At 31.2% G+C, this 144,179-nt stretch overlaps 4 protein-coding genes and 2 long non-coding RNA genes across 12 annotated transcripts in view; 4 read left to right on the top strand and 2 right to left on the bottom strand.

Moving 5' to 3' along the window:
• LOC127714956 (uncharacterized) overlaps positions 1-12,708 on the top strand; it is a 23,240-nt gene extending 10,532 nt beyond the window's left edge. The window contains exons 4-6 of one of the 2 annotated variants that reach the window (XM_052220977.1): positions 5,251-5,427; positions 7,360-7,809; positions 9,581-12,708. In XM_052220977.1, the coding sequence (XP_052076937.1) occupies positions 5,251-5,427; positions 7,360-7,809; positions 9,581-10,893 (1,940 nt within the window). In that variant the 3' untranslated portion in view covers positions 10,894-12,708. The remainder of the gene's footprint in view (positions 1-5,250; positions 5,428-7,359; positions 7,810-9,580) is intronic. The other variant, XM_052220978.1, reaches the window with a different exon arrangement.
• A 12,351-nt stretch (positions 12,709-25,059) lies between these two features.
• On the top strand, positions 25,060-47,626 carry LOC127714973 (endonuclease V-like). 3 transcript variants are annotated; one of them, XM_052221002.1, is made up of 8 exons: positions 25,060-25,169; positions 29,034-29,186; positions 30,971-31,157; positions 32,469-32,603; positions 33,313-33,352; positions 33,598-33,779; positions 44,556-44,684; positions 45,439-47,626. In XM_052221002.1, exons 2-8 carry the CDS (start codon positions 29,104-29,106, stop codon positions 45,628-45,630), a joined length of 948 nt encoding a protein of 315 aa, XP_052076962.1. In that variant the 5' UTR covers positions 25,060-25,169; positions 29,034-29,103; the 3' UTR covers positions 45,631-47,626. The 3 variants fall into 3 exon arrangements, with proteins under 3 accessions (XP_052076962.1, XP_052076963.1, XP_052076964.1); XM_052221003.1 differs by lacking the exon at positions 44,556-44,684 and adding an exon at positions 35,679-35,807; XM_052221004.1 differs by lacking the exons at positions 44,556-44,684; positions 45,439-47,626 and adding exons at positions 35,679-35,807; positions 36,563-38,748.
• Positions 34,481-35,672, top strand: LOC127715004 (uncharacterized). The gene is made up of 3 exons (XR_007988060.1): positions 34,481-34,602; positions 34,655-34,810; positions 34,863-35,672. It is a non-coding gene; the product is annotated as an uncharacterized LOC127715004 (long non-coding RNA).
• On the bottom strand, positions 41,420-61,203 carry LOC127714993 (uncharacterized). Its single transcript, XR_007988024.1, has 2 exons — positions 58,164-61,203; positions 41,420-43,826 (listed from the first exon to the last, which is right to left on the bottom strand). It is a non-coding gene; the product is annotated as an uncharacterized LOC127714993 (long non-coding RNA).
• A 736-nt stretch (positions 61,204-61,939) lies between these two features.
• LOC127714972 (palmitoyltransferase ZDHHC15B-like) lies at positions 61,940-85,699 on the bottom strand. 4 transcript variants are annotated; one of them, XM_052220999.1, is made up of 13 exons: positions 85,543-85,699; positions 79,380-79,406; positions 78,603-78,697; positions 73,655-73,775; positions 72,442-72,511; positions 71,929-71,961; positions 71,230-71,350; positions 70,335-70,467; positions 69,587-69,713; positions 67,540-67,620; positions 65,711-65,814; positions 64,645-64,693; positions 61,940-62,385 (listed from the first exon to the last, which is right to left on the bottom strand). In XM_052220999.1, exons 1-12 carry the CDS (start codon positions 85,655-85,657, stop codon positions 64,653-64,655), a joined length of 1,068 nt encoding a protein of 355 aa, XP_052076959.1. In that variant the 5' UTR covers positions 85,658-85,699; the 3' UTR covers positions 61,940-62,385; positions 64,645-64,652. The 4 variants fall into 4 exon arrangements, with proteins under 4 accessions (XP_052076959.1, XP_052076958.1, XP_052076961.1 ...); XM_052220998.1 differs by lacking the exon at positions 64,645-64,693; XM_052221001.1 differs by lacking the exon at positions 67,540-67,620.
• A 304-nt stretch (positions 85,700-86,003) lies between these two features.
• On the top strand, positions 86,004-140,206 carry LOC127715765 (von Willebrand factor A domain-containing protein 3B-like). Its single transcript, XM_052221912.1, has 36 exons — positions 86,004-86,304; positions 91,693-91,941; positions 94,534-94,625; positions 95,147-95,397; positions 95,819-95,978; positions 98,594-98,662; positions 99,227-99,333; positions 99,808-100,043; positions 101,881-102,074; positions 102,921-103,075; positions 104,431-104,569; positions 104,894-105,124; positions 106,173-106,355; positions 107,436-107,575; positions 108,059-108,306; positions 108,568-108,606; positions 110,440-110,568; positions 110,879-110,926; positions 112,412-112,463; positions 112,763-112,919; positions 113,911-114,029; positions 114,754-114,804; positions 116,314-116,821; positions 125,941-126,141; positions 127,848-128,004; positions 129,558-129,682; positions 130,255-130,395; positions 131,626-131,723; positions 132,159-132,233; positions 133,552-134,053; positions 134,547-134,721; positions 135,122-135,235; positions 135,630-135,751; positions 136,294-136,552; positions 137,666-137,900; positions 138,359-140,206. The coding sequence occupies exons 1-36, from the start codon at positions 86,247-86,249 to the stop codon at positions 138,492-138,494; spliced, it is 5,955 nt and encodes a 1,984-aa protein (XP_052077872.1). The 5' UTR covers positions 86,004-86,246; the 3' UTR covers positions 138,495-140,206.
• The last annotated feature ends 3,973 nt before the right edge of the window (positions 140,207-144,179 follow it).

Here is a 144,179-nt window from a genome sequence, read left to right as displayed (position 1 = left end):
ACCTTAGAAATTTTAAATGCACTTGGAGTATATGTGTAGACACTTGTTTGAATAAACAAAATTATAACGCAAAATCTATTATTTAAATTCTAATCAAATGAAAAATTACTAGTATGTATAGAATATTTTTTAAAATGCATTTGACTGAACTTCCTATTCAATTAATTTCTTATTAAGATATTGCAGTAGTTAAGGTCTGCTCCGGAAATTCTTTACATTATATGCGGAAATCGACAGTAATAAATTTTATTTAAAGTGAACAATTTTCAAATTCATGAGCGTTACAGTATACTAAAATCGACATAAAACAAATATAAATCAACCAAATACGCTTTTGCAATCATAGAAAATCGACTGTGTAATCGTCACGTTACATTGCTAGAAAGAATTAAGTGGTATCTAAATTAGACAAGTTTGTCGTTGCAGTAATTAGTATTTTCTCGTTTTGAATAAATGCAATTCCGTTATTTTCACCTATATTTGTTCGTTTAAGCACTAATTTATGATATTAAAGCTGACACCGATATATTTCCTTCATATTTAGCTCGTTCACCAAATATGCTGATGATAAAAAGTCTTTTCACTTTTGGGTGATTATCGTAGCTGAAAGCAAAAATGAAAAAAGTATTATATATTTCATCGCTAGAGATTTAAAGCAAACAATAACAAAAATGTACTATTCAAGTGATATTTAACGAGACCCTCTTCAAATGATGAATGATCCTAATGCTAATAGATCACCCATATGTCACTTACCTCAAATGCATTTCAATTTATTTAAATTAGCCACAAATAATAGTTAATATATTATAATTTATGGGTGATTTCAATATGAATACGTTACCCGGACGTTTCAACTTAACCAGGTGTATTTACCTCTATCTATGTTATTATCTTTATGAAGTCAATACAGTGTTTCATTTACCTTCGTTCTGCTAATATTTAAATAATTTATTTTCCTTTTCGCCTCATTTAACACCTCTCATGGGATCATTTTGAGTAAGTAAAAAATAAAATAAATGTGTTGTGTATTTTATGCATGATTTTCAGTGTTGTTTTCGATATATTATTTTAAGCTTCTTACAACCTGCTTTTGAAAGCAATCCCGGTAGAAGGAAAACTAATGGAGCGTTTCAAAATACATTTAATTTATTTATATAAAGCTTTATTGTCTCTCATAGATATTTCTTTTACCATTTAAAAAAAAGAACTATTTTGAATAATATCAAATGGAATTTAACGGGCCTATAACGAGGAACATAAAATAGATTTGGCCATGTATAAAGAAATATATGTAAGTTCATCATATATTGGTATTAATGATATGTAGACATGTGGCCCTTTTTCCAATCACAGGCATTAGCGAATGTGCAAGACGGGTTACATGAGATGTGTATGGTATCAATGCGCATAGTCTCTTTCGCGCTTAAGACGTATTTGGTATTTGTTTCCACCTTCCAAGAAGAATGATGAATTAAGTCAATGTTTTTATCCTTTCCACTAAAGATATATGAGTTCTCGAATATTTTTTTTCTATTTTTTCTTCTGACATGATATGAAAGAGCATCAAAGCGTATTGATGATCCCAATATAGAAGCAAGTAAATTAAAATAAGTTGTATCTGAGATTTTGAAAATATAACATGTCTTTTGAAATTAAAGTTAACAATCTTCCTGCTATTATGATTCCGCTTCAGTACTTTCCTGGTACACACCTAGTCATTAAGATTATCATTATGTAGATATTGCATGTTGTTCCCACATATTGTTCTGCTTCGTGCACTGGGTCGATTGATTGGAAAATCAATACGTGATTAAAAACTGTATTGATCGCTTGAGATTGTCATAAAGGTTGACACTTTACATTAATGTTGTACTTTATATATTTTACTTTTTCGATTAGCAGATATTGTAATCTAAACTTTCAGACTGACATTACTTAAGTGATTCAATGTTTTATATATATACCTCAATCATGCATTCACCGTTTAACAATATGCCGTAAATCTTTGATTTCAGAAAACAAAATAGAAAATCACTGAAAAGTAGTATAAATTGAACATTACACTATAAAACCTAAGAAGATCAAACAGTATAGTTTTATTCGATCAAAGGCGCTTTTATATTGCTGTAGTGTTTATATTTGTATCTACAATACAATCTATCTCATAGCCTACCATTTTCGATGACAGAAAAAGTAAAAAACATTATGTGATGTGCTTAACCTCAAGGTGTATTCAAAAGTCAATGTTCATATACTGGACAAACATCTAAAACGATTACCTTTGCGCTCATATGCGACTGACGCCATACCATATCAGGCCTAACGTGGTACTGGTGATTGCCCATGAAACATTAGTTTCAACCATGTTTTACGTCGCTTCAAACATTCCAATCTGTATGACTGGTTTCTGTTTCCAGTAAACTTTGTGTTTTGGAGCTAGCATCCCAAATCGTATACAGGACAAAGTCTGTTCTTGTGACAATGTTGTTTTTATACCCTGTGTCTGTATTTAATCAAATTTCTGTAAGAAGAGCTCTTTCTGTGGAAAAATCCGAATATTGGCCGAGAAATAATTCGGAATGTTTTATATGGTGAATGCTGTTTGACATGAAATATAATTGTATTATTATCATTATTACGTATGGTGCCCTTTTTCTCGTCAGCTGATACTAGTGTGATTCAGTGGTAGTCGTTGGTTGCTGTCTGTCGTTTATAAATTCATTGTTTTATAATAAATCAGGCCGTTTGTTTTCTCGTTTGCATTGTTTTCCATTTTGTCATGTAGGGACCTTTTATAGCTTATGGATTTTTCTCATTATTGAAACTCTTACGGTGACTTCATTTTGTCCACGATGGATCATTGAGTTGTCTTATTGTCAATCAAACCAGATCTACTTATTATTATACACACATTTTGTTTCAATTAGAATGTAGATATGTCAGATTTATATTCGATTAATAATTGAGGGCAATTAATGAATTTCAGGGAAAATATAATTTCTTTTATGTACAATACAGTGTAAACCATGAAAAAATCAAACCGTCCCTAAGGTATTTTCTGACAAATAACATAGTTGTGGTTATAACAGTGACTGATTTGTTGTCATTCTGAACTGAATTATTCAGACTGATCTAGTTTTCCACAATTTGTCATATTCACCCTTCACAGCATACACGTTGCTGAAGGATATGGTATCACTGTCCGGTTATTGTATTGTATTCCAAAATACCCTGCACTACCTAAATATTATCGTTACTAAGCTTGGTGAAACGGCTCTTTGCTAGGAAATCCTAAAGGTTGAAGTTGTCGTTCAGTGGTAATTGAATGCTTACTGTGTCAACGGTTATAATTTTTTTATTCAGCTTTTAAACCACGTTTTGTTTCATTCCAGTGTCCCTTCCTCGGCATTTTTAAATATTTTATCCTGTTTCGATATGTGTCACATTTATTTTTTATTTGTATCAAACAAAAAATAATTCGTTAACTAATTCAATGTCTCCTTTTGTCATTTCTTATCGTTGTGCATACATTTGTCTACTGTTGTGTATGTTGTCTCATTTTTATTTTTTAAACGGCTCTATTTTTAACAATTATCCGTATGAATAACAAACAGTATTATCTTATTGTGATTCGTACATAAGAGAGACCCAAAAGATATTGAAGTGATATTGAACCTCATAAAACTGACTATGTCATACCAAAAACCGAAAAATGACAAAAAAACAAACAAACGTATACAAAACACAACATGGAAAAATAAAGACTGAGCAACACGAACACCACAAAAAACCGAGTGTTATCTCACGGAAGGATAAGCAGATCCTGTTCCCAAAGGATCATGTAAAAAAATACATGTTAGTTAATTTTGTAACTGGAACAATTCTTCATAAACAAATATATATATTTCTCTAATTGTTCGTCAATTTATCCCTTTCTGCACCCATTGTATAAAAAAAATTTAATCAACGTGTGGTTCGTTTGATCTCAGTTCTTCAGTGGTTAAAATCCGATTATGACGTCGAATTTTCTTGCTTTCCCCTGAATTTCCTATTGTGACGACATGAAAAAAGGCGACCATGCCTGATGACGTCACATAGAAAGAACACATCTTTTTGCAGATCATTCGAAAAGAAGGAATAAATTTGCCTGCGTATTGTTTGAAAATCATTAGAGAAACAGATTCCACCACCAAATCTCGTGTAATACGATATTTATCCACTCTCGACAGTTAAATTTTAAATATTTAAAACGCTCGACGAGCCTCGCGTTTTAAATATGAAAATTTAACTGTCTCGAGTGGATAAATATCGTATCACACTCGATGCAGTGGTAGAATCTATATATAAAGATCTGTAAAAGCAGTGAAAGCGCTAGTAAAAGTGATGAATTGAAACCGTTATTATCTTTTATTAATTTTCTTATATGTTACCAGCATACGGATTCTACTTTAACAATTCTACATAAACAAATATATATATATGAAGATCTGTAAAAGCAGTGAAAGCGCTAGTAAAAGTGATGAACTGAAACCGTTATTATCTTTTATTAATGATGATGAATTGAAACCGTAATTTTCTTATATGTTACCAGCATACGGATTCTACTTAACTTTTCTTTATATATATACAAGTCCAAATTGAAAACAACGTTCAAACCTATGATTGCGTTGGATAAAAACCGCAATTTTTATACGTGTGCATGCAAAACAAATTTCTTGGTAGAGGGGTCTAAATACAGCACAAACAACATTTTCCAAAAGACCAAAAAAAAGTGAAAAAGTATATTTTAACAAAACGCATTTGACTAGCAGGTCGAATAACTGATGTTCTTAAACCCTGCTGACTGCCATTGGCGATTGCCAAATAAACGGATCACAAGATGTAACAAAATAGATCTTTTTATTTATTTATTACCAAACAGAAAACAATAAACTTGCGGAAAAGATGGTATACCCCAAACACGAGGTGCAAAAATTTGTACACAATATTCGGATTTCGACAATTAATGTCTCTTCAGTGATGTTAGGAATCGAAACGGTATTTGGAAGGCCAAATAATTTACCTCAATTTAGGATAGACTCTTGAATTTTGAAAGAGTCAAAATATGATATATATATATATATATATATATATATATATACATGACATAGAAAAGTACACAATTGGAAAAAAGTAATAGAATAATTAGTGTGCCGTTTAGATTCATAACTTAAAATCTTAATTAATCAAACTAACAACTATTTACAGTTTTGCCAATAGATGGTAAATGGGCAGTGTGGTCTGAATGGAGTACATGTAGTGTCTCATGTGGCACTGGCAAACGGAGTCGCGGAAGAACATGTACAGACCCCGAACCGGCCAATGGAGGGAGGTTCTGTAATGGCTTCCCTGTCGAATTCAGACCATGTGTATCGGAGTGTTCAGGTAAGGATATTAGTATCTACACATATTTTGTAGGAATCATATAAGTTTGGAATGCACAATGTTTACTACTCTGTACAAAATGTAGATGAAAAAGAGCAAAACTCGATATTGAGATGATATTTTGATTATCAAAAAAGCTCCTTACATCATATATATCAGAGGGGGTGGACAGCTTTTGAGGGAGGTGGGGCGGAAGGTGAGAGAAGGGGAGGTGGGAGGTGGGAGAAAGGGGGGCGGGAGACAAAAAAATAGGTGGAAGAGAAAAAAAAATCTAAAAGTGGGAGGTGGGAGATAGGGGGCGGGAGGTGGGAGAAGGATACCCCCTATCCACCCCCTCATATCATAACTGTTATTTGCTACAAGAATAATTCGTAGTCAATGTCATACTATTATTGCAACATAAATCTGCGGTATATTTACTGGTATGTTTTATATTCAATCAACAATTTTTTGAAGGGTATATACAAACATTTAACTTGCACACCTTAAACCTGTCATAAATTGTTGAATTCATTTTTGGTTAAAATCTGAACCACTAATTGGTTATACAGTTTGTAGTTTATAAACGTAATGACAGGCTACATAGATTCAAGGGACAAATAACGCCGATTACGTTATAAGAGACAACAACAGCTAACATTGATCATTGTATGCTGAATTTGTTTAAAGAATCTACCTTGGCGTATTATTCCAAATGTGTAAATTAACTAACAATTTAGGATCATATTCATTTGCCGGTCAACAAATGATTTATTTTATTGGGTGACATATTCAATGTAATTTGCAATTTGTAGATTATCTATGTTATATGTTCCTTATATGTATGTAGAAGTCATCAGTGAATACTTATTAGTACCATACAAGTTTAACCTTTCTAAAAAGGTATTGTAGTGCTTCGCACTACAATAAATTACGTCAACATGCAGCAATAATTTTTGATCGGGCCTTGAATATACCATACTGCAATTCTATTCCTTATATACCGTAATTGATATCCCCCTGTCATGTTCCCAATTCTATTTAATATCACATTGTAGCCAATATAAACTTAGCCAAATCATGATGCAGACAATAAAAACCAATATTTGTTGAGTTATAATTTCAAGATGGCGTGAATATCGAATGAAACTTATAGCTTCACACAGTAGTGCGAAAAATTACAAATTGGGCACTCTTTTATCCACTTTAACATTATCAATTATTCAAAATTAACTGCCCGAGCAAAATAGTCATTAATCGGGTATCAGGTCGGATCTTCAATACCCATTCTGTAAATTTGCCGTATGTGATATCTTCTCCTATTCGGGATATTTTCCCAATCCTATATCTCATTCTAGCCAATAGAATCTTTCCAAAATCATAAGGCAACCAATGAGAACCGATATTTGTTACGTAATAATTTCAAGATGGCGTGAATATCGTATGAAACTAATAGCTTCGCACCGTGATGCGAAGCAATAAGTCGACATTTCGGGTCCTTTCGACCTTTCTTTAAAGTTAATTCATTGTTGAAAACCTTCTAGCAACTGCGAAAATAAATGATCCTATTGCGTAGATATTTGATACTATGGCAAGCCGTTGTGATATTTATTCCTTATTTATTAACATTAAATTGATACACCATAGTAATTCCCTTGTTTTTTCTTGGATTTTTTTGTATCGTGTGCTTCCTTTTTTTCTTATACAAAAAGGATGACAAATGATTTAATTTCACGAAACTATTGGTATTCAAACACTCAAAATGACTGACAGTATTCTTATGACAATATTGGTGAACGCATAGAAACAAAATGTCTGAACACTAAAACTGATAACATGAGCTACAAAATTATACGTCTGTTGCAAAAATGTATATTCTATAAATGATTATTTCTCAACTGAAGAATATTTTCAAATACTCTAATCTTTTTAAAACTTTTTTGTTAATTCTAGACGAAGATATAGTTCCGGATACACCACTCAAGCATCTTCGTTTAGAGGGTGGTTGTGCATGTGGTGGGTGCACCCTGAATGCTTCCAAGGGGGAAATTATCGGCACTGGAAGATGCAAAGGAATATCCCAATGGACTATTTCTGTGGCGAAAGGACACATTATAATACTCATATTTCAGTATTTTAACATTCTGATGGATGAGCAGTGGCTCCGTGTCAGAGATGGCGCCAAGTCAAATGATAACTTACTTGCTCAAAGTTATGGACTAATCAAAATTTCTAAAGTGGTATCGTCCTCAAATAAGCTACTTATCCAATTCAAGACGAGATTTAATGTTTCAGTACCATTATTGTATCACCGTAGGCTTCTTGCAGTTGATCCACAAAGCCAAGGACTTTTATCACATAAACTCTCATCATATGGATTCATTGCCACATATAAATCGGAAGGTAAGACTGAAAATAATAAATTTCTTTATTGTACACATCACAATATAATATACAGGAGAATAATTCAAACTAATATTTAACCTCCTCCGTGGTCTAGTGGTAGCGTGATCGCCTCGCGTGGGGTTGGTTCACAGTCTGGTCAAACCAAAGACTTGAAAATTGGTATTTTCTGCTTCTCAGGCAGACTCGCGGCATTAATGACTAAAAAGACCTAAAATACTAGTCGACTCATATGCAGAATAATGTGTCCTTGTAGTTTGACATGTCTTCTCGCGAACTTATACCCTTTGAGCTAGCACGTTTAAAATCCGGCTTGGTGTGTGGGTCTGGTACAAAGCAGGGTTCATATTCATTTCACATTACGTTTTGTAACATGTTCTTGTCCTAAATATGCATTTGATATGCCTATAGACTTTAAACATCAATTCATCATCATCCTCGGCTTACTATTATTAATCAGTATTAAATTAAAGGGTTGTGGTGTGATTGCCAATGAGCCAGATAACAACCAGAGACCAAAATGACTTGGATATATGCAACTATGGGTCAATGTACGGTCTTCGGCAATGAGCAACACCCATGCATATGCAAACCGTATAGTAAGCTATAGACGACCCCCTACATAACTAAATGTAAAACAATTCAAACCAGAAAACTAACGGCCTAAATCTATGATGAGAACAACAAACGAAAAACAAGTACTACAGAACGCAACCAACAGCAAACACTGAATTACAGGTTCATGACTTTAGACTAACACATCAAGAATGTGGCGGAGTTGAAAAAAAAAGCTGTCAACCCTCTCCCTAACCTGTTGTTGTGTTGTAACGTCCATAATATAAGAACAAACTATAATAATAACATTCTTAAGTCTCTTAGCCAAATAACAATTTGACTGAATAAGTTAGAGGCAGCAGTGGTTAACTGATATTCAAATCTCATGAACCCATTCAAAAGATACAAGGTAAAATAAACCCCCAAAAAATGATTGAATTGCATGAGCCCCAACAAGGTCTTTTGACTTTATATTAATGTTTACAGTAGTGAATTTGTGTTTGTGCACAGGCATATTTAATTAAATAAAACAACTGCTGAAATATTTTTACTCTCGAAAAAAATGAAAACTTATTGTAGAATACTTCAACACAAAATCGTAAAATTTGCTTTTCATAAAACAAAATTACAACACCTAGATTGTCACAAACAAACCAATTATGTACTATATCATCTCAAAACAAGCCCATACTTCATAAACTGCAAACAACGAAAGCTAATCTGATCTGCTCTCTGTCATTGGGTTAGACGAAATTGTATATTATGTAATAAAACAAATATAAGACTTTTAAACACATTTTCTAAAAAATATATACTGTTTCGTATTACGACGACAAAATAAGTGTTACGTAATTTTGAAATTATATAATGTACATGAAGTTAGTTGTATTTGTGAATTTGAAAAAAAATCATATATATACACACACACACACACACGAATTAATTGAAAAGGTATACAGTATATTCTGACAGTATTGAAATTACTTACAGAATTAAAAAATACTAAGTATCGTATATCAGTCAATTGTATAAAATGTTAAACTACACAAAGAGGACACTCACGTACTGTATATTTAAAGACCAGACAATGCCTTGATAAAAGAGACAAATATTGTTGAACAAAAACTTTACACAGACTGAAAAAAAAAGAAACACGAACCTACTGAACGATAAATTACCAATTCGCTTACATGGTGTATTTTTTCTTCTTTTTCAGTTGACAATTCAACATCATCGGTTGTATTTGATACGATATCTCTAAGCTCGCACCACGAGTCAAGCATCTGGGAAAGTACTATTACAATTGCTGGGATATCACTCTGTCTCACCGTAGTTCTTATATTATGTGTTCTTGCTATATATCACAAATTTTTCTATCGTAAGAAACATAAGTATTCAATGGCTGCTCATGAGGAAACGCCCACTCATATCGCCAAAAGTACCAGCATGCACAGTTCACCAAGTCATCATAGTGCTGGAAGTGGTGTTGAAATTGATTATGACATGGAGCGTCCTTTAACAGGAGGAGGAAAGAAAAAGGACAATAACGGTCGAGTGTCACGTGGTTCATCTATATCAAGTAATCGAAGCGGATTAAAAGTGAAAGTTAAAGCAACCGTAGAGTGTAGTCCTAAGCCTATTCTTAAGCAGTATAGTCCTATGCCTAGTCCTAAATTAAATGCAATTAAAGATGATAGTTCGGACAGGCAAAGTCTGTTTAACACTAGTCCTTTATTGAATAGAAAACCTCGATCTCCAAAAATTCACCCATCACCGCGATTTAAACATTCATCAAAAGCAAAAACGCCTACATCTCCTGACAGTAAATATGATTTATTAATCAAGAGACGACGGCGAAGTAAAAGTGATAAGGTAATTAAAGACATAGAAGAAAGAATAGTCCCTGGTTCTGATGATACCCCTGTTGTGGAGGAAAAGTCTTTTGAACCGGTCAAAAGTCCTGATTCACACGATACTCTAACTCCGACTAATTCTAAACCACCATGTGTTCAAAATGAAACTGTCAAACATGAAAAGGTAGATATACCACTGGTGTCTTTAGCAAAGACAGAGGAAACAAGAAATCCTGCGTCAGGTGCGTCAGACGAATCGTCATCACCTGATAACATCGATCAAACTACGTCATTTATATCAGAAAAACGTCCACCAAGACCAACGTCTTTAACAGAGATTCACAAAAACTTTCCCTCATCTAATTCTGTATCTTCAGAAAAGAGAAGAAAGTTTGGTGATAGGAATAAAGGATTACCACAACCCGATGGAGAAAGTCCAAAAAGTTCATTAACACAATCATCAAAGACTTCCACACCGAGAAGCGTTCATAGTTCTAAAAGTAAACTGACGTTATCGCCAAGTAGAAGTATCACCTCTGATAACCTTGAAATGGAATACGATGATTTCATTGATTATGACGACCCTTTGTCTTACTTTGATCCTGAAGAATTAGAGAAATTGAAGTGGAAAGGCGTTGAAAAGATCTCCCCAAAAAACAAAGAAGAAGAAGATTGAATCTGAAGATAAATAGATAAATATTGATTACCACTTGGTTGCCAATGGAAATAAAAATATATCTATTTTTCTGACATTTAACACTTAAAGCAGCTTTTAATTTAGATTATAGCATAAAGGACAACACTGACCGGCATTTCCTGGAAGCCTTTGTGTGATCCATATCATTATCTGTGTGCCTTTTTGTCTTGGTGTGTTGTCAATTTCCCTTCTAAAGCTTATTTGTCAATCCCTCTTGCGGCCTAGCAGAAAAAAGTAAAATAGCACAGACGCTTTTTACCTTTATCCTCATAAAAATTTTTTGCTTTATACATTTGTACATGTAAAAATTTGATATATCACAAAAGTAATGAATTGCAAGTGTAATGGAGAAAATCCAAATATATCAAGTCGAAACCTCATGAATATTTGTTTTTTTGTTCTCATTTATAAATTTTATATGTAGATATCTTTTCAGTGTTTATAAGAAACATGCATGTATTAAGATATACTTTTAATGAATCAAAATGTGACAATTGTCTCAGCAATGTCTAATTAGTGTATGAAAAAATAAGAAGATTCCAAAGGGACTAGTAATAAGTAAGCCAGAGAAGTCATGTAACTCTTTAACTAACTAAAAATGAAAATACAACCACAAGTCGGAGAAACACTGCACAGAAACATAGTTTGAATTATAGGAACCCTACCGAACCAGGGTTAGCCTTAGCTTCTCTGGATGGTAATCAGCTCTTGTTATACCAGTCGCACGCGTCTGGTTGTTAATTAAAATTTACTGAAGTAATCAGACTGATGTCCATGAGAGACGCAATATCTGGTTAAGTACTCAAATGGTAATCATATGATATTAAAGTTTGCTTTATACTACGCTAGACAAACTTTTTATGAAGTTGTATGCTTTCACGATGCAAATGTTCATTGTTTCTGTCGTCAAATGGTTTTGAAATATGATCTCGTTTATAGAAGAAAACAAGAGTTTAAAGAATACATTACGTCGTTGTAATGAAGCGTATTAGACCACAATAAATTAATGTTACGTGTGCTTTTAAGAAAGTATTTTATCATTTTGTAATTTTTTAAATACAAGTTAATACTGACTAAGTGATTCTATTGTTGTATTACGTCTACATGTTTGTTGTTGGTTATAGTTTTTTTTAAAATATTTCTGCCATTTGCTGCAAACGGTTCTTGGTTTTTCTTGCTAAAAATATGATTTGGTAAAATGTTTAATGGACAAATTCTATTTTTATTTTCACATTTTGGAGTAATTAAGTGCACATGTTAAGTACTGAAGTATGTAAACGCTTTCGTTTCTCGGTTAAGCCAACAAAGACTGGATTGTATGAAACAAAATATGTATACACAATTCATTGCTTTGTATGATAAAGATAAGTGCAATATTTATCTTCTTTGCATGTTAATACAATGCAAATACCATTAAAAGACAAATGAGAAAAAATAGTCTTTTTGTCTAGGTAAAATAAGGGCTGCCGAAAAATGATACGTTTGTAATTTTGATATAATCTTCAAATATCAACATAGAAATGATAAATTACTTTCCTAAGCGGTTGTTTTTACAAAAAAATGTGTTTAATGCTTTTTGTTCATGTTGTTAATCATTGTGATATATATTATTTTTTTTTTATTATTTTCAGACATTTTAAAGTTTATCTGTATTGAAATTTGAAGAAACACATACTTTTAAATGATAAAACATGAGATGCAAGTTACTGCTAAATTTTTCGTGCGAATGCCTGAAGATGTTTGACGTTATTTATTTATATTTTGTTATAAATGATTATTAAACATTGAAACGTGTATTTAAGTTTGTTTATTTCAGTATCTGACATACAGTATACAGACAAACTGCATCTAAAAACCACAAAATCTCGTAATGAATGAATGATCAACGAATTAGAGCTGAAAGAATTTTAAATTATATATATAGATAGAGCTCAAATGATCGAAATTTTAAGACTTTTGCAACTTAGCAAGCATAGAATTGGAATGTAAAATACCTGTCTGCAATGCCATTTAATTGCCTTATTACTTGTTAGTGGATAAAATAAAACTAGGAATTTTATAGACGGTCTCCAAATAATTCTTCCTATAGAGTTTCAAGCGAATGTAGTTTTACACGATTAGAAGAGAAAATATTTTAAAAATTGAAAATCACAACTAAAGTATTATGATCTGTGCAACGTGTACTTACAATGGTCTAAAGAATGATAATAACTTTATATTTTATAAATACAAAGACACGTTCAACTTATCCTAAGTTCCTGTTAGGTTCATAGAATTCATTTGAAGTTAAGACTTTCATAGAAAACACAATACTTTTGAAATACAAATACAATGTTATATACTCACTAATTAGGGAAAGTCTTAACTTTAGTATAAAATCATGGATATTCCTGGACTATTTCCATAGGGCAGTAAAACCCATGCTTACGATGACTTGAGTTTGCGTTTGGTTGCGCGGGATGTATAAATAAAATACGCAGTCACGTCTGGTCAAAATGGGTCGTGAATCCGATGTATCACGTAAAAAGAGTGTCATGCTCTCTAATAGTGGGCACTTGCAACAGCTCTTTCCGTGGTTCGAAGGTGACCTGTTGCAAGGCTCAATATCTTTTTCTATACAAATACCTTTATTTTCTCAGTGAGTGGCAGCAGAAATTTCAATTTTATTAGCATAACCTACCAATTGGATCTATTGTTAATTTCTTCTCGTCCTTTTATTTGTATGAACTATTTGACGTTAAGCAACTAACTATCAGTCAATCACCAAGGGACGGGAAGATTGAAGATACTGGACATCAATGAAAAACTTTGCGAGTCTGGGGAGTAGACACATTATTTAATCCACAAATACAGAGAATAAAACTAAATGATCGATTAATAAATCTGAACAAAACTGAAATCCACTTTTGAGCACCAGGTGAGAAAACGATTCCGATAGTAAGCCAAACAAGCAAAACATGTACGGTCTATATAAGATCCAAACTGGTTTTTGGTGGAAGAAGACTTCAAGTCTTCTGAAAGCCTTTACTGCCGGCTGTAAAATCATTGAACCGTTACCAGGTTGTATGCCGCATCCTTTTCTGTGTATTACAATATCATAACAACTTCCGTGCCATTTCTTGACACCGATTTTTACACATGATTAAGCATCTGCATCATTTAATTTGTAAATTAGGCTTGGAAAACAATCACTATCGTTAGTGTTATAGTTTCTCATGTTTTAATGTAAAAATATATACCCTTTTATTGATGTAAATTATTAGATTTCATCTCATCTTACATGAACGTTATTTGTTTACTTGTAACCGGATGTTTTTAATGTAGATTTTTGTAGCACGCATGCGTGAATTTGGTATCCGGTCGGTTCGCCCTGTTTACATGTTCGCCCTTGGTCTGTTCGTCCTGAGTTCTTTCACTCATAGAGTACGTTCGCCCTGGGTTCCTTCTCCTTACTTTTATCAAGGACGTTTTATACGTCCTTGCATTTATCAAAAAATATTAATATTAAGGGTATTCAAGTTTATTAAACTTATTCAGATATTTATATGGTATAAATTCTCGAAATTCATGAAAACACATGAAAAAAAATAATTAAAAGTTGATTGCTTGTTTTGGAGCATGATAATAATTCTCTGATTGTTGTAATAATTGTCTTTAGTAGATTTATGATTGGAATTATGGGAATAAAACAACTGGATTAGTCGGGTTAATCTAAACCATGTTGGTTACATATTCTGCGCAAGTGCACAAATGGGAAATTTAATTGACAATTTGTGTATACGAAAGTTTCAAAATATTGATAAACAGAATTGCATATATTCATACAATCCACCTTGTGTTAAAGTCAAGTATCTACGTGGAGAGAACGACTTCAAATCAATGATGCTTGAAAAAATACACGGATTGAGTTGTTCCGTCTACGTTCAGATCTTTAATGCAATCAAGTCATCATATTCAGTTTTAGATAACATGTGTTTTTTAAAACGAAAAAGTTAGAATATTTTAGTATGTTATGGCGATAATAAAGAGTCAAGCGCACATGTGAATCTAGTGGTGTGTTACACACCAAACGACGCACCGTAATTTGACAGAAATATCAATGAATAAACTAATGTCAGTTGACGGATTCCATTTCGAAAGTACGTAGTTTTCATGTCGGTCATTGTCAAAATGTCCCCAATGATTGTCTTTGTTGCCTTACGATTCAACGTTTTATAAGTGATCAAAAACGGGATCTTTACAACTAAATAGTCCAGCTCTTTACCGTTATTCGTCATTTAGGTACACCCATTATCGAGGCTCGAGTACGGAACAAGTTTGAAATGCTAATAAGTGCCCAAAACCAAATTCTTGGCCTGACACATATCTGCATTGGATATATTCAGAATTTTTCAATATATGTTTATAATGAAAACCCTAGTTTAAGCAAACTTGACTAAAATCTTGGAAGCCAGTTTTTTTTTTAAGGTCAACTATCTACCTTTGAAATCAGCTCAGTAGTCAGTACTTCGGTACTGACATGATTAATAACAAACTTTTCTAAAATTGCCCGTTTATAAATCTTGAAATTATAAAGAAACTAAGGTTTCAACTCCCTCAGGCAAAGTTGACCTTAGATGGATTTGGCTATTTGTTATAGGTATTTTTGTCATATAGCTCTTCAACTGTTTCGGTACTTATACATCCTTCGGATTTCAAATGTTTGGCTTTGAGCTTTCCTGATGAAGTTAAATCCAGAAAAGCGCTTCGGACGCATGAAATTATTAAACGTGTTGTTTTCAATTTTTTGACAGAAAACTTTCAAGTTAAACCAAATCAATAACTGTTATAATTGCTTGGCGAAGTGGCATTGCATCAAGCTGACCATGCTGAGACGAATGTATGGAATCTAGACTAGTTATAGAAAATTTAATTTGAATCAACAGTATTTGCAGATTTTACGTTAAGTATAGTGAGTTTTGGTTGAGTTATGAGTCTTACTGTTAAAGAATTAATACGTCAAAAGCAATAATGGGACAAAGCAGGATAGGTTGATGGGGCTGCTTTTATGTTAATTCAAGTTATCTTTTATTCATCTTCTTCCACCTCAGAGCGCAATCAGCTCTTTGATTATATTGATTCAATCAAATATGAAGCTAATAATAGGGGGATTTATAGCATCATTTATGTTGAAAACTGTGTATATCAATTGACAATCTGATTAAAATGTAGATCTTTGCTTTCGTTATGCTCATAATGTTATACATGTACGAGTAAGCGGGTTCCGATAGATCTGATTTTCAATTATTGGTCAAAGGCCGAGACGTTTGTTACCTGGCATCTTGGCCAAACCTACTCTACGCGTCAGTATGCAGTCGATTAAGACGTTTTAGTCTCTGTTTTTCGTTCTCTAATCCAAGGTTATTGTTGACAAGTTTGACCCAAAAGTAATCCGACACGTTCGTATGTACAGCCGGGTATGATTATGGAAAACTAGTACTAGATGTCGGTTGGTTACGGTCTCAGTGGCATGGCATATACCCTAAATCTCTTTTTATTCATATTGATGTAATTAAAAAACTACTTCAACACTGACTAATATTTGAAGGTTTAAATATATATATATATAGGTGTGTCGTGAACAATTATATATGTCTTGGTTACTATGATTATTGCACTAATGAAGTCTGACAAGTTTTTTAACAAACAGTTTTCGTTAGATCTTGACAAATAAACACGAATCATGTCTAGAATTTGTATTTACATTGGTAACCTCTAGAAGGATTATAGTTTTTGTGACGTTCTATTGAAACCCAATAAGAGTTGTGCAACTTGATAACATGATGAACACATAAGAGGAAACTTTATACTTTTAAGTTGGCTTTAAGTCGTCTGGGCATTACAACTGTTGATTAATTATTATATTAGTTTTCATCTTAGTTGTTACAGTCCTCTTTTGTGACATTGTCGTTAGAGCTTGACTGATAAACATGCATGATTTCTAGCATGTTTATTTACATTGACAACCTGTAGAAGAACTGGGCATTAAATACTTATATTGCAATACTGTGGTCTTATGGTCACTGGTAAAAACTGCTATCAAAAAGTCCATATACTTTCTATTCTATTTCCGAATTATCTTTTTTTCGATTTTTTTTTTAGTTTTTCGACGCTATCAATCAAATTACTTTTTTTCAAAATTGAACAATGGGTCTTCAACTCAGCGAGAAAATCCCGAACCCGGAAGCGGGCTTCAGCTGGCCCCTAAACAAACATGTGTACTAGTTCAATGAAAATGGACGTCACATTAAACTCCAAAACACATAAATGAACTAAAATTCAAAAACATACAAGACTAACAAAGGTTAGAGGCTCCTGATTTGGGGCAGGCGCAAAAATGCGGCGGGGTTGAACATGTTTTGTGAGATCTCAACCCTCCCCTATACCTCTAGCCAATGTAGAATAAACAAACACACAGCAATACGCACAGTAAAACTCAGTTTAAAAGAAGTCCGAGTCCGATGTCAGAAGGTAACAAAAGAAACTAAGCATATGACAATGATACATAAATTAGCAAAGCACTACTAGCAGTTACTGACATGCCAGCTCCAGACATCAATTAAACTGATTGAAAGATTATGTCTTCATCATATAAAAATCAAGCACAGTCCCTCCCGTTAGGGGTTTAGTATCATACCATCATAAAATATATGGGAAGAACATAACCCGTATCATGCCAACAACTGGTTTTAGAATAAATGTGTTTATTTCCGATGCACAGACCCTATGAGTGAATCAATATTAATACCAAAATATGCCATCTTTAATGACCTGACAACAGTATCGTAACTATATCCCTTCTGAATAAGTCTGTTTGGTAAGCTTTTGAGGTGAATGTTTACATTTTTGTGCTTTGTATAGAATATTACCATAAAAGATTGGATGTGAAATACCTGAACGTATAAGATGTCTGCATGTTGATTTATATTTACGAATGATGTCCTTGTACCGATGATAAAATTTAGTAAATGTTTTGACTAGTTTGTGATATCGAAAACACTGGTGTAATACAGTCAATTTCCTAATGCATGCAGAGTGAGAGTTTGGTTGGCTTGCTTGCTTTGCTTGCCTTGTTTGTATTAATTTTTGCTCAAGCATTGTAATTAAGATTGACATCTGCAAACAATATAAGTAAGCGGAGTTAAACCTGTATATAGGTAAATTTGATTATTTGATAGTGTCCAATCAAAGTTAAGTATAAAGTATACAAGTTTAACTCTGCCTTTATATATTGTTTTCAGATGGCAATCTTAATTACAATGCTTGAGCAAACATTAATACAAACAAAGCAAGCAAGCCAACCAAACCTTTAACTTGCTAGCATTATGATAACAGCTGTAATTTTTCAGTAATACAGAGGTTTCTTTCGTTAAAATCAAATACGTTGTTACATACACGAGCGAATCGAACAAGTTGAGATATATAAACACCACAAGATGGTGACCATAACCCCCCTCCCTCCTTTGAAGTTAAATGGTCGTTCCCTAACGATTTGTACATTTTACTATCATTTATGTTAACTATCAGCTGTGTGGTATGCCTACTGTGGGCCCCTTGATGGGACGATCAAATATTATTATTTCAATTCTGTATTCTGTACCATCATTAAACCCCAAAGAATTCCACAGGTAAAATACGACAAGATATCGAACGTGATCATACAATATCATTGGTACTCATTGTAAGAGTAAATGTACGGAGGTATCAGAAATACGACAAGATATCGTACGTGATCATACAATATCATTGTATGATCACGTACGATATCTTGTCGTATTTCTGATCATTGTATGATCACGTACGATATCTTGTCGTATTTCTGATACCTCCGTACGGTACTCATTGTAAGAGTAAATGTACGGAGGTATCAGAAATACGACAAGATATCGTACGTGATCATACAATATCATTGGTACTCATTGTAAGAGTAAATGTACGGAGGTATCAGAAATAACTTTCACTTTTCGTTTTACTTCCAAAAGAACTATTGATCGATTATCTTATAAAACTTTATGTAGGTTTAATATGATTGACTTTCAAACTGACTAGCTTTTTATAAATTCTGAATGAATTGAACTTAGTTTTTATATCGTATAGGTTAAAAGGCTACCTTTTTTTAAAATGCTCTACTGTAATCGTTTCATTAATTTCTATATTGCATTAGTAAAGTTGCTTAAGGATCTAAGGATGACGAATTTAACATAAATTGATAATTTTGTCTTATGATTTCTACCTAAAATGAATCCATGTGCAGAACAGTTTCTGTTTCGCAAACTGGTGTTCAGGTGTCAATGTCTTCATTCTTTCATGCATCAACCCAATCATTCATTAGTTCATTCGTTAGTTAGGAATTTTCTGGCAATGGTAGTAGCTATCATTTTATGTGTTTAGTTTAATTTAGTGTTTTATTGGGAAGTTGTGTTGAACTAAATACCTATATATTTCTTAACCACTGGACGTATATACTTGAGACTTGGGTCTGTATTTGAAGTTAAATGCATGTACATCGATATTATGAAATATGAGCTGCATGTCACTTACTCCTTGGATCAAATTATAATGATCCATAATCATATTTATGAACAGTTTGTTTGTATTGAAAAGCAAGGTAAATTGATACAGTTGCTCACGTATCTTTTGTACTTGTTGTACTTTTGAAGTGACACGTCGTGGCAATGAAATTGATTGCATGTGCTTTAGATAATTGGTGAATTTAAGTTTTCATTTATGTAAGAAGAAATTTGAACCGAGTTAATTCATTCATGTCATACAAATATATGAATGCCTTAAACGATTGTTGGTTTTTCTATGCAGGTTGATCAAAAGGAAGAATTTTATTAATTGTTGGCCTCTGATCGCCAGTCCCGGTTGGATATCTGTCATATATGTGTTATGGGAAGTATTATGTCATCATAGGAGATTTTAACAGAAATGTTTATTTAAAAAAATTCAATAGAAATCACGTAAAATAACAATGATCAAATTAGATCCAACTTAAAGAAAGAAACATTTGTTATATATGCATTATGATAAATATCTAAAATGTCGTGTGATTTTGTTTTGACAGTGATTTTTGTAGTAGTTTATAAAGATAAAGGTTCATATTTCTTTTTGATGTTTACTATATTCGTCATTGATCTTTGTATCGTACATTTATGTAAAAAAGTTACAAAAATCTTTTCTTTTAGCTGAAGGATGAAAATACAAATTGAGTCTGTTAAGATAAATGATTGGTTGTTGGTTGCTTAACGTCCAGTGGCAAATATTTCATGCATGTTCAGCACGAGAACAAATTTAAAATAAATACAATAGGTAGGTCCTGTAATATATAGAGGTCGTCTGGGATGAAGGTCAGGAAAATTTGGACTTACACTGGAAAATGAGGGTATATATTGGATAGGAACTGAAATTTTGCCTTGCAACAGGCCACATACGGACCCCTCAAAGAGAGGTTGCAGGGCTTTTTAACGTGCAAAAGGCGGGACACTCTTTTTAAGCGAGACATCGGATTTAACGTCCCCATTCTGACATCGGACGTCGGACGTGACATCCGGCACAACCAAACGGACGCCCCACTTTTGCAAGGGTTTTACTGTCGGTCGGAAGAAGACTAAGAGTGGCCATATTTCTATTCCCCAGTCACCCTTGGGTTAAGAAGATTTTATTAAGCCACAAAACATTTTCTTTAATAACAATTTTTTTTTTTTAATTTGCGACAATCGCTTAAACCGGCATTTGTCAACTTAATTGTACGCATGATCTGCTATGTAATACACAATGAGGTTTTATCAATATGCTGAAAGACAGATGCTTATGTTTGGTCGATTGGTCTTCAATAATGAAAATACGAATAATATGTTTAAAATTACACGTAGGCCTTCGACATTTTGACTGAGTAAGGATTCGTCTCATTTGCCGATTCTCTCAACTGTTTTCACTTGATTTGTATTTCCGAAAAAAAAAACCTTTAATTCAAAATGGATTTACGAGATTGGAACATCAGTGAACTACTGTCGCCTTTGATTGACCTTAGCAGCAGACATTGGCCCTGGCAACGCACCGGTCTCAACCCTTTTGGAATTCCCTCAGTTGTTTTCATGTGATTTGTATTTCAAAATGGATTAACGAGATTTGAACATTGATAAACTACTGTTGTCTGTTATTGAATGAACATAATAAACATGAATGCACACCATATACAGACGATTTGAACGCAAATAATGAAGAATAACGAAACACATCATTAAATTGTACGAGCACATCTATATAGCAAAGTGCACACATGCTTTAGAGCAGGGTGCACACAATATAAAGACATCTGCACATCATATAATGTGGTTTCCATTAAAAAGAGAGAGACACCAGTGCATAATATATGGTCAAAATATTATCATATAATGGAAAAAAAAACCATGTAATGAAATTGGGTGTAATATCAAGTGTCCAGTGTTTTGACAAAATATTTAGATATTTGCACGTCATATAATATTTTGTCAAGCCAGTGGACATCATATAAAGATGATTAAACTTCATAATGTAATGTCGTTTCCACATGATACAAGGACAAAGTGAGACCGTATAACTGAAAAAGAAACTAGAAAGAAAACAAAGGAGAAATATAAATACATGCTAAATTCAAATATATAAGTTCTTAGAACATTTATGTCGTTTCCCACTTGTACAGGTCAATCATTCATTATATTACATAAGGTTTGAAGTTTCTTGTTTCTCATTGGTTTATGTGGTCACGTGTTTCCCAATATATATTTTGTATTTTTTCACTATTTTGACATATTGACTAGACGTTACTATTTTTTAAAAAGATATTGACTCCATGTTACTAAAAATAGTAACATTGAGCCAATATCATTTCTAAAAATAGTAACATCGAGTGAATATCATTTTTAAACTTACACTATTTACATATGTTATATATAAATTAAGGACTTTCACTCAGTCAATACGTTATATATGGACCTGTTAGATTAAATTGAACCTCGGACTTGGTATAACCTACTGACCTCGTGAAAGTCTGTAATTGATAAATGCCTATCTCCGCCATCCCCGCTCCCCGTGTCAAGAAATTGTTTTTTCGAAAATTTATTCTTATAAATCTATAACTTGCACACACTTAAATCATGCATGCATTTGAAGTTGTTTTAGACAATCCCTTAGACTAAAGATGTTTTTTTCGTCCTTAAGGTAGATAGGGTGTCTTCCTCCATCTTGGATTTTGTAATACCTGAAAACAATCGGTCTAGATCTTTAATAGAATGTGCAAATTTTGAGATTAGTAGGTAATTCATGTGTAAGAATTTTCATTTCAATATAGAAAATGACATGTTTTATCATATTTATGGTTGTATTTTACAAAAAACAGAAAACTTTTGTTTGATTCAATTTTTTCCAACTTTGCCACATAAGGGGAGGCAACTCAAATGTAAGGGCAGATTATTCAGATAAAGGTACTTTTACAAAAGATTGTGTTAGGAATTTACCTAATTTATTATGTAGCAAGAAAACGGGTCTGGTGACCCCATTTTTTCTTTTTCTTATCTGAAAGCATACTATTAAAGCTATCTTCTCATATTTTATCTCAAAATTCTATAGTGTAGTTTTTGTTTTATGGCAGAAAATTGGGTTTTCCATGCATAATCTATACAAAATCTGTTAATTTTTAACAACCTGTAGCGTGAAAATAAGCCCCGTGACCCATTCTTTTTATCATTTTTTTTTTTAAAAAGCTTGATATAAACTACATTTTGGCAAATTATTAAAAAATTCTATGGATTAATTATAATTTAGACACCCCATCTACCTTAACTATAAGATAAGGTTTACAAACAGGAGGCTCCCAAGAGTCTGAATCGCTCAACTGGTAAAGCATATGCCATTTTAATATCTTTTTTTTTTCTTTCATTGCAATCAGTTATATAGCAAAAAGGTCAACAAACTTTCAAGAGCGATAACTCCAATTAGCGGTCAATTAACAATTTCGGCCAAGTTGACTTATTTGTAGATCTTATTTTGCAGGATACGTTTGCTTATTACAATTTCTCTATATCTATTATCATGATTAGAGTTTCTACAAAAACACGAAACTGAGTAAAAATATGTGTCTTTCGAGAGCAATAACGATATGTCCATCTTGACATACTAGCTTTTAGATCTTATTTTGTTGAGAACATTTTTACATCTGAAAGATTCTCTTAAACAACATGAACAACTATAGTTTTCTTAAAAAATGCAAAAAGGCTAAAAATAATGATTTAAAGCCAAAAACTCCATAAGGGGTCATTTGACGATTTCTGCCATGTTTACCTATTTGTAGATCTTACTGTTCTTGACATTTTACTGCTTAAAATTTCTCTCTATCTGTTATAGTTTTCAAGATAATAACCAAACTCAGCAAAACATATAAAAAAGCGACATTTCAGGGGCAATAACTCCAAAATGAGTTTTTCGATTTTTCATATAATTTCGGAGAAGATAGACATTGAGCTGCTGATCAATTCTAGCCAATCAGATATGCTGTAACTGGTTTAGTTTTTGAGATATAAGTCAAAGACTTCCAAATTTACTAAAAATTGGTTTTTAGGGGCAGTAACTCCTAAATGGTTTGTTTCATTTTTCTGAAAAATTCCGCCGGTGATAGACCTTGTCCTGTGGATCATTTTTAACTATGTCAGATTTGCTCAAACTGCTTTAGTTTTTGAGAAATAAGCCAAAAACTGCATTTTATCCATATGTACTATAAGCAACGGCGGCGATGTTTGATGATGATCAATTCCATTCTAGTCAAATTTGATCCTACTACTTATGTTTTGAGACAACGCCAGGTAACTTGTTTATATACTAGAATTCCCAAATCAAACCGACCATTAAGTAAAAAATCCGGAAAGTCAACAGAAGTTCGTGGATCGTGATGAAATTACAGTGTCACGCTTTATAAAACTCTAAAATACAGTTATCTTTGTAGACATCGCTATGGAAACATGAAGATGAAAATGTAATGTTCACAAAATAGTATTTCTATTCCCCAATTTAATTTAATTTATTTTTTTATATTTCATACATGAATATAAATTTGAAGAGCAATAATTTTGGGCGAAAAGTGCTGATATTTGATACTTTTATATTTGAAAGTAAAGAGATAAACCCATATATTTATAAAACATGTTTTTTTGTATTCTGCTCCCGTTGTTATTATTTTATCTACGTATTCTCTTTTTTATTTTATTCTTATTTTTATATGTCTCTGTTTTATCTTTGCTTTTCTTGAAACATTCATGCAGGTATTAAAGAAAATTGAGCTTGTACTTATTTGATTCCGGGAACAGTATATCAAACAATATATTTGTTCCTGGTTGATTTTCTGTTTCTGAAACGGTTATAACACAAAATAGCAACACTTAGTACAGACATGATTTATAACAAACCTTTTTAAACGTGTTGTTTTCTTTTTTTTAGAGTGACAGAGGGAGTCTGATAAACTAAACGATTATTATAAATGTTTAAAAATAATTCATTACTGAAATTAATATTTGCAATGTTTTAAATACATTAATGTGGATCGAGGGGTCTAAAATAATTTTGTTTGTAAATAGATGCAGTGGTCGGTCTAGATTTTTACTGAAATTTGCAAATTTTATGCAGAAATGGAATTTATTTGTGAGCTTTTCGTTTAAATGAGATAAAATAAAATGTGTTTTTTCTTATGGTTACTCCTTTTTATTTTACACAAAAAGAAAATGTTTTCTTCGATTCAAAATTTTGAAACTTTGTTATATCAGCAGAATTAAATCAGAAAATGTATTTTTATAAAGAAATGTAGAGTAAAACCTATAGTTTAATTTGGCAAATTAAAAAAAACACTCAGTAAGATGACCCCAATTTTCCTTTTTATTATTTGAAAGCTATCTTATCATATTTTATTTGAAAATTTTATCGCTTAGCTTCCTTTCTATTCACACAAAAGTGTTTCTTCATGTAGTATAATGATAATAATCATTTTTATTAAATAGAACTGAAAATCTCTGGGTAACTGTTACTTTCCGGATTTTCATCGGACTTGCTCCGCAGAATTTTTGTATTACATGTACTTTGTTTACATCCGGCATTCTGTTGCGAAAAATTTCATCAGATATCATATTTATTATATTAGATGTGTTTTATGATAAAAAGTACATACCAGCTTTAAGTGCACAGAAATATAGGTAACAAACTGGTTGTATTTTACAATATCGATGTATATTTTGCATGACAAAGCACAGAATTGCTATCTAACAGTCTTGCATTTGCCTTTTTTTTCTTCTAACTTCCTATAAATTTGCAAAGAAAAATTGTCTTTACGCCTGGTAAAACATAAAATATCAACCAATATGTTAAGCAGGTAAAACCTCTACTAGGAATTCATGTTTTGCTTCACCTGGTCATGTGATCACTTTAGTCCACTGCATACCAGTAGCCACAAAACGAGAAAACGCTTGTTGACAAAATCAACACACAGCCAAAAGTCAAGTGTAGGAAACAGTGATAAGACAAACACATATAGTACTAGAACTAGCTCGAAATCCACAGTATTTACAAAAAGTACAAACTTTAGGCTACATGTATTAAAAGTGAATTGTTGCAGCATGATTACTAACAAATCTGAATTAAGGGCATCTGTCGAATATGTAAAACCAGATCTAATATGTGGCACTGAATCGTGGTTAAAAGGCATTAATCCGGGTAGGGACCAGAGAAAAACTATAAAATCTTTTGAAGTTTTCCCAGAGAACTACATATTTCACCGTAATGACCAAGACTCCCTTAGAGGAAGTGTAGTCATAGGTGTTAAATCAAAATTGGTATCTGATGAGAAAGTCGAACTTGTCACACTGAATGCAAAATTATTTGGACAAAAGTAAAATTAAAGAGTATGAAGGACTTATACTTGGAATCATTCTATATGCCACATCGTAACATGAGTGACATCGTTAAACTTAAAGAGTCAATAGATAAATTAGCTGACGGTAACAAATATAAACAAATGATCATAGCCAGCGACTTCAACTGCCCTGACATTGATTAGGACACCCTCATAGTTAAACCAGGTGCACAAGACTGTGAAGTACAACACGCACTATTAGACACCTCTATAGATTTTGGGCTTACTCAAGTACAAAGAGAGCCAACTATATGCAATAACTTACTAGACTTTGTCTTCACAAATAATCCATCATTATGTAGATCTTCAACTAGCGTCCCTGGTATCAGTGATCATGCTATGGTTGTCACAGACTTTGACATAATTCCACACTATATCAAACAGTCAGAAATACATGTTCAATAAAGCTGATTGGGAATCTTATCTACAAAGAAAATCAAATGGAACAACTGTCAACATCCATGGAATCCCCAGTTGAGGAAATACAAATATATGGTCCACCTTCACCTCCACCATATTCACAATTATTGACAAACACACCCCGTCAAAGGTATGCTCATCAAGAAAATCACTGCTGTGGCTCAACAGAAACCTAAGCTGAATGTTAAAACACAAAATAAGACTTTATAAGCACGCAAAGAAATCAAAACAGAGGAATAATTACAAAAGCTTCCAGAAAAAGTGCAATACGGTAAAGAATTTACAGAAAAACATTGGTATACCAGCAATGAAACAGAATGGAGCCCTTGTTAACGACAACAAAGAGAAGGCAAATATAAGACACCTAAACGCAACTCCAAACATTGACAAGAAAGTCGATCAGTCAATACCATTACTGACGATAACAACAGAGGGAGTCAAAAAACTTTTAAAGAACATAGAACCATGTAAAGCCATTGGACCAGACAACTTGCCAAACATCGTCCTGAAAAACTGCTCTAAACAACTAGCACCTGGGCTGAGACACATCTTTCAGCAATCTCTAAACTCAGGCAAAATATTTTCATGTCAAATATAGATAAGAAAAAGTTGTTAAGTTGTGGTGTTGATTATATTAGACAACTTTATTTGACAGTGAACAATTATTTTTGGAAATATGTACTAAGATCCTGGGAAATGATTATTCAAAATGAGAGAAACTTCACTTATGATTCATTTTTATCAAATCCACTGTGGCTTAATAATAGCATTAAGATTGGCCATAAATCAGTATTTTATCAAGAATGGTTCAAAAGTGGTATAAGATTTGTAAATGATCTAATAGACCAAAATTGATCTTATATTTCATTTGACCAATTTAAACAAAACTATAACAAATTATTTTGTCCTTTTAAACCATTATGTCTACAAGTATTTTTCAAACACTGACTAGAAAGGGGGTCTGATCCCAGATCCCGCTTATTGTTTTATCAGATTCCCATATCCCGCTTATTGTTTTATCAGATTCCCATATCCAGCTTATCATTGTGATAATAACGTTTGTAATTTCACGTGTCTGGTACGACTTCGTTTCCAGTTTTCATGCACAAGAATTTGACTTTCACGAGTCACGCTTACAAAAAATCAGCCAATCCCATGTCACGCTTTAGACCCAAATGAGACCCACTAGAAATAATGTTATTCCTATTGGACAGTTAAAGTGGGTTAAAATTTTAGGTGAACAGAATCTGAAGTGGAAAAAGATTTTCAGAATTAATTTATTTGCATATTTTTTTAACTTTTTCTTTTGATCTGTTCTATAGAAAATGTCAAATATTTCCAATTATAATGTATTTATAATAATGACATTGTATATATCTTACATGTATTATATTGTATGTATGTCATGTATATGCTTTAATTGTTGGAAATATAAAAATAAAAAAATAAAAACTCAGGCACCCTACCCACTAATTGGTTAAAGGTGAACATCACTCTGTATTTAAGAAAGGAAATATTAACACTCTAGAGAACTACAGACCCGTTTCTCTTACCTGAGTTACCTGCAAGCTGTTTGAATATATTATATGAAAGCATATCCTTAAACACCTAGAAAGGAACTGTTTACTCACACCACTCAAGCATGGCTTTCGTTCAGGTTTCTCCTGTGAAACCCAACTTTTAACAACTATGAACGACTAACTACAACTTTATGACAAAGGCCACCAGATAGATATTGTGATACTGGATTTCTCTAAGGCCTTTGACACAGTCCTGCACAAAAGGCTCTTATCCAAACTCAAAAGTTATTGGATTGGTGGACCAAATTCTAGATTGGCTCAACATGTTCCTTACGAAACAATCTATGTGAGTCCTGGTAGATGGCGAAAATTCTAACTCTTTAGTTGTAGCATCAGGAGTACCTCAAGGCACAGTACTTGGACCACTGCTTTTCTTGTGTCACATTAATGACTTACCTGAAACTGTTAAATCTCAAGTCAGATTATTTGCCAACATTTGCCTACTATATCGGAAAGTCCAAACACAACAGGACCACCAACTGCTGCAAAACGACCTTGTATCATTGGAAGAATGGGCCACAAAATGGGGTATGAGCATGATGAGATTTAATGCAAAAAAATGTTACATGATGAGCATCAACAACAAATCATCTCATTTCTACAAACTAGACAACCACATCCTGCAACAGGTACAACAAAATCCGTTCCTTGGTGTTATTATTTCAGATGATCTGAAATGGGGTGTCCACATTGCAAAAACCGTGAAGAAAGCTATCCCAATCTAGGATTCTTGCAATGAATCCTCCGTCACTGTCAAAAGGATTGCAGGAAACAGGCCTATATAGAACTTATCCGGTCACTGTTAGAATGCGCATCAATAGTATGGGACCCTTATTTAATCAAGGACACTAATGCATTAGAATGTGTCCAAAGACAAGCAGTGCGTTTCATCAGTGGGGATTATACAAGCAAAGAGGAAGGTAGTATAAGGAGACTTATGAACAAACTAAAACTTTCAACACTTGAAAACACATGTTATCACAGTAGACTCACTTTTCTCTACAAGGTGGTCGTGTAGTTTGTACCCCTAATTCATCATAAAATGGTATGATAAAAAAGTATTTCTGCACTCTAATATATCTGTCTATTCTGGCCCATAGATAACATACATGTACTAATAGAAAATAATGAATTACTATTCCATTCAGGTTTAAAATAGGACAGAATTGACATTTGGTATTTGGAGTAATATTGGGAACAAGATAAAGACAACTTAAGATGGATGATTCAGGAAGTACTGTGGACAGACAGGAAGAACAGCAAAGTCTGGTTCCTGAGGAAATTAAAGATAAATGGGAGAGGTATTTCACTTTTATTGAATAATATGTAAGTGTTTGCTACAGGATGTTTGGAGAGGGTGTGGCACCCTGTCCCATTTTCATAATATTTATACTGGTTGAAGACCAGTTTTTGTCAGTTACAAGTTACTGTCACCTAACACTTTTGTTTGATCCCTTTAAGACATACAGAGTTTTCTGTTTTTGAACACATATTCTTGCTTTGATATAAGAATTCTAAAAAATTAAAAGAGATTCATAAATGTCATGATTAAACTCTATGCTCATCTTCAATACAGTGCAACTTGTTGATTTCAAGTCACATTAATGAATGATGGCCTTCGGCTGTTTTTTACTCTTTGGTCGGGTTGTTGTCTCTTTGACACATTCCCCATTTCCATTCTCTATTTTATGATAAGTTCATATTCACAGAATAAAGAAGAGCTTCCAAATTTAGAGGTGAAATTACAATGTGTTAGGTTCATTTGACAAACTTACATCTCTTCTTGCTACACAATATCAAAATATGCGATGAATTTTCAGATTAAGTAGTAATTTCTGTCATTATATTATAAAAGAAAAGATATGATATGGGGTATCCATCCATGACACAAAATCAGTACATGCACAGCAAAAACACAAAAATCAAAGGAACAGCGCTTTTATTGCTGTTCTTCATCTCAAAATCATAGTGAGGCCTCCAACATAGTGAAATTTCTCACCTAACTGCAAGTTGAAGATGGCCCCTCACACTGTTTTGAGTGGAATTCTTGGCCAACTGACGATCATGCCACAACTATGAGTTAATTGAAGAACAAAGCCCAATGGCAATGTAATATCAATAAAATAAATCTGGCAAAGAAATCAAATATTGACTGTCATAAATTAGCCAGACAATCACACTGAAGTATGCAAAAACAATACAAACAACCACGGGGCACATCGGGATATATGTTAGATAACTTGGCAGGAAATAACGCATGTGTAGGGCAAATAATTTGGGTATCTATATTGTGTAGGGCAAATAATTTGGGTATCTATATATAGACTTTGTAAGATGTAACACCACTAACTGGATACAGGAAAGTAGTACATATTTAAAACCAAATAGTTCCTATGCATAGGTGTAAATATCAAACTATGTAGAATATATATATATTGGTAATTTAGGTATCAAATGAAAGGTGAAGGACCTTTTGACTGATAAATTTGAAAAATAAAAAATGTAGAAATGAAATCTAAAGAGGAGGGTATATATTGCCTGTTTCTAAGATATGAAGTACCTGTTTTGGTATATCCATGTAACCAGTACGCTCTGATATGTAAAAACCAATATATTGACCCCACCCCCACGTAGAGCCTATATTCAACTGGTCCTCGTACATTTTTTGTATACCTATGAAATATCATGGAAATATTACCTCGAAGATTTGAAATCAGAGTTTATGCTACTAAACATAACTTCTGCTACTCTTTTATTTGTTAAAATATTAATTCAAAACAAAATTTCTGGAAAAATAAGTATCCAAGAAAAATTGTTAATTTCCGACAGTAACTGGTACTGGACCAGTACTGCATTATAAGTTATAAAATAGTTAAAGTTTTTATACTTCATAGTGATAAAAGGTTAGAAAAAATACTGTTTGTCATAACCAAAACAACATACCTTTCAAAGATGTTAAAAAGAAATTACAAACAAAAACCTTTCTATTGAAGAATGAAATAGTGAAGCACATTACAGTTTTTATGGTTAATCAGATAATATACCTGATTTGAGGTTATAATTTGACTTCATGTTACTTTTACAGAGAACAGATGAAGTTGAAGAAGCAGATGATTTTAACAGACTCTGGTGATATAATCAAGATAATGTCCTGTTGCCATGGAAAAACTTCAGATAATTTCTTGATAGGTGGAGTCGATATTTCCTTTGTCAAGGGCGATAATGTGAATGCATGTGCTGCACTAATTGTTCTCAATTTTCCACAACTAGAGGTACAGAACAACCACTGGTTTTAAGAATTCATAAATACTATTGTAAAATGAATTAGTGTAATGTTATGTTAAGGTGAATGTAAGGTTGTGTTTCTATTTAGTATATTACAGTTTATGTGAACATTTGTTCAAATTTGTAACAAACAACCAAACCAGTTATCACTTAATTGTAGAACTAAAAATTTAAATTGATATGGGATAAACTCTACATATATGAGAAATATTCCAAACATACATAATCATATATAAAAGAACTGACCATTATGGTCTTCAACAATAAGCATAAACATCCAACATACAGGGAGTTTAAGAATGCATCATTATTTTAAGTGCCAAGGATCATTTAAAATATGGATGATTGATTTGACGGCAAAATATTTCAGAAAAAAATAAAACAAGCATTCTGAGAGTATTGCATGGCAGTACATAGTCCCCTACCAGTTAAAAATTAATTGTACTCGAACAAAATGCTGATTTGATCTATAACTTGTCATGGTGTAAACTATATAACAAATATCAAGTCAATATCTTCAAGCATGACGAAAAAAAGTGTGGAAAACTGATAATTTAAGTGAATTTTCTAAGTCCAAGGGCCATAACTCTGCAAAAAATCATCAAACCGAAACAAAGTTCCAACTTGGTCTGTAAATTGTCATGATAAAACAATGTACCAATTATTAAATCAATATCTTCGAGAATGACGAAAAAAAGTGCAGAAAACTGAATATTTGAGTGAATTTTCCAAGTCCAAGGACCATAACTCTGCACAAAATTATCAGACCGGAACAAAATTCCAACTTGATCTGTAACTTGTCATGATAAAACAATATACCAAATATCAAATCAATTTCTTCAAGCATGAAGAAAAAAATTGTGGAAAACTGATTTGCCAGACTGACAGAAGGACAGACAGACAGACGGACGGAGTGCAAACCTAAAGTCCCCTTCGACTTCATCGGTAGGGGACTAAAAAAACAATATTAAATAAAAAAGACAGCAACTGTATGTCTTTCTACTGGCTTTGGACAGGCACAGATAGTGCTCTACCATCCAACTTGTTCAATGGTCAATAAGTATATTGTAACATTCTAACATATACTGATTAAAAGCTTAGGTTATGCATGTCAAACCAAAGAAAACATATGTTTCTTTCGCCAATAAAGTTTGATATTTTGTTTGTCTAACTATAGGCTCATGCTCAGGCTAAAAGATTTTGTGAAAGACAACTGTATTTAATTCAACCATCCAATGTAACAATGTCATTAATAAAGCAGTAAAAAAATGACTGAGATGACAATTTATTTACTTTAGGTTGTTTATGAAGATTGTCAGATGATTAAATTAACAGCACCATATATCCCAGGGTTCCTTGCCTTCAGAGAAGCATATCTCCTAGAAGATATGTACAACAAACTGAAGAAAACACAACCACAATATGTACCTCAGGTAAAATTATGTTTTGTTTGACTCAATCGCTGAAAAAATAAGTAAAACTCATTATCTGTACCAAGTATGAATATAATGTAGTGATATACTGAGACATGCTTTATTTTGAAAGCATAAAAGATCACAGTTCAATATCTACATGTATAAACAAAATAAATTTCAATATGATATGCAAAATGTTAAGAGGGGAAGTGAAAAATTGACAAGTAAAAAATGCTACTGATTTGAGATCGCATGAAACAATTATTTTGTTTTTTTAATTGATTTGTTGTAGTACAATTAAAATAAAAATGTTTTCTTCTAATGCTTATTGCTTCTTTTTCACAGATATGTTTCAGCAGTATTAAAGTGAATCAAATGAGATTTTGAATCTACCTTTAACTTACTGAGAACTGTAAATTCAGCGTGCATTTATTATTGCGATTTTTCAAGAATGAACAAAAATGCAAGTTTAATTATTGTGATTTTAGGAAAAGCTTTGTACAGATATACATTAATAGATATCAGAATGCGAGTTTTTATTTTTGCGATACTCAAGGAGTCACATTATTTGCATTAATAAAAACCTCGCAATAATTTCTGAATTTACAATACCCAAAAGTTTATATAAAGAGGCGATGGATGAGTTTCAAGTGTTGTTTTTTTAAAACATTAAAAGATACAAACACTATATGTTAACATTTTTAATATCATTTTACCTAATTGACAGGTTATAATGGTAGATGGAAATGGAATTCTACATCCTAGGGGTAAGCATGTCCAATCTTTTGACATTTTCTATCACAACCAAGCCTGTGGTTTAGGTTTAGGTAAAGTGATTTTGATGTGATGTAGATAATTATATCAATATAAATGATCTGCAGATAATATTCCCAGGATGGAATCAATGTTTAGGAGGATTTTGGAAATGAAGATTACAAATTGTTCTGAATATAAATTATTTTTATAAGTTTTTCACAAACATTATTTCTAAATTAACTTGTCTTTGTTGTAGGGTTTGGGTTAGCATGTCATCTAGGTGTTTTGTTAGACACTCCATGTATTGGTGTTGCCAAGAATCTTTTCCAAGTGGATGGAATAGAAAATGATGATGATCATCAGCTAAAAATTAAACATTTATCTAAAGGAGGTGATACATTTGAATTGGTGGGAACTAGTTGTAAAGTCTTAGGAAAGGTAAATGTATAAATGATAAGAATCATTAACAAAAATTAGAAAAATTAAATGAGTTTTCATAACATTTCCTTTTAGAACTTCTAATTAAAATGACTAAAGGAAATACTGTAAACCAACTAATTTCAGTAGCTGAACAATTTTAAAAGAATGAAAATAAATAGCTATGACTAACTTCCTCTCATATGATATCGCTTTGCTATGTAAAAAAATCCTGAAAATGAATTGTGAAGTCGGTTTGAAAGCTAAATAAAATAAATAAGTTTGTTTTCAGTAGTCTGTAGACATCTCTCTGGACACATACTATTTATTTAAAAATTCAGCAGGTATATGCTTATCATTTATAAGAGATGTAAGGCTCATGTATCTGAGATGTCCAAGTATATAAATGGAAGTTTTGTTTTCAAGTATAGAGCTACATATAATTTTTCTGGCCGCCTGCATCATAGATCATGCTACAAAAAATAAGGTACCAGAAGTTTTTTTGTTACACTATGAAACCAGACTTCTGTTTCTTTGACATGTTTGAAAAATTTAGATGATTCCCAACTTTCTGTAAAATATTGTGGATTCATTACTATTTATTGGATACCAAATATTGTGGATTTCATGGGTACAGGTAAACCAGGAATTTAAATGTTCACTTTTTCTAAAGGCTTGTATACAAACTTTGGCAAATCCACGAATTCAAATATCCACGAAAATATAAGTTTTCCTTTATCCACAAAAAGAAATGAATCCACAGTAGAATATGATAAATATTGAATACTATAGTAAATGTCGAAAATAACCAGCTCCTGTTGACATTAGCCATCTAGATTAAGAGGTAATGGGAAAAATAACCGGCTCCTTTTGACATTAGCCATCTAGATTTAGAGGTAATGGGAAAAATAACCAGCTCCTGTTGACATTAGCCATCTGGATTAAGAGGTAACGGGAAAAATAACCAGCTCCTGTTGACATTAGCCATCTAAATTTAGAGGTAACAGGAAAAATAACCAGCTCCTGTTGACATTAGCCATCTAGATTAAGAGGTAACGGGAAAAATAACCAGCTCCTGTTGACATAAGCCATCTAGATTTAGAGGTAATGGGAAAAATAACCAGCTCCTGTTGACATTAGCCATCTAGATTAAGAGGTAACCGGAAAAATAACCAGCTCCTGTTGACATTAGCCATCTAGATTAAGAGGTAACGGGAAAAATAACCAGCTCCTGTTGACATTAGCCATCTAAATTTAGAGGTAATGGGAAAAGAGTTGGTTAGTTTGTGTTTTTTTTTTTGCTTTTCATAACAACTAGAAATGACATGAATTACCTTGATAATTAAGGGAAATAAAACAAGTTTTGCATAAACAGTGAGATCATGGATGGTTACATTCTAGTGGAATATAAAGAGGAAAAAACAAAGGATCAGATTTATTTAGACAATATCCAAAAGTCAAACAACTGAAGCTCAACATTTACCAATTGAAAACTATACACCATGACATGTTTGTAATTACCTATAGGTCACCATTTGGCTTTCAACAACAAACAAAATCCATTCTGTATAGTCAGCTTTAAAAGGCCCAACTATGAGAAAAGGTGAAACAATACAAGTAAGAATATTAATGGCCTGATTTGTAACAAAACCATTTACAAAAAACAGACATGAACCATCGACAACCACTGGATTACAGGCTCCTGACTAGGAACAGACATATACATAATGTGGTGGATGAACCCTCATCTTATAAGGGACAGTGGTGTAAAAGCATAAGATAAGAACATGCTGTAAAGATCAGCAGTTAAGCATACAAAACAACTAACATAAAAACATGAATTATTGTATGACTTCTCCATGAGTCACATTTACATAAAACTTGAGGATGTTTTAATGGCCTACCTTATTTTCAATCCAGGCCCTAAGGAGTTGTGATTCTGCACCTAATCCAATTTACATATCAACTGGTCACAAGATCACACTTGATTCAGCTGTAGAGCTAGTATACAAATGTTGTAAACACAGGGTACCAGAGCCAACTAGACAGGTATTATTACTAAAAATTGTGTGTTACCTAAAGAACTTTTAATGAGGAACATATAAGGGAAGATGAGGGGCTATGAGAATGGAAAGAAAAATATCGAAGACAATGTTGAATTTAGATGGAAAAAAAATTTCATAAAACAAAACAAAGGTTGTATAAAATTATGTAAGGGCTCTTCAATGTAGAAGCATTTAATGAATATGGACCTAAACTGTTCATAAGGCTTATTAAGGTTGTCTACATCATTTGTTTTGTCAATTATTAAAGGCTGTCAAGTGATCTTTTAAATCAAGCACACTGTCTTTTCAAAACATAACTAGAACACTTCAAATTAACGGAACTTAAAAAATTAATGAAGAATGAAGAAAGACATTCTTACGTTGTTACATGTATATCCTTTTAAATTCTTGAAAAGAACTATCCAACAACAACTTGAAAAACATTTGAAAAGAACTTATTTAATGCAATAAATAGTTAACTGCTTTTTGTGATCAAGTAAGATCTGGCTAGCTTACAGCATGGACAGTGAACTGCTTTTTGTGATCAAGTAAGATCTGGCTGGCTTACAGCATGGACAGTGCTTCGATTATGCTTCTGTCTATTAATTAATGTGTAGTTTTGCATGGACAGACAGACAGAATCAATCAAATTTATTCTACTTTGTAAAATTCCAGAAATTGATTGAAGTGACGAGTAGAAAATTACAAAAAGGAAAATTTATTTGTCTTTATATTTTCTCCATTGTTTTGTTTTTTCAGGCAGATATAAAGAGTAGAGAATATTTAAGAGTTCATTTTGGAAGTGAACATGAAGAACAAAAGAATAAAGGGAAGAAGAAACAAAGGACAAAAACTACAAAGCATAGTAACACTGACTGTAACCCTGTTGATAATGTAGAAGAATTATTTGAAGATACTTGCTGTTTATTTGAAGGGAATGATACATGATATTTTTATACTCCTACCGCAAGTGAGGGTTTTTTAATCTATTTATTCAATTATTATTATCCTTATTTGGAGGCTTTATGTAAAAATCAAATTATATTTGGCACAGATATTCCCTATTTCATGTTCAGGTCATATTTTTATAGAGTCTACTCAATCGTTCTCACACACTATCAATCATTTCAAGAAGTTGTGTCGTTGCTAGAGTCAAAAGAGTAGGGGCAATAAGGCCCTGATTTGGCCCGAATATTAGTGCAAATTAAAAAGTTTTCATACATATTCTTAAATTTGTCCTAACTACACTAAGGTACAAGGTATTCAGAAAATAAAACAAATTTCACATTTAACAAGTTACCATGGCAACAAACCATGACAAAATTTGTATATTATGTATTATTATGAATTTTCCTTTTTTAACACCCAATTTTAGGTACATACTTATCAGTGTGAGCCAAGGCTCCGTGTTGAAGACCGTACTTTGACTTATAATAGTTTACTTTTATAAATTTTGACTTGGATGGAGAGTTGTCTCATTGGCACTCATACCACATCTTCTTATATCTATATATTAGATTGGAAAAGTATGTGCACATCCAAGAAACAACTTTATTTTTAGAAGGATTATGTCAATAGTTATGATAAATCATTTTGTTGTTTCATGGCTTCGCACGATGATTCCACAATGGAAATGACAACTGAAAACTGCATAGATTCTGCAGTTTTCTTCATATTGATGAAAACATGCATATTATGATGCAATTGTGACATCATAACATCAACAATCTTATGTTATTCATTTATATTTCTTGATTTTATGCATTTCCAAACATGTGCATATTTGAAATAGTTTTCAAAAACTATTTTCTTTGGCCAGAATCAGCCCTTTATGCCCCTACTTCTTTGCTATTTCAAACCAGTGAAAAATTTTAATTACGTCAAAGCCACATGAAATATTTTTTGGTTATTGAAACTATAGTATGATGGAGGGTACATGATTCCAACTCAAGAAAATACTTGTTACATATAATTATGTGAATATTATATGAATACAAAATATTGTTTTTACTGCTGAAATCATAAATTTTAACAAATTTCCAAAGAGGTTTTCAATTTTATTTTGTTTTGATTTAACAAAAAGAGGTGATTTAAAAAAACATCAGGTGTTGAGACCATAATTGTTCTGATGGAATTCAAGTAAATCTAAGTTAAAGTCAGCTAGAGAAACATGACAAAACCTGTTTCATGGTTTCACCTGTACAATATTGATTTCAGTTCTGTATAAAAATGCAAATATATCCTGCTCAAATTCCAAATGAGATGACTTGTTGGGAAAAAATTAGTTAACATTTCTGTTAAGGTATCACTAAATTATGTAGTACATGTATTATACCTGCAATGTCAGGGTTGAAATGTTGGTCTAAAATTTAAAATAAAAACAGGTTAAGGGTGGACAAGATATTTTAATAATTATTCATCATTAACACTTTTACTCAGTGATTGTGTGTTAAGAAATGTCATCAAACATAACTGATATTTGATAATAATTTAATTTTGGATGTAATGCGTCTTCCGATAGGCTGACGTTGTTTTGTTTATCAGCTCATAGACATAATTTTGTCGTGTGACCTTGACGTCATCAATGTTTTTTCATGATTTACTATGGTTTAAAATGGAATTAAGAATTAAATTATAAGAAATGACTGTACTGTCTATTCGAAATAACATAAAAAATGTGGTGCACACTTTAAAATAACCCGCTATTGGTTTTATTCAGTGTGCACCACATTTTTGATGTTATTTCTTCATAGACAGAAAAAATATTGCGGTCATTCCTTAAATGTATTTACATAGTAATACTTTAAAATGAAGTTTTTTTTTCATGGTATCTGTGATATTTTTTGTTGATTTTTATGAATTTCTATCACATTTTGTTACCTTTCTTAATATATATTTAAAATATTTTTTTAGATATTTGAATAGAAATAAATTGTTACAGTTTAGCTGTTTATTACTCTTTTTTGTGTTGTTTAGATGCTTAAGAAAGATATTAAGACTATCAATGAGTTAATATACTGTTGAATTCATTGTCAAAAGCAACATGATTCAGAAGCTTGGAACTGGCTCTGTGGTTTTGTGCTTACCACCAGTGCCAGCAGTGTTGGTCTGGATCCACAGCTGGGTCAACTCTAAAGACTTAAAAATTGGTATTAGGTGCTTCTCCACCAATCACAGTTAACCTTAGTTAGAGCAGAGGCTAGTAGAATCAGATTTAGAATAGTGTGTCAGGGAAGGTTGACATGTCTTCCTGCTTATTGTTACCATGTGAGCTAGCATGTTCAAATTCCAACTTGACATGTCTGTCTAGAACAAGCAGGGTGTATTCATATTCCTTTTATATGTTATCAACCTGAATATGCATGTAATGTTTGCCATCAGACATTAAGCAGCCACCAAACAATCAACAGCCACACATTAAGTTTTGGTTGGAACTAGGGCTAGAAATTTCCTGAAAATTATACAAAGTTCAAACTTTTTTGTCATACAGTCAGGTGTTGTCAGAGAAAATGTTTTTTTATGTTTATCATATGTATTATGTCAAGTGTTTTTTTTTGTTCCAGTTCACCTAGCTTTGAAAGTTTGAAGGAATGATGGATTAAGGAAGTTCATTAAAATGTAGATAAATAAAATTTAGTTTGTTGCTACATACTGGTTAATAACAGATTGTCACAACTGGTATATGTGTGTGCTGGATTTATTGTCTTTTGACAGATTAAAACCATACAGCACCATCTAGTTGGTATTATTGCCACTGCACAGTTCATACTTAAAGGGGTCTTATACAGTTTCACAATGTTTTGTCATTTTTGTGATTTTGAGAGATGCTGTAAATTGAGATAAGTTCTTTAAAGAATTGTTAAATAAAACATTCATAACCGTGCTTGTTTTCAAGAAAAGTGAGGTTCAAAATTGGGATTTTTTGTGTTTTAGTTGAAATTGTCTTTCTTTTGTTAACAAAATTTGCACCTGTCACATGATGATCTACAATAATGTAGTAGCTTGTAAATCAGATGAACCATCCCACAATTGTGTGGTAGTGTGTGCATCTTGAATGCAGGAGGTTGTGGGTTTGATGTCCTGCAAGGGCATACAAAAGACTGAAATTTGTATTTGCTGCTTATCCAAAAAACATACAGCTTTAAGTTAAGAAGTAAGAGCAAAAACTGATTGGCCCTGGATTTATAACAATGTGTCAAGTTATGGTGACCTATCTTTCTGCAAAATTTTACCTTTTGAGCAAGCTTCATTTAAATCCAGCTTTGTGGATCAGACATATTAATCATTCATATCACATTAACATGTAATAAAACCAGTGAATCCATTACAAAATGTTATAATATCCAAGCATTAATAGAGTTTGGCAGGAACATTGGATGAGTATACACATACATGCCACAAGCATTCAGTTGAGAATGAGGTCTGGTAAATTTTCAATTCAATGGGAATCGGTTGTTACTGTTGCAGTTGAGATCTTTCTTCTTATCATTTATCGCTTCAGAATATTTATTCAAAATTGCTGATGCATGTATTTTCAAGAACTGTCAGTCAAACCTAATCCCCAAAAAATTAATGTTTTTTTCTCCTCTCAACAAAATCAAACTAGGGTCACAAGTTCTGCAAATATCACTCAACTAGGAACCTCAAACTTCATCTGTAACTTCTTATGCTATAACAAAATACTAAATACTTTACCAATTGATTCACACATTATAGAAAACAGTGACGAAAACTGATATTTCTATGCAATTTTCTTAGTTCAAGGGCCACAATTTCTTCAATAAAAACCCAACAAGAGGCAAAATATCAACTTGATCCATCACTTCTTATGATATGGTCATACAAAAATACCTAAGCAATTAATTTGGGCATTACAGAAAAAGTTGGGAAACTGATATTTCTAGCAATTTTATGTCCAAGGTACCCTGCTAATATCACACAACCTGAAAAAAAAATGTATCTGCAACTTCTTATGATTTGTCTATATACCAAATATCTAATCAACTGATTCATGCATTACCAAACTAGATGCTCTAAAGAGCCTGTGTTGCTCACCTAGGTCTGTGTGCGTCTTCAACAATCGACACTCTCCAACATAGTAGACAAAAGGTTTTCAGATATTTTCTATGTAAAAGGACATTTTCTGAAAAAATGGTCAACTTGAACAGAACTCAAACTTGATCTGCAACTTTATAAACCAAATATTTAATCAATATATTGAAGAACAGATAAAACAAAGAGGTAATCTGGCTTTGCCGGAAGTGGACTAGAAAAACAAATTGGAATGTCTTATCCTTACAATTTTGTACATTATAATCTACAATGTATGTCAAAACACTATATGCATTGCTCATCTAGAATAGTAACACAACAATTTACACTTGATTTAAAACAACCACCAGTCAATCAGTCTATTCAAATCTAACAGTCCATATAGGAGGAGTTATGCAAATCTAGCATTCCATATAGGAGGAGTTATGCAAATCTTTCATTCCATTTAACAGGAGCTGTACTGTTGGAATAACATTTTGATTCAAATAAAAATGGCCTATATGTTCCTCTTGAATTGATGATGATAACAAATGGTGATTGTTTTTCTGGAGAATGAATGAAAAATTCTATTTCAGTATAAAAACAAACATTTATTCATGAGTCAACTCAATAATGAGAATACATTATTTGATACATCTATAATTCTTACAAAACTTAAAAGTAAATAAATAATACACAATAAAAGTAAGAAACAACCATTCTGTTTATAGGAAAACTTAAGTTTCTTCTATAAACAGTAAGAACTAAAAAATTTCTGGTATGAATTTAATTAAAATGTTAAGAGAATTTGATATCTTGATACACAATCAACACTATAAATATTTAATATATCCTATATATAAATAGTGTATTGTGTAGTTTGTATAGTTTTTGTTATCTTATCATTATATCCAATATACAAATATAACTAGTACAATATGCATGTGCATGTAAATCTTTTGTTACTATCTTATCGATTACTAAGATGCTGAAATATCTGATAAAAATTTAGAATTTCAAAACATATATATTTTACTATAAATAAATATTTATAATCAGACTCCCCCCCGGATTGAGTATAGTGAATATTTACATAATTTTACTTCTGCTCTTATGTGTTGAACACAAGTTATTGATTTTTTAATATAATGCAAGTAAAAAGATTGTTCCATATATCAAATACCAGAAATAATTTCATTAACACTCCATTTATCACTCCATTCAACAATAATTTACCAGGTCAACATCCTCATAAACCTCATAAATCTTGTTAATATCAAACTACAAATTAAATCACAAACTCAAAAATAAAACAGAAGCTTATTATTTAACAAACATATGAATAACTGATTGTTGCTTGCTTTATGTCCATTGGAAATTATTTGATGCAAACAAACATTATTTGATGATATGATTGAACAACATTTGTTAATGAACTTGTACTTTGTACACATGAATCTTTCAACCTATCTTTTATATTATTTTCTGTTCATATCTAAAAAAAATAAGTAGTATGACCTAATGACCTTCTTGTTAATGCACATTTTCTGTCCAGAATTGCCAAAAAGATCACATAGATTGACTTTACAATGGTAAATTTTAATCAAATGTTACCAGCCAAAAGGATCACATTGAAATGGCTTACAATAGTTCCTATTTTAATTAAGCGACATAATTTCTTTCACTTTACAGTATAATGTATCTCCAATTAAAGTAAAAAATATTGTTTTGCCACTGTCATTATCTAAAACTTTCTATTGATAAATTTAGAAAAAATTAAGAACCTAAGGTTCCAACTCCCTCAAGCAAAGTTGAACTTAGAGGGTTTCAATTATTCTTTTAATGTCCATTTTTAGTCATATAGATCCTCAAGTAATTAGACATCATTGCTTTTGAACTTTAAGTTTTAACATTCCTGATGAAGGTAAATTTGGAAAAGATCCTGCCATGCACCAGATTTCTTAAGTGTAATTTCCATTTACAAAAGGAATTTTAATGTTACATTTTAAAATGATCTATGACCATCATATTTCAGTAATTTTTGCTTGCTAAAACTGTAATATTATAGTTCTATATTTTTGTTCTTTTAAAAAAAAATAAATAAAACTAAAACTTCACTTTGAGGACTAAACTATCTAACTCAATTCAAGTTATGAGAACAAACAAAAATAAGATTCAATAATTTTTCTCAATATACAAATAAATAATATTTCTAAAAAGTTGTTGTTAGTACATGAATATAAGACAACCTGTGCCTGTATTGCTCACCTTATAATATTCAACAGTTCTCTAGTAAGAACTTTTACATTTTAAGTTACTCTTGTGTTGCTGATCATTTTTGCAATTTAGTTTCAAAAACAATTCAAAACTACAAAAAAAAGTAATGAACTGTTATCACAGCGATATGTCTCGCCTTTTTGAAATTTTGATAATGCAAATGTTGAAATTAAAATAGCAATACTTTAACATGTAAGTTATGCAAATATTCAAAGTTGATGAACCATGACTGAAGGCTAAACAGTCTCCATGGAATGAGATGTGCCAATGCTAATACAACTGCATACCAAATACCATTGACTTATTATAAGTCGTTCCCTTTAAACAAACCTAAACACAAACATTAACTTGTAAACTATGTAAAAGTTTCAAAGTCAATGAACCATGATCAGGGGTGGGGCTATATAATCTCCATGGGAACGATACTTGCAAATGCCAATAAATTTGCATACCAAATATCATTGACTTAACATTAGCAGTGCATCTTAAACTGATCTAATCACAAACTAATACATGTAAACTAAGCAAAAGTTTCAAAGTAAGTAGACCATGACTGAGGGGGTGGGGGCCAAATATTCTCCATGGAAATGAGATGTGCTAATGCTTATACAACTGAACACCAATTAACATTGGCCTACCACTCAATGTTCCCCTTGAACTGACCTAATCATAAAATTAATACATGTAAACTATGAAAAGTTTCAAATCAATAGACCTTGACTGAGGGGGCGGGGCAAAATAATCAAATAACCAGCTCCTGTTGACATTAGCCATCTAAATTTAGAGATAATGGGAAAAGAGTTGGTTAGTTTGTGTTTTTTTTTTTGCTTTTCATAACAACTAGAAATGACATGAATTACCTTGATAATTAAGGGAAATAAAACAAGTTTTGCATAAAAAGTGAGATCATAGATGGTTACATTCTAGTGGAATATAAAGAGGAAAAAACAAAGGATCAGATTTATTTAGACAATATCCAAAAGTCAAACAACTGAAGCTCAACATTTACCAATTGAAAACTATACACCATGACATGTTTGTAATTACCTATAGGTCACCATTTGGCTTTCAACAACAAACAAAATCCATTCTGTATAGTCAGCTTTAAAAGGCCCAACTATGAGAAAAGGTGAAACAATTCAAGTAAGAATATTAATTGCCTGATTTGTAACAAAACCATTTACAAAAAACAGACATGAACCATCGACAAACACTGGATTACAGGCTCCTGACTAGGAACAAACATATACATAATGGTGGATGAACCCTCATCTTATAAGGAACAGTGGTGTAAAAGCATAAGATAAGAACATGCTGTAAAGATCAGCAGTTAAGCATACAAAACAACTAACATAAAAACATGAATTATTGTATGACTTCTCCATGAGTCACATTTACATAAAACTTGAGGATGTTTTAATGGCCTACCTTATTTTCAATCCAGGCCCTAAGGAGTTGTGATTCTGCACCTAATCCAATTTACATATCAACTGGTCACAAGATCACACTTGATTCAGCTGTAGAGCTAGTATACAAATGTTGTAAACACAGGGTACCAGAGCCAACTAGACAGGTATTATTACTAAAAATTGTGTGTTACCTAAAGAACTTTTAATGAGGAACATATAAGGGAAGATGAGGGGCTATGAGAATGGAAAGAAAAATATCGAAGACAATGTTGAATTTAGATGGAAAAAAAATTTCATAAAACAAAACAAAGGTTGTATAAAATTATGTAAGGGCTCTTCAATGTAGAAGCATTTAATGAATATGGACCTAAACTGTTCATAAGGCTTATTAAGGTTGTCTACATCATTTGTTTTGTCAATTATTAAAGGCTGTCCAGTGATCTTTTAAATCAAGCACACTGTCTTTTCAAAACATAACTAGAACACTTCAAATTAACGGAACTTAAAAAATTAATGAAGAACGAAGAAAGACATTCTTACGTTGTTACATGTATATCCGTTTAAATTCTTGAAAAGAACTATCCAACAACAACTTGAAAAACATTTGAAAAGAACTTATTTAATGCAATAAATAGTTAACTGCTTTTTGTGATCAAGTAAGATCTGGCTAGCTTACAGCATGGACAGTGAACTGCTTTTTGTGATCAAGTAAGATCTGGCTGGCTTACAGCATGGACAGTGCTTCGATTATGCTTCTGTCTATTAATTAATGTGTAGTTTTGCATGGACAGACAGACAGAATCAATCAAATTTATTCTACTTTGTAAAATTCCAGAAATTGATTGAAGTGACGAGTAGAAAATTACAAAAAGGAAAATTTATTTGTCTTTATATTTTCTCCATTGTTTTTTTTTTCAGGCAGATATAAAGAGTAGAGAATATTTAAGAGTTCATTTTGGAAGTGAACATGAAGAACAAAAGAATAAAGGGAAGAAGAAACAAAGGACAAAAACTACAAAGCATAGTAACACTGACTGTAACCCTGTTGGTAATGTAGAAGAATTATTTGAAGATACTAATTGCTGTTTATTTGAAGGGAATGATACATGATATTTTTATACTCCTACCGCAAGTGAGGGTTTTTTAATCTATTTATTCAATTATTATTATCCTTATTTGGAGGCTTTATGTAAAAATCAAATTATATTTGGCACAGATATTCCCTATTTCATGTTCAGGTCATATTTTTATAGAGTCGACTCAATCGTTCTCACACACTATTAATCATTTCAAGAAGTTGTGTCGTTGCTAGAGTCAAAAGAGTAGGGGCAATAAGGCCCTGATTTGGCCCGAATATTAGTGCAAATTAAAAAGTTTTCATACATATTCTTAAATTTGTCCTAACTACACTAAGGTACAAGGTATTCAGAAAATAAAACAAATTTCACATTTAACAAGTTACCATGGCAACAAACCATGACAAAATTTGTATATTATGTATTATTATGAATTTTCCTTTTTAACACCCAATTTTAGGTACATACTTATCAGTGTGAGCCAAGGCTCCGTGTTGAAGACCGTACTTTGACTTATAATAGTTTACTTTTATAAATTTTGACTTGGATGGAGAGTTGTTTCATTGGCACTCATACCACATCTTCTTATATCTATATATTAGATTGGAAAAGTATGTGCACATCCAAGAAACAACTTTATTTTTAGAAGGATTATGTCAATAGTTATGATAAATCATTTTGTTGTTTCATGGCTACGCACGATGATTCCACAATGGAAATGACAACTGAAAACTGCATAGATTCTGCAGTTTTCTTCATATTGATGAAAACATGCATATTATGATGCAATTGTGACATCATAACATCAACAATCTTATGTTATTCATTTATATTTCTTGATTTTATGCATTTCCAAACATGTGCATATTTGAAATAGTTTTCAAAAACTATTTTCTTTGGCCAGAATCAGCCCTTTATGCCCCTACTTCTTTGCTATTTCAAACCAGTGAAAAATTTTAATTACGTCAAAGCCACATGAAATATTTTTTGGTTATTGAAACTATAGTATGATGGAGGGTACATGATTCCAACTCAAGAAAATACTTGTTACATATAATTATGTGAATATTATATGAATACAAAATATTGTTTTTACTGCTGAAATCATAAATTTTAACAAATTTCCAAAGAGGTTTTCAATTTTATTTTGTTTTGATTTAACAAAAAGAGGTGATTTAAAAAAACATCAGGTGTTGAGACCATAATTGTTCTGATGGAATTCAAGTAAATCTAAGTTAAAGTCAGCTAGAGAAACATGACAAAACCTGTTTCATGGTTTCACCTGTACAATATTGATTTCAGTTCTGTATAAAAATGCAAATATATCCTGCTCAAATTCCAAATGAGATGACTTGTTGGGAAAAAATTAGTTAACATTTCTGTTAAGGTATCACTAAATTATGTAGTACATGTATTATACCTGCAATGTCAGGGTTGAAATGTTGGTCTAAAATTTAAAATAAAAACAGGTTAAGGGTGGACAAGATATTTTAATAATTATTCATCATTAACACTTTTACTCAGTGATTGTGTGTTAAGAAATGTCATCAAACATAACTGATATTTGATAATAATTTAATTTTGGATGTAATGCGTCTTCCGATAGGCTGACGTTGTTTTGTTTATCAGCTCATAGACATAATTTTGTCGTGTGACCTTGACGTCATCAATGTTTTTTCATGATTTACTATGGTTTAAAATGGAATTAAGAATTAAATTATAAGAAATGACTGTACTGTCTATTCGAAATAACATAAAAAATGTGGTGCACACTTTAAAATAACCCGCTATTGGTTTTATTCAGTGTGCACCACATTTTTGATGTTATTTCTTCATAGACAGAAAAAATATTGCGGTCATTCCTTAAATGTATTTACATAGTAATACTTTAAAATGAAGTTTTTTTTTCATGGTATCTGTGATATTTTTTGTTGATTTTTATGAATTTCTATCACATTTTGTTACCTTTCTTAATATATATTTAAAATATTTTTTTAGATATTTGAATAGAAATAAATTGTTACAGTTTAGCTGTTTATTACTCTTTTTTGTGTTGTTTAGATGCTTAAGAAAGATATTAAGACTATCAATGAGTTAATATACTGTTGAATTCATTGTCAAAAGCAACATGATTCAGAAGCTTGGAACTGGCTCTGTGGTTTTGTGCTTACCACCAGTGCCAGCAGTGTTGGTCTGGATCCACAGCTGGGTCAACTCTAAAGACTTAAAAATTGGTATTAGGTGCTTCTCCACCAATCACAGTTAACCTTAGTTAGAGCAGAGGCTAGTAGAATCAGATTTAGAATAGTGTGTCAGGGAAGGTTGACATGTCTTCCTGCTTATTGTTACCATGTGAGCTAGCATGTTCAAATTCCAACTTGACATGTCTGTCTAGAACAAGCAGGGTGTATTCATATTCCTTTTATATGTTATCAACCTGAATATGCATGTAATGTTTGCCATCAGACATTAAGCAGCCACCAAACAATCAACAGCCACACATTAAGTTTTGGTTGGAACTAGGGCTAGAAATTTCCTGAAAATTATACAAAGTTCAAACTTTTTTGTCATACAGTCAGGTGTTGTCAGAGAAAATGTTTTTTTATGTTTATCATATGTATTATGTCAAGTGTTTTTTTTGTTCCAGTTCACCTAGCTTTGAAAGTTTGAAGGAATGATGGATTAAGGAAGTTCATTAAAATGTAGATAAATAAAATTTAGTTTGTTGCTACATACTGGTTAATAACAGATTGTCACAACTGGTATATGTGTGTGCTGGATTTATTGTCTTTTGACAGATTAAAACCATACAGCACCATCTAGTTGGTATTATTGCCACTGCACAGTTCATACTTAAAGGGGTCTTATACAGTTTCACAATGTTTTGTCATTTTTGTGATTTTGAGAGATGCTGTAAATTGAGATAAGTTATTTAAAGAATTGTTAAATAAAACATTCATAACCGTGCTTGTTTTCAAGAAAAGTGAGGTTCAAAATTGGGATTTTTTGTGTTTTAGTTGAAATTGTCTTTCTTTTGTTAACAAACTTTGCACCTGTCACATGATGATCTACAATAATGTAGTAGCTTGTAAATCAGATGAACCATCCCACAATTGTGTGGTAGTGTGTGCATCTTGAATGCAGGAGGTTGTGGGTTTGATGTCCTGCAAGGGCATACAAAAGACTGAAATTTGTATTTGCTGCTTATCCAAAAAACATACAGCTTTAAGTTAGGAAGTAAGAGCAAAAACTGATTGGCCCTGGAGTTATAACAATGTGTCAAGTTATGGTGACCTATCTTTCTGCAAAATTTTACCTTTTGAGCAAGCTTCATTTAAAGGGAAACTTCGCAAAAAAATGAAAAATTCATATTCTGTTCATTATGTATAAAATAGCACAAATTCATAGATATTAAAGTTTTATTCTGCAAGTTAAGAGATCAACATCGATTTTAAATTTAGAGTATCAATTCTCCGCATGCGGCCATTTTGACATCCTCCCCGAATATTGACCACGATATATCTATAAACCACAAAGGACCAAAACAAGCAGTAACCTAACGTAGCCGTAATTGAGTGTCGATATCTTGTCAAGCGTATGGTTGTTTTATCCGACAAGGAAAGCATAAACAGTTTCCCGGGTCACAAAAAAGATTATGATAGACATGGTTGTGCAACCTTTCCTAACTAACTTGATACGGAAAATGTAATTTTATATATATTATTTTTTGAATAACTAGTACTAATAGTATGGTCTGTCGTTTTGAAACTGTTTTGTTTACGAAGTATTTAAAACAAGAAATTGAAATTAGTTAAAAAGTCAAAGTTATAAATAAGTGTTCCGTGTAAAATTGTTTTTGAAAATCTAGTTTGTTCATAATTGTTTAAAATAAATTCGGACCTTTCCTTATCTGATCACCAGAATGGCTAAAGGAATTGTTCCCAGAGGTATTGTGAGGTGACACGTACAGGTATTCAAGCGATTTCCTGTCGGGCTTTAAAACTGTTATTACACAATTACATAAAACAAGTTCGTGCATCACTTCTTTTTCTGGGGGTATTGATCAGTGTACACGGCCGATAACATGTAACTTCCATTTTGAATCTATCAGGTGTAATATACAACTTTGTATAGCGTATCCGATAGTGATATACTAGTCATTGCTAAACTCATACGCTTGTTTATAAATAACATTTTTGGTGTAAAGAATGATATTTATGAAAATTTAAATAATTAAAAAAAAAAAGATTTGATGAAATAAAAATCTATTTACACATTTTCCAAGGGTAAATTGGGGAAAATGTAAGTATATACTCGTCAATAATTATGGACATTTTGAAACATACAAATATTGATTTATCAAAATGTGCGGCACTTGTCGATCATTGGTTTATACGCTTATACGGAACTATGGATAGTCGCAATATAGAACTAATATCATACAAGTATATTGAATATACGAGAGAAACATCCAGAACCAATCTGATTTAAATACAGGTCGATATCTAACTTGCTTTGGTTCATCCAGAGACATATAATACAATTGTATTATATGTCTCTGGTTCATCGAAGCTATATGCATAGTAAAATCACAGATTTATAACTCAATAAGATTATTTCGAACAGTTTAAGAAATTCGTCATCATCACATTTTCCTGGTCCGACATGCATGTTATATATATATGCCACGAGACGTGCACTAATGATCCCCAAAAGCCTATTTGAAGAAATAAAGAAACTTCACTCCGGATAGACTGATGGTAGTTGTATTAACGTCTGGTCAGCTAGAGGGTTGATTTATTTATTTAGTTAGCTTGTAGGGGATTAAACCACTCTTAATATTGCACTTATGCATTAGATATTAAATGACAGTACCGGTAATATAAGAGAAAATATAAATACGAAAAGTCGCATATCAGATAGAAAAGGACTCACCATGAACTATACGATTGTCATTCTAAATCGCATAACGGACAGTCATTTAAATGCATGCATGTACGCTGTGATAAAAAGGGGTGTCGCAGTTGCAAAGTATTCATCATAAATCTATTTCAAGTTTATTATTTCCTGTTATTTTTATAAGTTAACGCAGAGACATGTATACACTAGATCTCTATTTAACGACAAGCAACTATATAAATATCTGAATCTGATGTGACTTACAGTTCATCTCTTTCTTTTTTCTCATTTTATTTTTATTTTTGCAGGAATATACACATTGTAAGATATACTGTTCCTCGATTTGGGGGGGTGGTCTGAGGTCATGTCTATCTATCTATGATTAACCTTGACATTTCCGGGAATAACAGAGCTACTTGTATATTACCTGAATGTGGTTAGGTGACGTCCCATGAGGTCTTACGTATACATGTTCATATTTATAATAGTTTCTGATATAACAATTAGGTTTTATAACATTCACACTTCTGCATGTTCTGTATACCAAATTCGTATCTTTTTTTCAGACCGAATGAGGATGTGAATATTTTCCAGGATCAAATTCATTTCGGGATTTTTTTTATTTCTTTGTATTAAATCTCAGAAATTTACAGAATATACTGCTTGTCCGCTTTAGGAGTTTTCTTGTCAGTTTAAACAGACGTATATATGTCTCTGGTTTAGAGTGGGTTTATGAATGAATGATAAGTCTTACAAAGGTACAAGATATCAAGCACAGTGAAAATTGATTTCGACGTTCTGTCTCCATTTAAAAAAGGAAAGTTGACGTTAGATTGATTCTGCTAATTTTTTTAAACATCGTTGGTCAAATAGCTTAGAATTATATAAATACGTTGTCATTCCTGATTAGGTAAATGAAGATCGCTTTGGACGACAAAACTATATTTTTGTAACTGATAATTTTCTCTGCACATTTAAATATTCAAGGTTACCGATGATAATTTAAAATAGTACTGTTTTAATTTATACGCTCGTTTTCGTGGGCCATTTATAATATTTATATAATTATTTTATAAAAAGTGATTCAGAATTTCGATGTTACAACAAAATACTCACCTATTTATTTAAAAACTGAGCAAATGCAAAATGTTAAAAAAATATATATATAACGGCGATTAAGGTATTTTGCCACCATATTCCTCCCTTAATAATTTTAAAAAATCTGTCTCATACCTGCAACGGTGAACTCTTGAGGACAAACACCACTCTAGCAGAGACATGTCTCTGACTCTAGTGAAGATCAAAGGATTAAAATTACATAATGCTAATCTTTTAATTACCGTGAATTTAACCACGCCTTTACCAGGTGGTGTCAGCATAATACACATGCATTGTATTTACACAGTACTAGACTGAAGCAAGGATTTGTATAGTAAGACAAATCCTCGACTGAAGTAATAGGGGAGAATACAAACGTGAATTTCTATATACTATCAGTTATATATGTTGTTCAAAATATCCGTCGAAAAAAAATCATAAAAAAATTCTATTGTATGATTTGCTTTTATTACTATAATCATATCAGAAATCCTTAAAATATAAATCGTAAATTTTAATTTAAAAAAATGCACGGCTGATCACTTTTCTTTCTGAATTGTTAGTTGGTTAATAGCTACGCCAAAAGTCGTCGATGCGCTTTAAATAGCGTTATTAGATGATTAACGAACAAGACTTACAATGAGATTTATTCACTCCCGGCATGCAAAAAGACTTAAACTACGTCACATAAGTCAGGAAGTTGGAATAAATAGAATTATTAATTCCCAATTTTCTTCTTTATTAGTGTTCATATCCAGATAAAACTTGGTGAATATGTTTTTAATGGTATTATGAACATAATAAGATGATAAGTAAAAAATCGCGAATTTTCCCTTTAAATCCAGCTTTGTGGATCAGACATATTAATCATTCATATCACATTAACATGTAATAAAACCAGTGAATCCATTACAAAATGTTATAATATCCAAGCATTAATAGAGTTTGGCAGGAACATTGGATGAGTATACACATACATGCCACAAGCATTCAGTTGAGAATGAGGTCTGGTAAATTTTCAATTCAATGGGAATCGGTTGTTACTGTTGCAGTTGAGATCTTTCTTCTTATCATTTATCGCTTCAGAATATTTATTCAAAATTGCTGATGCATGTATTTTCAAGAACTGTCAGTCAAACCTAATCCCCAAAAAAATAATGGTTTTTTCTCCTCTCAACAAAATCAAACTAGGGTCACAAGTTCTGCAAATATCACTCAACTAGGAACCTCAAACTTCATCTGTAACTTCTTATGCTATAACAAAATACTAAATACTTTACCAATTGATTCACACATTATATAAAACAGTGACGAAAACTGATATTTCTATGCAATTTTCTAAGTTCAAGGGCCACAATTTCTTCAATAAAAACCCAACAAGAGGCACAATATCAACTTGATCCATCACTTCTTATGATATGGTCATACAAAAAATACCTAAGCAATTAATTTGGGCATTACAGAAAAAGTTGGGAAACTGATATTTTCTAGCAATTTTATGTCCAAGGTACCCTGCTAATATCACACAACCTGAAAAAAAAATGTATCTGCAACTTCTTATGATTTGTCTATATACCAAATATCTAATCAACTGATTCATGCATTACCAAACTAGATGCTCTAAAGAGCCTGTGTTGCTCACCTAGGTCTGTGTGCGTCTTCAACAATCGACACTCTCCAACATAGTAGACAAAAGGTTTTCAGATATTTTCTATGTAAAAGGACATTTTCTGAAAAAATGGTCAACTTGAACAGAACTCAAACTTGATCTGCAACTTTATAAACCAAATATTTAATCGATATATTGAAGAACAGATAAAACAAAGAGGTAATCTGGCTTTGCCGGAAGTGGACTAGAAAAACAAATTGGAATGTCTTATCCTTACAATTTTGTACATTATAATCTACAATGTATGTCAAAACACTATATGCATTGCTCATCTAGAATAGTAACACAACAATTTACACTTGATTTAAAACAACCACCAGTCAATCAGTCTATTCAAATCTAACAGTCCATATAGGAGGAGTTATGCAAATCTAGCATTCCATATAGGAGGAGTTATGCAAATCTTTCATTCCATTTAACAGGAGCTGTACTGTTGGAATAACATTTTGATTCAAATAAAAATGGCCTATATGTTCCTCTTGAATTGATGATAATAACAAATGGTGATTGTTTTTCTGGAGAATGAATGAAAAATTCTATTTCAGTATAAAAACAAACATTTATTCATGAGTCAACTCAATAATGAGAATACATTATTTGATACATCTATAATTCTTACAAAACTTAAAAGTAAATAAATAATACACAATAAAAGTAAGAAACAACCATTCTGTTTATAGGAAAACTTAAGTTTCTTCTATAAACAGTAAGAACTAAAAATTTTCTGGTATGAATTTAATTAAAATGTTAAGAGAATTTGATATCTTGATACACAATCAACACTATAAATATTTAATGTGCACCCATATCCTATATATAAATAGTGTATTGTGAAGTTTGTATAGTTTTTGTTATCTTATCATTATATCCAATATACAAATATAACTAGTACAATATGCATGTGCATGTAAATCTTTTGTTACTATCTTATCGATTACTAAGATGCTGAAATATCTGATAAAAATTTAGAATTTCAAAACATTTATATTTTACTATAAATAAATATTTATAATCAGACTCCCCCCCGGATTGAGTATAGTGAATATTTACATAATTTTACTTCTGCTCTTATGTGTTGAACACAAGTTATTGATTTTTTAATATAATGCAAGTAAAAAGATTGTTCCATATATCAAATACCAGAAATAATTTCATTAACACTCCATTTATCACTCCATTCAACAATAATTTACCAGGTCAACATCCTCATAAACCTCATAAATCTTGTTAATATCAAACTACAAATTAAATCACAAACTCAATAAAATGCTTCGCTGGGCGCAGCTTGATACGACCGCAGAGGTCGAACCCTGAACAGTTGGGGCAAGTATGGACACAACATTCAAGCTTGATACAGCTCTGAATTTGGATTGTGATTAAATATTTGACACAGCATAGGTTTCTGACACAGAAAGAATGTGGTCTAAGAACTTCAATTTTTTTAATTTACCTATTATGGTCCAATGTCCAAAATCAAAATACATGGTTAGATTCAGCATATCAAAGAACCCCATATATTCAATTTTTGTTGAAATCAAACAAAGTTTAATTTTGGACCCCAACTTGGACAAACTTGAAAACTGGTCCCATAATCAAAAATCTAAACACATGTTTAGATTCAGCATATCAAAGTACCCTAAGAATTCAATTTTTGTTAAAATCAAACTAAGTTTAATTTTGGACCCTTTGGACCTTAATGTAGACAAATTTAAAAAACGGGACCCTAAATTAAAAATCTAAAAACACAGTTAGATTTGGCATATCAAAGAACCCCAATAATTCAATTTTTGATGAAATCAAACAAAGTTTAATTTTGGACCCTTTTGACCTCAATATGAACCAATTTGATAGCGGGCCCACAAATAAAAAATCTAAATACATGGTAAGATTCAGCATATCAAAGAACCCCATATATTCAATTTTTGTTGAAATCAAACGAAGTTTAATTTTGGACCCCAATTTGGACCAACTTGAAAACTGGGCCAAAAATCTAAAATCTAAATACATGTTTAGATTCAGCATATCAAAGAACCCCATATATTCAATTTTTGTTGAAATCAAACAAAGTTTAATTTTGGACCCTTTGGACCTCAATGTGGACCAATTTAAAAACGGGGCCCAAAATCCAAAAACTTAATACACGGTTAGATTCAGCATATTAAAGAACCCCAAGAATTCAAGAATAAAACCCCATTGAAATTGATCAAGAAATAAGCAATTTATACGAAGTATCTTCTTTTGCACAATACTGTGCAATTGAATATTTCTTGCTATTGCGCAATACTGTACAATTGACAATTTCTTGCTATTGCGCAATATTGTGCTATTGGATATTTCTTGCTATTGCGCAATACTGTTAAATTGAAGATTTCTTGCTATTGCGCAATACTGTGCAATTGAAGATTTCTTGCTATTGTGCAATACTGTGCAATTGAAAATTTCTTGCTATTGCACAATACTTATTATATAATAATTTACACATCCTGTTTGGTGTGTATCTCCTACCATATCATTATTATTTGCTTTTAAATATAAATCAGAAATAACCAACTTAAAATGGAAAATTTTAAAAGAAAAAAAAAAGGAAAAAAAGAAAAAAAAAAAAAAAAAAAATCCCCCCCCCCCCCAATTTTTTGAACCCCCTTATGATTCATCACCCCCAAACTCAATCCCAGCCTTCCCTTTGTGGTATGGTACCTTGCAGTACAATTTCAGAGAGATCCATACACTTGAACACAAGTTATTGTCTGGAAACTAGAAAAATGCTTATTTTTGGCCCCTTTTTGGCCCCCAATTCCTAAACGTTTCGGGCAATTACCCCCAAACTCAATTCCAGCTTTCCCTTTGTGATATGGAACCTTGTAGTACAATTTCAGAAATATCCAAACACTTACACACAAGTTATTGTCATGAAACTAGAAAAATGCTTGTTTTTTGCCCCTTTTTTGGCCCCTAATTCCTAAAATTTTGAGGCAATTACCCCCAAAATCAATTACAGCCTTCCCTTTGTGATATGGAACCTTGTGGTACAATGTCAGAGAGATCCATACACTTACACACAAGTTATTGTCTGAAAGTTACAAAAATGCTTATTTTTGGCCCCTTTTTGGCCCCTAATTCCTTAACTGTTGGTACCATAACCCCCAAAATCAATCCCAACCTTCCTTTTGTGGTATTGAACCTTATGGTGAAATTTCATGGAGATCCATTCACTTAAACTAAAGTTAGAGTGCGAAAACCAATGTGTCTTCGGACGACGCCGGACGACGACGCCGGACGACGACGACGACGACGACGACGACGACGACGACGACGACGACGACGCCAACGTCATACCAATATACGACCAAAAAATTTTTAATTTTTGCGGTCGTATAAAAATAAAACAGAAGCTTATTATTTAACAAACATATGAATAACTGATTGTTGCTTGCTTTATGTCCATTGGAAATTATTTGCTGCAAACAAACATTATTTGATGATATGATTGAACAACATTTGTTAATGAACTTGTACTTTGTACACATGAATCTTTCAACCTATCTTTTATATTATGTTCTGTTCATATCTAAAAAATAAGTAGTATGACCTAATGACCTTCTTGTTAATGCACATTTTCTGTCCAGAATTGCCAAAAAGATCACATAGATTGACTTTACAATGGTAAATTTTAATCAAATGTTACCAGCCAAAAGGATCACATTGAAATGGCTTACAATAGTTCCTATTTTAATTAAGCGACATAATTTCTTTCACTTTACAGTATAATGTATCTCCAATTAAAGTAAAAAATATTGTTTTGCCACTGTCATTATCTAAAACTTTCTATTGATAAATTTAGAAAAAATTAAGAACCTAAGGTTACAACTCCCTCAAGCAAAGTTGAACTTAGAGGGTTTCAACTATTCTTTTAATGTCCATTTTTAGTCATATAGATCCTCAAGTAATTAGACATCATTGCTTTTGAACTTTAAGTTTTAACATTCCTGACGAAGGTAAATTTGGAAAAGATCCTGCCATGCACCAGATTTCTTAAGTGTAATTTCCATTTACAAAAGGAATTTCAATGTTATATTTTAAAATGATCTATGACCATCATATTTCAGTAATTTTTGCTTGCTAAAACTGTAATATTATAGTTCTATATTTTTGTTCTTTTAAAAAATATATACAAAACTAAAACTTAACTTTGAGAACTAAACTATCTAACTTAATTCAAGTTATGAGAACAAACAAAAATAAGATTCAATAATTTTTCTCAATATACAAATAAATAATATTTCTAAAACGTTGTTGTTAGTACATGAATATAAGACAACCTGTGCCTGTATTGCTCACCTTATAAAATTCAACAGTTCTCTAGTTAGGACTTTTACATTTAAGTTACTCTTGTGTTGCTGATCATTTTTGCAATTTAGTTTCAAAAACAATTCAAAACTACAAAAAACAGTAATGAACTGTTATCACAGCGATATGTCTCGCTTTTTTGTAATTTTGATAATGCAAATGTTGAAATTAAAATAGCAATACTTTAACATGTAAGTTATGCAAATATTCAAAGTTGATGAACCATGACTGAAGGTACAAGGCTAAACAATCTCCATGGAATGAGATGTTCCAATGCTACTACAACTGCATACCAAATACCATTGACTTATTATAAGTCGTTCCCTTTAAACAAACCTAAACACAAACATTAACTTGTAAACTATGTAAAAGTTTCAAAGTCAATGAACCATGATCAGGGGTGGGGCTATATAATCTCCATGGGAACAATACTTGCAAATGCCAATAAATTTGCATACCAAATATCATTGACTTAACATTAGCAGTTCATCTTAAACTGATCTAATCACAAACTAATACATGTAAACTAAGCAAAAGTTTCAAAGTCAATAGACCTTGACTGAGAGGGCGGGGTCAAATAATCTCCATGGTAATGAGATGTGCCAATGCTAATACAACTGCATACCAAATATCATTGACCTACCACTAGTGGTTCACCATGAACTAGACCTAATCACAAACTAATACATTGTTGACGACGCCGCCGCCGAAAACAGCATACTTAAGTCTCGCTTTTTGACTCCGCCAAGGAGAGACAAAAAACAACATTTCAAGGGCAATAACTCCAAAAAAAGGATGTGAATTGTTTTAGAGTAGATAAATCTTGTCCAAAACAGGTTGATATATTTTTTCTTTCAATTTTTAGGATAGATATAACTTGTTGTTCTCATCCTTTTAGCAAGGAAATGCCAACAAGGTTAAATATCAACATTTCATGGGCAATAACTCCACAAAAGGTAGACAGATATTTACCCAAGATGCAAAGTATAAAACATAGTGAATTACAACACTACTTGATTGACACAACACTATTTAGGTATCTGACTGTTACAATGCCAATGTGGTAACAACGAACAAGTTTACACTGTTAAAGACAGAAATTAGCAAATAAAACTTATTCATGTAAATATGCATCCTTTAAATGGTTAAAATTTTGCACTATATTATACAAACTGTGTTTTCATAACAATTTCTTAAAGTTTATAGATAATTCAGTTTTCATATCGAACTACAATTGTTAAACCAAAAGGAGAAATTTTTTTTGACTTAATTTCCACAATTCCTAATTTCTTAATGATACCATTTTGTGACGGTTAATGATTATTTACATTATCAAAACTATTCAACTAAAAGTGCATATAATCATGAAATGATCAAACAAAGGCAGGTTATAGTCAACACACATAAAAGTTATCAACTATCTTCATGAATGAAACCAACACTTGTATTGAATTACATTACGCAAGAATATACCTGGTCATTTCATAAAAGAGGAGACTATTTTTATCAGATTTTACCAAATTTTATGAATTTAAGCATTCAGAAAATGATGACTATTAAAATAAAATGCTCCGCAGGGCGCAGCTTGATACGACCGCAGAGGTCGAACCCTGAACAGTTGGGGCAAGTATGGACACAACATTCAAGCTTGATACAGCTCTGAATTTGGATTGTGATTAAATATTTGACACAGCATAGGTTTCTGACACAGAATGAATGTGGTCTAAGAACTTAAAAATTTTAAATTGGACATTCACCTATTATGGTCCAATATCCAAAATCTAAATACATGGTTAGATTCAGCATATCAAAGAACCCCAAGAATTCAATTTTTGATGAAATCAAACAAAGTTTAATTTGGGACCCTTTTGATCTCAATGTGGACAAAAATGATAACAGGGCCCAAAAATCAAAAATCTAAATACATGGTTAGATTCAGCATATCAAAGAACCCCATATATTCAATTTTTGTTGATATCAAACAAAGTTTAATTTTGGACCCCGATATGGACCAACTTGAAAACTGGGCCCATAATCAAAAATCTAAATACATGTTTAGATTCAGCATATCAAAGAACCCTAAAAATTCAATTTTTGTTAAAATCAAACTAAGTTTAATTTTGGACCCTTTGGACCTTTATGTAGACCAATTTGAAAACGGAACCAAAAATTAAGAATCTAAATACACGGTTAGATTCGGCATATCAAAGAACCCCAATAATTCAATTTTTGATGAAATCAAACAAAGTTAAATTTTGGACCCTTTGGACTTCAATGTGGACCAATTTTAAAACGGGGCCCAAAATCCAAAAACTTAATACACAGTTAGATTCAGCATATCAAAGAACCCCATATATTCAATTTTTGTTGAAATCAAAGTTTAATTTTGGACCCCGATTTGGACCAACTTGAAAACTGGGCCCATAATCAAAAATCTAAATACATGGTTAGATTCAGCATATCAAAGAACCCCATATATTCAATTTTTGATGAAATCAAACAAAGTTTAATTTTGGACCCTTTTGATCTCAATGTGGACAAAGTTGATAACGGGGCCCAACAATCAAAAATCTAAATACATGGTTAGATTCAGCATATCAAAGAACCCCATATATTCAATTTTTGTTGAAATCAAACAAAGTTTAATTTTGGACCCCGATTTGGACCAACTTGAAAACTGGGCCCATAATCAAAAATCTAAATACATGGTTAGATTCAGCATATCAAAGAACCCCATATATTCAATTTTAGTTGAAATCAAACAAAGTTTAATTTTGGACCCCGATTTGGACCAACTTGAAAACTGGGCCCATAATCAAAAATCTAAATACATGGTTAGATTCAGCATATCAAAGAACCCCATATATTCAATTTTTGTTGAAATCAAACTAAGTTTAATTTTGGACCCTTTGGACCTTTATGTAGACCAATTTGAAAACAGAACCAAAAATTAAGAATCTAAATACACGGTTAGATTCGGCATATCAAAGAACCCCAATAATTCAATTTTTGATGAAATCAAACAAAGTTAAATTTTGGACCCTTTGGACCTCAATGTGGACCAATTTAAAAACGGGGCCCAAAATCCAAAAACTTAATACACGGTTAGATTCAGCATATTAAAGAACCCCAAGAATTCAAGAATAAATCCCCATTTAAATTGATCAAGAAATAAGCAATTTATACGAAGTATCTTCTTTTGCACAATACTGTGCAATTGATTATTTCTTGCTATTGCGCAATACTGTACAATTGACAATTTCTTGCTATTGCGCAATATTGTGCTATTGGATATTTCTTGCTATTGCGCAATACTGTGCAATTGAAGATTTCTTGCTATTGCGCAATACTGTGCAATTGAAGATTTCTTGCTATTGCGCAATACTGTGCAATTGAAGATTTCTTGCTATTGTGCAATACTGTGCAATTGAAAATTTCTTGCTATTGCACAATACTTATTATATAATAATTTACACATCCTGTTTGGTGTGTATCTCCTACCATATCATTATTATTTGCTTTTAAATATAAATCAGAAATAACCAACTTAAAATGGAAAATTTTAAAACAAAAAAAAAAGGAAAAAAAGAAAAAAAAAAATCCCCCCCCCAAAATTTTTTGAACCCCCTTATGAATCATCACCCCCAAACTCAATCTCAGCCTTCCATTTGTGGTATGGTACCTTGCAGTACAATTTCAGAGAGATCCATACACTTGAACACAAGTTATTGTCTGGAAACTAGAAAAATGCTTATTTTTGGCCCCTTTTTGGCCCCCAATTCCTAAACGTTTCGGGCAATTACCCCCAAACTCAATTCCAGCTTTCCCTTTGTGATATGGAACCTTGTAGTACAATTTCAGAAATATCCAAACACTTACACACAAGTTATTGTCATGAAACTAGAAAAATGCTTGTTTTTTGCCCCTTTTTTGGCCCCTAATTCCTAACATTTTGAGGCAATTACCCCCAAAATCAATTACAGCCTTCCCTTTGTGATATGGAACCTTGTGGTACAATGTCAGAGAGATCCATACACTTACACACAAGTTATTGTCTGGAAGTTACAAAAATGCTTATTGTTGGCCCCTTTTTGGCCCCTAATTCCTTAACTGTTGGTACCATAACCCCCAAAATCAATCCCAACCTTCCTTTCATGGTATTGAACCTTATGGTAAAATTTCATGGAGATCCATTCACTTAAACTAAAGTTAGAGTGCGAAAACCAATGTGTCTTCGGACGACGCCAGACGACGCCGGACGACGACGACGACGACGCCAACGTCATACCAATATACGACCAAAAAATTTTCAATTTTTGCGGTCGTATAATGACATTAGGTTTTTTATTGCTATAACAATTAGTGTTTGTCAAAAGTCAACACTTAACATATTACGAGGTATTTCATATGTTTGACATTTAAAACAACAATTTCATGACAATGAAAGTACATAAAAAATGCTATCCTGTCTGTACAAAGATCTAAGTGGAGAATTTACACTTCAAAACACTACAGTTTAATCAAAGAAAGAGTCTTTTTACAGTACATGTTAAAAATTCTAAAAATCAATAATTTTGTCATTTATGTAATGTCACTGCTATCAAAGTATTTGTTATTTTTACGACAGTAGTTTTAATATGAGACATGTCTTTTAAGAAACTTTCTGTTTGCCTTGCATCATTCCTATTCTATTATCTGTACAGGGTTATCTCCCCAACAACATTGATCACATGGCTCATCTGTAACTCACGGCTTTGTTGAAATGACTGTTATAGTCTGAAAAAAAATAAGGAATGTTTACAGTACCAGAAACAACTGTTTGATACTGTTGATATTGTACTTTATATCACAATACAAGAATATTGCTGTAAATAAGAACTGTGGATCAGTGCACAAAACTTAATGTGTCCTAAAGACAATGATGTCCCACCATAAAGAAACTACCTGAAAAAGCTGACATAAGATTGAATGCAAAATTTGAATGAGCCGGCAAAGTGTAAAATATACAAGGGTAAATACGTATGTTAATCACATTCAACTTTTCATCAATAGACTCTCTTCAACATTAAGGACTAGAATATAATTCTTGACTAAAATCTCTTGTGTGTTGATCTTGTAATGATGAACATTTTTTTTGCTGTTTCTAGATTTCCTTATCTACTATATTTTTGGCTATATTGAGTAGACGGACGACTTCATCCATGTTGATAACTGTAAATTTAGAAATTATTGCGAGGTTTTTAATAATGTGAAGAATGTAACTGGGTGAGTATTGCAATAATAAAAACTCACATTCTCATATCAGATACATATATCTTAAGGGCAGTTCCAGAAAAACATACATGGGACCAAGGGAAGGCACTTTTAAATCTCAACTATGGGTGGGTGTCATCTATTTTTTTTGCAAAGTGGTAATGTAAGTCAAATTTTAATTTGCCTCTATAGGTGCTTACCCCATTTTTAAAGTGCCTTCCCAGGGTACCATGTATGTTTTAATGGAACAGCCAAAATGCAGAAATTCCTGAAATCGCAATAAATAATCTCACAATTTTATTCATTCTCCAAAAATCGCAATAATAAATGTAGGCAATAATTTCTGAATTTACAGTATAATTTGTCCTGCTGATCATTTTTCCTAAGTTTCTATTTTATCTATCATAGTAATCAAGATAACAAGAAATATTGGTAAAATATTGGTAAAAGTCATCATTTAGGGGCAATAACTCCCATAAAAATTTATAACAACTCTTTTTTTCCATAATTTTTTATTAGGAGAGTGCCAAGCACTACCATATAATTTTCAGCTATACCAATTAACAACACATGAGACAACAGTCATGGCAAAGCTTTACAACAGTGACTTTTTAAAATGAAAGAACATTAAGTGAGCAAGCTCACATACCCCACACTACCCACATAATTAATATGGAATATTATTACAAGTACATATTTCTAAGATTTTGTTGAGTGGCTACCTAAATACAAGAGGATCTGACGAAAAATGGGGTCAAAATAATTTATATGGGATATTTTTTCAAGTACCCCCTTCTTAAAAATAGTCCCCAATTTAAGATTTTTCAATCATTGAACTCATCCAATGAGTGGCCATGCAAGGAACTTAAATATTTTGAAACTAACAATTTTTTTCAAACAACTTTTTGAAGGCCTGAAGAAACCATGTTTTTGATTTTTATGGATATTACTACATATGTTTTTTCTTTGCCAAACTTTTAAATTAATTAAATCAAATTAAATTCATTTAAGGGCCTTGGTGGCCGAGTGGTCTAAGAAGTCTAACTATATTGCATCACTAGTCTGTCAACACTGAGGTTGTGAGTTCGAATTTGGCGTGTGGCAGGTACATAAGACTCCAATATTAATTGACTAGGATTGTTAGTTTTCCACCCAAAGGACTGTTGTTCTCTCTGGCTTCTTCCACGAATGAAAACTGACCGTAATGAAAAAACGCAATAGTCCTGAAAGTGGCGTTAAACACGAACCAATCAATCAATCAAATAAAAATTCAGCTAATGTAAACTTAATTCAGTTCAATTTTCTATATCTATCTTTGGCAGTATTAATGTTATCTATAAAAAAAATTCTATACACAGATTCAGTCCCACATGCTCTAGCTGCATGCAAAATTTCATTAAAATCTCTAAGAGATATGTATATTTTTTATCTAAGTCTTCCTGTGGTTTTCAATTTTTCAAATGGAAACACAGGCAACTGCCAAAGCAAAATGAATATCTGTGTTCTAAAATATGCTCTAATTCCAATGAATAACTTCAAAACAAGTTATATCATTCAAATGATGTAAGGAAATGAATAAATAAAGCAAAATGTTATAAGCTCCAGCATATCACTCATGAAAACCATGTCATACCCCATGCTCTAGTCTTTGCTACGAAGAAGTCGCTCTCTGTAACAAATATCCAATATTGTAAAAAACAAAATCTGTATATTTGCAACAAAAACTATTAATGATGTGTGACAAAGCAATATAAATATATATAATAAGAAAGCAACAAGCACCTGTATTATCACTTGATTAAATTAGTACTGGAACCACTCAATTGTGTTCCTACAATAAAACAACTAACTGTTAGTAAATCTGTTTGTAAGTGTTCTTTGAATCTAATACATTCATTCAAAAGTGGAAATAAACACGTTATAGAAAAACATATATATGAAATTATACTATCAAAGGAGATGGTTGGGAATTGGGATTTTTTATTCCAAAATACATAAATTCTCACTTTCTACAATTTACAAAAACAAGCTCCATTTTTGATCATGTATTTTTTTTTTGCCTTTTGCCTAACTACTACCAGTAGTCTTAGCTTGAATATAACGATTAGGAAAGAACTGATTACTTTTAGTGATATCCATTTTTTCTTACTTTTGTTTAGCACATCACATTCTGAAATATTAAGTTTGATGTTTTATTATCTCTATCTACATATTTCTATGCTAAATTGCATTTTTTGTAAGGGCATCATTTCAGCTGTCCTGTCACATGCAGCTTGACAATAGTATATATAAGTACACCGCAAAAAATAATAGAAATAACTCTTTTAAAGTGTTACATTTGTTAAACTGATTGACATTGTTTCTGTAAATATCTTGAGCTTAAAGTCTTTCCTAATTATTCATGCTTCTGTTCTTTATAAGAATGAGTAAATTATTCATAGTAAATTCAATATCAAAAAAAAGAAATATCTATCAATTTCATAATTTGGGAGTAAAATTCAACAGATCTGACATGAATCTAAAACCAGAAAGTATGGCATTTGAGAAGTTTGACAGAATTATCCAACTTAAATTTATTTTTATCTGGAACTAAAATTTGAATAATGATATTTATTTTATCAAAAATGTGCTGTCCTTTGCTCTGCAGTATAAAAAAAGCAAGTTTCTGAGACTATTCAATAATGAAAATTTTGCAGTTCTATCATATTTTTTGAACTTTCACATTTCCAAGGTCAAAAATTCAATTTAAAAAGTTGAAATTCATAAAATCAATCATATTCTTTAAAAATTTCAATAGTTTCAGAAACAATCTATATCACAGCAACACTATTTGTGTGTTACATCTTACCACCATCAACATCTCCTTCCTCCATCCATCTTTGTCTGTCTGCTAACAGACCGTCAGACGGTATATCATCAGTCCTAGTCGGATAGGCAATGCCATCACCAAAACTGTAATAAATGGTATGTACTTTAAATATGTCCTAACATGGGTGTCCTTTCCATATTTACCAAAAGTTCTGTGTTAGTTGTCAGATTTTTCTTTAGTAGCTCTAGCTCATAATGGTCAACATTTTTGCAAATTTACAGATATTTAAAAAAACTGTTTGTATTGAACTTTCCTATGGTAAATGATGTACTGTGACTTCAGAAATTATTAGAGGGTCTTTTATTGCAAAGGACAGGGTGTAATGATCACCTAATTTGGGCTAATTTTCACTGAATTTGAATTTTTTAATTAAGAATTCCATTTATTTCTATTTTCAAACTTGAAATAATACGAAACTAAAACAGATAGTTAGGGATCAAAGAAATGTATAAATGTAGTTATGAATTAGAAAGGCGACTTCAAAAAAAATTTAAAGAAAAATAACAGACAGACTCACAAATTTAGAGACTATTCACAAACCAAATAAATAATTGAACAGTGTTTGTCTATATAAAAAAACACCTTTCATATCTTTATTAATAATATTCTTGCATGTATTTATTTACCACTTACAAATGTCTGTCAAAACCATGCAATTTGTCATTGTTTGCCAACAAAAATAATTATGCTATCTTTTGAATTTAAAATCTTGGTGAATATTCATAATAAAGTTTAGACCAAATAGGACCATTACCATGCCCTCACTTTTCAAACATTAATGAATTGTTACAAGGATAAAAAAAAAATTAAAATGATATACATGTACAACATTAAGAAAAGCTTACAAATTTTTTTGGGTACATATAGTAATTTCTCCTTGTAACAACTAGTTATTCATTTTAACTCATGAGTTCACAACTAAAAAATGCATTAAATAATTTCAGAAAATTCTAGGTGTGGCACTGGTAAGAACTCATTTCTATTTGCCTAAACTGATACATAAAGTAAAAGGAAAAAAATCTCTAAATTTGAGAATCTGTTTTTAAAAAAGTTTGACAGAGCAGTTTCCTTAACTTGATACTTCATAAATAAATGTCATTATGCACTTCTGAAACTACAGTACAAATCTTCCACAATAAAACAATTTGGGCAAAATTTTAATTTATTGAAATACTTTTTCTGAACGAAAAAAGTTGTGACTAGTATAAATTTCTACACTATTTTTGTTATATCGGAATATAAATAACTTGTCTCAGAGAGAAGATCAACAGAAAGGTTTGAGTGAAGTCTGTATAGTGCAGTGAATGTATAAAGTAGGGTAAGCCAGCTTTCCTTCTAATGATGGTTTATAGTTAAATAGAAATGTGAGGTATTTGTTAATGAGACAGTAATCCAACAGTACCAAAAATATCCAAAGATCTAGATTTTCACCAATATACAATTTAACAAGCTCTTTATCACCCAGAGTCTAGTCAAGTTGTGACTATATGTAATATGTGTCATCATTATTATATTTTTTATAGGACCAAAAAGCAAGAAAGATATGATTAAAAACAAAATATACTTTTTTAAGTTTTCTTAATCTATTTAGTAAGAAAAAAGCTATTATTAACAGTTCTAAATTTTAAACACAAAATATTTGTAGGTTGCATGTATGAAACAATAATCAATTCTGTAAAATTTATGTAAATAATTTCATTTTTCAACCTTAAGTTACAACACAACTTAAAATTCCTGAAAGTGTATTAAAAGCAAAGCAAGGAAAAATCAATCTCTTTGAGACAAATTAAAATATGTAGAGAGCTAACCTTGGTGTCTGAGCCATTGTTTGGTATGAATTACTGTTAGTCTGGGATTTCAAAGTTGGAAAGGACACCCCATCTCTGTCACTGTAATTTATATGGTAACTGTAGTTATAGCTATATAAATGTACATTATCTAAAGTGTACAGTACATCAGAGAATAACTGTTATTCCATAACATCACTGTAGACATCTGTTCAATCATTAAACAAAGGACTAGGTCCGGTAAGGGCCAATTTTGGCCTCAAATTTGAGGTTCATCTGATGAAAGATTTTGTACACTTTTTAAACACTTAAGTGTCTACTTCAGTCGATTCAAATAGTTTGTGAGAAAGATTTGAACTGATTCAGTCATTTCAGACGCTCATATTCAAGCTTAAATATGGAAAATCCATCAAATATGCCATAATATGTCACTTTTCAGATAGTTTTTGTCAAAAATGAAAGTGGCCGCATCCGTGTTCACCTTCAACCTTTATAACTGTTATGTATTATCATCAAATACAACTTACATTTAGATATTAAGAATGAACACGAATGCGGCCACTTCCATTTAAGACGAAACCGTCTAAAATTTAACTCAAATGCAAAATTTTGAAGATTTCAGTAATTTAGCATGTCTTAATGATGCTAGTACCCGATATATGTGCATTGTATTGTCAAAAACAGACCATGTTTATGTAGAAGAGGTATTCCACTTTCTAATAAATAGCTAAAAGATTACATAATAACAATTTTGTAAAACTGATATATTTTGGGGCCAAAAAGGGGTCTTACTGAACCTACTCCTTTCAAATGACACGTGTAGAAATTTGGTATCCCTATTTCTTTAAATTTATGGTTTGATCTCTATGTGTGATAATGTTCCATCTCATGCTGTTGGACTAACAATAGTTTTTCTAAGTCGAGATGAGTGAGGATAAGATAAGCCAACCTAATTGACATTGCCTATGAAAAAAACGATAAGCAGATTATATACTGTCATTCAACTCAAGGAGGTTTAAAGGTTAAATCTAATCTCAGTGCTATCGCCATCAAATGAGATTGTAGCTGCGAAAAACTCCTTCTCGTTTTCAACACCATAGATAATCCATAAATCTACTTAATCAAAGCTGCATAATAACAATTAACTTAATATCTGGACCACCTTAATCCTATAATCATATGCACCAAGAAAAATCCATGTTAAAAACTTGTCAACCTAAAATAACAGTTATTCTCTATGTACATTGCAACATGACACAGTTTGTTTTGATCTATTCCAAAGCAACAGTTTTCACATTTTCACTATTCACATATAAGATACATAACAATAAAAGCATCTTAAAATGGCAATCATGGTTTCTTTAAAATAATCTGTTCTATATTTATTTTTAAAAGAATTTTTTTCACATTTTGAAAGTTTTACACAGGAAGCTTTTTTGCACACCAAGCAAATGTTTGAACAATAGTAATGGCAAGTATTGGTGCAACAAAAAATATAACACGGTAACATATTATAACTACTTCTCTATTACAATGTCCTGGACATATATTATTCCAAAACAAACTGCTTAAATCCTTGTTGTTTGGTCTCTGGTGGATAGTTGTTTCATTAGCAACCATACCACATGTCCGTATTATATATACATAAAAAATCTGTGGGGGCAATGTTTAAATTGGATAACAATTGGAATTTTATAATACATTTCAATGAAAATGTTATTCAAAATTAATGTGTCTGCAAGTCATTTCTTAACAGAATCTTGATGACCCTTCCATTTGTATATTTTGATTTTTTTTTCAGGGAGGAAAGAATATATTTTACAACAAAAGGTTTTTCAATTTTCAATTAAAACTGATCAACTTGTGAGTTTGGGAGGATAAGCATGATAAGCCACATATATTCGGGAGACAACAAGTTTTCATCTAAATAGTTGGATAATTTAAATGGCTTGTATAACAAGAATCAAGCTAGCGACAAAAGGATCATTACAGAGTGAAAATACACCCAAACCTGTAGTGTCTAATATATATAACATCAATACATAGATATCCTCTTCCTTTTTTTTACCTTGAAAAAATTGGTAAAAACCAAAAAAGTTTTCTCTCTCCAAAAACTTCTTTGAAGTTGTTTAATTTGCCCAAACTGAAGCCATTTTTATCTGCTCCTGTCTGGAATATAGGTGATCTGAAAGACTCTAAAAAACAAAGATATTGAACATTATAATTCTTTGTTTACCACAATATTTCATTTACTGGAACTTTATGGTTTTGAAATGGTGACCATTATATGCTTTAGCCTTTGCATAAATGCTGTCTGCAAATTTTATTTGTATATATGTATACTTTCATTCAATTTTAAATTACAAATTGCTGATTAAAGTCTCACAAAAACTTTAAACTTTTTAAAATGTGGCTCTAGATGTTTGTTTGTTATTTGTTTTATTATGATACATACTGGCAAAACTTCAATAGTGGCTGTCATTAACTTGCATTGATGTATCAGCTCATTGTTGAACAATCTGAAGACAAGTAACCACAGAGCTGTGATTTTACTACATGCATTTGACTGTTCTCAGATAATTATGGTGTTTTTATCTTGTGTATTTCCAACTTAATACATATTTTTGCCTTCACTGCAAAATCCGGACCTAGGGTTGTCATGGTGTAAACCTCTACTCTGTGTTGATTGCCTCAATGACTTGAAGATGAAGAACAGAAATAAATATACATTTTTTTTGCTTTATGATTTGTCAACTAGTTAACCGTGAGTACATCTTGTATCACATGCTAGGTAAATATAATATCCAAATGCTTACCTAGAGTAGATCTATTACTGCATGTGAGGTATATATGATATCCAAATAACGATATCAAACTTATACCAAACATCATAGCAACGAAAAATACAAATAAAACATGGAACTTTACAGCCTCTTTACTACTACCCCCCTGAAAAAGAAATGTTTCTCAATTGCTAACATGTTAACGAGTTAACTTTTTTCGGTGTGAAAATCATGTAACGGAGTACAAATATGTCTGACAGGGTTCATCTGACCTTGACTTAATTTTATGGTTCATTGATCAATGTAGAGTTTTGTGACTGACTCTGTTTCAGTTACTATTTATATATAAGCTGTATTGAGTGTGTAAGATTGCTGTGAGGGGGAATAAACATATTTTATAGGATTGTACTAAGAAACTGACCTATCCAAGTTAACATTTACCTATAATAATAGATCAAAGGCATCTTCCTTGTAAGAATATACATTATATAAAAAAATAATTACTGAGTTAGCAAGACTTAAATCGCTGTGAAACTTAAACACGTTTTCTTAAGGTAATCCGCAAGTTCTTAATCCCAAGATTAATGCAATGTTTGTCTATAAATTTGTAAAATATTAAGGGCTATTCCATTCAAATGTATGTAGGTGGGTAAAAAGGAACTTCCAAGATCACCCCACATCCAACATATTTTCTTTGAAGATTTTTATATACATCAAATGGACATACAACCATAAATGAGCCACTACCCATGTCCTAATAAAATTTCCCTTCCTTCCCTCCTACATCTGTCTTAATGGAATAGCCCTTATAAAATAATTTTATATCAATGATTTAATAAAAGTTTTTCTTGACCATGTAGTGAATAAAGTACAATTCATTTAAGGCTTTTCTAATGAGATAAAATAAATGAAGTAATATACAACTTACCGTCCAAAATTCTATAAAATAATATAGACTTGTAAATGCTATAAATAAGCAGTACAGCAATCCATAACCAAGAAATAAAACAAAATATTTATAGTTTGTAAATCCTACACAATTATTCACCCTGAAAAATAAAAAAGTAATATTAGAAAATGATTCTGTCTCTTGAAGACATATTTTTAAGAAACTAATTACTGAGAGGAAAACTTTTTTCTTGCAGAAAAATATTACAAATCTTGATCATTCATCCAGCAGCTTATCATTGCAATTTCTTTTTATATCTAAAGTTAAAAATTACAAAATTACTTGGAATTTTTTAATGACTTAGAAAAACTGCAATGATTTTTAATTTTGGTTAGAATTATACATATACTTAAAAATGTTATTAACAAAATTGTCATTTTACTCCTGGAAATGTCTGCAGTGGTTTGTCTCATTTTTTTTTTGATATTTGGCTAATTTGATGTTGATGGCAGATACTTTTGGTTTAATTCATCAATTTTAATAGATTTAGATGATTTACAGCTTGACCTATTGTAGAGAGACATCATGTTGAAGATAGTATGTTTTCCTCTAGATGTCTTTTAGTTTTTTGTTTCATTTGGTTGCCATATCATTGACATCAGAATATCAAAAACTTGATTTAACTTAAAACTATGAGTAATAATTCAATGATCTAAAGATGACACTAAAGGTACTTACCAAGGACAATGGTGGTCCATTTTTAACACACATCTGGAAAAAAAAAAGTTTTTTGCAATATTTATGAAGGCATAATTATTATGATCTCAAATTTCTGGAAAAATAAAAGAAAACTAATGACATAAAAGATTGAAATGTGTTTACGCATAACAATATAATAATACATCTTTACAAGTAATTTTATAACTAATTGTCAGTTGAAACTGATTTATTGTATATCAGCATACTATTTCTTTCCTTTTTGTAACTAAATATTGATATAGGTAATAATATATGCTGTTAAGCTAAGCAACCAACAATCAATCAATCAATTTCAAAAGCGTTTTTTTTTTAAGTTGTGTAATGTATTTTTGTGAATTATATCAATTTGCTTATTTGCATGTATTTATTTTGTGTCATGAATTATACATCCATAATAATCATTTGCTTTAACAATATAGATGGTTAATAGATGGTGTGGCTTTACCCAACAAATATCAATGAATCCATCCTAATAGTTTTATATCTACTTACTGTCCACATACAGAACAATGGTGTGCTCTGTCTGGCTTTATACATTTACATTTCTCACAATATCTGGCACCTAAAAATAAATTTTTAGATCCATTAACATTTAGATTGATTTTATCCTAAAAAAGAAGTCTGGAATACCCAATGAATAAGGCAAATAATTTAGGTGGAATGCATTAAAATCTCAATAGACAAACTTTTGCATACACCTTTGGCTGTTTGAACTATAAGTGAAAATAGATAAAAAATTCATTGGCCTGTTCCATTTGCTGATATATTATAATGATTATTGAATGAATTCTTTGCATCTAGATGTGCATTTGTATAGTAAGCATACAAATCAGTGAAAAAACGTTATTAATCATGAAAGTAATTATCAATGATTAGATTTTCTGTTTAATAGATATATGTTGATGCTACATTAATTTCGGTTTCAATGATGTAAAATAATAATATGTCTACAACTTCCTTTTTTTGATATGCATCTTGAAAAGTGGTGTTTGTAAAAAAAATACCACATAACATTGTGATAAGTGTAACATCATCACATTTTTTAAGCTGTAAAACGTTGATTTTGGACAATAACAACCAAAAAGTTAACAGATTGGTAAATATGTCAAAAACAAGGTCATGACCCTACGATTATTTTATATCATTAAAACGGAAATTTGTATCAACAACATATTGATTTTTAAGAAATATCAAATCATTCGTAATCATTTTATAATTTTATGATTGATGTAGTTTATTACTATAAATAGTTTAATTAGGTTACAACTTACTTCCTGCATGTGTTCTTTTAAGTATAGGTTTATCTTTGGCTGATGATAAAAGTTACAACTTACTTTCTGCATGTTCTATTAAAGTATAGGTTTATCATTGGCTAATTCTAGAAGTAACTTACTTCCAGCATGTGTTCTATTAATATAGGTTTATCTTTGACTAATTCTAGAAGTAACTTGCTTCCAGCATGTGTTCTGTTAAGTATAGACTATAGGTTTATCTTTGGCTAATTCTAGAAGTAACTTACTTCCAGCATGTGTTCTGATAAGTATAGGTTTATCTTTGGCTAATTCTAGAAGTAACTTACTTCCAGCGTGTGTTCTGTTAAGTATAGCTTTATCATTGGCTAATTCTAGAAGTTACTACTTACTTCCAGCATGAATTCTGTTAAGTATAGGTTTATCATTAGCTAATTCTAGAAGTTACAACTTACTTCCAGCATGTGTTCTATTAAGTATAGGTTTATCTTTGGCTAATTCTAGAAGTATATTTTTCTGTGCTTCTTCACCTCTTTCTCTTTCTAATCTGTTTATTTCTTGAACTGTCAAATAAAACTGGAAAAACAAATATTGACATAAATTTATTTTATCACAGGTAAATGTTTGACTGGTTGTTTCATCATATAAGCCTAAATTTACATATATTGATGAAAATCTCCATTTCATTTTTTGGCTAGTTTGTATTTTTCTTTTTGCAAACGCATATCTTAAATATATCAAAATTGTACAATTTATGCACAATTTAAGAAAGTACTTAGATTTCCTTTGAAGTATTCATGTATACATTAGCCACCAAATACAGAAAACATGCTAAAATCATAGAAAATCATACATCAACAGTTCAACCTCTGTGGGCAAGAAGTCCAAGACTTCAATTTACTGTTCAAGTAGTTCATCTACTCACTATATAACATGTCAACACCAGGGCTTCCAAAAAATATTTGAGCCAGCAGGACATTTTATATCTTATCCCGATTTTAATCCCTTAAGACTAAGTCACAAAAGGCAATTATGGTAATCAGATGGCCATCCCAATGATTGACATTAGATTAAAAACTAGAGGCTCTCAAGAGCCTGTGTCGCTCACCTGATTCTACTTTGGTTTTGGAAATCATGTTAAAATAGATTAAAATCATAACAGATACCCTAATAATGAGTGAGGCCAAATTTGGTTTAATATTGGCCCTGTAATTTAATAAAAAATCCTGGTGGCAATCTTGAACAGTAAATCAGCAATAAAGTAGCAACACTTCATCAACACCTAATAAGAAACATTTATGCCATGTTTGGTTTCATTCCATTCAGTGCACCTCTAGAGGAAGACATTTGTATGTATTTCCAATAGGGTCTTATGTTAAAGGAAGTCCACCCGCTGGCAGCCATCATGGATGAAGGATCAGCTTCAAAGTAACAACACTTAGTCAGCACCTCATAAGTAACATTCATGCCATGTTTGGTTTCAATCCATTCAGTGGTTCTCTAAAAGAAGACATGTGTATGTAATGTCCATAGGGTCCTTTGTTAAACACTGTCCCCAACTGGTGGCCATCTTGGATGATGGATCGGCTTCAAAGTAACAACACTTGGTCAGCACTTCATAAGGAACATTCATGCCATGTTTGGTTTCATTCCATTCAGTGGTTCTCTAAAAGAAGACATTCGTATGTATTTCCCATAGGGTCCTATGTTAAACTAAGTCCCCCCGCTGGTGGCCATCTTGGATTGTGGATCGGCTTCAAAGTAACAACATTTGGTCAGCACCTCAAAAGGAACATTCATGCCATGTTTGGTTTCATTCCATTCAGTGGTTCTCTAAAAGAAGACATTTGTATGTATTTCCCATAGGGTCCTATGTTAAACTAAGTCCCCCCGCTGGTGGCCATCTTGGATTGTGGATCGGCTTCAAAGTAACAACATTTGGTCAGCACCTCAAAAGGAACATTCATGCCATGTTTGGTTTCATTCCATTCAGTGGTTCCTTAAAAGAAGACATTTGTATGCATTTCCCATAGGGTCCTATGTTAAACTAAGTCCCCCTCTGGTGGCCATCTTGGATGATGGATCGGCTTCAATGTAACAACACTTAGTCAGCACCTCATAAGGAACATTCATGCCATGTTTGGTTTCATTCCATTCAGTAGTTCTCTAAAAGAAGACATTTGTAAATATTTTCCATAGGGTCCTATGTTAAACTAAGTCCCCCGCAGGCGGCCATCTTTGATTATGAATCGGCTTCAAAGTAACAACACTTGGTCAGCACCTCATAACGAACATTCATGCCATGTTTGGTTTCAATCCATTCAGTGGTTCTCTAAAAGAAGACATGTGTATGTATTGTCCATAGGGACCTTTGTCAAACACTGTCCCCAACTGGTGGCCATCTTGGATGATGGATCGGCTTCAAAGTAACAACACTTGGTCAGCACCTCATAAGGAACATTCATGCCATGTTTGGTTTCAATCCATTCAGTGGTTCTCTAAAAGAAGACATGTGTATGTATTGTCCATAGGGACCTTTGTCAAACACTGTCCCCAGCTGGTGGCCATCTTGGACTATGGATCGGCTTCAAAGTAACAACACTTGGTCAGCACCTCATAAGGAACATTCATGCCATGTTTGGTTTCATTCCATTCAGTGGTTCTCTAAAAGAAGACATTCGTATGTATTTCCCGTAGGGTCCTATGTTAAACTAAGTCCCCCGCTGGTGGACATCTTGGATTATGGATCGGCTTCAAAGTAACAACACTTGGTCAGCACCTCAAAAGGAACATTCATGCCATGTTTGGTTTTATTCCATTCAGTGGTTCCTTAAAAGAAGACATTTGTATGTATTTCCCTTAGGGTCCTATGTTAAACTAAGTCCCCCGCCGGCGCCATCTTGGATGATGGATCTGCTTCAAAGTAACAACACTTGGTCAGCACCTCATAAGGAACATTCATGCCATGTTTGGTTTCATTCCATTCAGTGGTTCTCTAATAGAAGACATTTGTATGTATTTCCCATAGGGTCCTATGTTAAACTAGGTCCCCCGCTGACGGCCATCTTGGATGATGGATCGGCTTCAAAGTTACAACACTTGGTTAGCACCTCATAAGGAACATTCATGCCATGTTTGGTTTCATTCCATTCAGTGGTTCTCTAAAAGAAGACATGTGTATGTAATGTCCATAGGGTCCTTTGTTAAACACTGTCCCCAACTGGTGGCCATCTTGGATGATGGATCAGCTTCAAAGTAACAACACTTGGTCAGCACCTCATAAGGAACATTCTTGCCATGTTTGGTTTCATTCCATTCAGTGGTTCTCTAAAAGAAGACGTTTGTATATATTTCCCATAGGGTCCCATGTAAAACTAAGTTCCCCGCTGGCGGCCATCTTGGATTATGGATCGGCTTCAAAGTAACAACAATCGGTCAGCACCTCAAAAGGAACATTCATGCCATGTTTGGTTTCATTCCATTCTGTGGTTCTCTAAAAGAAGACATTTGTATGTATTTCTCATAGAGTCCCATGATAAACTAAGTCCCCTGCAGGCGACCATCTTGGATTATGGATCGGCTTCAAAGTAACAACACTCGGTCAGCACCTCATAAGAAACATTCATGCCATGTTTGGTTTCATTCCATTCAGTGGTTCTCTAAAAGAAGACATTTGTATGTATTTCCCATAGGGTCCAATGTTAAACTAAGTCCCCTGCTGGCGGCCATCTTGGATTATGGATCGGCTTCATAGTAACAACACTTGGTCAGCACCTCATAAGGAACATTCATGCCATGTTTGGTTTCATTCCATTCCGTGGTTCTCTAAAAGAAGACATTTGTATGTATTTCACATAGGGTCCCATGTTAAACTAAGTCCCCCGCTGGCGGCCATCTTGGATTTTGAAGCGGCTTCAAAGTAACAACACTCAGTCAGCACCTCATAAGGAACATTCATACCATGTTTGGTTTCATTCCATTCAGTGGTTCTCTAAAAGAAGACATTCGTATGTATTTCCCATAGGGTCCTATGTTAAACTAAGTCCCCCGCTGGCAGCCATCTTGGATTATGGATCGGCTTCAAATTAACAACACTTGGTCAGCACCTCATAAGGAACATTGATGCCATGTTTGGTTTCATTCCATTCAGTGGTTCTCTAAAAGAAGACATTTGTATGTATTTCCCATAGGGTCCTATGCTAAACTAAGTCCCCCGCTGGCGGCCATCTTGGATGATGGATCCGCTACAAAGTAACAACACTTGGTAAGCACCTCATAAGGAACATTCATGCCATGTTTGGTTTCATTCCATTCAGTAGTTCTCTAGAAGAAGTTCAAAATGTAAAAAGTTAACGACGACGACGGACGACGCCGTACGCCAAGTGATGAGAAAAGCTCACTTGGTCCTTCGGGCAAGGTGAGCTAAAAAATGATATTAAACTTTACTTTGGTGTGAATTTGATATTCGGACGTAAACTGTTAAATTGGCAGTGTATAATTCGAAGTGTGCACATCAGTGTGCTCATAACTGCCTTAGACTCTTTATTTGTGCAAAATTATGTTGTCAAAAACTTTACTTTCGTTTTTAAAATCACATTTTCCTAATACCAGATGTTGACCTGACAATGGTAAAACATGGACCAGAAACAGATACATAAAATCCATGTACGTTTACAAAGCACGACTGAATGAAGAAGCTCTTTCCACGTTATTTCTTCAACAAAATACTTGAAATGAACGTTAGATACAGGTATCAATGATAATTTTTATCATTTTTTAAGAAATGTAGGATGCATAATTAAATTTCCCTACTGCGCACATGCGCACACGTGTTCTAGTTCATACAATGTAGTTCTTACAATTTTTCATTTAAAACCTTTTTAAATTTTTCATCAAATCATGTTTATAAACGTATTTCTTATAATTTCAATCTTTTGGACTACATCAATTAGATAGAAACCTCTGAAATGTAAGAAATAAACTTTGAATAGACCGATCAATTTATACGATGTCCGGTACTGGAAATAGTTTACCTGTCACCTGAACAGGTAGATTTCAGCTGTCCAACAACTAATTAGCCTTGATTAAAATTAGAAAGTATTGAAGTAGGGGTTGTTTTGATAGTAATTAATCATCATATCACTTTTATGACCGGAAATGTGTGGCTGTTAAAGGCAAAAGGTTGGGTCAAAAAGATCACGAATTATGCTAAAATGACCGTCTCTTAAGAAAGCCTTGACAACTAAAAAGTAGATGACCGTTTCATGCTTTGCCCAGCCGGATTTTTACCGGACATTATACAATTGTCCGGAATATATGACTGTTTTGGAAGCCTTGGTCAACACTGAGTTATAGAAATACTGATAGCATACATGTCAATACAGATACTGGATGATTACTTACTGAACGAGGAACTGATCCAACATCTGTAAATATAGTTTTGGCATAGGCCCACAGAAATATCACCAATATAGGATGGTAGATTAACAGGTATATAACTGCAAATAGAAATCATTTATTGATGTGTTTCTAAATATATACATACATTTAATAATAAGATAGTGCATTGATGAATTGCGAAAAAAACACTTTCTCTTTCTGAACCCTTATTTCTGAATTTGGTTTTGTTTTTCTTTGAATTCTTACAATTTTTCACTTTTAATTTCAGCATTGGATCATGGATGATAAATATACTAAGACAGCTACTGTATAAGGTGTAGCCTCTTCATAGAATTCTTTTTTTAATGCTCTTTGTCATAGAAAAACCATTCCCTGGATTAATTCATAAAGGCATTTATCTACGGACTATGCAAAGAATTTTAAACTAATGATGTAAAATAATGAAACATCAAACTTAATTTGTATTTCCCTTTAAATCACCTCTTTAACCATACTCAGGTATCATTATAATTCAAATTGTGACAAAATGTTAAATAAATAGATGAGATAATCATGGATCAGATACTTCAGAAAACAACTGACAGAAAAAATATTAAGAGCCATTCCTTATAATTTAATTCCAAATTCCATTTTTAAGGAGTAAGTCATGAAAAAACGTTGGTGATGTCATGGTCACATGACAAAATTAGGTCTAAGAGTTGATAGACAAAAAACTTTCAGCCAATAAGAAGACTTGTTACATCAAAATTAAATTATTTAGTTATGTAGTTTGTAACATACCTTTTTCTGCAATACTTGGCACAGTATCTGGAAAGGACAAAAAGGTAATTAATCATTATTAGTCATATTTAACCAAATAAAATAGTTAAAACAAAATATGTTCAATTTGCTATTTGTTCGACATGTCCAAATTGCATCCAAAAAAGTCTGAAACATCAATCATTTACCATTCGATAAAATTAATGATCTAATGGCAGCTTAAAATATTGTAATCAATTTTAACAAGTATTCTGTGAGTATTGCCTGGCAATACATAGCATGCATAGTCCCCTACCAGTTAAAAATTCATTGTACTGGAACAAAATGCTAAGTTGATCTATAACTTGTCATGGTGTAAACTATAACAATTATCAAATCAATATCTTCAAGCATGACGCAAAAAAGTTAGGAAAACTGATTATTTGAGTGATTTTTCTAAGTCCAATGACAATAACTCTGCACAAAATCATCAGACCGGAACAGAATTCGAACTTGATTTGTAACTTGTCATGATGAAACTATATACCAATTATCAAATCAATATCTTCAAGCATGACAAAAAAATGTGAGGAAAACTGATTACTTGAGTGAATTTTCTAAGTTTAAGGACCATAACTCTGCACAATATCATCAGACCGGAACAAAATTCAAACTTGATCTGTAACTTGTCATGATAACACAATACACCAAATATCAAATCAATATCTTCAAACATGACGAAAAAAGTGTGGAAAACTGATTTGCCGGACTGATGGATGGACAGACACAGACAGACAGACGGATGGAGTGCAAACCTAATGTCTCCTTCGACTTCGTTGATAGGGGACTAAAAACCTTAGGCAAACTTTTATATGCCCAGAATTCAGCTTTATTAAGCAAAAATATTTTATTTTCCCTATTAAAAACTTTTAAAACCTCAATTTATCTTTAATTTCACTCTCTAACATGTCTACTGTCCATTACTATTGTTTGAATTTTCAATTCAATAAAACATTGTATCATGTTTTCTTTCATAGCATTTAAATTTAATTAATCAAATTAAATAATTGTCAAAATATGACATGCATGATTTTAAGGTAATATCAAATAATACAGGATTAAACGCCTTTCTAAAGGAATTTTTTTCCCTACCCGTAACCTCTTTCACACAGAAATTGTATATTTGTGTCACTGAATTGGCCTGGCGCATAAATATATTTTTTGGTTAACGCAAAAAAATGTATTCCATGAAATCTGCTTTCTGATAAAAAATAAAACTACATAAATATTTTATTATCATTCAAATAAATGTTTTGTGTTTATTATTTAATTTAACGAAGAACGTGAAGTGAAAATAATATTTTTTACATCGAGCTGGTTTGTGTTATCATCGCCGCCATCTTGTTTACATTGGTAACAAAAAGTAGTTCCGTCAACGTCGTCTTATCAAAAAATAAACAACTTCAAGAGCCACTTCCAGATGCCCTCTCCAACAATCATATAAACATACTCCCTTATATGCAAATCATATAAGAATTATTGATTTATATTAGGACAACTGTAATTTTACACTTACCATGATGTCATGACAAAAAAAAATAGATGTTTGTTTTTTTTAGGTTTTTTTAACAAATAAAGTTAATCTATGAGATACATGACATTTGATCCAACTCTTTTATATAGAAAATTCAAATTATGAAAACTGCAATTTTTCATTTTTCATTTATTTCATAAATGTTGTTTAATAATCTAAAACTAATATCTAAAAGGTAGAAACTGGACATTAACAGGTTTAGCTCAACCTATATGCCGTTTCAGGATCTAATGCATTCTGGGTAATTTTCAAAAGTGTACACCAAACAGTCAGGGGAATTACTAAAATGAGCGATTTCTTAAATCACTTTTTCAAGTAACATTTTGTCACGAAATGTTGCAAGTAGGAGTAGTCTTTCTTTGATAGTCACCTATTTAAGTAGTACAAATAAATCACTAGATTAAGTGATTTTATTCTATTGTAGCTTTAAATAAATAATATTAATGATCCTGGGACTAATTATGATGCTAAAATTATCAGAACCAACATCTGTGTTTATAGGATGCCAAGTCATGTCAGGTGATGACCCTACACAGAATCTGGGATAATGACATGAAAATCACTTGTTCAAGTATCATCAGACATGGGGTAATTGAAATATGTAATTGTAATTGGCTGTAATTAATTACAATTTCTCAAGTAATTGAATGTAATGTGTAATTGAGCATTTTTTCAATTACAAGTAATTGAAAGTAATGAATTACAAAGCCAAAATTGTCTGTAATTGACAATTACTTTTCAATTACAACTCAATTACATTTGAAATTTGGGGTCAGAAAGATTGAATCTTGTGTTTTCTCAAAAAATTACGAAAAGCCATGACCTTAGCAAATGTAGTTAGCTGACAAATCAAAGCCTACACAGTATACCTTCTGTAATTACACAACCATGGAAGATTTTTTATTTTGTAATGAATGAACAAAAAGTATTGTAGAAACATGCTATAATTTGTGTTTAAAAGTATCTTCTTGTATCATTTTCAATGAAATACATTAAAACATAAAATTTCAATAGGTAATTAAACAAAATTTAATATTTTCCAAATATTGAATAAGGCTTTTCATCATTTTGCACATTAAATTAAACCAGACATCTAGTCCTAATCTAATGATTCCTGATAGACAAATTATTATGTGCACTTCAGATTTATGTTTGTTTTTTCTTTATTCCTGTAACACACCAGATATTTAACTTTTACTCTTCTTTGATACTGGCTGAATTTGAAAATAGTCACTGTAGATCTCATTTGTTATTACTATAAAGCAACGTATGATAATTATGTACATATGATAGAATAAATGCATGTTCTATATTTTCCTTTCAAAAGTAATTGAAGTAAGTAATTACATTTGCCAAGTAATTGGAAAGTAATTAATTACATTGTCAATAAAAGTCAAATGTAATGTGTAATTTAATTGAAGATTTTGTAATCGTAATTGAATGTAATTAATTACTTTCAAAAGTAATTGACCTCATGTCTGAGTATCATACCTTTATTTTCTTCCAAAAAAATCACTTCTTGAAGTATCATTTCATTAATAACCCCCACTATTTTCAACACCCATGAACAATTAAATTTTGTTCGAGAACAGTTAAATTTTATTCCATAATCTGAGAGGTGAAACCTTTGAATTTTACAGGAAAAATACTCCCACTGCCGGTAAAAATCTGTTAAGAAAGTAATAGATCATTATATAGAGCTTTTATTATAGCATTTTTTCAACAAACTTAGAATTTACAGATGAATGATTGCATCAAAGGCATATATACCTTGCTACTTAAAAGAAGAAAAAGGTCCATTTTTTTCTAGTTTACTAATAATTAGATATAATCTAAACCTGAATGGTTAAAATTTTGGTAAAACTGCAAAATCACAGAATTTCTAATTTGCTACTTAACTGAGTGAATTAAAAAATCACTTATTCAGTAATTCCCCTGACCGAACAATGGGAATTTAACCAATAGCGTGGCTAATTTCATTTTGGGATACGAACAATGAAATAACCCACGGTCCTTTAGATTCTGAAATGGCAAATTGTATGTACATGTATGTAGGTAAATTCCCCCATTATTCAAAAATAACCTTCTAGAGCTGCAAGGATACAGAGGAATCTGTGTACACTCCCTATAAGGATTAACAGAGATGTGTCACTAACTTATATGCAACCCAACACCAAAGAAATGATAGGACACATATCGAATGGGGAATAGATCCACAATTTTGGCACAAATCATTACAATTTCAGCAAAAAAGTAGAGGTTGAATTTTTTATATTAATTTATTATTTTTTTAATCTAAGGACTGTCAATAGTCAAATAGGACTGTCTTTTTTCCCCCGTCATTTACAAATTACAGTAAAAACAGGCATCAAAACTATTCCTTTTCTTGACAGTGCGAGTTGACTTGTTGATGGTCCGAGTTGAATTAATAGACGGTCAGAGTTGACTTTATAGTTGGTCAAAGTTGTCTCGATAGAAGAAGGTCCAAGTCATCTCAATAGAAGAAGGTCCGAGTCATCTCTTTTGTAGACGGTCCGAGTCTCACACCCCTTCTACAGTATCAGAAATTATATAGTATGGGTCCGTGTTCATGTGTCTACTAGTCAATATCATAATCATTTGGGATCAACTGAACTTGGCGACCACAATACTTGTAACGACATGTCTCTAGTAATCTAGTTGTGTCAAACTGTCCGAAAGAACACTGGTTTCATTCATAGTTTGGAAAAAAATGAATGTAAAATCGGGATGACCCTGTATACCACCATTCCCCATGTGAAATTGAAAAATCGCTTGAAAGAAATAATCCACAATGCCTTTCATCATAAAAATGGTAGCATACGCTATAAATTTATTACTTTGGGATATCATAAGGCATATTTTGTTAATAGTGAACAAAAGGGTAAAACATGCTACACAGAAGAACAAGTGATCAGTATGCTGGAGTTTCTTATCGACAACATATTTGTTGAATTTGGAGGTAGACTTTTTCAACAAATTGTCGGCATTCCTATGGGAACGAACTGTGCGCCTCTCCTTGCCGACCTCTTCTTATTTTCATATGAATCGGAGTTCCTTCAGACACTTGTCAAAAACAAGAAGATCAAAGAAGCCAGATTATTTAATTTCACTTTTAGATATATTGATGATGTTCTTTCCATTAACAATCCGAACTTTTCTGATTGGGTTCCATTAATATATCCCCCAGAACTAGAAATTAAAGAAACAACAGACACGGCTTCCTCCGCCTCATTTTTAGACTTATATCTCGAATTTGACATACACAGTCATCTCAGTACCAGAATCTATGACAAACGAGACGATTTTAATTTTAAAATTATAAATTTCCCCCACCTTAGTAGCAATATACCAACTTCACCTGCATATGGGATATACATTTCCCAACTTATTCGATATTCAAGAGCTTGCAGCTCTTACTCAGACTTTGTAAAACGTCACCAGTGTCTGAGCAGAAAGTTGATGAACCAGGGGTATGTCAAAGAACGTCTCGTCCTTTTTCTAAAAAAGTTCATCGGAAGGTACCAAGACCTTGTTGATAAATATTCCGTATCAACTTCACAAACAATACATGATGGTCTTGAAGTATAGATTCTGCATACTGACGTTGTTTATCATCTTAACAACGTGTAATATTGTTCTTTCATTTGTCTTTGTTCTATTATTAATATTACTTTTACTGTTTGGTTTGTTTTCTGTGATATCCATTTGACGTGGCTAGGTACTTATACATCCCGTCAATGTGTTTGTATTATCTTTAATTTTTACTGGTGTGTTTTGTATATGCGACTTTTTGTGTTTCTGTGGTTCTTATAACGTGACTCTGTACTTTAAAAGATCCCGTCATTATGTTATTGTTCTATTATATGTCATTATGTTATTGTTCTATTATAAATTTGAAAATACTTTGAACGACAAACGACAAATTTATTTTACTCGCGTAGTGGTATTTACCATATGTGGATTCTTAAGGGTTCTGAAGAACTTCTGGACAATTATAAATCTCGGTCTATTTCTGAAATTAATTCTAACATAACTTTTGATTTTTTAACCCTGTATACCAACATTCCCCATGTGAAATTATAAAATTGTTTTGAATAGACATTGAATGACAAACTTTTTTCTTATGTGACGTTTACATTTTCTGACGTCAGACACGCGAAGCAATGAATGTGGGTCTTAATTTGATAGATGCTTTTGTGCTTTTTTTGTAAATAATTGTTTGTTTTGATATTGTAACACAGTGATGACTGCTGTACCCATATTTTGACTATTTTATTTATAATGTCTGTTTTGTTCACGCATCGTTGTAAATATAACGAAATTTGATAAGACTGTCGTACAAGTGAGAGGTTTAGCGCTATAAAACCAGGTTCAATCCACCATTTTCTACATTTGAAAATGCCTGTACCAAGTCAGGAATATGACAGTTGTTGTCCATTCGTTTGATGTGTTTTGTCATTTGATTTTGCCATGTGATTAGGGACTTTCCGATTGAATTTTCCTCGGAGTTCAGTATTTTTGTGATTTTACTTTTCACCATGATTGTGTACATCATTTCTTATAACTTTTCTTAAAGAAAAATACACCTACAGACACACAAAGCAACCACATAAGCGTAGTACGACCAGACAATAACTGCTGTAATGAAAACTACAGGAAACCACCGAACACAGGCACAACAAACTCTGACAGCAGCCGGGGCCATTTTGTTTTCATTTCTTACTTCCCGATTTCATTAGGCGTACTACGTCATCACAATTGTATTCTTTTCATTAATTTCTTTATTTTTATTTTCTCTGATTGCATAAATAATCTTTCTTATAATGTGTTAAAATAAATGCTGTCGCCAAACAAATGAATTAATTGCACCTGAAAAAACAGGCATCTGTTTTTTAACGATTTGGTCGTTATCGATTTTCGCTATCCAAACAGTTTAAATGAGTAAAAGGGCGGTAACCAATTTGTGAAAAGAACTTCTCTAGAGTTTCCCATCAGATTAATTTTACATGGGGTTAGACTTGAAAACTATAGAGAAAAACGAATGCCAAGCAACTGTGGTTGTGTACAATATGGCGATGCAGGGGTCGGCGATTTTGAACTTAAAAATCGTGAATTAACACTTAAAAAGTCAGAACAATGTAATATAAGAAATTTCTGTGAGGTATTCGGGAAAAAAATTGCGGACCTTTTGCTATTGTTTTAAATCTTCAATCTTATTTAATTGATATTTGTGATATTGAAAAGTGTCAAAATCAAATCTCTTGGAGTTTATCATTCACACATAAAACTTGAAAATGACAGCAGCAGCTTTGTATGCATTAGACCCTTACAGGAAGAATGCTTATTCAGACCGTAAGTCATTAATATTAATCAAAGCAAATATTGAATTGTATATATATATACATGTTATAATTAAGATTTGACAAATACATGACATATGAGGTAGCTACTATCTGGTGAGCTCCCCATGGTTTATATTGGCTGTATCTTCTATAAATAAAGCTTTTTTTTATTTGATTGGTTACAAAATATTAATTTTTTTGTCTTGATACTAGCCATCTTACTTTTCGTCAGTCAAATCAAGGATTTGTATAGTACTATACAAATCCTTGGTCAAATATATAAATTTGCAGGGAAATCATTTGCTGATTAATCTTTTTTTGGTGTACAAATAATCAAATTTGCTGGAAATTGTATGCTTCTTCATTATTTTTATGAAAAATCTGGAAAAAAGGAAAACCAGAAAAAAGTGTTATTGCACTGCCATGTTGTTCAAGGTTTTTCGTTTTATACACCAAACTGCAGTGGTTGGCGTTTGTTGCTGTATATATTTAGATCATATTTGTTTTTGGTTTATTGTTTTGTACAGAAATCAGGTCGTTGGTTTTCTTGTTTGACATTTGTCATTTCGTCGCCTTTTATAGCTCACTATGCGGTATCAGTTTTGCTTATTGTTTAAGGCAGTACAGTGATCTATATATATAGTTGATTACCTTCTAAGCAATTGGTCTCTGCTAGTAAGTTGTCTCATTAGCAATCATACATGTACCACATCTTCTTATTTTTATGTCATTTATAAATGTCATTGGCATTATAGTTTAAATGTACTGAACATTAATATTTCTTAATTGAGACAGCATGATTTACAAAAATAGCAATTTTATTTTGTCAGTTTAAGAAAACCATTTTGCATGTGAAAAGAACATGACATTGTACAGGCTCTCCAGTATCTTTTCACATGTAAATGTATATACATTTGAAACATTCTTACAAATACAAAAATAGCATAAATTTTATGCAAAGAAGCAATGCATAAACAAGATTGCTGTCAGCTGTGAATAAGAGAAAACAAATAAAAGTTCATGCATGCAACATATGCATAATAATGCAAACAACTTCTTTTTAATTGAACTTCGATCATTTCCACACACTTGGTTAATGCCTTAATTGTTTTTTCAATATGGCTTTGTGGGTGGTTTTTTTTATGAAAATTTGTTGAGACTCAAACAACTTTTTCTCTTTATCATGTTTATACCATGTATACTGCAGAATTTCCCCTCTTTTATGTAAGGTTGTGGTGATTTGCAATTTGATTCATGAAATTTATTTGAATAAAAAAAATAATTTTGTTGGTGTTTTTTTTTTTATAAATTTTTTTTTTATGATAGTTAACATGGTTAAAGTAACAAACAAGATTCTCACATAACAATGATCATAGAAAAAATCAGGAAGATATCAATTAAGCCCTAAATATATATTCTTTCAAGGTGTATCCAGATGTAAAAGAAATGTGATGCATGCTTATCATTGTTTAAATGAATTTTTACTAAAGAATGAGTATAAGATTTTCTGATAACATGCAAACCAATATTATATTAATACCCTTTCAACACTCAACTTTTATGGTACATTAGATTATGGACAAAGTTAATTCTCACCTTCTCAAATTCAATTTAATAGCAAGTCAATATGTTATAGTGACTTATATTGTTTGTGTTCTGAATGTGTAAATTGCACAAAACATTATTGTAAACATTTATCATTGTTTATTGGCCAATGAGAAACAGCCATACTGTTTTTAAATACTTCAGTGAAAAATTATAGGGAATAAAGTGTCTTTCATAGTTTAAAATGAACATAATTTAACCATAAAATGAGTGAAAAACACTTTGTCCATTTTAAGTCTGCTAAAGATCCATAACTGAACGTGAGAAGTGACAATAAAACATATATTTTAGTTCTAATACTTAATCATATTTACATAAGCAGGACAACATGGCCAGAAAGATCAATATATGTTATATAATAACACTTTCTTGCTGGGAGGAAGAATAAAAATATCAAAATGCTCAGCTGAATAATGTTTAAAAGATAAGACACAAAGTAAATTATTAAACTACAATGTAAATCTATTTACACTTCTACCTGAAGATACAGGTATTTGACAACTTTGCATTGATTTTAAATACAATTAAATTGTCTATTATACAGTGTAATCATGATAATGGAAATAGTAAGACAAAAATTTTAGATCCAGCCTATATGATCTTATCTCAAATATTATCTATTATCAAAATAATTTTGACACTAAAGTAATGATTAAACAAGTTAACTGCAGATTCTTCAAAAGCAATTTTTATTTCATACTTTTTTATTTTCTTATAACTTGAATCCAAATTTTAAATGTTTTAGGATGATTTTTTTTTTAAAAACGTCAGATATTGGATACCCTTAACTTTGTACTGTTTTACTCATCTAATGTGCTTTGAAAATCTCAAACTGATCAAACAAAATAAACAATATTTTAAAGTAATGTATCACTGGCATCAGATAAGCAAAATACATGTATAATAGGGCATATTTTTTATTTGATTTCAACAGCAGACTGAGCAGTAGCCAATACTACCAACCAATCTTTAGTTTTTAGTGTTTATTTGTAGAGAGTTGTCTCTTCGACTTTTTCTTTTGGCTATGGTGTTCACTATTGTCTATCTTTATGAAACTAATGATTTTTGATTGGTATCTTCATGTTGATTAGAAGCTCCATAGAGCTTATGTTTTGTAGTTTGCAATGTACTGAATCTAGATATAAAGGTTTTATAATCATATATTCGTATGCATATTTATAATTTTTTGTTATGCCGTGTTGTCATTTTCTTCATTTAATTATTATTTATTTGGAATTTTTCCAGATTATCCTGATTTTGTTCATATATAATTATTAGACTGCTTTAACATGTTTAAGACTTTAAGTTTCTTTGCAGGATTGTTAGGAGCTTGCCAAATTGAAAAGGCATTATTTTTTTAATGCTATTGTATGAATTATTAAACATGACACCACAGTGATAGTAGTATCCCTCTTTCTAGCTAGGTCTATTTATCTAAAGGAAGCATTTTTCTTCAGTACCAGTGATAGTAAATTTGAAGTTTCTCCATAGGCATAGATTTGAAACAACTTTACTTATCAAGAGTATCCTAAGTTATAATACACTTTAGGCCAAAAAAAATATATACTTGTTTCCTACTTCCTGGCAGAAACAAAAAGATTAGGCAGGTTGATAAAATTATATTACAATGAATTTTTATGTAAATTTTTTACATATAGGGCAATGTTCTCGGTTTTAACTTTAACCAAAAATGTCCATACAATGTGTAAGGGTAGGGAAGAAAAATTAGCATAGGGTAGAGAAACACAACTCTTTTTTTTTTACTTTTAAATACTAGATAATAACCTGTTTTTATAAGTTTTGAATAAAGGACATGATCAATATGCTTGATTAAACATAATTTGTCATTCTGGAACATTGAAAGTAAACCACATGACAGTTTATAACCTTAAACATCGAGGAAAACAGTCAAATTGTTTGATCATTTATTTTCAAAGATATCAAAATTTTATGTCTTAAACAGTAAGAGCAATTGGTAATTGGTTATCATAATCATACATGTACCAATTACCATTGGTTACAGAAATATTCTGATCGATTCCTAATGCACAAATGTCTTGTTTGCATCCTTTATTTACATTTGACCTGTAAATGGGAGAAAAATTTAATATCCGATATTGCATTATACATGAATGAGAACCTTTAATCAAATAGAGTTAATAAATTCCATTTAATTGAATGCTTATACAAGAAAAGTCACAGTCAGTTTAACATGTTTAATCAAAATTTGCTTTTAAAAAGTAACAAGATTAATTAAAATAAAGGAGTAGGTCTGGTAAGACCACTTTTTTGCCCCAAAATATAGCATTTTTACAAATTTGTTGAAATGTAAACTTTTTCCTATCTATTGGAAAGTAGAATACTTTTATTTTAAAAATATGGGCTGTTTTTTGACAATGCAATGCACAGGCATCAGGTACTAGCATCATCAATTCATGCAAAATTACTGAAATCTTCACAATTTTAGCATTTGTGCTAATTTTAAGACGGTTTTTGTCTAAAATGGAAGTGGCCGCATAAGGGTTCAGTCTTGATATTTAAATACATGTTGTATTTGATGATAATACATAACATATTTAAAGGTTGCAACTGGACATGAATGCGGCCACTTCCATTTTTGACAAAAAGCATCTGAAAAGTGACGTTTTATGGCATATTTGATAGATTTTTCATATTTAAGTTTGAATTTGAGTTTCTTTAATGACCAAATCATTTCAAATCTTTTACATGAACTAATTGAAACGACTGCAGTAGACACTTAAGTGTTTAAAAAAAGTCAAAAATCTTTCATCAGGTGTACTTCGAATTTTAGGCCAAAACTAGCCCTTACTGGACCTTCTCCTTTGTATTTTTAGCAAAAATGATGAAAATATTTGCTTTCTGTTTTAAAATCTCTTTGAACTTTGAAAAAAACATTACATGTATTTCATTTTAAGGTAACATGAAAGTAATTGGAGGATATCTTATTTTCCTCTTGAAGTACTTCTAATGTGTCAGAGTGTATCAGAATAAATCTTGAAATATTGAATCTTTGTTTTTAATTAGATTTTTCAAAAAATGACTTTGTGATTAGCTTATTAACTGATAAGTTACTACCAGATCCTATCATCCCATCTGTTCACAGTGTATAAGAAAATCATTTCAGATACTCATAGCATTACTTTCAAGCAATATGGCATCACTGGATCAAATTAGTATGATGTTAAAAGACTCTGTACTCACAGCCTGGAGCCCTTGTATAATACTGCACATTACATACGTTTTGTATTATTTAGTCTTAGAACTATGATACAAATGATGAATTGTTGTTTCATTGCTTTTATAATATAAACCTACCATAAGTTACTAAACATAAATAAAGGTTATAGAAGGAATTTGTTTTTGAAGGGAATCTCCTTTGAATATGTATTGAATTCCTCTTGTAACACTTTATGTGTCTGAGAGACTTCAATAAAGAATTTGTACTTGAAAGAATTTGAACTATAATTATTTTTAAGTCAGATGTGATTAATTTTTTATTTAAAAGAGTTTTTTGTTCTATTTTATAACACCTGATGACTTTTAGTCATAATTTTTAAACATCTTGGAAATGAATGCATTTCCTATTTCTTTGGTTTTTTTTCAGTTGTCCCTTAACTCAATAGTGTGTTATTTTGTTTTTTTTTTATTTTTGAAAAAAATTCTCTCAGCATAATGAATTGAAAAAAAGGTAGTCAAATTCTTTAATGCACATGTCAGTTTTAAGAAACCTACATATTAAAATGTGTGTTGATGTACAGAACACTTATTTCAGATGTATCATTTGATATTGAATACAAGACACCATATGCTTCGAAGATTAAAGTTGGGATTGAAAACACTGAGAGAGCAGTAGAGGAATACAATCCAGAAGTCAGCTTACAGAAAACTCCTGCACAAACATGGGAAATGGATGTAAGATCTCTCGTCAATTCCAAGAAATGGCTCTCTCAGTATGGTTTACGGAGGAGCAAACTAACACTGTATCAGATTCTACCAGTTATAGGGTTCAAAGTCAGTGACGGTAAGTTGTAGGAGTTTGTGTTTTCTACATTTCAGTCCACATTTCAAAATGGCCACCTTTTTTATGACTGACAGAAATTTTATAAACTATTTATTATAATCTGAATTGCCTAATGTAATCCAAATTTTATCTGAATGTTGTAAAGATGATGCACTAAAAATCTTGTTTAATAAAGTTGAACACCTAGAAACTTTATTGTCAAGATCTTACAAATCTCTAAGGTTTTTTTTTAATGATTGCATATGAAGATAAATTAAGTCATTGTAGTTACATGCATGCATATATATACACATGAATTGTAGCAATGGAAATAAAGCTGCACATTATTTAGATATTTATCAATAAAGTGAGAAACCATAAATCATGTAGGCAAATATTTGCATGTTATAGCGACTAGGATTATATAAGCAATGCATTGAAATATATTGATACACAAATCTCTGTTTTGTTATCTCTAAGTGTAAAGGATGTAAACAAAATTTACCACATAAAAAATTCAAAATCTAACTGAAGATTTATAATCGGTATGATAAGATATATACTTTATAGCTCTGAAATACATACACTTTTGTATGATATAAAATGAGGAATAAAGTCATGAGTTTAGTGATGTGTGGAAACTTTAAAAAATCTTTTCTAAAGTTGAATATTTTGTTCAATCGTTCAGTTAAAAATCATTTAAAAGATTTTAATTCAACAATTCATTTTTGTATTTGTGTAAAGCCATTATTAAAAACAAAAATGAATGCCTTCCAGGCAGTAAATGTGAGCTATTACAGCATTCTACACCTATTCAATTGATTATTTTATTACCCTACAATATATTTTTCATACTTCATCAATTTGCACAAGCAATAAAGGGTATTTAAAATAGAATTTATGGTGCAGTCTTTAATATGACTGCTACCTTTAAAGGTAACTCATAGATTTATATAACCTGTTGGAAAATCAAGCTACAGTAATATTGAAAGCTTTTGGTATTAAAGTGCTAACTAAATTGCACTAAATAGGCTAACTTTGCTCTGGTGATGTCATACTATTACTAAGATAATAAATGGTTTGTATATACTTTAAAAAAGCATTTCCTCTGTCGTCAGTTGAAATAAGACCACTACCTGGTCTGGACCTGTATCTTTGTGTATAATTGATTGAAATTTAAAAGTATTAGCAAATAGGAAGTAGCTGCATTTTTTTAAGTTTACAAACTGATTCTCAATCTTTGTTTTAATTAAACCACACTTCCAAGGGTTGCGACAAGAATCACTTTTTAATATAAGAAATTCTCCCTTGACTTAATAATTGAAATTCACAAAAGTTTTATTTCTGAATATTTAATAGAGCTATTAATTATCATGATGTTCGGACTAAACCAACTGCATATATTTTCATAAATTTTCAAAATGAATAAAGGAGATGTGGGGTATATCTATGAGACAGCAACCCAATGACACAATACAACTTAAACTCCTTGGTATCTTTTAATAAAATCTTTATGTTAGACTGACATGTTCTTAATGATTGATTGCTAAAAAAAATAATTGATGAATGAGTTTACACTGAAAACTAGAGCCAAGAGAACTATAGATTTTGTAATGAAAAAATAATTATATTGTTTATTATAAATTTTACCTTTTATTAGACAGATGTCCAAATTTTTATGGTACTTGTATTACTAAGATTTTTTATATGCTCATTTATGGTATTATGGTATACCGTTGTCCCTCCGTCTGTCCTTCCGTCAGTCCGTTCTTCGTCAACATGTGGGACAATAACTCAAAAATGCTTTCTCCAATTTTCATGAAACTTTGGTGAATTATTTATAACTGTTGACGTGAGCTCCCTTTCCATTTTTATAAATTTTAGATTTTACGTTTCCGAGTTCAGAAATTTTATTCATAAAAATAGGGGGATTTTCCAGTTTTCTGACTATAACTCAAATATGCTTTGAACAATTTTCATGAAACTTTGGTGAATTGTTTATAGATATTGACATAAGTTCCATTTCGATTTAAAAAAAATTCTGATTTTATGTTTTGGAGCATTGGGACTGTATTCATTAAAAAGGGGGGATTTTCCAGTATTTCTGACAATAACTCAAAAACTCTTTTAGCAGTTATCATGAAACTTTGATGACTTGTTTATATCTATTGAAATAAGTTTCGTTTTGTTTTTTATAAATTTCTGATATGACATTGCGGAGTTATGGAACTTTATTAGTTGAAAAATTGTTGAAAACTGTCCAGTTGGTGCCAGGCATATCATGCGCTCATGGCGCAATCATTCATGGCGCAGCTCTTTATTAAATAAGGCATATTTTATGACAAATGAAAAAAATTATTGAAAACTGGCTCTACTTGACATCATCTATGAATTTTAGACCTATTAGCACAAATTACTAATGCAGTGGAAGGCAGAAAAGATTAAACTATAAATTATGTGATATTATACATACAAATGGAAGTACTTTGCAACAGAAAGGACATTTGGTCTTTCCTTCAATTGACTTCTAAGTTACAAACCATCAAGGCCTTGCTTATGTGACAGTTGTGGTTTGTTGCTTTGATCTCTTCAGTTACATTTCATATTTTGTAGATTTTGATAGATCTCTCAAAAGACCAATCAGTTCCAGGTATGCAGATGGCCTTTTCCATCAGATATTAAGACCTGATGGTAAAACTTTCAATGTAAGTATAAATATTTGTTAATATGACCATTAAATCTTGATTTGTATATAAAACAACTAAAGAAATAATACAAATCTACCACTATATACATCTAACACGAGTTCGTTGTATAGTTAGATCTAGCAGATGCTATATAATCCCAAATCAGATGCTACATTTATATAATTCCTTGAAATATGCAGTAAAGAAATGTTATCATCAGATAATGTTTATTTGGATAATGAATAAGATATATAGATAAATTTATTTGACAAACACTGAGAGTAAACTGTACAAACTCTGTTTCCAGTCCTGTTAAATTGGTATATAAAATTACTGATGCCTTTAAACTTGGAAATTTTACAGTTTATAACTTAAAGATCTTTTTTATCTCCCTTTGACCAGGCAGTGTTTGAACAAATTGCTTTTATCAAGATTTATATTTTATTATGTTGGTTTTTTTTCTAAAATTATATTGAGCAATATAAAGTTATTACAAAATACTAAATTTATTACAACTAGTTTCTTCAATCTTCTTTCAGATTACATGCAGTAGAGAACAGTTAAGACAGATTGAGGCACGTCTTAATCAGTCATTGCTGTTGTTCAAACGAAGACTTGAATGGCTGACAACAGAAAGTCGCCGTTTGTTTGGTGTGATAGAAGAGAAAGCATTGACAATTGTCCTTGATATACGTAATATGTCTCCTGTCCACTTTGACCAATATAGAATGGCTTTAGAGAGAGTGATTTATGAACAACTGACTCAAGTTGTCAAATTTAATTTGATTAGGTAAAGTTGTATTATAACTTTTAATTAGAATATGCACAGTGCAGTCATTTTTCAAATTTTACGCAAAATATTTCATTTAAAATCATCCAATTTTATATGCTGCACTGCTTCCAGTTGTTAAATCCAACCTTTGGGGAAAAAAATCCAACATTTGTTCCAAGTTCAAATTTAACATTGATGTACAAACTGAAAGTCAAGTTATTTAGCTGAATTGACAGAAATGAAAAGCTATTGCATCAAGTAACTAAAACCTATTACTCATACCACAAAATAGTAGGTTCAGAAAATTAAATCTTCACTAGAATATGAGATGCAATAATTATAAAGCAGACAGAGTGTTTGCACAGAATGGATGGCATCAGAGAATAAAGCGATGACATGTTCTGAATAAGATAACGAAGGTATTGTTTTGTTATGACAGGTCGACAGATGATATAGAGAAATACCAACCAGAATGTGTACCAGTGACACATGATACAATACAAGGAGCTGTAGACTGGGTCTGGGGACTAGATAGATTAGCACCTGTGGCTAAAACTTCAACATGTGAAGCTATTATAAAGGCTTCCATGGACCCTAATGTAAGTTTTATGAGATAATTTAAAGATTGTTATTATATTATGACTCAGTCTGACAGAATACCCTTGTGAGCTTTGATTCTCTATCATGACCATTCCATTTAAAATATATCTTAATCTTACCACTGACACATATTGTCACCCTGGTTGACCAAAATAGCAACTAATCAGACCTCTTAAACATGTAAAATAACCTATTGTTACATTGGAATATCATACATGTATATCTTCATCATCCAACATATATGTGAAGTCTTCATTTTAAGGAATTGTGTTGAGATTTTTACATAACTGATTTATCTTGGTGGTTGCCATCTTTGATGTTATTGCTTTAACAATTTTGTTGGTTTTTCACATAAGTTTACTTTCAGTTTTCTATCTATATTCAATAAACTTGTGTGATTGGGAGAAGAAATTCTACATGTGAATCAAAAATGAATTGAATTAAATTATATTACAATAGCCCACTGGTTATTCAAACCTTAGACTTTAAAACTTGTATTATCTTGTTCTTAACTAAGCATACTGTATTTAATAGAAATAAAACAGGTCTTGTAACTGTCAGAATGATGTGTCCATATCAGATGATATCTTTGCCTTCATTTACAAAAAGTTTGTAACGTTGGGAGCTACCAGAGCTTGTTTATCTTATGTAAAGCAAAATTGATATTTATATCTCATTAAAATGATTTACCCTGAATATAGTGGACAGTTTTTCTGTTGAACCTAAAAACATCCATCCATCCATCTTTCTGAAACAAGTAATTATGGACCAAAAATATGTTCATTGAAATGCATCTTTGTTATTAGTTTTACACCTACCAGTCTCAAGTGAATGCCTATTTTTGGTGAAGATATCATGTCTGAAGGGAAAATTTGATTACATTTAAAGTCATATAAAATTAGTTTCTGGTAATTATGATGTAAAGAAAAATATTGAACCAATGAATACATATATATATATATAATATATATATATCAAATGCGTTTTGTTTAAATATACTTTTTCACTTTTTTTGTCTTTTGGAAAATGTTGTTTGTGCTGTATTTAGACCCCTCTACCAAGAAATTTGTTTTGCATGCACACGTATAAAAATTGCGGTTTTTATCCAACGCAATCATAGGTTTGAACATTGTTTTCAATTTAGACTTATTTATATATATATATTTGATTCCTAGCATCACTGAAGAGACATTAATTGTCGAAATCCAGGTATGGTGTACTAATTTTTGCACCTTTTGTTTGCGGTATACCATCTTTTCCGCAAGTTTATTGTTTTCTGTTTGGTATTAAATTAATAGTTAAGATCCATTTTGTTACATCTGGTGATCCGTTTATTTGGCAATCGCCATGGCAGTCCAGGGTTTAAGAACATCTGTTGTTCGACCTGCTAGTCAAATGCGTTTTGTTAAATATACTTTTTCACTTTTTTTGGTCTTTTGGAAAATGTTGTTTGTGCTGTATTTAGACCCCTCTACCAAGAAATTTGTATTGCATGCACACGTATAAAAATTGCGGATTTTATCCAACGCAATCATAGGTTTGAATGTTGTTTTCAATTAAGACTTGTATATATATATAGAGGGGTCTAACTACAGCACAAACAACATTTTCCAAAAGACCAAAAAAGTGAAAAAGTATATTTAAACAAAATGCATTTGACTAACAGGTCAAACAACGGATGTTCTTAAACCCTGCTGACTGCCATTGGCGATTGCCAAATAAATGGATCACAAGATATAACAAAATGGATCTTTATCATAATTGATATATATATATACTAAACTAAGTTCTCTGTGCAAGTTTTTTTTTTTAAATTTATTACAAATCCATAACATTTAATTGACAAATAATATTTCATTTAGTAATTGTTGATCGAAAATTTTGGTTGCTAATCAAGGACCCAAAAATGTTATCACACAATTTTGGTTATTTTGAGATGAATTGTAAGTTGGGGTCCTTTTTTCAACCCCCCCCCCCCCCCCCCCTTAATCAGCTTCTGGTTGGTGAATTAGAGTATATGGATACAATAATTCAATTGCAGTACATTTCTGAGGATTGGGATAAAATAAAGGATTTTCTTTTAAAAGTAAGTCTATGTACACGTGAATGGTTACGTTTTACTATAAAGAAAATCCTTTATTTCATCCAAATCTTCAGAAATGTACTGCAATTAAATTATTGTATCCATGTACTCTAATTCATCAACCAGAAGCTGATTAGATTGGGTGGGGAAGGGGGGGGGGGGGGGGTAGTTTAGAAAAAAAAGAGGATTTTCTTTTAAAAGAAAGTCTATGTACACATGTTTTATAGTAAAATGTAGCCATCCATGTGTATAAAACATATTCAACTTTTTTTGTTAACGTTAAAGTATCATATTACTTAAATGAATGCTGTTTTGTCAGGTTATTGTATTATGATACATCAAATTGAATACGAACAAAGAGTTATTAATTTCAAATGGACATTTAACGGTTTAAAGGATCAGGTTAAAATATAAAAAAAGAAAAATTTAAACCAGTTAATGCCTTGACAAGAATTTATATCAGTATTTTGAAGGACATTCATGAAACAAGTTGTGTCAACATATTTTTGAGAATGATTTTTATCATTGTAGAATGAGGCTATTTATCTGTTCACTGAAGGAACAGCTATAGAAACATGTAAAGAAATATTAAAAGAAAAGGTTAGTACATTGTAGAATAAAAACTTTCTTGTTCCTCGGTCATTGATGAATAGTTGCCTCAGTGTCAGGCATACCACATCTATGTATATTGGTTTGAGTGAGAGTACCTTACCTACACATGTTTGTTACTGTCATGGCAAAATTGTCATTTAGGAAATTATTAATAAATTGTTTATAATTAAAAGTGCTGTTGCATTGATTTCAAGAATTGAGAATTCAGAGGACACTCAGGTGTTATATTTTGGAATTTTTCACATTTCTTCGGATAAAAAGAAGAAAAAACCAAACATTTATAAAAAAAACAGCAAATAAAATGTGTGAGCATGACCCGAAGATTTCCAGACATGACAGTACTGCAGTACTACATTTGTAAATTAATATGCATTAGGATTTTTCCTTTCTTAAGTGATTAAGATATTTTAAGTATTTGAAATAAAAACTCATGATTATTTGCTTTAATGATATACAGGCACATAATGGGGAAGTAACTCATTACTATACAGCACAGATTTAAAGACATTGTTATATTTTTTTATCATAGTTACTTCATATTAACATTTATAGGTGAGAGATCTACACCACAAAGTGCCTGTCCACACTGTTGCCTTTAACTGTGATGACTCAGCTACTGTAAGGTTCCTTAAAGACTTTGCTGACAGAACTTGTGCCAAGTATGTATATGGAATTTACTTTTTTGAAATGGATGAATTGTAGCATATTTGCAAAAAAGATATATACATTTTGTTTCATTTTTGAATCTGAGTGCCAAAAAATTTCCTTCTCATAGAATTTCTGTAAATAATTTTTCAAATGGAAATATTCAACAATTTATATAAATGCAGTAGTCAATATATTCATTTAGCCTACTGTGGATTCATTATTATTCATTGGATACAAATTTTCGTGGATTTCATGGGTACAGGTGAACCACGAAATTAAATGTTCAACAAATGACAAATATTCTATAGATTTTTATGCAGACTTTCATTGACAAAACCAGAAAATTAAATATCCACGAACATGTAAGTTTTCCATGATCCATGAAAAATTGGTTCCCACGAAAATAAATGAATCCACCGTATATCCTATATTGTGGAGTTCACTGTATTTGACAATTAATGTAATTGTGCTGCTATTTTATCCAGATTTCATGCTTACTCTGTGATAATGGAGATGGATAGTTATGAATCCTCCCCTATTGACCCTCGTAACAATAGAGCTAACATAGTGCTGAAGAAACGTACCTATGGTGGAGTTCCTCCAGGGGCGGGGATGAGAGAAGATGTAGCTTTATTGTTTGAGGAGATAGAGGAAACAAGGAACACTATTGCTCAAGTACAAGCTATTATGGAAGAAGTGCCTGAACCTAAAGTTCTTGTTGGTGAGTGTGATGAACTCATTTTATTTGAAATGTTTTAGAGCATTGTTATTTTCAGAGCATCAAGGTTTTCAGTAATAAGATCATTTACAGATATGTGATTTATTTGTTTGTCTCACTTTATGCATCAACTTTCTCATTTATTGTCTTTGTCCAACTGTGTGACTCTTTATTTGAACTTGCCTAAAATAGTTTTGATGAAATTAACACTATTTTAAAAAAATGTTGTGTATTCTATGAATCATCAGAGGACAAGTATTTATTCATATCTCCAAGTATTGAGAAGTATTCATATTTACGCCTTGAAAAGTCCCATAAAATGCATATCATCATACCAGACCCTTTATTGTGCCGTGCATTATTATAAACAAACATTTCAATATTTGATCAAACTTACCCTTTAGAGTCTGCCATATTTGATTATCATAACTAATTAAAAGTTTTTACTGTCAATTAATTTTCATTACATTGAAATTAAAATGCATATAATGTGAGATGTTCTTTTTGTTGTTGCATAAAAACTTAATTAAAACAGAATTACCAGGTACTAATGAAAGATAAATTATTGATATAAAATAAATGAAGCTATATTGATTGAATGAAAATGAGAAATTATTGATTTTATGATAGCAGATGAAAATAAAAATTTCATTATTTTCTGACAGTGAAAATGTCCTTAAGGAAAATGGTTTAACAGCGAGTCAGCAGGGTCTGAGGGATGAGTTATTAAAAAAATCTGGAGTGAGCAACTTTAATCATATGGAATAATCATCCATCACAAACTTATTGATAAATCTATTCTTCTGAAAGCAGTTGGCTAGTAAATCATCAAATGGGGGAGGTGGGGGTTGGCTTGTGACACAACTTTGACAGAATTAAAATATTAAAGCAATCCAAGACAGGTTTAGACACATTAATGCTGTTAAGACCACTTATTCCTGTAATGGTTTCTGATGTTATAGGACCCTGTCAACTAGCCCTATTTTCCAACAAACTGTTGACCAACTTTTATTAGATTTTAAAACAGAAACTATTACCATAGTGTCTACTACTGTGGATTCATTAATATTCATGGGATAGCAATTTTCGTGGATTTCGTGGGTTTAGGTGAACCACGAATTTCAATACTCAACGAAGTGAGAATTTTCTATCAGCTTATATGCAGACATTAGCAAAACCACAAAATCAAATATCCATGAAAACATGATTTTTCAACAATCCACGAAAATTGGTACCCACGAAAATAAATGAATCCACAGTATCAGAAATTCACCCACAGGTTCTGCATAGAATTAATGACCTATTATATATAAACTTGATCAAGCTTATCTTTATTTTATACTACATATTTCAACATTTTGCTTTGATCCATTAATCCCAATGGATTACCTATATATTAACTTCTTTATCTAACTTTCATTGTATCATGCCGGTTAAAGTAAATTAGAATTGACTGGAAAAATTATATCAGTCTAACACAGTAATTTATTATTATTGGAATTCATCTTTCAGTTAACGTATTACAAAAAAACATGCTTGCTAACAATACAATATTGAATAATACAAATCCACTCAGACTTTTCGTGACTGGAATAAGCTGATGATATCTGGGTTTAGATATTGCATGTTAAAGAAATTACAAAGCATAATTAAATTCACAGGACCTTGTCCATACAATTGTTATAGTGATTTGGCTTTCTATGTAACTGGACCATAAAAATAGCAAGTGTGGGCTTATTAAGGGGATTTAGACTTCTAGTTCAAACTTTGTATCATTATTTAATGGTTACTGTTAGACTTTACAATTATAATTAAACTATGCCTCAATTAAAATTTTCAGAATCTGTGATAGATAAGACGGACCTTAGTGAAAGAGATGAACAATACATGGGTACAAAACAATGGTTGAACATTTATGGACTTGGTGCTCGAAGACTAGAATTATGGGATGTATTAGGAAGTGTTGCATTCAAACATCGGGATGGAATCGTTGATCTCAAAGTCAAGCCAGAAAATAATACACAAACTGAAGCAGTAAGTAGTCATTTTATTGTTGTTGAAGAAGCAAGACATAGCTATCCTTCATTCCTTCATTTGCTTCATCAACATATAGCTTCAGTCTGTGGTTGAATTTTTATTAAACATCAGTATATTTAATTGGTGAAACCTTTATGGTTATGCTATACAACCATGAAATGATGGTAAACTTAGTAAAATGGCTAAATTAGGCAAAATCTTGACTTGTGATTCATATATACTAGGAATTGATATAGAGCACAACAGTAGTTAAAAATATATTTGAAAAGGAAGTTTATTTTATTTTCATCTATTTCCTACTATTTTTGGTGATGCTTGTGCCCTATGTTGATTCATCCAAAATGTTTTGAAAATTAGCTTTAAATTTAAATCTGAAAAAACTTGATTATACATGTAACGTCACTATAATGACTTCAAATTTAAGTGTGTTAACAAGTCTTTACTAATATTCACTATTTCTCAACTGAAAGCCTTCATCCTGATGCTTAAAAAAACCCTGAATAGTAATTTTCTCATACAATGTTTAATTTATGATGAATTTACAAAGCCAATTAAACCCAAAAAGGTACTCTTTCCTTAGTTATAGATTATTTCAGATCAAGAGCTGTTTTTTGCTTAACAAAGACCAGGTCAATGTATATTTGTTTTTAAGATTTTAGGACTTTTTTCGTTTATTTGTATAGACGTATGTCAAAAATTGACGAAAATTGGAGCTGCGATTAGAGAAAATTCTTATTATTGAAGCATTTATATTATTCGGTATATAATTATTCAGATTAACTGCAATTAAGCTTACTAGAGCTCTCTGTATGTGTAATTCAAGTTTTTTTTCTTTTCTTTCAGCTGACACACAGTAAGCTTATTAATGCAAGATATTGTGACAAGTTTCCTGTGGTCAAGTGGAAAGATGGACAGGTCATGCATGTCCAGGTCACACCTGAGATACATAGAAGATATGAAAGAAAGATTAATATTTCGCTCAGATCATTCCATCAAAGGTCATTTATTGATTATTTTAGTAATGGATCAACTATTGTAGTTTATTAACCTATTAAAAGTGTGCTTTATCAGGAATTGTTGTGACAAACATATAAGTTGGAAACAAAATGCAAAATGTTCATTTCTCAAATTTCTTTAAAAAAAAAAAAACAGGTATTAAAACAAAAACAAAATGGCGGTCCCTCTTAGTTGTTTGGAGAATCTCTACAAATAAATGCTGTCTATTTTTATTTATAGTCTTAATTTTTGTCGAGCCTTCGACTTTTGTCGAAAAAGCGAGACATAGCGATCCTACATTCCGTCGGCGTCGTCGTCGGCGGCGTCCACAAATATTCACTCTGTGGTTAAAGTTTTTGAAATTTTAATAACTTTCTTAAACTATCCTGGATTTCTACCAAACTTGGACAGAAGCTTGTTTATGATCATAAGATAATATTCAAAAGTAAATTTTGTAAAAAAAAATTCCATTTTTTCCGTATTTTACTTATAAATGGACTTAGTTTTTCTGCCAGGAAACATTACATTCACATTGTGGTTAAAGTTTTTGAAATTTTAATAACTTTCTTAAACTATCCTGGATTTGTACCAAACTTGGACAGAAGCTTGTTTATGATTAAAATCTAGTATCTAGAAGGAAATTTTGTAAAAAAAAAATTCCATTTTTTCCGTATTTTACTTATAAATGGACTTAGTTTTTGCTAGTTAACATTACATTCACTCTGTGGTTAAAGTTTTTAAATTTTAACATCTTTCTTAAACTATCCTGGATTTGTACCAAACTTGGACAGAAGCTTGTTTATGATTAAAAGCTAGTATCCACAAGTAAATTTTGTAAAAAAAAAATTCCATTTTTTCCGTATTTTACTTATAAATGGACTTAGTTTTTCTGTCAGGAAACATTACATTCACTCTGTGGTTAAAGTTTTTGAAATTTTAATAACTTTCTTAAACTATCCTGGATTTCTACCATTTTTGCTGAGCCTGTGATTAACAGCAAAAAGTAGGCGAGACACTGGGTTCCGCGGAACCCTTACGAATTTTTGTATTGTCGTGCAATTTTCATTTTCTCAAACATTTTCTCGTTTGAATTGTTTTATATTTGTCATTTCTGAGCCTTTTATAGCTAACTATGCTGTATGGGTTTTACTGTTTTGTTGAAGGTCGTATGGTGACCTATAGTTGTTAACTTCTATGTCATTTGGTCTCTGGTGGAGAGTTGTCTCATTGGCAGCCATACCACATCTTCTTATTTTTATATTATAGATATATATGTACATCTCCAATGCTTGAATTATTCCTTTTTGTAATTAGATTCCTGAGCATCATATATATCCATGTAAATCTTATTTTACAGAATTGACTGGTTGAAGCAAGGAAGTAGAGCTTTATTTGGTACAGTTATAGAGGACCAGATCTACGTACTGATAGACACTTCAGCCTCAATGTTACCCAGTATTACCTTTGTAAAGGACAAACTCTTTATACTAATGCAGGTCAGTATTCTGTTATTGGTCATTCAGAAAGAAAGTTATAAAACTGTAATACAAAAGAAGGACTCACACATTATTAGAACTGCTGTTAACTGTCACATGACCGTCCTTGTTTTTAAAATTTTATTGATGGATTTTGGTAATGGTGCATAATTTTTCATCTGACACTTAAAAAAATCACTCAGTAAAAGGTATTATGCCATATGTATTTTCTATTTCTCTTTGCATTTCTCTATATTCTTCGTTATTCGTAATGAACAAAAATATGTTTTCTATTACATTTTCAATAAATTAATTCTAAATTATCTCCCTTGTTATTATCTTAAGGAACAATTGAGACACAAAAAGAAGTTTAATATGGTAGCATTTAACTCCAAAGCAATAACCTGGCAGAATAGGATGGTTGATGTTACAGAGCAGGCTCTGATTGGTGCTTGGAAATGGATCCAGAACTTGTCGTGCTGGGGTTCTACAAATACATACGCTGCCTTACAACATGCATTATCTGACCCGGGAACACAGGCTATATACTTACTGACGGATGGTAGACCTGATCAAGTATGTAAAAATTTTGTAGAATTTCAGTGTCTCTTGTTTGAATGAGATTTTATTACTTCTCAGGTGTTTAAATTATGTGTGGAAATTGAAAACATCTGACTCTAATCAACATTTAGTCTAAGGGATATTTATATGTTATTTAATGCTTTTTGAAAGAATCAGTTTAATACCTTTTTTTTACCACAAATATGTTTGAAAATTTTCTTTCAATACCAGTCAATTCATACTGAAATGTTATAACACATTCGCTTTGTGAAATCTGGTTTTAGTTACTACAATTTGTTTTTCATATGAAATTTAAGTTTCTGTAGTTGTCTCCCCTTCTTACAACCTTTTAGTGCATTATGTGTGAATTTTGTCACTAAAAGTATTATATATGATAATTGAAAATAAAAATTGTTTTGTATTTTAAACAAAATAGATAGAAATGTACTAAAGGTGGTATGGGAGTATAAATGAAAAATTATAGAATTTTTTCATACTTTGCCAACATGTAGTATATATTGTGGTATGTTCAAAAATAAAATAAAATGATAGGTCACTGGGCTTGTTTTCAAGCCACAGGTTTTGAAAATTTACACATTTTGTGCGGATTATACAGAGAAAAAGCATCCTGATGTGAAGAGAAAGTAAACTAAATGATAGAATTTGTAATTAAAAAATGAGAAGATAGCTCTTATAAACTGTTTTCAGAATATCAAAAGAAAAAATGGAGTCACTGTATGTTTTTTCCTGCTATAACATAAAAAAGACAAATTTCTTGAAGATTCCTTTATAGATTATACATTTTCTGAGCTACCTCCCTTTAATATGTAAATTGAAAAAAAATGAAATCAAGCCAAAATATTTTAGAATTTGCTGACTTAATAAAAAGTCTAGACCCTTTGTGTTCTGCTATTTTGCAATCCAAGATGGCAGAAGACACCCATACCACCTTAAATACTAAGCCAAAATACAATATTATAATAGATTTTTTACATTCAGACATTTCACACTATTTTCAAATTATGCAATTTCTTTGAATAAACAAAACTCCTTTCCATTTTAGCCACCAAAGTCAATCATTGCTCAAGTACAAATGCAGCACTGTGTTCCTGTTCATGCCATTTCCTTTAACTGTAATGATACAGAGGCAAACCAGTTCCTGTCTGATTTGGCCCAGGCCACAGATGGAAGATACCATTATTTCTCTGAGAAAGGGATTGATGCAGACCAGCCAAAATCTTGGGAGGTAAGGATATTTCCAAATACTAAGAATTCCTCCATTGATTTTTATTATTTATGTTGAAACCTCAAGAACATATACACATTTGACAAAAATGTGCCAGTATGTCGTTTTTTTATTTTAATATCTGAAAGTTGAGGGGGGGATAAGAAATGGAAAAAAAAAATTATGTTTCTTCCATTGTGGATATTTAGAAATTTGATTGTTGATGACAGATCTTTGAATGTCTCTGGTTATTCAATCACTTGTCTAAGACTCTTGTCAATTTGAACTTGACCTATGATACATGTTTAGATACTTATCTATTAATGATCTCTAGATCATTGACATTGAGAAGTTGGCTCGCTATCACTTTGATATATTTACTGTTATATATACGTCTAATTGGTAAGACAAAACTTAAAAAGTGAATATAGAAAATTATTTTGTTGCAATGGGAAATTTAGAGATCCAGTGTCTATATTTAGACTAAATTTATATAAAAATGAAAAGATGTGATATGATTGTCAATGAAACAACTATTCAACAGAGACAAAAAAAAATATGTGGATATAAGCCACTATAGGTTTATATATATAAATTTTTTTTTTATTGTTCTGTGATTTGTATAAAATAAATTCATAAAGTGTCATGCTTATGACCTGACAGAATGTTCTGACAATTTTGCATAAATTCATTAATACAGTATAGATCAATATGACCTTTTATTGCCAATCTTTATGTTGTTAACTGTAGAAATATTTTATATTTCGACAGAGCATATTTTATGAATGCATAGGTAACTATGACTGGTGATGTGATGATTATTTTTACTGAGTCAGATTTATACAGTACAATGAACTTTTGTATACATAGAGAAGCTGTATGAAAAAGTAATACTTATATAAAAAAAGGTTTCTGTTAAACATTTCTTATACTAAGGGAAGAAAATACAAGTCATTTTATTATAAAATCGAAAGAAACAACATTTTAAGTTATTTTTAAATTATAAGATTTTCCTGGTTAAATTTTTTGAATGCTGAAATATTTGAGAGGAAAAAAACATTACCTGATAGGTACCTCCAATTTTACTTTTTAATTTTACAGAGTGAAGACATTAGGCTGCTGAAGGAAGAAATAAGAAGAGGATTAGAACATTTACAGAAGATAGAAGATCTCAGGGATGAATGTTCTAATCTATCATGGAAAAGTGAGGTGGAGAATCTGAAGGAAAGAAGATGTAGTAGGTCCGTACTTTATTGATATTGTTTTAATTTGCGTATAGACATGTATGATTGATTGATTGTTGGTTGCTTAACGTCCATAGACATGTATGAAGGTAGTATGATTGATTTGATAAATGTTCTTCAAATTTATCTTGCCAACTTGTTTTCTTATAAAATGTAAAATTAGCTGATAAAATTGTTAATTATTCAGATCTTGACAAGCATATGCTGTTTAATTGTAAATGAATAGAAAAAAATATCAAGCTGTGAGATGATGACTTTTCAGATTTAGGTTGGTTTTTAATAAAAATGGGTATGAAAATATCAAAATAATGTAAAAAAGTTTTTTTTTTTTCAATTTAATCCACTCTACTGATGATTCTTGATCTGTTACTGCATGTTATATACATACATTGGTAAAAAATTGCATTCAGCATATGACCTGTTCATCTCTATTGCATTAAGTGTTAAAGTTAATATTATGTTTAAATTTTTATAATGTAGAAATCATCCAATGCCAAAAACTGACAGACCATCAGCTGTTCCTGCTATGGATCCATCTGAGATCTTTCGTCCAGATCCATTGAGTATACCACGCCCGAAGAGTGCCCCTCCCCCAAGGGAGGACAGACAAACACCATCACCACCACCTAGATCAGCTTCCCCTCCTGTTCAGAAATCATCCCTAAGGATTCGTAGATATTCACGCCCAGTTAGTGCTAGAAAGTCATCTCAGAATCCACTAAGTGCTTGTAAGTACTATTGTATGCTTTGATGGAGGATTGTAGAATTAGTGTTTTATTTTCAAAGTTTTTAGTCATTTAAATGAGAAATAATGCATATTAATATTAAAAATAGTAATTAGCTTTTACATGAATACTAGTACTAACAAAAGCATTAGTATTGCATTAATTTTTTAATTTTTTAATCTTTACTCTGCTTGGTCTTGTTCTTAAATGTATTTTGAGAATTGAGGCATATGTATTTGAACTTATATTTTTATCCTTATCTAGCAAAATCAGAAATATCATCTCGTCCTCGCAGAAAATCAGGTAGCTAACATTCTCATTGTAAATCATGCACAATTTCACATAAACTCAAGCATGTAAGCCTTCACTTTATAAGGCAGCATTTGATCATTTTAGTCGCAGAAAGCAGAATTTCATTTAATTTCAATCTTGGCAGAAATATTGCTTGCTTGCATTTTTACAGTGTGGGATTTTAAATGTGTTTGACTTGTATAATTTACTTTTTTTGCATGAATGTCATATGTTATTTGGAATATGAGAATACTTGCATGTGTTTTCTAAAGGCACTTTTTAACTCTGGTGGAGTCTCAGAAATGTGTTGTTTTTATCTCCGATTGGAGGGGGAAATTTTAATGTTTTTTGTTACATTTTACACAGCAAAAAGGATTACCAGAAATGTCAAGATTAGTTGTATAGAATGAAAGAATTTGTTTTCTAAATGTTCAAAATGCACAATTTATGGTAACCTTATTGTTTGGTTAAATTATGATTTTTGTCTCGCCTGCGACGAAAGTTGCAGTATTCAAGACATAGGGATTACTATCCGGCGGTGGCAGTGGCGGTGTAAACTATTTGTATATAAAGTTTTATATTTCAGAAGGTAGAAGACCTGGATGCTTCATACCTTGTATGCAGATATCTTATGTTACGTCTGTCATATGTCCATTTATCGGACTTTGACCTCATTGTCATGGATCTTTAAAAATGTTAAGTTTATGTGATACCTGTAGTAAAATCTTCATATTTAAGACTTTCAACATAAAATCAATGGTCAGTAAAGCAGGCAAGACATTTCAGCATGTGCACTCTTGTTAAATATGCACCAGTAATTTTTTTGGAACAATAAAATTGGCTGCTGTCTAGCATTTTTTAATGTTTTAAGGGGTTGCATGAGTAAAACAACGCCTTCTTACATGTTTGCAAGATTTTCAGATCAGTTTTAAAGCAATGACTAGCACATAATACAATATTCACAGCTTTGCATGTTTTAAGCATTTCTTGTATATATAGCTTAGACCATCTATAGGCTATATGGTATACTGTTAATTAATTTTCTTGCCATTTCCAGTCAGATAGATGAAAAAAAAGTTATTGAAATATTGTCAGTTTGTCAATATTGCTCAGCGAAATAGCCTTATTAATGGAAAATATATGTAAAATTTACCATTCTTGCCAAATCATTTTTGATTTCTGTAGCTGTTGATTTTTTAAGTACTTGAATAAAAGTAAGTACTTGCAAGAAACAAGCAAGGTGGTCTTTGCTACCTGAAGATATTCCATTTTGTTCTTCAGTTTTCAGCAGCAGAAGGAAAACAAAACTGTATTACCTCTTTGAGTTTTTGTTGCAATAGTCATATGAATGTTTATACACTCAGCCATGGAAACCTTATGATATTTTAGAAATTGATATCAGTAGGTTAATGTTATAACTATGAATTCAACTGTATTCATGTCATTAGTAAATACGAAGTTGGATTTTAGAATCAGTCTGAAAAAAATCAATGAATTCTAAATACAAAATCAAATCTGGTTTCAGAACACTTACCGGGGTAATTTGTACTTATACATGAAGTATGCAATATAATACACAAAATCCAAATAACTTAGACAGTATTGAGTGCATCTTACTGTTGATTCATTTATTTTTTTGTTTTAGTACCAATTTTCATGGATTGAGGAAAAATAGTATTTTTGTTGATATATGATTTTGAGGTTGTGCCAAATTTAGGAGGCAAGCCACTAGAATATTGTACTTCATTGAACATTTGAAATTGTGGTTATTCAATTCCATGAAATCCCCAAAATTTATACCAGACAAATTTTATTCAAAGTATTTTGTGTTAAATTTATTTCCAGCTCACACAAGAACAAGTTTACTACGTACAATGACAAGCACTGGAAGATTTGATCCTGATGAATGGTTACTGCCAGAAACCCGACAGTTGTTTGAAAAACAAGCCAAACAGCAACAACAGTTAGCTGAAGGTATAATTGTTTTACAGATCATATTTTTGTGAAGCTCTTGTGTTCTGATGATTCTATTTCTTTCCTTTGTGTCATAGTTTGCCATCAAAGTTTTGTTTGTGTATTTCGCAAGCATGTAATGCCTATTTTACATACTAATTTTACTAAGAATCATTCTTTAATAATATTTAGCTCAAAACATTTCTATGCAAAAAAATTATTATAAATAAATAATTTAAACACAAAGCAACAGAATTGTTATTCATTTTTGGTCTGAGACATGTTGAATGTCACTTTCCTCTGTTATTCGGGATATTTTTGTTTATTTTAGCTCTACAACGCTTTCATCTTTCTCCGTATGTTGTGGAACGTAGAAACGGTATAGTCATTATGCTCGATGTCGCTAATTTGGCTTGAAGTGATTGATAACAGCACGTTCAAATATATATTCACATTGATCATATATTTTACTCATTTGATTTTCAGTATTGTCATCTTAACCTCTCTGACAATCTAATGACAATTTGTGTTTGCTGAAGTTTGCATGAATTCCATCAGTTAAAAAAAAAAAATTGCAACAGCTTTTCCAGCTAATTCTTTACAGTTATAATTTCATTTTATTTTCTATTTATTATCTTACAACAGATCACTGCATGTAACACCAAACATTTTATCCAATGCAGGTTAATTTACTCCATGAGAAAATATTAGAGTTCAACACTGCATGCTTTTTTAAAGCTTCTTTCAATTTCATGCAATATTTCTAATTGGACTGAATGATATATACGATTGTTTTAAGTGTCATTTAGTTGTTATATCTAATGATTAATACTGACAGCATCAAATAATGGAGAAAAAAAGACAGAAAACATGTCAGCATTTCATATGACATCACAAACAATACGAATAAAATTATATACATATAACAACATATTATAAAACTAAAAAATTCCTCTTATTATATTTCAAAAAATGTACAAAATTGTCTTAAGGTTGCACTTATGGAGGTGTTGTTCAGGATCATAGTAGACAGTTTTGTTCATGTGTCAAACTCTATGTATACAATAAAATTTCACCAGAACTATGGAATGGTAATCTTGAAGGGCCATTTTTTTTATGGAATCAGGCTTCATACTATTAAAATTTATTTCCTAACAAGATAGTAAATTGCTGTGGTTCATACTCGTTAAGATCAGACTTGCTATGCAATATCCTCTACCATGAGTAATAGTATGTCCACATATATTATTATTAAACATATTGCAAAAAAATAGAATATATGCTGCTCTTAACAACATAATCAGTATATTGCATATCAGGTTAACTTACATACTAATGGTGAATATTTTTATTTGAAATTTCTGTCCCGTAAAGCTCACAGCTTAATTTGATTTAAAAATCATGTAAGCTATCACCAATTTAGCTTGCTTGTATTTATGGTATGCTAATACAATAGAAATAAGAATAGGTTATGAGAGATCATCCTGTTTTGGGCAATAACTTCACAATGTCACAATGTTTTGTACAATCAACTAATAACAGTGTACTTATTGCCAGAATTTAATTAATCAAGTGCATATCAAAATATTTCTTAGTTCGTGAGCTATTTTGCTTTATTTTACAAGAACTTAAAATGGGTGCACTAAGGTCAACCTCATACCACACCTTAAAATTACCATTAAAGATGTCATAAAAATAACTATATAAATTATTTCAAGTTATTTGAAATAAATTGTTTTACTTTTTTCAGGTACTATTTATTTTGATATAGAGAGATTTAGTCTTAGCTTAGACTGTTCAAGGAAATAAGTTTAATTTATCTAATAAAATTAATATTTCATACAAACTTAATTTGTATTTTCAGTTGACCAAAAGAGGGAAAATGCAAGGACATTTAGAAAGAAAAGACTAGCAAGGTAATACAAAGTTTCAATAAAATCTTTGAGTCAACTTTAAAATTCAAGATTTTAATAAACTGTGCTGTACACATAAAAGCAAACTATATTTTTCCACTGAATCATATTCAAAAAGTCTACTGAAACACTTAGATTCTCTTGGGCTGTCTGAACCACTGCAAAAGTCCAACCTAAAGTTAGTTGTGTTTTTATTGTGGACTTATCTTTTATGAGACTTTAATCTTTGTCATTATAAAAAGAAAATTTGGATAAAATTGTTAATTGGAGGAAATTTGTCATGTTAAATATTTTGTTTGCAGGGCCAAAGAAACATCATCAAAAATGTGGTTGAGCAAGCATGGGCTGGTTGCTAAGAAACTGACTATACTGGATGCACTGGCACCAACATTTATACCACGAAGAGCTAAATATGTCCCTATACTGGATAGACATGTACTATCTAAAGTGTTTGATGATGTAAGTAGTTTGTAGAAAGAGAGAAAAGATATCATAGGGCCAATAAAAAATTATAGGTCTAATAAAAACAGACAACACCAAGGCAAAACAGAAAAACCTTGAAAAGAAAAACCACACTATTTCAGTAAAGGGAATAAAGAATCTTTAAAGATTGTTCTATTCTTTCTTAATTTATATAACTTTATACAACTCATCCAAAGCTTCTGTAATGAGGCAAGTCACAGAAAAAGGATTGTTTGCCTCAGAGATCTGCAAAGCCTCCCTCTTTAATATTTTTTGACATCACAAATGTGACTTGTCACTGAAATTTTGCTTGTCATGTAAAACGCAACATTGGTCTTTGAAGCATGTCAACCAAGTATACAGCATTTAGGGCTATTCCATTAAAATGTATGTGGAGGGTAGGAAGGGACTTTCAAAATATCCCTACAACCAAGAAGCATTTTTTAGATAATATTGCATAATGGTAATAGACGCATACTGAAAAAAGACCCATGACCCACATTCAATAATTAAACTTCCCTTCCTACCCTCCCACATACATTTTAATGGAATAGTACTTAGGAGTAAGATCAGACTGGTCAGCTCAGAGTAAAATAAAGTATTCTGATAATGTGACATGTCGTCTTGCCCAAAGTTACTTTATGAGCTAGCATGTTAAACATTGCAATGACATTGTCCTGAATAATGCATCTGATAATTGCTGCTTAAAGTGAGGCAAACATGAATCAATAGATCAGATTTTGGTGATTATCTTTTGTTTTTTATGTTGCTAAATCTTTCATGTCTGATTTAAGGTATGCATTACTTTAGCCATTTTTTTCATGCAAGGGTATAAGTTTACACAAAATATTAGAATTGAACTTTATATATAATCTGTTATAAATTCTATGAAAAACAGGAGTACTGCTCTTCTAACATATATCTCTATTATATTAAACAAAGTTAAAAAGGACTATTAATATCAGCTGATATATTTTTGATGTTTTAGATATTACCAATGGCCCATGTATCCAGCAGAAAACCACATGTTACATTAATAAATCCTTCAGCAGTTGATTTACAAGGTTATGAACAGAAAGTACACAAAGCTATAGTATCCTATCATAAGTAAGTACATTTGCTGTACCAAAAAACAGGTTTTCAGGAAAAAAATGTAAGATAGATTTGTTAGGGAAAGTAGGTGGAAGGCAACCCATGGTCCATACAAATTTAGTAGATAAGAGTCATTCAAATTAACATATATACACAGGTTTTTATCAATTCCTTTCAACATGTCAGGGTTGGGTTTTTTGGGGGGTGTGGATTAGCCCTTAGATATGATAAGTGTTGAAGTTTATTACATATATGTCTAAAAAAATATTGTAATCTCATGATCATGGCTGATTGGCTCCAACCCAAATAAAGTTTTGAGATGGTATACAGGAATAACCCTGTTTGTTGGTTTTTCTGTCTGACTGTCTAGCCATGTGCCACGTTAGCGCAATTTCACCTAAACACCTAGAATGGTATTCATGAAATTTAATATGGTTTTAGAAGAGGGTGTGTGTAAAGGAATATAATACTTGTCTTACATGTTAATTCAATATACTAATAGTATTGTTGGGGCATGGTATCTCTTTGTAAGTTCATTCACAACCCTAATTGGTATAGGCTTAATTTGAATCAAATGTAACAGTTTATTTTGTGCAGCAGACATTTGTGTATGATTCTATGTAAATTGAATGGTTGTAAAAATAATTCCAGAAAACAAGAAAATATTGTAAACAGTTTTAAAAACCAAGAATACAAATAGATATATAAACTCTCTAATCAAATTTTTTTTTTAATTTAGACGTCTCAATAAAATTGTATGGGAAGCTCTGCCGGAAGAAGAACGCAAAAAGTAGGTATTTCAACATAATTATTTACAAATAGTCCAAAAGTTTTATTAGATGAAGTTGATTGGTTGTTGACTGAAATAATTCATCTGTTAAACAGTTTATAAATATAAAAGCTCTGTTGGAAAGTTAGATTGTTAAAATGTCAACTCAAATTAGATAAAAAATATTTTGAGTTAAGATTTTTCTGATATTGACTATATTCATTTCATTTTCATAAAAAGTAATTTTTGTCTTGCCTGCAACTTCTGTCGCAGTATGCGAAACATAGATATTATAATCCATCGGCGGCATAAACTATTTGTTTATAACTTTATTATTTAGAAGGTAGAAGACCTGGATGCTTCATACCTTGTGTGCAGATACCTTATGTTACGAAGTTTCTGTCTGTTCTTATCCTCATTTTCATTGTTCATTGACTGCTTGAAAAAAATTACAGTTTTTTTGTTAAGTGAAATACTCATGAGTTATAGGATAACTTCTACATGTCTCTCAGGTAGGGTTCACCTGACTTTGACCTTATTCCATGGATCAGTGATCAAGGTTAAAGTTACATGGTCTAGTCCGTATCTCAGATACTATAAGCAGTAGGTCAATTATATTTGGTGTATTGAATGATTGTAAGGTGTACATGTCCGACTGACAAGTTTCATCTGACCTTGACCTCAATTTCATGGTTCAATGTTTAGTTTTTGTGGTTTGGTCTATTTCCCAGATACTATAAGCAATAGGTCCACTATATTTGGTGTATGGAATGATTGTCAGATGTACATATCCATCTGGCAGGTTTCATCTGACCTCGACCTCATTTTCATGGTTGATTGGACAATTTTAGTTTTTGTGATTTAGTCTATTCCTCAGATATTATAAGCAATAGGTCAGTTATATTTAGTGTATGGATTAATTGTGAAGTGTACATGTCTGTCTGGCAGGGTTCACATGACATTGGCCTCATTTTCATGGTTCATTGGTCAAAGAGAAGTTTTTGTAATTTTGTCAGTTTATCAGATACTATAAGCAATAGGTCAACTATATTTGGTGTATGGAATGATCGTAAAGTGTACATGTTTGTCTGGCGGGGTTCATATGACCTTGACCTCATTTTCATCGTTCATCTTACAATGTTAAGATTTTGTTGTTTGATCTGTTTCTCAGATACTATTAGCAATAGGACCACTACGTTTGGTGTATGGAAAGATTGCAATGTGTGAATGTCTGTCTGGCATGGTTCATTTGACCGTGACCACATTTTCATAGAACATTGATAATGTTAAGTTTATGTGATACTTGGTAGTAGTAAAACCTTTATATTACAGACTTTCAACATGAATTCAATGTTAAATGATAAGTAAAATAGGCGAGACATTTTAATGTGTGCACTCTTGATATTCATGTGGTCGCAACAAATTGTTTTCTGAAAGTAATTCCTGACAAACACAAATAACTTTAAAGAAATTAAACAACAAAAATTGGTAAAACTAAATTATTCAACTCGGTGTTTTCTTAATTTTTAGACTTGATTCAGACAAGCCTGTTCCATTCGAGGAGAATCGCAATGAATTATTGGATGCATTAGATAATGCTGGTTGGCCAATCAAAGAAAATGATATTATATTACTAGAAGAAGAAATCACTAGAGCAAATAATTTTCTACAGCAATCAAAAGACCTTCGCCGAGCCTCAGACCCTCGACGAAAAGACAGTTACGATAATTTACTTGAGCGTGTAATGGATATGGATGACCAAGATAAGTCATCAAGTTCTAGCTCAAGCGACAGCGAAAGTGATGACAGTCGAAGCGACCATAGTGACAAGGGAAACAAGAGCGTCAAGAGTGAGAAAAGTGACAAGGGTGACAGAAGTGTTAGAAGTGACAAGAGTGACAAAGGAGACAGGAGTGTCAGAAGTGACAGAAGCAAGGACAGGAAAGAGGATGATGATTTAAATGTCTATGATGATAAAGCAAGTGTTGCCTCCAGCCTAACTGATAAGAGTACACATGACTTTTTCGAGGTCAGTCACACTTGAATGTGCAACACAAAAGCATGACTTGATTAAACAGACCGGCTTAGTATAGGGAATGAATAAACAATATAATGTTAGTCACCTGTGATGGCAGGTTATTTAGAGTTTGCTGATAGTACATAATGAACAAATAGTTAGGAAAATATTGCATGAAACAAAAAATATGTATCTATATATAACATTTAAAAACTAAGTGCTCCTTAAAGATGTCGCATGATTTTACACTTGTCAGGAGTATAGTATATTGTATGGTTTACAAAAAATTAAAGAAACAAATTGTTTTCCAACAAAATATTAATGACTAACATGTCAGTAGAAAATTGATAAAACTTAATTGTCAGAAAAATATCACCAGCAAACCTAGGAGGTGTTTGAAAAAGTTTTGGATTTTTTGAAAATATTTTATCAATATTTTTAGATTTTTGTAGACTGAACAAGTTTTTGTCTGTATTACATACTTTTGATATGTTTTATTTTCAAATGAAAATATTATGATTGAATTAATGAAATTTTCTATTCATTTTATTTATTCAGCTGTGCAATTTCATTCAAACCAGGCACAGTCACGAGATATATATAAAAGGTTTACTGCATTTATGGTTTTATTTTAATGTTTTCTGAGTTTGACTATCCGTCCTTTTTATATTCTAGCTAAGAAATTTAAGAGTTGATATTTCTATACTTAAAGCAATCCATCCATTTTTTTCAGAATTTCTATATTTATTTGAATTTTATATTTTTATTGTGTTTTACATTTTATTTGTTTAGATGTATTTTTGTACTTTTGTACAGAAGTGTCAAAGTAGTTAAATGATTATTGTCAATCTGTTGTCTTGTTAAGCTTGTTATTATTGTTAAAATTGTTTTTGTACAAAGGGTAACAAAACAGATTATATCTATAATGACTATAAAATTCATACTGCCAACTCATTATAAACTTTGCACAAATTGCTTAGCAAAGAATTTAAATACAAATCTCTCTAATAGTCAGGTAAAAGAGTAGTTGCAGTAAGTGTATTACTAGTATTGGCCTGATTTTTACTGTTTTTTACTGGAAATTTATAGATTAAATTTAGGATTTTTCTTTTAAGTCATATAATACTAATTTAAAAAAAGTCCCTTAGTAGTCATAATGTCACAATGAAAGTATTTCTTTTGTCAAGAGAAGTAACTATTAAGTTGGTATATGAAAGGACCTTCATTTTTACATCTTTTGAGCTTAATTTGAAAATATTGAATGATATCTTGCATGAACAATGTCAAGAATTTAAAGATGTGTCAAAACAGCAAATTTGCCATTACAAGAATGAAAATTCTATATGTCTCTTATTTTGTACAGAAATTGTAAGTAAATATTCATATTATTTGAAGAAAAAAACATTTGGACTTGAAACCTTATCTGTCAAGCATTTTAATTCTTAAGATTGTATAGGCCAAAGAAAACACTTAATGCATCTATTCTATGTTCTATATCTTGTTTTCTGTTCAAACATTCTAGCTAATCATACACTAACATGTAAATATATATATTGTGTATTATTGTCTGCCTAAAGAGATGTAGTATAAGTCTATAGTAGAAACTAGTCAGTGTGAATCAGTATTAAAATGTTGTAAAGAGAGACTTTGTATGTGTTAGAACTATGCTTTGTAGTTATTTTAGCATTTAATTTACAACATATTGCATTAGAATTTGCATGCAGTTTAATGATGAGTAAAATTTCAGTGTATGAAAATGTAACACATATTCTTTAAAAAAACTATAGCCATGTTTTTGGGCAAAAAAATGTACTTTGCTTTTTATGTATCGTTAAGGATAAATTTCTGTGTTTCTGTAAACTTTCTGCTTCAGCTATTCATTATAAAATAATAAAAAGCTATTTTCAGTAAGATTAGATGAAAATTTATTAATATGAAGTATATATTTTTGCATTTTTTTTTTTTTTTAGAATTTAGCATATTTTAGTTAAAGGAAAATGTGTAATCAGTTCTTCAGTATTGAATTTGCTTCAAATATATCTGCATAATATTGTATAAACAACATCAGTGCTTATGCTTCTTGGAGATTATTTACAAGTTGATTTTATTTTAAATATTACCAAATTAGCTCAAAAGCAAAATGTGAGTATTTTTAAAAAGTACTGAAAATAAAGTGTCCATCAAATTTTATTTCGACAGAATTCCTGATCCACTGAAGATTACAGAATATTGTTTGTCTCGTCAATTTTTTTTAATCTTGCAGTGATCACATTAGTTTTGATGTTTCACATGTCAATTTTTTTTTTTTGCTCAGATTTTCCACTGAATTAAGCCAGCTGCTCAGCTTGTCACAGTATTTTTATGTCACTGATAATCAATTGTCTTTTTTTTTAATACAAATTGTCTCTGAAGATTTGTCTATATATTTTACGTTATTTTTTATTCGTTGGTGGAGGATAATATAACAGTGTGTTCCTCACTCGTTAACTAGCAAGTTTTGAATGGGTAGCTCTAAAATTTAAAAGTTTTAAGCAATACCTGTAGTGTTTAATTCATAAAATCATTCTTTTATTTTAGAAAAATTACATAACTTAAATGCCTACTTAATAACTAATTACCATTGCAAACAGCTTGCGTACACATACATATTGACAAACTTTTTAACATACATGTCAGAAATCAAATAGTGTAGTTAAAAATATATATAGTAAAGTTGAACTTTGAATGCACTTAAAGCATATTTCTCCAGTTTCTAATCAATCCCTCTGTATATCTTACAAACTAGAAATGACAGGCATTTTTTAAACTATAAATTGGTTAATTCAGCTTTGCTTTGATAGATTTTTTTTTAGAAAGCTTCTACTAAATAAAGTCTTTCAGACAATGATATTATGGTTTCTGTCCTTGTTTTGTAGCTAGATTTGGAAACTGTAACAAATTAATACAAATCACGTTTTGAGAAATTATGGTTGATTATTTATATGCAATAAATAGATTTTTTCTTGAAAAGAATAATATTATCCTTGTAGTTGATAGTTAATAGAGGCTTTTAATCTTTCATCCAAATTTTGTTTATGCCATTTGTCCTTCAGAGAAAGAAAATTGAGTACATTTATTGAGTCCACTTTCGTTTTAAATTTGTGTAAAAGATTATGAAAATGAAATTGAATATCTTGGCATACGTGTTCGGATACATTTTAAATATGATAACCTGTTTACAGAAATTTTTTAAATTTGGAATTTCAATATGAATATATTAATTTTTTATAGATGTTTTTAAAGGCAAAATAACAACTGTCATTATATACTGATTAATTAGACATTCAAGTGTTACCATAAAAAAGTAGAAAATGGCATGTAAAATTTTGTATAAAAAACAAGTTAATGGAATTGCCCATATCACATTTAATTTAAGTTTTAAATGAAACTTTTGCAAGAGGGAAGTTAGGTGTATACATCATATTTTTGACCTTGATAAAGATTAAGTGAAGCAAATAGGCACATTGTTATGGAATTGTGATATGAATAGTTGTTGTTATTTCTGCCTTGAAGATAGTGATATGTTGCTCAAGATGTAGAAATTTTATCAAATAAACTTTAAAAAATAAATTCTCTAATTATTTATTCCAACTTACAGGTAATAAGTGCAAATGATGATTTCATTTTTCTAGGTAATATTTTCACGAGGTAAAAATACTTTAATAAAGTAATTTGCTCTTATTCCTATGAAAAACATATTTATATGAATAAAAGTAGATGTGGAGTAAACGTCAATGACCCAGCAAACCAACAACACAAAAAACTTAAATGAACATACTTACCACAGTATGCATGAAGAATAAACTTTGACTTACTGGGTAACTAGATTTAGTAAAGTTAGAATAGAAGAGAGTTAAGTATAGTCAAACCTGATATAAAGGTAACCTCTATTAGCGGAAAACTTGTGAAGTCATAAAGATAGAATAGAAGAGAATTAAGTCTTGTCTAACCTGCTATAAAGGTAACCTCTATTAGCTGAAAACTTGTGAAGTCATAAAGATAGAATAGAAGAAAATTAAGTCTAGTCAAACCTGCTATAAAGGTAACCTCTATTAGCTGAAAACTTGTGAAGGTCATCCTCTTCTTTTTCCCTTGTAGTAAAACATTTGATTTCGAACCTCAATTCAAAAGTTACCATTCTAATAAGGTCAGTTTTCTCTAGTCACAAGGGTGGCCTTTATATGAAGGTTTGACTGCATAAATCCCATTTCAGTATGACTTTATATTGTGTGGTTAACCATATAAGATATGCATGAAAGGAAATAATTCTGATCTCAAACCTTAAAGAAGAGGATAATTTTCATGTTACCCAGGCCAACCCTGTTAGATAAATTAAAGCACTCTATTGTTTACCTGGTTTGAAGCCTTTATAAAAATTTAGAAAAATATCACATGAGCAAATGAAAATGATATTAAGAAAAAGACATATGCTGATAGAAATTTAACATCAGATCAATGGACATCTGTTTGCAAGGTATGGATTATATATTCTTTCTCCCCTCCTAAAAATAAAGTGAATACAAATAGCTTATGCTATCACTACTGTTGGTGTATTAGCATCCCTATTACTTATATTCTGTGACTCGTCTATTATATTATTCCAAAATTACGAACTTGTAAGCTAGTATCTACAGTACTGTAAGTATAAGGTCTATAAAATTATTGCAACATGTGCATTTCTTTTAGACTGAATTTATCTGACAAGGTCAGTTTATCACTCACTTCTTGGCCAAAAGAACCATTGTAAGGGGCAAATTTCAGTCTGACAGGGTTCATCTGACCTTGACTTAATTTGCATGGCTCATTGATCAATGTTAAGTTTTCCTGATAAGGTTATTTCATCAGTTACTAATAGTAATAGGTCAAATATATTTGATTTATAGGAGCATTGTTAACCCCCACAAAATATCTCAATAGTTCTGAAAGTGTTGTTAAACCCCAATCAATCAATAGAAGCATTGATTATCTCCTGACAGGGCTTACCTGATCTTTGAACTGATTTATTTTGTTCATTGATCAAAGTTCAGTTTCTGTGATTTGGTCAGTTCTCTGTTACTATAAGAAACCTGTAATCTACATCTATAAAATCATTGTAAGATGTCCATGTTTCATGTCTCTTTGAAAGAGTTCATCTGACTCTTAACCTCATTTCCATGTTTCATGGAAATTTTTGTGATACATGTAAAAATGCCTTAATCTTCATTTACTCTCGAATAGACCATGACTGATAGCATTTAATCAGACGTAATATTTCAGTGTGTCAATTCTTGTCCAATTTAGTTAAGGGAAGACAAGCTTTCCATCATACTTATAGATAATTATTCTTAGATGAAAGTGTGTTGCTATGAATATTAGTAAATATATTTTCTTAATTCTGAAGTTCTTGTTTGTTTGGAAGCTTTAACACTAAATTCCAAAATTGATTTGAAATTTTTATCAGGTTAAACAAAACAGAATTAATATAAAAACTTCATTAGCACCTTTAAAGTGTGAAAATATGGAGAGGAAAAGCAACAACATTTTCAGAGAAAATTGGTAAGGTGTGTTTTTTTCATTTTTTAATTCATACAGATAAATTTGTCTTTTTCTATTTGTTTAGAAATAACAGTGTTTGACATCTAAACATTAATCAAGAATTTAAGCAGAGTTCACTTTTTATCTCGAAGAAAAGTATCGACTTTGGTTCAAATATCATATGTTTACTATATGCTAAACTGTTCAGTATAACCCCCAAAGAATCACAGTAATTATCACTGTTATGTTTCAATCAAGAGAATATTTGATAACTGGAAAATAATTGTTCCAGTCAAGGCTAAGCATGCGATTTACAGAGACTTATTAGGAATAATACTTTTATGTTAACATTGTGACATCCAGAATATTGTACATGCATAAAAAATCAGAACTATCCACCAAAGCCCAAACAAGGTAGATTAAACAACTATAGGTCACTATACCATATCATAGACCAAAGCTATAAAAGGCTAACATGATAAAATGTCAAACAATTCGAACAAGAAAACTGACCTGCTGATTTATGTACAAAACATAGCATACTTTTTATGCCATGTAAAACTACCATACCAGAATATCAGAAAGTTTTTTCGGGCTAAATGAAACTTCTTTTTATAGATTATACTTTATTGTCATAACTAAAAGCTTTTTGCCACCTACAACAATACTTTTCTCTCTCTGATACCATCTGGGTAACTACTCTATATCAAGGAAGTTTTATCATTGATTTTATTGAAACTAGATATAGATTTCATTCTGATTTTTTTGTTAATGCTCAAATGAAAATCTAATTATGAGATTACAATTACAGGTATAACAGTAATTTATAAGAAAAGAGGGGCAGCATCTATAAACTACTGCTATTGTTATATCGCATGGATAAGAACAAGAACATAAACAAATAAATCAAGTTAAAATATTAAACACAAAATGTTAAGTAAAAATTGGGGCTTGTAAACTTTAAAATGCCCCTTTGTGGCTCTGCAATCCATGTTTCATCTCACATAATTTAATATTGAGATTTAATGATTATATTCATCTCGCTGTCAATAACAGGCTTGGCATTGAAACCAATTAACAGGAAAGTGGGTGGGGGTTTTGAAAAATTGAAAAGCAAGTTTTTCCCCTGTTTTCACAAGTTTATGTGCATGACCCAAGTCGAAACATTTTGCCCAACAAAATGGAGAAAGTAAAAGTTAAAATAAATTTTCTTGCAGCTCATCTCCACAAAAGATAATACAGACTTAAGCAACATGCTGAAATGGATATCCTGTCTGCAAACAAAATTCTCCTGTCACCACTCCCATTTCAACCAAAAGTTTGTGAACTCGCTTTTTAAAATAACATGAAAAATGTTTTTTCTTTAAATCAAATATTTGTATAGTAAGACATACTATACAAATCCTTGTTTAAATCCATGTTTTTTTTTAATCATTATTATGTATTTGTGTTGCTGAAATCGATATATTACTTTTTCAATCATGTGAGAAAAATTACTATTTAAATCATATCTTTTAGAGAAAAAATAACTTTTTAATGGCAATTCATAAAGCCCGCCAAAGGGGAGGTAAAACAATATTTTTTCTCGGCCTATCAGGAGTAGACAACTCTATATAGAAAACACCTGTCGTCAAGACGATACATAAACAGCTTCAATTTTAACCGTCTTATTGTAATTTAAATGCAAAGTCCAAAGCGTTGATGTTTGGCTTAAATTGATAAATCAATATTTAGTTACCTATTCTGTTCGTCCATCATGTAAAATTTATTCATAGCAGAAGAAATGAGACGTGTATTTCATTGAAGTCTCAGGTACAGTTGTATTTTTAACTCCCATTTACGTGCATAAAGAGCTGTTGTATTTTTATCCTTATTCAATTTCTTCTAGTGTTTTCTTTCTTACAATCAAAACAATTTCGGTATCACTATCTACTTCACTTGTACAGTTGTAAGCGGCACTCATTTCAACATGTCACTGTGAGGTTCATTTTCTTTTTTCTTTACTTTCGATTTTGTGTTTCTTTTAATGAACTAATCTAATGTAAGTAACAGCTAGCTGTAGGACCACGACTGCAGGACTGTAACAGCTAGCTGTAGGAACACAACTGCAGGACTGTAACAGCTAGCTGTAGGACCACGACTGCAGGACTGTAACATCTCATCCTTGTATTTTTTTATAGTTCAAAGGGTGTTTTTCTGCTTTGACTGTGGTAGCCAAGTCAGATAAACAAGTCTGAACTCCATTTTAATTTCCTGTTTGCATGCCATTTTGTGGAAATAAAACATTTTACCATAATTTTGTGTGTCATAATAAAAGCAAAAACAAACTGGCAGTATGGTTGCCTATAATTGCTTACATCCTCTTTATTAGAACTTTGGTAGATAGTTGTCTCATTGGCATCATACTACATCTCCTTATTTTTATATGGGTCGACTAACTGGGACAAATTGAATATGGTTTTTAGTATTGTGTGACCAGTTTAAGACAGCCCCTAGCACTGGTTTCAGAAGAATTCTTTGCAATATAATTTGGGTAGACTTTGTAAGATGTAACACCACCAAATCATGCAGGGCCTGTTAAAAAAGAACATACTGAAAAGCAGTACATATTTAAAACAAAATAGTTCCTACGCATACATCGTTTAACAAAAATAAAAGAAACACCAGATTTTAAAAATCAACTTTCATGCAGCAAATTTGCGAAAATATCCATTAAGTTTATGCATACTTCATTTGTATTTGGCCTTTTCTGTGTCTATATAAATTCTACCAATGTACATGAAGCACACCTCCAAGAACTTGAATAAAATACATGTAATATCCTTCACCACACAGATTAAAACTTAAGTTAAGAATATGTCCAATCCACCATACAATTATGCTATATTAATAAAATGAATTCTTCTTTTTCACCATCTGTTATACACAATTTATAAATAATTACACAATGAACAGATACATTAAATTTGTCTTTCTATCTGTATGCACCCATACAAAAGCCAACTATTATTGGTTGATAAGTTTACTATTTTCCCACGAAACCAAAGCTAAAAACATAATGAAATTTACTTTTACTGATGACTGAACTTTTAAATAATAGTAATCACACATAGACAAACTGTACACTGCAGCCGGGGATCCATGATTTGATGTTCCTGAGAATTAGTAATTAAAGGTCCTTATTTTGACACAAAAATGACTGAGTTTATCTGGTGCACCCCTTTCTGAATCCATGACTGCACTATTCATATTTTCTGCTTCATAAATCACTTGTGTCAGTAGTATTTTTAATTTAATAGAAAAACAAAGGATATGTGGTATCCATCCATAATGGATATGGGGTATTCACCATGTTGTATTTCTCCTGTCAAATATTACCATAGTATTGTCTGAACTCTTAATCTATCCTATAACACAAATTAAGACTTTAAATCTATAAAACTATCTATTTCTTGATGTACTGAATGGAAATTGTAATGCATGCCAAATCTCTTGATTTTCCTTATTCTAACTTTAAAATATTAATGCTTTCTATCATGCAACATTAATGACATAACATTTTTAAACAAGTCATAACACCATTGCAGTACTGCCAGGCTCTCATACGCAAAGTCCATAACAAGATATACATTTACAAAATTAGTCGCAAGATGGAGATGGAAGACAAATTAGAGGGATTTCATCTTCAAAATCATTATAAAGACTACATTCTCAGGTATTATGATGAAATGAGCAGGAATGGAAACGGGAAGAGGAGGATATTGAAAAACAAATCTGATTCATCAGGGGTAAGTTCTGTGACAAAATTAATTGTCTGTACAATATGGTACTAAATTTTGGATCATGACAGTGGAAATTGAAACCTGTTTTAGTTTCTGTGACATGGTTGTTTTGAACTGACACAAATGATTATCGGTAGCCTAGTTTATTGAAACATGACCAAGGAGAATTCATATGTTTGTTAGGCAGACCACATTTTCTTTAATGAGTGATAAAAATGTTCAGCTGTCATCCAAATTACAAATGAAACCACAAAAGTATATTATCATATAGCATTTTTGTGAAGAAGAAAAAATATACATTGAAATTATTCTAGTCCTTAATTCATTTTTAAATGGTATCTCAAAATTTTCCTTTGATTCTTCCTTTTCCAAAACGAGTCCAATGAGTTTTAATAAAACTGATATGTTGTTGCATTGTCAAAGTAATGATTTTATTATAAAAAAATGACAATTTTTATTCAATGAGGAATTTAAAAAGCAACAACATATATATTTTTTTAAGGGGGGGGGTGATTGATTGCTGTTTAACACCGATTTCAGCCCTATTGGCTATTATGTGGCGGTCAGTTTTTATTGGTGGAGGAAGCCGGACTGCCTGGAGAGAACCACGACCTTCGACAGGAAAACTGACTATTCTAGTCAATTAAGGTTGGAGTCAAGCACGTCTGCCACGTGCAGGGTTTAACATCACAACTTCAGTGTTGACAGGATAGTGATACAGTAGTGACTACTTTGACCACTCAGCCACAAAGGCCCCATTTTTTTAAGGGGGAACGGTATTTATCGTGTCAAAATTGCATAGATGCAAAATCATTAAAAAAAATATTTTGGCATCACACTTTTATTGTAACTTGATCATGTTGATCTGATATATTTATAGGACGATATATTTGCTGTTTAATTATTAACTTTAAACAAATTACAAACTTTTTATTCTTCATTATAAAGAAAAAAATATACTTTGAGTTATTGCTAACAGTTTAATACTCTTTCCACAATGATCACAGTAGTTGTTAGAATCCCCAAAATAGCTTGTCATATAATAATACCACTAAATTCACAATGCACAGACTGACTTGAGTGTATTTGACATAATGTTTAAATCATTGTAATTTGCACATGTACTAATTAATTTCTGTGAAGTCATTCATGAATTGTTTTGTATTGTACATTCTTTAAAAATGCTTTGTTTAGTGAATTTATGATGAATACCGGGGGTTATTTAATTTACAGGATCAGTCAATCTTCCATTACAGGTTTTATCGTATTCACATTTCTAGGAACAATATCTGCTTGGTAGGAATATTGATAAATATTGAATTTAAAATATTACTGTATCGGCAAAATTAGGCGTCTTTTGGTCTCTGATGGATAGTTGTCTCATTGACAATCATACCGTGTATGTTTTGTTTTTATAGCTCTGAGTTCAACATCATATTTGATGGTTTCAAAGTATTGAATAAATTTAGCTTGTGGTAGATCAGTTATGCATTTAGTACAATATATATATAATACCTGTCATTTAGTATTTTACTGCATTGTAACAAATTTAAGTTAGATGTGCAAAATGTCCATTCATGGATTTAAATAACATTTGACACAATAACTAAATAGTATTCAATTGATTTTAAAATTAAATTATCATTTCTTGACTGAAATAAGAAACTTTTTCACATGACAAGTGATTTCAAATCCATTGAATTATTTTGTAGAGTTTGAGCCAGGTAATGAAGTCACACCCTGAGAAGGTGTACGACAATAAGATGGAGAAGATACAGTTTAATTCAGCTATCATCAGGAAAGTTTTAGACACATTGAAAGGACAGAGTGTCATTGCTAGGAATGATAAAGATGGATTTTACTATCCCGGTAAGGAACATATACTGAAGAATAATACTGCTTATTTCCTCAGCTATCCTATAATCTAAATTATGTTGCTAATCTGAATATTTAATTTTAAGGAATTTTCTGGAGAGTAAAATCTGAGTGTTGAAAGAAAAAAAAAATGTATGTCATCAGGTTTCATCTCATTGACAATATCTTCTTTTATTTTTCTATAATGACCTCCACAGTAAAAGTCATATAACATATGTATGATGAATAGCAACATCACAGTTTAATATGGATTTACCTACAATTTGAATGGCATCAAATGCAAAATCATATACTTGCATATTTTAAAACTTAAAGCTTAAAACTTAAAGCATGGAATTCTTTAAAAAATGAATAATTTTCTGTGATAATGTTATTTTAGACAATCTACAATTTCTAAATCCAGTATCCAGTTTGGCTTCTTTTGAAATTTTTATATAGCTAAAAATCTATTACTCCAATGTTATCTTTTCTCCTTAAAGTCAGTTTAGTTATTGATCTAATCAGAAAGTAAATTAAATCTGAAAGTTCATTTCATAATTAATGAACTTCAGTAAAAGCTGCTTTGCATGCAACAAGAATATTAAGTTGTGGAAAGATTGATATGGATACAGTGATTATTGGTTAAAATCCTGCAGTTTATGTATAAATATATATGTGGAAAATGAAAAATTATACACCTGTTGATGAAAATATATTTTTGAATAGATAAAAGGTGTAAATGGTAAACATCAAAGAGTCTGCATCCCAACATAACATGATAAATAAATAATGAAAATTTCATATTCACTGTGCAGTGCTCATACATTATTATGAGCAAACACTTACATTTTATAATAATTCTTAACTACATAGTTTTTTTTCAGACAAAAATCTGTCACTAGAATGGATTGTAAAGGGGGTCTCATTGGGGGGGGGGGGGGTTCTGATCCCGGATCCCGCTTACTGTTTTGTCAAATTCCCGTATCCCACTTACAATATGTATGTAAGCAATTCTCATTTTTTTTGTAATTTCTCGTATCCCGCTAGACTTTATTTCCCGTTTTCACGGCACAATAATTTGACTTTCACGTGTCACGCTTACAAAAAATCGGCAATCCCGCGTCACGCTTAGATTTTTATAATTGGAAATGTAGATTATATTAACAACATGTACTAGATGCTATTTGTCACGCTTACATTTGTTGTAGGATTTTTATGAAATTTATATCAGTTTTAAATGAGTAAGTTCCATAATCAGTGCAGATCAACTATTTTTATAAGAGTTATGTCCCTTGGAAATGCAAATTATATATAAAATTGCATTGTAAGCCATCTCACATCTACATTTCTTGAAGCATATTTATGATTTTTTTTTTAAAAAGAACTAAAAAAAATGTATTGGAATTGTTACCTTTGACATATATAAGTATTTTGCGGAAGGACATTTGAACACTGGTCTTTTATTTACTACATGGACTTATAAACATTGGAGAGATGAATGAGGTCCTTGACGAGTAGATATATTGAAGTTGAAACAAAGATCTATAGGCCTCTGTTTATAATTACAGGGACAGTTGTAAGGTGTCCAGATCCAAGACATGCTGTTATACAGTTTGAAGATAAGGAAGAGAGAACTGTTCCCACCAGACTTGTTATTGCAATGAGTGGTGCTATACCTGTGCCTTTGTTAAGGGTAATTATTTCTAAACATTCGTAAAAAAAATGTACAGTTTGATTTCTGTGAGCACAATATATGTTTTTTTATAACCTTGAGCAGGTATGCAAGAGACCAAAATTTCAGTGCTTATTTAAAACTAGGTTCTATACATTGCAGCATGATATGAACAGAAAAATAGTCATCGTTTTATAAATACTTAATCATGTTTATGTGACATTCAAAACAATTAATGAAATTGACCAGGATAAAAATATATAAAATAGGTAGAATTCCAAAGAATCCACATCAGATGACATTTACAAGATTTTAATCGATGATTTAAAGAAGTACATGTTATGAAATAAGGAGGACTTTCAACCTCAAATTTCACAAATGAATAAACTGCTTTTTCATTGCTTTTATCCGTTATTGAAAAATAATATGTTTATGTTTGACAACTGTAAGAATTCTACTAAACCCTCTTAGAAGAATAGAAGTGCGTTCTTTAATATTATATACTAAATCGCTTAGATCTGCAATGGAAAATATGTATCATGCTATATATTTTACAAAAATAGTATCTAAACATGATTATATCTTACTTATAGGCAGGTGATTGTGTGTTGGTGAGAGTACAATATAACAGTGATAAGTCTGACTGTTATGTTCCTGGTATTGTACAAGTGATACCAGTACGTGAGGAGGCCTCAAATAAATTCTACACAGTGCTCATGTTCAATGGACAACAGGTAGAGTTAATTGTTGGCTGATATATCCATGTGAAATTTTGGAAACATTATGCTTTTCCAACACAAGTTAAGGATGACCAGCTTTTAAAATTATTACTTTTGTTCTGATAATTTATGTGGTATGCTATAATAGTTGTGAAGTTGTAAATTTGAGGTTTCTGGTAAATACCTTTGGTAAGATCAACAATGATTCTAATTTTAACAACTTTTATTATATACATGTACTGTATATTGGTGAATTTTTGCAAGTTTTCAATTATTGCTTTTTTTGCAGAAGACATTTTACAGTGAAAATACCACACCCAAGTATTTCACTGTCCATTTAAATATATATATAAAGCTCTGGAACAGGAAAAATGAACACAGCAAAAAAATTTAACTGACCCTTTTAAGGCTAAAACCCTTTTCACTGTTGTCATTCTGGAGTTATGGTTCTTGATTGATTAGGAAATGGCACTTTGTTGTTTCTGTGCAATAACTTGAGAACTGTTAAACCAATGCTGTACAAATTTTAAATATGTTAAAACTGATGGCAATATAGAGGTGAAGATTTGATGATTTTCACTGTTGCTAGTCAGGTGTTATGGTCCTTAATTGTTTTAACAATGACACTAATAAATGTAAGAATAACTCGGTTTGACAGCATCTTGTTGTCTATTTGAAATAATGTGAAGTAAGTATGGCTTATTATCAAAGGCCCATGAGCCAGTATTCAAGTTAAAATATTACCGTTGGGACTGACACCCATAATAAACTGGGACAGCTAGCTTATGATACCAGGAAATGTAATTGAGCAATATATGTCATTCTTTACTTTGTTTGATTTTAAATTTTGAATATACCAATGTCAAATGGTAATAGGTTGAAGTGGGGAATATTAAAGAAAGGCGAAAGATACCAAAGGGATATTCAAACTCATAATAAGTCTAAAACGAACTGACAATGCCATTACAAAAAACGAAAAACAATGAAAAAACCAACCAACAGTACACAAAATACAACATAGAAAACTACAGACTGAGCAACACAAACCCCACAGATGCAATAAGATAGATGCAAGTCATATAAAGATATGAAATATATTCATGATATTTGTTATGATCGCTAGACAATTTTCATTTGAAGTGAATAAATTCTATAATATAAAAGCTCAATTTGCAAATCAAAAACTATTTTGTGTCTGTTTTTTTTTCATTTATCTTCAGGTTAACATTTTTTCAAACATTTCAGGCAACAACATCAAGAAATTTATTGATGAAGATCAGTAAATGTAGATTTGAATTTGCCATTAGATATATTGCTGATATACAGAATGTCGACAGCAAAAAGTATGTATTACACTCAAGAGATTGTAAAACATTCATTTCAACTCTTAAAGCAGAAAATGATAAGGTCTTTTATACATATAACAGACATTAAAGGCTTGTGTATTCAAAGAAATTATTATTTGATATATTGTTATAATTGTATCTTTTTCACCGTAATCTAGTCAGAATGCTGCTTATTTTTGGTATAAATAAAAAGATTATATTCCACTATTATAATGTTGAATTTATTCATAATTTGACTTGCTCAGTCAGTAATGTCTGATATAAAAATTGTGTTTTATTTTAAGCCTTAAATGTATGATTAATTTAGAAACATATACAATGTACATGTATATCAACAGAAAAGAAGAAAGACACCAGTGCAAAAAAGTTTATTACAATAACTCCTATATAATGTAGGCAAGAAATTTAGAAAATTATTATTTTTACTAACAGATATGAAGATAAAGTGTATGTCACTCCAAGAACACCAAGGACTCCACGACCTTCAGATAAACAGAAAAAAGTGAGGTAAAAAATAATGTTATTGTAGATAACTATACTGATATATAAAGTGAGGTCAATAAGAATGACATATGGGTCATGATGATTACATTCTATGGGATTAAATATAGCATCAGGAAATGAATACATCCAAACACTTTAAATTACATGACTGCAGGTAAATAAGTATTATAAAAATAAACTCAGTTATAAAATAGGTTAACTCAGTATAAGAACTTAGATACACTATGCTGTAAATTTCATGATAAGAATATCTTTCTCCTCAAAATGCATCCTTTAAAGGGGCATTTGCTGCCAAATTTTTGCCTGCTGAACTACAAAATTTCCATAGAAAAACAATACACAACAATTAGTATCATAATTATCATTATAGATTTTCAACATTTCATGTGTGTTTTTGACTGGACCCCATCTAATTCACTAGTGACATGACCCAGGGAAACTGGCAGTTAGCATGTTACTTCCTTGTAATTATAAGTATATACAGTCAGGTAGCATGTGCAGCCATAATGGTCGAATTTCTTATTTTGATCTTATTGAATACATAAAAATATATAAAATTAAATGTAAATTCTTTGCTCATAACCTGTATAAGACTTAATTTTTTTGCGGACCAAATTAATCAACTGAATTGGTCTTCCTTTGCTGCAATCCCTTAATTCACTTTTTCAATTGACATTCGTTTTAATCACTGTACATGCAATATGTGCCCAACCCATCTCCAACAAAGATTAAATCAAATGATGGCATGAATATGGATTGTTGAAATATTGACTTGCAAGCCATTAATAGATAAGCAATGTTTTTGTCCTTATTTTAACAAAATTTAACCAAACTGACTGCTAATAGCAAAGTATCATTTCAATGTTCAGCTTGTATAAATATTTGAGATAAAAAAAAATCATAATAGTTGAAGCTAATGACCCTTTAAAGTGATACTAGCAAAGTAATTGCTAACCATGTTGTGTCATAAGTTAGAAACAAGTATTACTGAGAAGCTCAAATGACAGGTGTGAAAAATGTAACAACATATAAGTTCAATTATAAAAAGCTTTATATCATGTATATTGATCAATAAGCAAAGACTTTTACCTATAGGAATAAAACTATTAAAACTGTAATTACTTCATTGATTTGTACATCTTTGTTTTACTATTTAATGCGGTTTTGAATGGTTTCACTAAGGTTAAATGTAGCTTTGAATAAAATGTGCATTTTTAGACATTGGTTTGCAACTCTTGTTATCACCTTTATACCAGCCTAAAGGCAATTTTTTTTAATCTAAACCAAAGTGCACTAAAGTATTTTTGTAATTCCTTATTAGGAAAGAAGAAAAGACTGTGCTTAAGAAAAAGGAAGAAAGACAAAGATCAAAATCATCAGATTCATCAAGATCTAGGTCACGATCATCATCACGTTCAAGATCACGCTCTGGGTCACCAAAACAGTCCAGATCTAGGTCTAGATCAAGGTCAAGTTCTAGATCAAGGTCACGATCAAGATCAAGATCCAGATCTGTGTCATCTAGGTCAAGGTCTCCAACACCAGAAAAAACATTAAAGTCAGAAGACTCATCAAAGAAAGAAAGACAAAGGAGATCTTCTAGCTCTAGTTCAGGGTCAAGGTCAGAATCTATTCCTCTGAGGCCTAAGTCATCAAAAGTACGGAAATCACCAATAGAAAGGCCAGTTACTCCTGTATTGGGACAACATGAAGAAGAGGAAAGGGAAAGAAAAAGAATTAAAGAAAAAAAGAGAAAGCGTAAATTGAAAGTGTTGAGAAAACAATTATTAAAACAACAGGAGGAGCAGGAACAGCAGCAATTGGTGATTTATAATTCTAATGTTTACATTAAGATTAACTTACAAAAAAGTATACAAAACATTGTCCTTTCATGGTTTCTATTGTTATAAATATACCTTTGGTTAAAGAGCACTTGCTATTTAGTAATTTAAATCTGAAGAAATGTGCTTGTTTCCCACTGTTGTACATAATGATTGGAATAGCTATAAAACACTAAAGCAAAATTCCAGCTAACATGATGAAGTTACTACCATACTGTGGTACATTGAAAACAAGTGAAAAATTATAACTTTTGTAAAAAATGATAAGTCTTTACTCAATAGTTTGCTATTTGGAAAACTTATGTTGAAAACCATTCCTCATGTTACATTTAACTAGAGAGCGATATTTGTTAATATAATAAAAGATCAAACATAATTTGCGATGTGTTTGCTCTTGAAAATGGATTTATTATTAAGTTTAACTCATTTTTATTTCAAATTACAAATAATTTCTATTCTTGTATACTTTCTGTAGGCACTAAAGCAACAGAGAAAGAAAATGAAGAAGATGAAGAAGAGATTGAAAAAGAAGAAAAGACAGGAAAGAACAAGTGAGAGATATGTACTAGCACATGGTCCTGTTATCCCAGTAGAAAGTTCCTCTGAGACAGATTCTGATGATGATTATAGCAGCAGACAAGGGGAGAAAGGTTTGTTTTAATAAATTTGATATTTTTAAATGGTACAGAGGTCTTTGTTATATCATAAATTACGTCAACATGAAGCAATAATTGTTGATCCTGGTCTTGAATACCCATACTGTTATTTGATTCCTTACCTTCAGTATTTAATGTCTTCTCCTGTCCGGGACATGTTCCCAACTCTATTTTTCATTCTAGCCAATCAAAACTATAGCCACGTCATAATCAACCAATTTATTAAGTAATAATTTCGAGATGGTGTGAACATCTAATGACACTAAAAGCTTTGCACCTTGATCCAAAGCAATAATTAAGATTTTTGGTTAGTTTCAAAGTATTCTTATATTTTCCCATAAAAATATCATGATAGATTTTTTTTTACATGTTGCTCTTTGCTTTTTATTTATAGACAAGGTTTATGAGAAAATGCCAGGAATTTTGATTTTAAGAAGATCATTGCCACATTTAAGAGAAGGAGAGGAGGTATTAGCTAGATGGTCAGATGAAGGCTGGTATTTCAGAGGTAAAGTACTTCATTTTTTGCAGTTTCTAACACAAATTTGTCAACAAATAACTTTTCTCAAGTTAATTACTGAAACTCTTTGTTTTTCTGTCAATATTTATAGACTTAAAAAATAGACATACATATAGCCTGCAGTATCTGATTTTGATTAAGCAACAGTTACGAAAAGACTTTTACTAGAGAGATTTTTCTTATGTAAAAGCATATGATTTTAAATAACAATATTTGTAATATTTAAAAGGTGAATAGGAACAAAAATGGCATACACAATTGATAGAAACATATCTTTGTATAACAAATAAAAAGGGTAGATATTCAGTTCTCTTTTTGTAAACAGATGATAAGCCATGCATGATAAATGGAACTATGTAATTATATTTGTTTATAATTTTAGGTATTGTTAGGGAGGATTGTGGTGATCGTAGTTATATTGTAGAGGACGCCACTCATCAAGTTGAGAAAATCTGGAGAGAAGATATTATAACAGACTATGATGATGCTAACCAAATATTACAGGTTTGTGTGGCCTTTCTGATTTGTTTGCTGGTAGATCCTTACACAGTAGAATTATTTCTTGTACACATGGATTTATGACAGTAACTGTAGCATGAAATTATATTTTTTATTAATTCCATAGTATTGTTCTTAATAAAATTGTATTTTTTTTAACTTAAACTTATAGTTTTGAATTGAGAAATGAGGAATTAATGATACACTATTCAGCCTTACCACCGTAGTTACCATATTAACTGTAAATTCAGAATTTTTTGTAGGGAATAATTTAGTATTGTGATTGTTCAAATGTGAGTTTTTATTTATGTGAAACCTATCCTGTCACAATTTTTAAAATAATAAAAACATAACAAAAAATTCTGAATTTACAATATTTTGCTTCATGCAAGATTAGAGTGAAAAATAATTTTTCATTCATTGTTTAAAGACAATTTTTTTACTTTCTAAGAGATGGCTTTTTTATAGATAGCCAAATAAGCAGGAAATATTCTAAAGTTCTTTAAACTATAATACTATATTTGTACTAGTATATTTAACTTTTCCAGCCAAAGGATCCAATTGTTGCCTTACACCCACTTTACAGCTTTAGCTATGCCCCTGGAGTTATACTAGAAGTATATCACAACATGTGGATGAAGGTCAGATTTTATGATGGAGAAGAAGCCAAGATTCCTAGAGAGGAAGCATTTAAACTGACATCAGAAAAGTTTGAACATGATGTTAATTTTATCATTGAATGTGAGACAAGATGGGTGGAGCAAGCTGTTGTAGCCCGGGATGACAGATATGGAACATATCATTTAGGTAAAAACATGTCAGATATATAATTGAATGTGAGACTAGATGGATGGGTAAAGCTTTAACTACAAGGATCAATTGTCCTGTAAAATATTATATCCTTAAATATATTTCAATTATATCATTGGTAGTGAGACTAAATAGATAGATTTGGCAAATGAAATGGCTGTGCCCAGAAATAATAGTTTCAGAGCATATAATTTACTGTGGATTCAGTTATTTTCATGGATACCAATTTTCATGGAATGAGAAAAAAAGGTATTTTTCGTGGAAATTTGATGTGGTGATTTTGCATTTAAGAATAGAAAATGTGTATTTCATTGAAAATTTAATTTGTAGTTAACCTTAACCAATATAATCCACGATAAAAATGATTATCTTACGAAAAATGAGGAATTCACAGTATATCATCATTTTTTTTCCAATCCTTTCAAACAAATGATGATAGAATGTAAGTTTTTTTTAATGTAAACTTACTTAGAAAAGTTAATGGATATATATATATATGAATCATGATGACTGTCATGTCTACTGTATAAGCCCAACATTACCATGATGATTTGACTAAATTCAGGGACTTTTAAATCATTGCTACACCTAAAACTCGAGCAAAAAAACTTGTTTTTGGAAAATGTACAGATAATTATTTTTCATATGTTATTCAGATTGCTATTAAAGATATAACAACATCTACTTATAATTTATACACTAACCCCTGTTTATAGAAATTATAAATCATAGGGAATGCACTATGAAATTTCTTTAAAAGGGAGATAACTCTTATGATTTGCAGTATTTTTCTTTGTAACTTTGGTCAGAATATTCTTCCATGAACAGGCAGTATGAGTCATATAAGTTAAAGTTAGTCAAAAACTTTTTTTTTTAAATAACATGATTGTTATATGTACTGATATTTATCAGAGTATCATAAACCTATTTATTTAAGAGTTTAATCTTTCCCTTCCTTAGATATTAGTCTAGTGATCTAGATTGAAGAACAAATAAATCAACTACTGAACAGCACTGTTTTCTAACTTTTTTCCAGTGGAAAATTCAAAAATGTTAAGATTACTTATTTTAACACATTCATGAATATTTTAAACTTTTTTTCAATTTTAGCATCAGTAAAGAAGAGAATAGGAAATGGCAGAGAATATCTCCTAGAATGGTGTGATGGATCACAAGCTCAGCAAAACTCCATCCATATATTTGGTGTATACACCAAACATCATCGTCTGGCCGTAGGAGACCATGTGTTGGCAATGATGGATGAACAACAACATATGTATCTACCAGGTTGGATAGCTGGTATTGTTGGTGATAAGATAAATATCAAGTTCTGTGAAGGATCTATGTAAGTGATGTGTACTTTTTACTACATGTTTTTGTATATATTGCCATTCGAGTTGTCCTAAAATATGGATAATCTCATATGAAATGTCTAAAGTGAATATTGTCTCACTAAATTTTATTTTTCAGGTTATCATCAATATATTAACATTATTTTTAATGAACTAGCGAAATAAATTTATTCATTTGTGAGGTTCTAAAACATTGTTGTTTTTTTCATGTAGTATTTGAAAAGGATTTTAAAACAGTTATGTCAAGGTCAGCAATGTCTGAATTTCTAATTTTAGAATACATCGTATGTTAGTTCACAAATTCTTTTGCATATAAGCTGCATATAACTCTTGACATGTAGGCTACATTAATATTCTGTGTTTGAAGTTAAATCGTTGTTCGATCTTGTTCTCATAAAGTTGTCTATTAAAGTTTACCACATAATAAAATAGTTTGTTTTATTATTTACAGAAAAGATGTAGATGATGTACTGCAATGTTTCTGGTTAAGTAATGATTACTATGACAACGCAGTCCAGTTCTTTACAAAATGTCAGGAAGTACAGTTAGAAAGTGACGAAGTTACAACAAACAAGGAGGAATACTGATTTATTTTAATTGATATTGTTTCTTTTGATATTGTTATAAATTTATATGCTTAAAAACTGTAGTAGGTGGTAATAGAAGTTTTTTCCCAACAAATTCTATTCAATGAAATGACATCCAATTGTTATAGGCTTATTCTTTGTTATTCCAATTCAGGAAAAAAAAGGGTTCTTTATCATACATGATCTTCCGTAAATGACCCCACTTTCATTTTGGGAAGTCTGGTTTCCAACAGCAAGGAACAAACCTAGAGGGTATAAATGGGAAGCACATTTTTTGTTTTTTTCACAAAACGACTGAGTATCAATATGTCTATTTTTAATGGTCATTTTGCCTATAAAATTAGACACAGAAAAAACCCAAAAATAATCATACTGTGGACTTGATCATTATTATTCATTGGATACCAATCTTCGTGTTTTTCGTGGGTACAGGTGAACCACGAATTTAAAAGTTCAACGAATTACAAATTTTCTAGCAGGTTGTATGCAAACTTTGGCAAAACCATGAAATCACATATCCACGCAAAGGAAAGTTGTCTAAATCCATGAGAAATGGTACCCACGAAAATAAATGAATTCACAGTAGATAACTTTTTCAAACATCTTAATGAATCATTTGATAATAAAATGGTAGGATCATGCTGTTTATACATACTTGAGTCTTGTATAATTCCACCATTGTAACAAATGCAGTTTCATGACTGTGTACCCTGTAAAACTCCATCTACCAAACAAACATTCTGTTTCAAAAGGTCCACAGGAGATTTTTTTGTTTAACTATATTAACGCATACATTTTAATTCATTCATTGTTAATAACTAACAGAGTTATACTCATGATGAAACCCAAAAGCTTTAATCTTACTGACAACAAAAATTAACAAAAAAAATACTGCAGAAGGAATACAAAGGAGAATTCTATGTCCTTGTATAGAATTGACTTACTGCAATCCTAACAAATAAAATTAATTGACATGTGGTGAAGTAAGGCTGTTTTCATTTTATTTCATAAATAATTATGTCCGTCCATATTGCATTCAATTAGGTGCTTTGTTGATATATGATGTGATATATTTGCAGTAGTAACAATTTTTGTTATGATCATTCCCTTGAGGGTCTGTCTCAAAAATTTATTTATATATTTTATTTTTGTAATTCAATAGATTTTATGATTATTTTTAGAGTTGCAAATAAACATTAAGTCAATTTTAAGTATATATTTAAAATTGACAGAGTTTGTTGTAGAATATTTTGTTGGTGCATTTATAATGTAAAAATTCCATTTATAATATGAAACTTATTAAGATTTTACTTGTAAATGAGTCTAGTATTTCCTTTTTATAAGTCTTAAACTATTGTCACTGAACAATTAGTTATATTTGTTTCATAGTAGTTTTTTGGTGGGCGATCTTTTCATTTGTAAAACATTGTCTTGCTTTTGTTTTAAGCAAGAATGCTTACTAAAATCATAGATATGAAACTTTTCGGTATGTTTTATTAATAATTACAGATACAAATACTGTAACAGAAAAGTTTCTAAAGTTACAGAATGATCAAAGAAGCAAAACAAACTAATATTTGATTTTGAAAATGTATCTGCTTTTTGTTATCATATTAAATCAATACAACAGAGACATGTAACACGTTTAATTTAGGTTTTTTTTTTGTTGAGAGAAACTCATAAAAGATGAAAAATAAAAATTATATAACTAATTGTTTACCTTCTTGTTTTGTACATGTATACTGATGTTTAATAATCCTTGACTTCAACAGTTCACTATGTGGTTTTATTTTTTGCAAACCAGTGGCTTTTTATGGCAAGTCACTTCAAAGAAATTTAAGAGGTCCCATCATGGCTTAGTTTACCATAATGCAAGTTATACATACATATGTGACTTGGATGGAGAGTTGTCTCATTGGCACTCATACCACATCTTCTTATTCATATGTATATAAATCACAATAGCTATTTATGGTAAATAATTTCAACAAAATTTTAGAGACCCTCTCATGACATTTTTATCAGCACAACAATGTTAAATCTGCAAATTTGCGGAAGCAAATTTTTGTTCTTCCCTCACCGGGATTTGAACTCATGCTATTGGGATATCGAGACAACACCGCCTGCACTGTGTCTAGCGCTCTAGACCACTCTGCCACCTAGACTGAACTTATAATTCAGCTTTCGGTGGCCTAGTGTTACCTTTCCTCGTCTGTAGAATCTAGAGTTGTAACAAAGTACATGATATATTAGGCATATATATATTTATTTCACAGACTACCAGCCAGATATGTTCCACTTAACTTAGGACCAATTCAGTCTTTTACCCCCTTTTAATGACTTCTCTCCAAGTACAACTTTTTTTCTGTATTTTTACATGTCCTTGACAACTTGGTTGCTGCAGTCTATGATAAATGTACTGATTACCTGACAGGTTACTCCAATGTTTTTACTTTTCCCAGTCATCATCAACTGTAATTTCTATTGTATGTAATAAATATTAATTGAAATATTTGGTAAAGGAACATCCTATACTTCAGAAAACACTAGTAAACAATTTTGCACTTTACATTATGGATTAATATAAAGTATTGTCACATCTCAAAACAATCTTAATATAAGTCAAGTTCATATAAATTAAATGAGATCAATGCATAATGATCAACAACAAGTCCCAAACCTGATAACTCAGTAAAATATGGAAAAGACAAATATTCTGATATCTGAATCTTTAACAGGTAAGTGGTTCTTAATATGTTAGGATATGAGAAGATCGTTCCTGAAAACTTGGTTTCACAAATAAAACTTCTTATTGAAAAGATGATCTACAAAGTTCCATCATATTCCCCTGGAACTACTAGGAATTTAGTTCTAATAGTATATGTCTCTGGTTGTAACAGTTGCTGTTATTTGTCATTTTCACATTCCAATGCTTTGTTCCTTTTTCTGTTCATCAATAGAATTATTTTTGCTATCATTTTATAAGAAAAAAAAAAAAGCAGCAACGTAAAACTTTTTAAAAATTATTATGAAAATCATAAAAGTAAATTTTTTTAGAAATTAACTAAATGTTAAGTTTTGGTCTTCCCCAAAGAAGGAAAGTTGCATCTTTTATCACAGTCTAAAGGTATACATTAACAGTATAATAAAACATTCAAAACTAAAATAAATTACAGAGGTAACCAGTGAGCATAACTGGAAACCAACCGACATATGTTGACCTTGGTCTGGCAAATCATGAGAAAATGTTGATGTGGAATAATATTTTATAACAAAAAATTCCAACTCTTTTGATACTGGATTACAGTTTTAAAACTCTTGATCGATCTTGGACTTCGGTTGGCACAACACTCCAACATATTGAGAAGGGTCTCTCGCTATAGTATGTCAAGACAACCATCAGTAAAAGGCATTTAAACAAGAGAAATATATAAAATCTGTAAAAATCTTTAAAAAATACAAAATTTTTACAAACATTTAAACAAATGAAACATTCAATCTGTACATGGCTGTGTTGCTTTATCTGCAATGGTGTCGGTGATTTTAATTTTCTTCAGACTTCAATAACTGATTTAAAATAATTATTTAGATAAGAAATGAATCCATTAACGTATTGAAAGTTGTATATCAAATATTTTAAACAAGATGCACAAGTTTTAAAATATAACATCTTTTTAATTTTTACATACGCGGTTTTTTTTTGTTTTTTTTTTTTTGGCTGAGTAATATATTTTTTTACAAAATTTCCCTGTTTTTCAACGAACCGATACATGTGATACAACACCACAGCCTTGCCTGTGTAGTGCCCATTCATGAAAACTGAACTAAAGAACTTGGTCCATATTTGAAGTCTGTGACAATTTAAATCTAGAAAAATGTTACATGTAGGTCCAATAGACTCAGAGGACTGGGTTAATTTACATAATACTTGTGTGTGTGCAGAGATTAATGAATTCGAGTTTACTTGTTGACTAGGTAAACCCTGAAATCAATACCGCATTTGTTAACGAGTAGCTTTTGTTAAACGAATTATTAGTTGACCTTGTACGCTCTACACAAGTCACCTTAACAAACAAATTACCTTCTATTCCTTATATGCAGGTGATAAATACAAGATCTTATGAGTGTACATTTTTATTTTATTGTTGCGCAAGATTACGATACATGGTATAAGAAAACACTTTTGTAAAATAAAAGCTATTCAAATTTTCAGACGAGTAATTAAAAACACATGAAAACTCAATCGTAGATTATATTGATGCATTAATGAAATTTCTTAGTTTAAGTGACCATAGACAACAAGATAAATGAATTAAATGACTTCCTTAAATTAATTTAATGACTTCCATGTGTTTTTAATTTAATGACTTCCATGTGTTTTTAATATAATGACTTCCATGTGTTTTTGATTTAATGACTTTCGTGTGTTTTTAATTTAATGACTTCCATGTGTTTTTTAATTTAATAACTTTCATGTGTTTTTAATTTAATGACTTCCATGTGTTTTTAATTGAATGACTTCCATGTGTTTTTAATTTAATGACTTTCATGTGTTTTTAAGTACTCGTCTGCATATCGGCATCCAATATAAAATAAAGAGATATGGTATGATTGCCTATGAGAAAACTGTCCAACAGAGTCTAAATGACGTAGATGTAAGCAACTTAAGTTTCCATAAGTCATTTAACAATGAGACCAACCCATATGGCCAGGTATAAGATGCACGGAAATGAAAATATTTGATACAATTCAAACGGAAAACACAGGGACCTGATTTATGAGAAATGAATAAACGAAAACCTGAACATTACTTATTTGAACCCATTACATATGTCGTTGTCTGGTGATCAGTGCAATGCACAAGACTACAGCTAAGCTTACTCAAATGGTGCATGATAACTTTTAACATACATATAATGTGCGAGATAATTCTCTATGGGCATGTTTGTTTTCATATACAGTTGTTTCCAACAAACCTATTCTTTTCATTTATATTTTTCTCGTATGGGTGATATGTTTTTTTCAATTCTATGGAATCAATTTATTCATTATATGTCCTTATCGGTATGACTAAACGGCTTTATTCTCTTAAATAAAATTTCAGGCATTGTCCATTTTTTATAATCACGTTTCATGTACTCCGGTACATCTGGCTCAAAACCATGGGATTCCATAAAATCTATGATAAATTTGCCGTCATTGTTATATTGATCACTTCGATGGTGAATAAATTCCATCAGCACTGCTTCAACATCAACTTGCTTGAAGAAACTAAATGCACCATTTAAAACCATATCTTCATATTGATGAACATCCATTTTTATGATTACTTGTTTAAACTGAAAAATTTCTAAGAGATCATCAAGAACCATTACATCTACGGTTTCGTTGCCTTCAGATTTGCCTTCAATAACATTAGTCATTCCAACATTGCCCGGCTCTGTGTCAACTACAGCTCTTACATGTTTATCTGATACTGCATTGTGTATGATAGACATCCTATCACTTACTCCTGCTTCTCGCATCGAGGCATACAATCGCTTTACACTTGATTTCAAACATTCTACAGCTACAACCTTGTATCCAAGAGCTGCTATAGCAATCGAGAACGACCCAACAAATGCACCCAAGTCCACGAAAACGGCATTCGGAAAACGTTTCATGTACTGTATCATTATTTCAACA

The sequence above is a fragment of the Mytilus californianus genome, unplaced genomic scaffold (assembly GCF_021869535.1).
Source record: "Mytilus californianus isolate M0D057914Y unplaced genomic scaffold, xbMytCali1.0.p SCAF_9, whole genome shotgun sequence".
Lineage (NCBI taxonomy): Eukaryota > Metazoa > Mollusca > Bivalvia > Mytilida > Mytilidae > Mytilus > Mytilus californianus.
This window is presented reverse-complemented; position numbering and strand designations above follow the sequence as displayed.

Excerpts from the sequence above, each read along its gene's own strand:
- LOC127714973 (XM_052221002.1), top strand. The coding sequence starts at position 29,104 with ATGGATGATTCAGGAAGTACTGTGGACAGACAGGAAGAACAGCAAAGT. Across the intron at positions 32,604-33,312 it reads AACCACAATATGTACCTCAG|GTTATAATGGTAGATGGAAA; the intron begins GTAAAATTATGT and ends CCTAATTGACAG. Across the intron at positions 33,353-33,597 it reads TGGAATTCTACATCCTAGGG|GGTTTGGGTTAGCATGTCAT; the intron begins GTAAGCATGTCC and ends TCTTTGTTGTAG.
- LOC127714972 (XM_052220999.1), bottom strand. The coding sequence starts at position 85,657 with ATGGCCCCGGCTGCTGTCAGAGTTTGTTGTGCCTGTGTTCGGTGGTTT. Across the intron at positions 70,468-71,229 it reads ATTTTATAGAATTTTGGACG|GGGGGTAGTAGTAAAGAGGC; the intron begins GTAAGTTGTATA and ends TTTCTTTTTCAG. Across the intron at positions 64,694-65,710 it reads GGAAGGAGATGTTGATGGTG|GAACACAATTGAGTGGTTCC; the intron begins GTAAGATGTAAC and ends GTTTTATTGTAG.
- LOC127715765 (XM_052221912.1), top strand. The coding sequence starts at position 86,247 with ATGACAGCAGCAGCTTTGTATGCATTAGACCCTTACAGGAAGAATGCT. Across the intron at positions 98,663-99,226 it reads AAGAAATATTAAAAGAAAAG|GTGAGAGATCTACACCACAA; the intron begins GTTAGTACATTG and ends TAACATTTATAG. Across the intron at positions 102,075-102,920 it reads ATAATACACAAACTGAAGCA|CTGACACACAGTAAGCTTAT; the intron begins GTAAGTAGTCAT and ends CTTTTCTTTCAG.